This window comes from Pinus tabuliformis, chromosome 9, assembly GCF_031772625.1.
Source record: "Pinus tabuliformis cultivar Carrire ecotype Pingquan chromosome 9, CPIR1, whole genome shotgun sequence".
Lineage (NCBI taxonomy): Eukaryota > Viridiplantae > Streptophyta > Pinopsida > Pinales > Pinaceae > Pinus > Pinus tabuliformis.
Genome location: NC_142307.1, coordinates 645,975,104 through 646,119,282, shown reverse-complemented (window position 1 = coordinate 646,119,282; position 144,179 = coordinate 645,975,104). Strand labels below are relative to the sequence as shown.

The following is a 144,179-nucleotide window of genomic DNA, read 5'->3' as shown; positions in this document are numbered from 1 at the left end:
TCAAGAAGGCCCTGTATGGTTTGAAGCAAGCTCCTAGGGCATGGTATGCAAGAATGGATGCATACCTTCTAAGAATCGGGTTCGTCAAAAGTTTTGTTGATCCAAATCTCTATATCAAGGTTGTGGATAATGAGTCAATCATTATTCTACTATATGTGGATGATTTATTTATTACAGGTGTAGAGCGAAGGATACAAGAATGCAAGAAGATGTTAGCAGCCGAATTTGAGATGAAGGATCTGGGTCTAATGCATTATTACCTAGGATTGGAAGTATGGCAGAAACCTGGGGAGATTTATTTGGGGCAAGGAAAGTATATAATTAATTTGTTGCAGAAATTTGGTATGATGGATTCCAAGCCCATTACTACTCCCATGATCACCAATCTCAATAAATTGAGAAGCTCTGACTCAAGTCTCATAGATCCTACCTCCTATCGAAATTTGGTGGGTTCTTAATATGTTTTGTTGTGAACATTCTTAATCAATTTCAGTTGGAGCCTCGTCATGATCATTGGATAGATGCCATGCATATATTAAAATATCTACATTGTGTTATTCATCACTGCCTAAAGTATGATAGCAAGGAAGTCAAGTTGATAGGTTATACAGATTCTGATTGGGGTGGTAGTGAGATCGATGGAAGAAGCACTAATGGTGTATGTTTTAGTTTGGGATCTATGATGATTTCATGGATGAGTATAAAACAAGATCATGTTGCTTTAAGTAGTGTTGAAGTTGAGTATGTGGTTGCATGTGAAGTAGGAAAGGAGGCGGTATGGTTAAGGAAGCTTATGTCATATCTGTTTGAGAAACCTCTAAGTCCTATTGTGATGAATTGTGATAAAGCAACATTAAGATATCTAAAGATCTTATGTTCCATGCAAGGACGAAGCATATCAACAATAAGTACCATTATATTAGAAGTTTGGTACAATATGGGATTGTGAAGCTACAATATGTTCCGACTGACGAACAGGTAGTTGATGTGTTAACAAAGTCTCTTCCTAATAAGAAGTTTGAATATTTGAGAAGCATGCTTGGTTTGGTTGATATTACTGATTTCGTTAACAAAAGGTGTTTGGAAGATACTTAAGGAGGCATCTTGTGCGATACAAAATGTCTGTGAGGACATATGACCGGAATATGTAGGGAGAGTGGTGTTGGTCATAGAGCTCTGACCTTGCATTACGCACCTAGTTCCTCGGGTTGATGGTTAGCAAGTAAGCCTAATGGTACCTAAAATGGCTAAAATATTTAGTCCATCTTAGTCCCACCCGAATATATTTCCCTGTTCAAGAATCTAGTCTGTGGCATCGTGTGTGCCGAAGATCTTCGTAGTTCTTGTATTTTGAGATCTTCCTTGTACTTGCATATACATGTGTAAATTATGAAGGCCTCCCTAGTTAAGAGGGAGTGTTGAAGAATGTAACTAGGTTCGGACTTCATATTTATATTTGAGTCAAAGAATGAAAAAAAAAACAAATTATTATCATTATAATGACTTATTAAAGCATGGGTTTCTGTTGTAGCGGCTACAACCACCCTCCAAAATTTTGGCTCACATGCAAATTTTGGAGCCTACCTTGGATCCTGTGATCGATCGTCCTTGGTCACTTGTCAGTAAGTTGATGATCTCAAGCTTCCCATCCTTGATCTTAAGAGTTTTCTGTGTTCTCATCTTTATGCAGCATGTGTCATCTTTGAGCATAAGTGTTGTTGTTTGTCATGCAAAGGGGATGTTGTTTTGCTTCAAGGGAAGCATGTGCGCATGAGTTGTTATGATCACATAGACATATTTCATGCTCACTTCACGCACTCTTGTCACGAAGATTGTTGTGTCAAGCAGAGTATGTTTTATACATTCTGGATGGTCTATGTTGCATCACTAAGTGTTCGTGTGCGATCACAATCAAGTCTTATCGATGTTTACATATGTTTCACTAATCTCACACTTAGCCATTTTCCCAAACAACCTAGCCTCATCCAGCTTCCCGAAACTGTGCACTTTGCTTCTACAACCCTCAAGCTTCCTCCCTTGCCTACTGAAACCCCGTAGTGCGCAGAGACCCCAACATCCCTTGGCATCCAAAACTGCATAGTGGTTTCCTCCAGTGTCCTTCCCCCAGCCAGAACCCATTGTCATCAAAATTGTATAGTATTGTCCCTCAGCTGCTCAGTCTGCCTTGTAGCCTGAAACTGCGCAGATGTGTCCTCTTGGAACCCATCCCGCAACAGTGCCTTGCATCCAGAAATTGCGAAGTATTTCCTCCCAGTTTCTCGGGCTACACTGCACTCAGAATTGCACAGAGATTTCCTCCCAAGACCCCCACCCTGCAGCAGTGTTATGTGCCTCAAAAATGTGCAGTGTTGTTCAAGCTGCCCTGTCTGTCTTGCATTCAGAAACTGCGCAAATGGGCCTCTCATGGCCTCATCCTGATAGCGGTCACTTCCCGCTAAAACAACGTTGATCCATTGCTCAATGACTACAGGAAAAGATGACATACTGAGATCACTCCCAAGAAGTCAAGGAGAAGGACCAAGAGACAAAGTAATGGAAAAAGATCAGGACCATATGCAAACTCCGTCGGATGCATGATCATCTTGAGGGTAAGTATGGTAAGTAAAGAACACCTTTCGAAGTATGCCTCTTAGTTGAGTTTGCAGGATTGCTTGTCATTGTCATATCATCTTGTCCTCAGTACCATGCATGTGCGCAAACACAAATTCATTTCATGTGTTTCATCTACATGTTTTTCTTCCTTTTCTCTTGTTTGACCAACTGTCGTCTTCGGCATGTTGATTGCTATGTCATGCTTGTGACCTTGTTCTGGTGATGTTGAAGGTTTGTGTTTGAGTTGTGTTCGCTATGTAAACATATATCACACTCACACATGATGTTATAAGCATTATCACGCAAGTGTCGTCACAGTCGTCTGAAGATCTATCCAAATTATCACACTTGTCACTTTCACCATTAGACAGTCCCACAGTCAGTCACACTAAGCATATGTTGTCTTGTTGGTTCGAGATGTCTTGTCGTCAAGTCATGTTGAGTGTGTGTTCGCAAGGTCATGTATACACGAGTTCACTCACTCACACACTTAACCATTTTGTCGAAGATCTGTCAACCAAACCACCCTCCATCAGCTGGACCTCCACTGAGTTGCACTATGCAGTCTTAGCCCTCAATGACCAAGCACTGTTGCCCAGAATTGCGCAGAGCTTGAGGCTGCCCTCCAGGTAGTCTGCATTGCGCAATCCTGGAATTGACCTGGCTAACTGTCACCCAGAACAGCGCAAAAGTTTCCCAAGAAGCCATCTCAATTTACGTTGCCCGCAAGCCAATCCATCAAGCCTCTCATTGGTCAACCGGAGAGTTTGACCGAGCAGTGACCCCGGGCTTCACTCCCAAAAATTGCACAGAAGCTGTCAGCATGCCTGCCTCCACTGACTGAAGAAATTGTGCATACAAGAGGGACAAGCACCTGCTGCCTGTCACTGCATTGTCTCTTGAAATTGCGTTGTTCTGTCAGTCAGTCCCCTTGCCAGCCGGCCTGTTGTCAGTCAGTCCCCCTGCCAACTCGGAAACTACACAAACATGTTCAACATGACTGCCTCCTAGTTCTGTGCAATTTTGGCCAGCAAGCTCCCGTAGCCCGCTCCCAGCCTCCCCTGAAAATCTGTGCAGTTTTCACTGCCGGTGTCCTTTGCTGCCCATACTGCCTTCCTGGGAAAAATTGTGCAGTTCTGCCTCCCAGATGAACTAGATCCCGCAGAATTCTGTTGTTCTTCCAGACTTCTCATCCCATCCTCCCAGTGACCTCTGTGCAATTTTTCTTGACAGTGCCCCGGAGCCTCGCATCTCGGCCTGACATGTGCTATGCATTGTTTCAGAGCCTTGTCCTCTCTCCCGATCACCTGCACCAGGAAACGAAAGACAATGCATCATGGTAGACTAGGGGATTTCTAGATTGGATGTCGTCTCGTCATGTAGAGATTGCAGAAATAGCTACATGGTTGAGACATGGTGTGATGACGAACGAGATGAACAAGGAGTGCATTCTAGAAGACTTGCTTGCTCGCGGTTGGACGAACACATGAATCATACCAAGTAGCAAGCGAAGGAGACACATGTGCATGCATGTACTATCAAGCGAACACCAAGACCATTGAAGACTCTGTGCACTCTGCCTATGGTACACCATGGGCACACTCATCACTCAGCAGCTCAACACGAACAGCACAATCAGCATGTTCATACCTGCAGCGTCCTGTCGAGTTGTGTCATAAGTCGCCTCGACCACATCACTACTTTGGTTCATAACTATGTAATCAATGTAATGTAACGTGGAAGTCCAAGAGACACACAGATGAATTCAAAGAGTCATGTAAGTCGAACAGTCATGAGGGAAGTCGAACAGTCACAAGGGTCAATTTCACCCTTGGCTATATATACCCCTCATTTGTACATGCAAAGGACTTTTCACCTTGGCTCCTCCCACATAGCCTTGAGAGTTTGTAGTCTTTTCTTTGAGGAGCGAGCAGTGGCTCCAATGCCCCGCTATTGGGGTTAGTGATGTAATGGTGTATGGATGTGTCTTGGAACTTTCGCTTAATTCAGAAGCCTGTTAACAGGCCAACACGTTTTCACACATGTATTGTATTCGTTTGTAAGACTATTCTTTGGACACTTGTAATGCATGTTGTTTTAACCTGTATTAAGACAGTTGAACTATTTTGGTTTTTTTAGCACATATGTTGTTGGAAATGTGTTGTATCAGTTGTTAACATTATCTTGATCGTGTGGACTATTTCGCTAAACATTCGACAGATTCATTCTCGTAAACTTGTTATAACGACTATTGCACTCGTGTGGACAATTCTGTTGGGTGTTGTACGTGCTCTCTGTTCACTTCGTGTTTGTGATTGTCGCATCCGTGTGTCTCTAACAGAGTTGGGACTATTCCCTTTTGACTTGAGGCTCACTCTCACCCTCTCCCTCTGCAATGAAAGAACCTTGACACAAGCGACACTAAGCACTCACCAAGAACACGAACCTCGTTGTTTGAAGACAAAGTAAACCTCTCATGTGCTAACAATCAAAAGCTAATGCATATTTTTAAGATAATGTCAACCGGACCATCATACTGGATGGGACTCCTATACCAAATGGTGTGAGGTCTAGTTGGGACTTCACACAAGGGAGATCCCTTGAATGTTGGCAGGTACAGCACCGTCAACAGTGTCATGCTTGTGTCATCATTTTATCAGTCAGATTCCCCATTCTAGACTTCTAGGTTTTATATTGAGTCATTATAGCCATTGTCCATTTAATAAGACCCTTCTTGGGCTTTTGTATCATGTAAAAAGAATTATTATTGAGTAAAATATGTAATTTGTCACCTCCACACCAAGTCGTCCCTAGTCTGATGAAGTCGGCCTACAAGAGGACAATTCGACCCACAGAAGAGGATATATATACAAGAGCAATTTGATCTATTTGGATATCAACTCAATAAGTTCGATACACATCAAGAAAGTGCAGAAAAAGTGTGAAGTTAAAGGGGAAGAAGGAAGAAGTACAAGTCGAAGTTTCTGGGTTATCTCTCTCTCTCTCTTATGTGAACTTACCGGGCTATTTGTTTTATCGGAGTTATGCTGCTAGGAGGGTCGAAATTCTGAAAGTGTTGGGTCGAAGATTCTGCTACTAGAAGGTCAAAATTCTGGATTTGTTGGGTCAAAGTGTTGTTGTTGTTGCAAGGTCAAATATCTAGATCAAATTCGCTAGAAGGAAGGGTTGACTTGGTAGTTGGAGGAGGTATGTGCCTAGGTTGAAGAGTTTTGGATTATCTCGTCTTAACTACTGAAGGAAGAAGTTTGACTGGGTTTTCCCCTAGATAGGGGTTTTTCCCTGGCAAAGTGCCTACATCTTGTGTCTCTTGTTCTTGTGATCTTCATACACACATAACTTGGTAATTGTTTGATGAAAGATAATATAATAAATATATAAAAGAAGTCAATATAATTCACAAGTAATTATCAAGAAAGAGAAATATAACCCTAATTCTACTAGCATTGATTTCTCAACACATGAATCAATATCTCGACTTACATAAGTTTCCAAGTGACTTTTGTGGAGTTGTTATGTATGCCAGAACCTGATATTAAATTGGCTTGTCACGTGTTACAAAACTTTCCAGGACTTGGTAAAGGATAAATATTATTGAAGGTGCCTCAACCAACCAAGGCATCGAAAATTATAAATGTGTTTGCAGCAGTGTTGAGGTTTTTGCACACACCACTTCAAGTACACGCTGGTGTTGGATTGCAACAGTTGAAAGGGAAATGAGAATGCAGATGAAAATAAAATACTGTATTAAATGGGTATTGTTTATAAGTTCAAGGATAAATTTCTATGAAAAAAAAGAATTTTTTTGCATAACTTTAATACATTGATAGAAATGGAAAGGGTAACACCACAATTGGTAAATGAAATTGCAATTCAATATCAAATTTCATTCAATCTAAACACTTGTGTTTGAGTTCTCTTTCCGACATCATTTATAGAGACAACATTATCATCCTTTCGGATGGTGTATTAATCTTGCAAATGCCTCGATGAAGTTGAGCTAGAAAATGCAGTGTAAGTTTTAATTGTCCATTTTGTAGGTAGTGCAAGATAAGAAAGTAGTAGTTTAACTCTTTTACATTTTGGTTTTTTTCAAGTAAATATTCTGGTTCTTTTTGTTTGAAATATGACAAAGATTTATTGGGAACACAAGTTTGAGCTACGAAATGTGCATAATCCAATTGTTTTAGGAGTTTTTCAAAAACACTAAATTTACTTATGCATTCAAAAACACATTTTAAACAACGACAAAAACATACCATAATAACATTGCCTCTAAAAAAATAGGTTGATAAACCAAATTTTATTAATAGCTACCATTATTGTCTATAGGGGCATAATACAATTCAATTTCGGAACTGGTATGTGCATTGTCAAGTTCAATATGTGTGGTATTAAATTAAACCTCTGCAAGACACTTCAAAAAACTAAAATATATTTTACAGCATCAAATCAAATTGTGAGGTAAAATAACAAATATTGTTCTTTCATGACCTACAATAACACTAAAAATAGTCTAATCAACAAATATTGTCCAATAGCATTTCAAAGACAAAACTTAAATTTGTACTATCAAAAGAATTGATCTTTTAATACTTAATTGAAGATTAGAGGTTTGCATGAAAATTTTCATCAATCATTAAGTACTAGGAAGCCAACAACCTTGCTGGTTACTTTGTACAGTGGGAATCATGAAATTAAAAATGGTTATTTAATTGTAATTGTTATCATTTGTCCTTCGCAACCTGATGCTCCTTTGAATCATTTCATAATTGAAAGACATCATAATAGACACGATTTGTAACATCCATGGTAAAAATCCATGTAATATATATATATATATAAGGTCATGGATGATGGGACACGTATTTCAAGCTGAATGGTGGGCAGGACATCCTAGTAGGTGTTCATTTGGTTATTATGGCTAAGGAAATTGGCAAAGGCAATGGATAAGGCTTTGGAAAGGCACAAGGCATTAATTGGCATTTATTTATGGAAATAATGGAAATTAGGAGAAAAGTAATGTGAAATGTCACAGGTTGCATGTGAGGAGGAAATTGAAGAAAAATAATGGAAAATGAAGAAAATATAGGTCTCATTAATAAAAAGGCTTCTGAGGATCAGTGGGCAAGACTTGCTCAGTTCAGTTTTGGAGCTCTTTCATTATTCTCTCTCTCTCATACTCTTGGACACAGATTTTTCTTGGAGCACTCTTGGTGGGTGTGGCATACTTGGATTTTTGGGGCAAGAAGGAATAGGAAGAGCAGGAAAGCATAAGAGGATCAACAGTTACATTAGATTTGTTTGCAGGTACCGAGTTGCATGTATGATTTCTTCACTAGTTTTGGCATGCATAGCACATGCATGTGGTTTCATGGTTGTGATCTGTGATTAGCACAGAGGATTGCCTGGATTAACAGTGCATTACCTAGCCTTGCCATTTCCTGGATAGCCATGGTGATTGTGGGTTTATTTTCATTGCTTTGTTTTGGTTGGTTCTCATGTTTCCTTTAGCTTGGGTTGAGTTATTAGTTCCTGGAAGCCTTGGTTGGACAAACGCTCTCGAAGCCCTGTAATAGCTTGGGTTGAGTTACTAGTCTTGGAAGCCCTGGTTGGACAAACGCTCTCGAAGCCCTGTAACAACTTGGGTTGAGTTACTAGTCCTGGAAGCCTTGGTTGGACAAACGCTCTAGAAGCCCTTAGTGGGTTTAGTTACTAGTCCTGGAAGCCTTGTTTGGACAAATGCTCTGGAGCCTGGCGACAGTCGTGGGTTGAGTTACTAGTCCTAGGAGCCGGGTTGGAACAAACGATCTGGAAACCCTAGAAGGCTTTGATGGAGACCAAATCTGATGATGATTTTGTGCTGTCCGATTGTAAGGTGGAACCACTGTTTGATGGGTTGAGGTGGATGGCCTTTGGAAGCCCTGGATTGTTTTTTATTGATATGTTCTACGAGATCCCACATTTATGCTTGGAATATGGCATGGGGGTGAATGGATGAAGAGAGATTTTGCTCAGCCATTCTACGGTCGAGTGTAACATGGAAGTCCCATCCCGGGTTTGGATTTTGCATCATTAATGAAAGATTATTTCTCCTTGTATCTCTATGAGCATTATGGTGGATTATATGTGGTTTATATGGTGTTATTTCATTGGTATTTTTGTCCTTATTATGCTAATTTTTTACATGTTTTATGACAACAGCGATCTATGGCTCTTAGCATGTTTTTACTTGTATGCCAATGGATAATGTGTCTATGACCTAATAGATGAATATGCAGCAAATGACACGAGGAATCAATGGTTCTTAGAGATTCTCAGCTAAGTATGAGACCCTTATGCTCAAAACTGTGAATTACACATGTAGATTACACATTTGCAATATGTTTGATAAAATGTTTGTCATGGCTAGTAGGGGTCCAGTCAAGGTCTTTAACAAGTATTTGCTTTAGCACTGTCATTTCCATGTTATCTTACTTATTTGAAGAGATGGATCAATTCTAGGCAGTGACCTAGGCTCTGAGCCTGAAAAAGTGCCTTAAATCCTAGGGTCACTGGCACAGCGCTGGGAATTCTTGTCCACAGACGCTAGTAGGCAGGGCTATGAAAGCGACTTTGGGTCTCTGGTCACTCCTTTGCCCATAGCATGAGAACGACTATGGCTCCAGAACAGCAGTAGGACCCAGAGAAAAGTTGTCTAAGTGGCTGACTTGTCTTCTGAGGGTTTTGTTGATGATGTTGGAAGATCATATGGCGTGATGTTCTGTCGATTTCATTTCCTTAAGGTTACCTAGGAGGTCAAATCAGATCATAGTGGCCTTTCGTCACATGTTTACCCCAGCTAGTTGATTGCTTGGGTAGATGTGGGAGGAGGGTGTTACGTGATTTTTAAGACTATGCTCAAGATTGTAAACGCATATGTGAACTATAATGAAAATCTAAGATTGTCCATCAATTAACATTAGATGAGTTAATGTGCAATGGTGGTTATGCCATGTGAATAGAGAGTCTCATCGTTGACTAAGACTCCAAATTGTTGTGATCATGTGGATGTGCTCAAAAACAGAGTTATATGGTTGAAAACTAGAGAGTTACGTGATTATTATGTGTGCTAGTGTGAAATGTCAATATGAGAAATTGTGATTAAAGATCAAATATCATCTTGAAAATCTGAGCATGTAGTGTGATTGAAGACAAATTATATCTACACATGTAAGTTCATGTTCTGGTCAAAGTCGTTGTCTGTGTTGGATCAGAACACTGAAATAAAGTGTGCCAAGATACCAAAGTGCATTGAGAAGGTGTAACAGGTCACATTATTTCTCTTTAATACAGTTGTGAAATAAGTAATTATAGAGGTCAAAAGTAGCCACAAGTATCTCACAATGATGTTGTGTGTGTTATGTATACTCATGTAGCATAGTGCAATAACAACCATATTGTGTGGTTGAGCTTAGAAGATTGTTGCGTTGCCAATGAGCCTGATGCATTGTGGTTGCGTGTATGTAGTGGAAAATGGTGTATGCATGACAATGCGTTTAGAGTATTGAGCGTAGGTGATATGGCTGAGACTTTGATGGAAACCTAAATGTATGTGATTTGCATTTACTGATAGAGTCGTGTGTTGAATAGAGTAAAGAATGTGATGATGTTTTGCAGTGACAAGGGTAGCAAGTATGATAGTGCACTGACTGAGCTCGGACCTATTACACTAAAAGAGATGTTGTGTATTGGAGTATTGAATAGATCTTTAGATTAGACAAGGTTTTTATCTACATATATTGTTACAATTATATGAGTATGCTAATATCATGCATTGTAGATGTTGGAAAATCAATAGGGATGAAGTTTATTGTTGAATTTCCTTAGCTAGATAATTATTTGTGAACTTTGTTGGCTTCTTATTAAATTCTTTGTGTTCTTATTCTTCATCAAATAATTACCAATATAAACATGAAGATCACAAGAGATAATAGACACAAGATGTAGGCTCCACAACAAGGCAAAACCCCACAACTTGGGGAAAACCCAAACAATATCCTTCTTATAAAATCAGATCAAGTGAGATATCTAGACCCAAGACAAATACTCCACATGTGCTCCAAGTCAGCCCTCCCTTTGTCATGATCCTTTGTTCTTCCTTTAGCTTATAATTCAAATTTGATCACAGAGTTTTCTTCTTTGTTACAGACTTACTTCCATCAAACTACCTGGCTCAAGTATAGACTCCACTTCACAAGAAATTTGAACTAATACACAACTTTTGCTCCACATGAAATTTGACTAAATTTCAAACTTCTTTTCTTAGTAATATTGGCCCTATCCACCACAAAAATATCGGTTCTATACTAAGAGCTAAACCACAAAAACTTGCATCTTTACGCCACGGAAACTTGCACCTCCAAGCTACAAAGACTCGCATATACTAGCTACAGAAACTTGCATTTTCTAGCTATAGAAACTCGCATCTTCTACTTCTAAACTTGAACAATTTTTTTCTCTAAAGGATCCACGCCAATATATACTTGTTTGCCACTATGAAAGGTCATGTCTATTCATCAAGCCGATCTGGTCATCTGGAGGGCCAACTTGACCTTGTGGAGGACTATTTTGACTTTCTTTGACTCAAAAAGAATTTCTTTCTTTTTCTTTACAAAGAGTCCAAATGGACTTTGACTCAATTTAAAAACTTTGACTCAACAAATCCCTAAAAGCATGAAGAACATGCTTAACCTAGACTTGAGCATGAAACCCATCCTTCATAAAAATTCTTTTTCTTTTTCTTTTTTTATAAAATACAAATTGATACAAGTATAGAGACAAATATGAATATCGAACCTAGTTACTTTTCCAACACTCCCTCTTAACTTGGGAGGTATTCATAGTGACTCAACAGGTCTATATCAATTTGAAATATTCTTATAAGAAGGGATCCAAATTGACAAGCATCAAAATATCATCATAATCAGCACTGTCACATTACCAAGGCCTTGACGTGTACACTATCTCTCATAGTATCAAAGCACAATGTTGGGAGGCATTCCATAGGACACACACCGCGTCACCATGGTACATACTCCACCTAGGATGCCCGGAGTATATCTACCATTGGACCATTTCCCTCAAGGAAACGTGTGTCCATTGGAACATTCTTATCCAAGTCCATGTGACTTAGGATCTCCATCTTAATCCATCACACTAAATGACTCAAGAATGTTTGTCTAATATGCTTATCCAATCCATCATTCTCCTTATACATGTCCATGTACTTTACTTAGGATATCAGTACTAATGCATGACGATACTTGACATAAGGAAAACCAAGCTAAATCAAATCAGCATTCTCCCTATATGTGATGCATGTTGTTAAAATTGGCAATTGCAGCCAAAATTCCACTTTGGATAGCTACTTTGATGGAGGTGATGATTGCATTTAATTCCTCTTTTCGAGAGGACCAAAATCGACATAAAGATCACTAAATTTGGATAAGGAAAAATATTTATTTATTCAAAAGAAATTTTATGAAGCATGACCTTATCAATGCAGGAAAAATTGAAAATTTGATATTTGAATTTGCCTCCTCAAGTGACCAAGTCGGCCTACCTATGAAGGATATAAGTAGTCTATTCAAGATACATCATCACTCATATTTTCTCTTTGAAATAGTCGCAGAATGAAGATGACCCCAGCGAAGGAGGAAGGGCAAGGTTGATGTTATGGATGGGTTGTTTGATGGGCTGAGCTTCTTAGGCAGGAGGCCGAGTACGTTAAGCGTAAGTCTGGGCTTATTTGAGGGTTGTTTTGGGCATATATTTCTCCTATTTGTAGGTCTGAATTATCCTTGAGGCAGATCACAGAGCTTGAGTGTTTTTGGGTGTGTTTCTATGGTGCGTAAATTTCTTCTAGGTTGACTGCATCTACAAGAAGCCCCTCTCAAGCAAGTTGCAGTCCCTCCTATAGCTACAGCAAGTTTGGATTCTTGTTTGAAGGAGGCCAAGAGGCCTAGAAGACAGTTCTGCTTAGGCCGCAGTCACATGAAGGATCAGCGAAGGTGTTTGGAGCCTGTCATGAGGGTGAATGCAGAGGTTTCAGCCGTAGGTTAGGGCTGGCATGTGCCCTAACCAAGGCTATCATAATCTTAGAGATTTTCCTAACACAAGACGGATTTTGGGCCCATAATATTTAGCAAAGGGCGTTGCATTGTTTGGTCCAACTCATTTAGAAGATTATCGTGTATCTACTGTTGACCACTGATTAGGGCAGAACTTGTCTGCTACTATTCAAAGGCATAATTGCATACTTGTCTGGGCAGTTTCTTTGGCGTTTTGACATTGGCACGGGTCATCATTTTGGCAAGTCAGTTTTGACTTTGATTGTACTCTCTCTTTCTTTGTTGATCATTCGATTATAATAATAAGAGGAATTGCAATTTTTTACCTGGCTTGAGCCAAAATCTTATGTCCTCTTGTCTTGGCTAGTCTCTTACACTTGATGTTTATGTTCTTTCTTCAACTACTATCAATGAGATAACGGTTTGTGCGATTGATGAGAAATAAATGGAAATAAAAATTGGGTTCATAAGGAACATTAAAGTAATTGACCTAAGCAAAGAACATGTTAAAATTAACACGGTTCCAGAGCTCAGGTAAAGACAAGCCCAAGCAAGAGTGAAAGAGAAAGAAATCACTAAGAGAAGCTTGTTGACAAGCCTCCTTGATCTCTTCCCCCTGCAAGTCTGAAGGTAAGTCAACATGAACTAGAATCCACAAGAAAGAACTCACATACTTGAGCTTGCCGAATTGAACAAAAGGAAGGATGGATACATATATTTGTTTTTTACTCTGGTGGTTACTAAGTTTCTGTGTGATCTTCAATTGTAATGATCTTACAAGGCCGAGATCTCTATTTACTTTTTTGGGCAACCTTGTGAAAGACCTAAATTGTTTTAGGACTCCTACATTTGGAGAATATGTGAGTTAGAAGGCATGGAAGGATAAAAGGTTTGTTGGTCACAATCAGTGTTTTAAGATTCTGCCGGCTCGGAACTGATTTGGCCGAGTTGGTCCAAGTCAAGGCCTCACCGAGTCGACTCGACCAGTGAATCGGTTCAGTCAGTCGGGTTATTACCGAGTCGGCCGAGTTGTCTAACAACTCGGCCGGCTCAGTAATAACCTGGTCAACTCGACCGAGTCCGAGCCTACTCGGCCAAGTTAGATGATAGCGGCCCGTGAAGTAAAAAAACAACGATTTTTTTTTTTTTTACTTTTGGAGGACTCCAAGATTTTCACGATGATACTTTAATGGTCTTTTTGTCCCTAAATAAGTTTATCTCGCTTTATCTTGAGAGGTTTATTTAGGTGGTATCACATATGTAGTAGAGATTCCTTAAGGGATAGCTTCATTCTTCTTCAAAACCTTCCAATAGGTTTTTTGCCCCTTTCTTAAAGCAAACCTAACTTTGTGGCCCCAACCTTGGCCCTCCAAAGATGAGCATCGAGCCTTGAGTTGATTCCACGTGATGCTACACCCCTTGATGAGCCTCCAAATGCTAAAACACTAAACTTAAAAGCTTGGACGTTGGACTATTTGATGATATGCCCAAATGGACTGAAGATGCCCCCTGGCTAGCCTTGACCCTATTTTGGTGGATGGTGCCTTCTTCCAAAGCACAGATGAGGATGGTTATCATTGAGATGACTTAGGAGGGCTAGCACATCCCTCTTTGATGCCAATGCTTACCCTTAGGGGTGCCATGTCACTCACATGCTTGAAAAGGGTGACATAGGGTCTCTCCTAGATGACATCATGGTGGAGGATGCACCTTTTGAAGATGTACACATCATGGTGGAGTATGCACCTTTTGAAGATGTACACATGCACTTTGGGACTTTCTTGGAGTGAGGAACACTCTTGGACCCTTGTATTAGTTCCTTGATGACTTACAATCTATTTTGGAGGATAACGCCATTTCTAGCCTCCTTAGTTATGTGTTTTTGTTTTGATCTCTATATCATCATCATGTATGTATTGGACAGTGCACTGGATGCCATTTTGATATAATGGATATATTCATGAGCCTACTTTGATCATATGTTGTCTTCTATCTATATTCTAATGTTGTATGTTTGGAAACATGAATGAAAATCTTTAAAATTATGTTTTTTTTTTTAATAAATATTTAATGTATTTTTTACAACGACTGAGTCAATGAAATCGAGCCGACCGAGTCGATACCGAGTCGGAGTCAACCCTCGGCCGAGTCAGAGCCAGAATCGGAGTTTTAAAACATTGGTCACAATGAAGCAACCTCCATAAAGGATTCAGACTTGTGGTTCCTTTGAGTTTCAGAAGGCAGAAAATAAGGTCACTGCAGAAATTGAAAGGAGGACATTTCAGCCCTATTCAAATGAACCTCAAAGCTAATTTAACAACCCTCTCCTGATCACACTTCTTGGCAAGAAATATGATCTCTACATCAAAGGTTACAGTCTCAGTTTAACTAAGCAAGGAGGCATCTAGCACACATATGTGAATAACAACGAAAGAAAGACCATCAAATATGCACCTTGCTTCGAATATTTTGAGCTCTGGTATGTACATTAAAATCATTATTGAACAAGTGAATATATCAAAGTTTTTATGAAAGGATTGTTCTCTAGTATTGCAAGGCATTCAAGGCCTTCCTATTCGACCATCAAATCAACTCTAGAAGAAAGGAAAAATTTATGTGAATTGTCTGAATTCACATTGTTCATATGATAGCCCGTAAAGGACAGTCCTCAAAAGAATTAAAATTTTGAGTTTACTCTTGCATAAATATTTAGTCCAAAGTTGACTTTGCTGAAAGGACATTTTAAGCATGACCTTCTACACATTCCTGAGCATGAGGCCCAAGCTACTCTTCAAAATTCTAACTAGAAGCAGACTAGCTCTCCTGCTCTAAGCTCATTTCATCTCAAAAGAACTTAACCCGAGTCTCTGTTATAAAGAAAGCGGAGTCGAGACTCCTATCATATTTTCCTTGCATAAAGGAGACCTAGATCAATGTATTATTAATCTCATAAGTGTTTTTAAGAAGGCTCGTCACCTTGATCTCAGTCTTGGATCATAGCATAAAAGGGATTAAATCATGTATACATATTATCTACACTAACCTGTGGAGACAATATGAGCACCTGGGAGATAAGATCCATGATGTGTTCCTTCATCAACTTCATAATCAACACATATATAGATTCACATCTTGAATCTCTTATGTCAGTGACGCTGACCTATGAAATTTTATTTATTTACAGTGGCAATATTGTTAATCTATATTAACTCCCTTTAGTATAGTCATCAGTAATATTTGGTTACATTGAAAAGGAAGAGATCTACAGGCATCAAGCAGTATCAATCCTCGATCATTTTTTTGAGAAGAATCGGTGACTTATCTTGAAGCACTCTAGTGGCATCATTAAAAGTAGCAGCCTTGGAGGTATATAAATTTGTGGACACTTGAAGATTGTTTCATTAGAAATCACCCCGCTTGCTTTCCTCACATTATATGGTTGATAACCTCAAGAAGTTAGTTTGGATCCTCCATTGGCCTAAGAAATAAGCCAAGTTGTATTGCACTGTGTCATCGATACTAGGCTACAACAAGTGTTCACACTCTTTTATCTCCGTCGTTCAATGTCAAGCACCGGAACCTGGAGCGTAGACGTCAATTTATTTTCATCAGTTTAAAGTGCATTCTTTGCAATAACATTGAATCCTGGAAGTACTTTAGTACATCGGCAATCATACATTTTCCAAGCATATTGATAATATATTTAAATAACTTGATATAATTTGGCCCGTGTTATCTATTGCTTGGATTCTCTTTGAGTATGGCAGAAGATGTTAAGGTCAGTGTTACTAAGGGCTAGGACTCTGGATCTATGATGCAGAAGACACCTTGGCATAATCAGTATTGGAATAGAACAGTTCATTACTAGGATAAATTCAAAGCAAGTCCCTTGGTATATTCATTCAGTCAGTCGTATCTGTGATATCAGTAATAAAGTTCTATTGATATACTGTTGTTAGTATCTGTCAGTTGAACAAGCAGAGCATGTGAGAATCTTTAGCTTTGCATTGTTGAAGTTTGATAATTAGACATTTGTTGAGTAAATTCCAACATGATAATATTTCATCTTAAATATGAGGAGCAAATTAATAAAAGGGTTGGATGTCCAACTGGAGCAAGAATTCAGAGGGAGCTATATGGATGACATTGCCACATGGACCAAAGGAATAAAGACAAGAAAAGTAGCAGGTTGCAGATAGCTCGATGATTATGATGTGGGCTAAGTCACTTTCCCAATATTTAGAGGGAGCCATGATCAAAGATGCAGATGATGTCCCTCTCATTTAAAAGTTAAGATGGATAACTCAACCTTGATACACTATTTCTTGCACTTAAAAGTCTGATGTGATGGAGAAGTTGATCCTTGGTATTTATGATAAACTCCTATCATATGCCTCGCTATCAAGACTCTGAATCAGTCTATGGATGAGCCTCATAAATGGATAGCTGCTTGTTGAGATATCTCTATTATCTATGGTTGGAAATACACCACTGAAATTTAAGATTCCATGGACGCTGGCTTAGTTGACAGTATGATGAGTAAAAAAAAAGGGCACACCTAGTGCTATATTTGCTTGATTTTGTTGCTCTAGGAGCACCATTGAGGTTGAATGATAAAGCAACATGCATGATTTATTATTATTGATTGCGGAAGTTCTTCAGTGAAGTCATTTAAGCACGTGTTGGAACCTCCATTATATATTGCAATAATATGAGTGGGATTCGCATTTCAGGGAATCCATGTTCCTCGACCAATCCATCCATGATTAGCACTAGGTACCCCCTTTATTTAGAATATGGTACAGTTGGGAGCAATCAAGCTCAATCATTTCAAGATTTGTGTACAGGTTACCGACACCCTCTCAAAGCTTCTTGGTAATGTTTATCTTCCTTCAAAGAGAGGCAGGGAGTCGTGGATATACCGTACTAAGAGGGTCTCGATTGAACATTAAGCTCTGGGAGCTCCTGGGGTACTTCTCGTGCAACCATAGGGTGAGTGGTTCACATTCCCCTATAGGTACGTTGTGTACAGGGTGAGTGGTTCACCTTCCCCCGTGATACCTCGTGATGATATATGACACATAGGGTGAGTGGTTCACCTTCCCCCGTGATACCTCATGATGATATATGACACATAGGGTGAGTGGTTCACCTTCCCCTATGGTGGTTTTCATGTGTAGGGTGAGTGGTTCACCTTCCCCTAGAATTGATGAGATATGCATAAGACAAGTGGTTCACCTTCTCCTATGGCATTATGAGCAGGATGAGTGGTTCACCTTCTCCTGTGGATACCCAAGTGAGATGCAATAGGCATATGTTGGTTGTCACATGTGGACATGTTAGTGCGACGTGGTTCATCCTTTCCCCACATGTAGGATGCTCACTCCCTACGATCGATGGTTTACATGTCGGTGGGACGTGGTTCAGCGTTTTCCCACATGTAGGATCTGTCCTACGATTGTTGATTGGCATGCATGTAGGACGTGGTTCATCCTTTCCCTACCCTCGGTGGTTTGCATGCGTGTAGGATATGGTTCATCCTTTCCCTACGATGGTTGTGACATGTGACTGTAGGATATGGTTTATCCTTTCCCTACATGTGGTTGTGAGCAGGATGTGATATATGCTTCCCCTGCTATTGTATTATCCTACACATGTAGTTCAGGACACCTGAGAAGTACCTCTCATCTGGTTAGGGACCATAGCACTACTGATGGACGCATCGTATACTGTCGTACTCCCTATGTCTAGGATGCATGGTGTTCAATGACTTGATCTGATTGAGGTTCTACCCCTGGTTATGTGGATTGACTTTTGTCAATGGAGAGTGGCAAGGTCTTGTAACTCACTCTCGATCAATTCTTCTTCATTATCTATACAGTGTTCAGCAGAGTTGAGACGAGATGCAGAGGTGGCATATGATGTCAGGGTGGCATGATGATGGATGACTTGGCAGGTGGAATTCACCCTGGTTGAGAGGAAGTGTTAAAATTGGCAACTAGGGCCAAATTTCCACTTTGGACAGCTCATTTGATGAAGGTGATTTGAAATCCTCTTTTCGAGAGGACAAAAATCAACCTAAATATAACTAAATTTGGATAAGGAAAAATATTTATTTATTCAAAAGAAATTTTATGATGCATGACCTTATCAAGGCAGGAAAAAATTGAAAATTTGAAATTTGAATTTGCCTCCTCATTTGACCAAGTCAGCCTACCCATGAAGGATATAAGTAGTCTATTCAAGATACATCATCACTCATATTTTCTCTCTGAAATAGTCGCAAAAGGAAGATGACCCCAACAAAGGAGGAAGGGCATGGTTAACGTTATGGATGAGCTATTTGATGGGGTTGAGTTTGTTAGGCAGGAGGCTGAGTATGTTAACGGTAAGTATAGACTTATTTGAGGGTTGTCCTAGGCATATCTTTCTCCTATTTGCAGATCTGAATTATCCCTGAGGCAGATCACAGAGATGGAGTGTTTTTGGGTGTTTTTCTATGATGTGTAAATCTCTTCTAGGTTGACCGCATCTACAAGAAGCCCCTCTCAAGCAAGTCACAGTCCCTCCTATAGCTACAACAGGTTTGGATTTTTGCTTGAAGAAGACCAAGAGGCCTAGAAGACAGTTTTGCCTAGGCCGCAGTCACATGGAGGATCAGCAAAGGTGTTTGGAGCCTGTCATGAGGGTGGTTAGGGATGGCATGTGCCCTAACCAGGTCTATCATAATCTCAGAGATTTTCCTAGCACTAGACGGATTTTGGGCCCATGATATTTAGCAAAGGAAGCCGCATTATTTGGTCCAGCTACTTTGGTAGATTATCTTATATCTACTGCTAACTACTGATTAGGGCAGAACTTGTCTGCTATTGTTCAAAGGCAAAATTGCATACTTGTCTAGGCAGTTTCTTTGGTGTTTTGACATGGGCACGAGTCATCATTTTGACAAGTCAATTTTGACTTTGATTGTACTCTCTCTTTATCTGCGAATCATTTGATTATAATAAGAACAAGAATTGACCAAGAGTTTTCCCCATCTTTGGGTTTTTCCGTGGCTTGAGCCAAAATCTTGTGCCCTCTTGTCTTGGCTAGTCTCTTACGCTTGATGTTTATGTTCTTTCTTCAATTACTATCAATGAGATAATGGTTTATGTTATTGCTAAGAAATAAATGGAAATAAAAATTGGACTCATAAGGAACATTGAAATAATTGACCTAAGCAAATAAAATGTTATCTAAAGTTAACACATGCACTAGACTTACGGCTGTTAGTCCTGGCCTAGTACATGACACAGGAAGAACCAGTGTCCAACCTTACTCCCTCTCAACCTAAGAGGGGAAATCCATGCTCACTCCCTCTCAACTAGGGAGACTTTATCAACAAGCCTCAACTTGTGTCAGAAATACTCATACTTTTCTTACATCAGTTACTTGTAATTGTAGCTTTCCTCTATCAACCCTCTTACTACTTAAGGTTTCTCTTCATGCAACTTCAAAGGGCTAAGCCTCCTAACAGATCATTATCCTATTCTTGAGGTCTTTACCCACAACATCTTCAATAGTGTTCATCACTACTTCCTACATTGCTCTACTTTTTGCACTACTTCCTGCCTTGAAGATAATCCATCACACAGTTCCTTCAACATACAAGATTATTACAAGGTTAGCCAATCCATTGTTCAATACAACCTAGCTGACCTTTCCAATCAATCTCTATTAGTTAACACAACTCCATAGTCACAAATGATTTTTCCCTCTACTTTTTGTTCGAATCCTCCAAGATTGCCAACTCATAGGGTCTTCAACTCGCTGATGCTTCAAATCACAAAACTAGGGTTTGTCATTCTGCTCTGCAACAATACTTATGTTGCTCCAAAGAAATTGTTCACAGGGTCTTCTAGGGCTGCCCTTACACTGTGACAAGATTGCTCCTTTTGTCACACAACTTAGGGTATTTTCAATAGCCCATACTAAATAATCTCCTTATTCAACGTTCTTTAGAGCATTCACACATCAGCCCACACAACACTGATTAACCTCTAGTATTCATTATCCTTAGGGCTTCATACCAAACAACTGAAGTGGACGCTAAGGCGAAAGTTTCCTCACATCAACCTGAGATATACGCGGACTAACGCGACCCTTTCGCTTCTCCAACGCGCTTTACAATCTCACTCTTCACGATGATCTTGGAACAGAACTGTCCTCAGACAGGCGGCCCAGCAGGCTTCAATATTAATTCAAGCAATAATGTTACATACCAAATTAAGCCTCAAGATTAGAGCTTGCTAGTCTCTGGTCTTTGAGAGCTCACAATACAAACATATACTCACACTCAAACACACGATGCCTAAACTATCTTCAACACACCTATTTATAAGACTTATGAGAATAATTGAGGGTCCTTGTCTGACATTACTTAGTCATGACGGTGTCTGCTCAATATTCTCTTAGTACAATAATTCATGGCGGGTATTGTATATGATTGGCGGATGGGTGTGTGAAGAAACTTTCACCTTAGCGTCCACTTCAGTGGTTCAAGTAAGTTACTGAGTCCATCATCATCTTATTTGTGGTATCAGAGCCTTGTTCTAGTTCTGAGTTATAAACTATAGACAGAGCCTAAAGAAAGCCAGGCAGCCTTCGAAAAGCATCTTTGTTTTACATCGTGCTGAGTAGATAAAAGCTCCTTTAGTCGGCCTCTGGTTTAGTTTATAAAACATGGCAAATCTTTTACGCTCATTCTCTTCCATTGATCGCAAAGTTATCACTGAAGTCTCATCAAGGTCTAATGAGTCTGAAATCGCTGAAAATGAAAGTCATGAGATAGTTGAGAACCCTGCAAATTGGACTCCTCCTGCTTTGCATGCTACTGATATTTATAAACTGCCTATGACTTTTGTGTTGAAACGAAAGAATTTTTTGAAAGAGGTAGAAATTACAATAAAGATTTCAGGACCATCTGTTCAAATCCTTGCTTTAAATCTGTTTTCTGATGATGAAATTAAAAAGTTCCGTCAGTATGCCAAAGAGGGAAAATATTTCTATCTTCATTTTGGAGGTATAAGGATAGGTCTAGCACCATTGTTTCGTCATGGTATAAATACCCCTTGCATTGCTGAACTGTTCGACACTCGTCATCAATCCTATGATAATGCTAGGATTGGAACCATAATGGGAAATCTGTCCACAGGATGTCAATATGGGACGATATATCCTGATTATTCTATTAGTTTAAATGATGCTCATTTAAAAGATTGTTGGAAACTGTTGACTGGGGTTCAAGGTCTAACTATGGCAGAAGAAAGCGAATATCTTTCTGTAATAGGACAAGCTTCATTTCAGCTGACAAACACTGCCCATCCAAAGCTGAAACAACCTATGTTAAAAGACTGTGTCACAGTTGGTTTATCCAATGCCCAGGTTGAAGGTGTTTTATATGACCCTGCTGAATTACCCGGCAATTGGTATTTCCAATACAAATCCATCGCTGATGAAAAGAAGCCTGAGTCAAAATTAAAAAGAGTCGCTATAGATAATGGCCAAGTAAAGTTGATTCCTCCAAGACCAAAAGCGCCTCGACCAGTAACCAGGCCAAAAAGATATGTCTTTCCTATTGCTCCAAGTGAAGTTCCATCTAGTAGTAATGATTTGTCCACAATCGAAGAAGTCAGTCCTTCTGAGCCTCAGTTGTCATCTACTGAGTTGTACATACCTGAGTCAAAACCTTTTCTTCCTATTGTAAATAAAATGCATCGTATAGGCCATTTTCCTGCTGTTGAAGAATGGCAATATGCCAATCGTCGGTTTGTCAAAGGTGGCAAGTGGCCTCCTCGTACAAAGTTCTGTACAACCTCTTCATCATCTAGACAACCAGCCACTCGTGCTGACTGTGCTCCCCTGATAGAGCATAATGCACAGAATACAAATGAATTGGATCAGACTTACCAGATCAGTAATTATCTGACCACCTGGTGTGCACATGCCGAAGAAGTACTTGATGATCTAGGCTGTCAGAGTGAATTAATCCTTGCCAATCTCAAATTATTGCATGATGAACAACAAGCCGACAAACAGAAAAGAGAAGAAAAAGAAAGAAGACGGAGAGAAAAGAAGAAACGAGAATCTCAACCTCCGAGATTTTCTAAAACATTAGAAGTGCCTCAAAATTGGGATACTAGTGAATCCCAAGAAGAAAATGTAGCTGAATCCAGTGGTCAAGTTGGACACAAGATAGAAACGCAGAAACCAGTTATTGTCCATAAGAACAAAAGTGAATTGGCTACTTTAGAAAATGTTGCTACTTTGTTTCCATCCTTTATTATGCCATCACTCCAAAAAGCAAATGTATTTAAAGAATCCAAATACCCCAGAGTGGAAGAAGATTTGTTTCCCACTAATTCATCTGGTTATGTTCTAGATCTAGATAAATCCAAGAATCCAGCCGAATCCATCAGAGTCTGGATTGGCGCTCTTTACCAGATGCAAGTAGTCTCAAAGTTGGATAACTATTCAATCTTCTTGTTAGCAGAGAAACGCATGGCAGGTATTGTATATGATTGGTGGATGGGTGGAACAGATGTTTCCAATTTGGAATTCCTGTTAGATGTTACTCAAGAAATTAAAAAGTTGGTTGGCTTACGATTGAGAAGAAACCAACGGATTCAAAGATGCCAAGCTTGGCAACATAAGAATGTTGGTGTTTTTCTAAATCTTGATGAAGAATTGGTAAAGGTTTATCCTATGCCAAACTTGAAAGTGAAAGTTTATTTCAAACTGCTTGATGACACATGGAGTAGTCACTACACAGAAGAAATGATCAAAGTTTTAAAGACTTTGAATTATTATCAAATAATTGGTGGAATTGATTTCTCTGTTGTTGTTTATGTCTCTGCAAAAATGCTAGATCTTGAGGAAATCAATATGAATGAATTGGTTGAACGTTTTTTGAAATCACTCCGGATTCCTGATTTGTTTGAAGAATTAGATACCGCCTTCCTACAACAAGTGGATGAAAATTTTATAGCTACTGACTCTTTCCCACAATATGAACTGTTCCAACCGTTTGTTGATTGGGAAATCAAAAATGGCAGATGTCAGAAGAAAGTTCAAGTTCGAGCTTCTCAGTGTATTGAAAGAACACTTTAGTATCTCAGAACTTTCTCAGAACCATGGGATTATCAGAGCATGGATTTTAGAAACCCCATAGTTCCTAATCCTTTTTCCAATCCTTTTTGCAAAACCTCTTTCCAATCATGAGACTCATTCTTTGCTTTCTTTATACCTACCTTCTTTTGACTCTGCTCTCTTCTTGCTTCAGAATTTGCTAAAGTTAGCCTTGGGACTGCAACTGCTTTCTTTTTTATATTGCAAATGATTTTATCTTCACTGATTGTTACAGGCAAGACTGAATTGATAAATGGCATCCCTAAAAACAAACTTGCAGAGGCATCATAATGTTGAATTGCAGAGATTTTTACAATACTTCCCCCAACTTTTAAAGAGATATTATCAACATAGTGAGTGAGGTTTACCGAACCTCCAATGGTTTCGGACACCAAAATATGTTGTAAAGGTTTCCATAAACCTTTAAAAAGAGATGGACGAGCAAGATTATTGGAACCACCCGTGTCAATAAAAGCATCAACAGAAACCCACTCACCCTTTACTTGAACTTCGACAGGAATATAAAGAAGATTATTGGACTTGACAATCTTTTTCAGAAATGCATTTTCATCAGCAAGAGTAGAATTAAGCCTCTAATAGTTCACAAAGAACAATTTTCTTAGACTCCCAAATTCTGTGCTAAACCTCCACGTAGGTCAGTCTTCTCTTCACGAATTAATTCTAAACTCGTTCACTTCAGGAAAGTCCTCTTATCCACTCTTTTTTTCAATACCTTGAGAATTTAACCTTTATTTAATACACCACATAATAGCTCACATACCTTGAGGCACTATAGTCAACGAATCTATACTTTTAGGCCTCCCTTGGATGATTCAGTATCCTTACTCCATGTACTGAACAGAGATATATAAACAAATGAAGTTGTGTTATCTTTTACTTGGTTGTCCTGCATAAAAGAGTCCCTAACTAGGGCACATGAACTATTGTCCTAAACCTTTAAGGACAAGCCTTGCCACCATAGCACATTTAAAAACTTACACAACATAGCTCCTTAGAGACACGCCATATCCTCCAAAGCTCCATGGTTTTGGTCACACTTTTGATGTCTTCTGGCTGATTACCAGAACTCTGCAGCACCCATAACTAGAGTCACCTCAGTCATTTTTAAGTCTGCGGTCACTTCTCTTCTGGCCCTAAACTTCTGCGCAGAACCTCAATGCTTTATTCTGGCCTTGTCACAAGACTTGCAGCCACCTTTCTAGTATAAAACAGGGTCTCGGTCTTCTCTAAATCTTCAGAAAGTGTTACGACCTGTGCACAGAGATGCCACAAAAAACATGTGCCCAGAATCCTCACGAACAACCTCACATGAAATCAATCTACCAGTATTTAAGAAAAGATAAACCATCCATTTATCTTCCTTCCTCCTAGCTTGAATTCCTTGAGGTTTGTGGCTTCTTAAGAAGTTTTCTTATGATGAAGTGCTTTATTGTAGCCTTACTAGGCCTATTTGGCCTTTACAAGGACTGTAACTCTATGAGATTCTATGATCAAGATGATCCTATTCTCACATCTACTTTATTGCAAGAGCAAATCCTTCAATGAGTATGACTAGATTACAAGATCCAGCCTACTCCTTGAGAACTTGATCCTTCAAAAGTTTTATGAAACCAATTGTATTAGAATGGAGGTAATGTCACTTTAAAGAGTTAACATCACTGTAGATGAGTTGATGCTCCGTATATGCGCTCATTGTAACATGCTACTATAACGTGCCATATTAAATGTACTGTAGAAAATGAGCCATTGTATTCCACTGGCTTCCATAGAATCATAGGATGCCTAGTCACAGATTCATATATATACCACGGTTACTTGCAAGCATGAGTATCAAGTCATTATTGTCTTATTGTTTCGTTGGTCACTGTATCATGACAAAGCCATAGAGTATAATGTGGATAGATGATAACCACAGGCGTATAACTTCAAGGAATGTAGCGAACCATTGTAAACTTTCTACAAAGATAATTCAATATGTAAGCCATCTCATAGAATAAACCATACTATTGGCCTGAAATCAGGGTCTTCTTCAAAGGGAACTTGGATTGATTAATAAGCCCAGAACTTAGAAATAAAGACTTCCATAATCAGAATTGCATCAGACTTTGGATCCTTCTTGTATTTATACCTTCTTATACTGCCAACAATCTATGATCTTCGGCCTCCTTCACCAACCTTAGCTCTGATACCATGTCGGAAAAGCAAGAGGGGTGAAGTTTATCATTGATTTTCCTTAGCTTGATAATTATTTGTGAACGTTGCCAGCTTCTTATTAAATTCTGTGTTCTTGTTCTTCATCAAATAATTACCAATATAAACATGAAGATCACAAGAGACAATAGACACAAGATGTAGGCTCCATGCCTGGGCAAAACCCCACAACTTGAGGAAAACCCAAACAATCTCCTTCTTATAGAATCAGATCAAATGAGATATCTAGACCCGAGACAAATACCTCCACAGGTGCTCCAAGTTAGCCCTCCCTTTGTCATGATCCTTTGTTCTTCCTGTAGCTTGTAATTTGAATTTGATCAGAAACTTTTCTTCTCTGTTACAGACTTCTTTCCATCAAACATCCAGCTTGAGTACAAACTCCACTTCACAAGAAATTCGAACTAATACACAGGTTCTGCGCCACCACAAAAATCTTTGGTTCTATACAGAGCGCTGAACCACAGAAATCTGGCTCCTTCTCATAGGGAATTTAGCACAAAAACTTGCATCACTACGCCACAAAAACTTGCATCTTCAAGCTACAGAAACTCGCATCTACTAGCTACAGAAACTCACATCTTCTGCTTCTAAACTTGAACAAACTTATTCTGTGAAGGATCCACGCCGATATATACTTGTTTGTGACTATGAAAGGTCATGTTTGTACTTTGTTCATCAAGCCAACCTGATCATCTGGAGGGACGACTTGGCCTTGTGGAGGACTATTTTGACTTTCTTTGACTCAAAAAAAAAATCTTTCATTTTCTTTAGAAAGAGTCCAAATGGACTTTGACTCAATTTAAAAACTGACTCAAAAATCCCTAAAAGCATGAAGAACATGCTTTAACTAGACTTGAGCATGAAACCCGTGCTTGAATAAAAATTCTTTTTTTTTAAATACAAATTGATACAAGTACAAAGACAAATATGAAGACCGAACCTGGTTACTTTTCCAACAGTAGAGAGGTCAGAGTATTGGACTGCTAATTTCTAAGAGGACAAAATTTATGTTACTGATAGTGTTCTTCCATGAGCCTTGCATTGTTGTGTCGTAATGAAAGTATTGTATAGTTGAGTGAGGCTCCTCATCTGATCATGAGTGAAATTGATAAAGTCAGCAGAAAAGCTATATGTTGCAACTGCTAGGGTTTGTATATTGCAGGGAGCCTTCATTTTGATGCTAGATGTACGCTGCTACTGGTGATGACAGTGGGAGTGTTGTTGATGTGTGCATGTCGAGATATGTTTGAGTTGTGGATGGCCGATTGACAAGCATAGTTGTTTTGGTTGTTTCTAGGGTTTTGCAGTAGGTGTTATGGGAAAAGTTATATGTACTCAATTGTATTATAGAGTGTACCAACCACTTGGTACAGAGGATGCAGAGAGATGTATTGCTGAGCTAGAGTGAGTTGCTGGTCAAAGTAAAATGGTGACATGTTGATGCTAGAATTATGTCATTGATAAAAGAGACAAAGTATGGTTGATCAATGTTATGCTGCTTCACTTTCAAGTATGCAATGTTCCTGAATACATTGTTGCTTGTAGTGTTGCTGAGGTTTATGATGCTTGCCAGTGAGAATATGATGAAATTGATGAGGTAGGGTTTTCATATTGAGTAGTGATACTTTGTTGGTCTGAGATGATAGGTCAGACTGGTTTTAGTTTGATTCTTTACTGCTAGGGTTTGTCAACAGATATACATGTTAAGCAGCAGTGGATCCAATTGTTGAAGTTGGGGTTTGATCTTTTGAGCCGAGGAAGTTGTTTATGTTGACGACCTTGTGCTAGTATTGCAAATAGACAAATTCAACAGATTGTTTTGATATTAATTATTTTGATTTTGAGCATAGGTGGATTCAATTTGAAAATGAGATGAAATCGTGGTGCGCTTGTTGAGCAAGGTGGTACAAGACAAAGATTGGAGTCTCCTTCTAGTTTTAGCCTGAGAACACTTCAAGGAAGCAGGGTGGTGCTAGGGCAGGTTGGAGCCTGTGCACGGTGTTGAATCATCCTTACAATCAGAGCTGATAAAACTACGACATTGGAGCGTCCTTCCAATTGGAGCTGGTAAACCAAGGTGTTGGAGCATCCTTTCAGTTGACGTTGATAACTCAAGGGGTTGGAGCCTCCTTCCAGTTGTTGCTGGAGAATCTTGGAAGTTGGAACTTCTTGTTGAGGTAATCTTCAAAAACCTATCTTAAAAGTGTGTGGTGGTTTTTCTCCTGGAAGGGCTTCCACCTAAAAATCTCGTGTACTATCTTTGATGTTGTGCATTATTGAATGGTGTTGTTGTGATCCGATGTTTTGATCTCATGCTAATGTTAATTAATATTGGAGCCTGAGAACACTTCAGGGAAGCAGGGTGGTGCTAGGGCAGGTTGGAGCCTGTGCAGGGTGTTGAACCATCCTTTCAATCAACGCTGATAAAACTAGGGTGTTGGAGCATCCTTCCAGTTGGAGCTGGTAAACCAAGGTGTTGAAGCATCCTTTCAGTTGAAGCTGATAAATCAAGGGGTTGGAGCCTCCTTCCAGTTGTTGTTGGAGAATCTTGGAAGTTGGAGCTTCTTGTTGAGGTAATCTTCAAAAACCTATATTAAAAGTGTTCGGTGGTTTTTCTCTGGAAGGGCTTCCACCTAAAAATCTCGTGTACTATCTTTGATGTTGTGCATTATTGAATAGTGTTGTTTTGATCTGATGTTTTGATCGCATGCTAATGTTAATCAATGCTCTGAAGATTAAATTAACTAATTGAAGTGAAATATTGATTCACCCCCCTCTCAGTGTTTCCAACATTCTGCAACATTTTCAATGGAAAAACAACCTTATAAAGAGGATCATGGGATTTCAAATTCTAGAAATGGATATGGACAATTGTTTACAGAATTTATACAAGACGTGAATCCATAGCAACCAAATTCCTAATCATTTGCGTCAAGAGTTATTTTTAAGGAAAAATAGCTTTAAGAATGCATACCAAAATGACATATGTTTAATGGCTTGTCAAGGAAAGGAAAAGTTTCCAACAAAACGTAGACTTGAAAATAAAATTTAAGTATATCAAATTGGTTTTCTGTAGAGGAAAAAACATTTGACATGAACATTTATGCTCTGGCATAACAATTCGAAAAGAGTTTAGGTCTTTCATGAAAACACATTTGAAAGCTGGTTAAAGTCAGGATTTTTACTAGTATAGAAAGTCATGCAGTTTGGTCTAGTTAAATTATTAACTATAATATTTACATAATAAAAAAACAACAAAATATGGCGTACATAAAATATTGGTCTTTTAGTGAAATGCATAAGCTAGAAATAACCAAGTGTCCTTTTCATGCTTAATATGTTTTGTGCCTAGGAAGTGCTCCAACGGTGATGAACAAGTTCTACGTAAAACTATATATCTTCTCTAAAATCTATATAGCTACAGTTTGCATATGACTGGAAAGATATCAATGCATACGTATATGTTGAATTTGAATAGAGGATTTATTACAATAATTTTTTATGCTTTCAAAACATTAACCAAGTAAAATATTCAAAATTAAACTTCATAAAAGTTTATTACTTGTGCAAAGAGAAACATATAATTATCATCTTTCAATATAATCTCAAATCAGAGATTGATTCCTGTCCAAATTATTGTACATGCAAAGTGCCTGCAAGAAACATGAATCAGAGATAACTCACAAATCAATATAACATTGTAGGAATTGCCTTATTACAAGACATGCAAGTCTCTACTGAAGACAAATATTTTACAACAATGCAACTGCATGAAACATAGTAATCCCACTTACCATTCAGATCAAAGAATGACCACAACATGGCGAATCTACAAGCCAAGAACAATGAAGGCATCAAATTAGATATGCACTTGTGCATGGGGTTAAAAACTCTACGTGCGAGGGAGATAGTGTGTCACTAATGAATCTAAGTTGTCCACTGTTTGCTTCAACAATTTTCTTTTAAATTGTTAAGAAATTCAAAATATTTTGTAATGATTTCCAAACCTATGTTATAGTCTAAAATTCGTATCTCCCTCTAACTCTCCAACATCACAGTTCGCCACTGCCCTCACTTTCCTTTCCATTTATAGCTTCTAAAGAAAATCTTCCATTCAAGAGCCTCATCTCATTTTCTAGCTTTAAGTTTACCTATACCTTTTGACATTATTGCCTTTTTCTCCTTCAGCTGTTAACCATATGTTTTTATTTAGTTACAGTTGCAATAGTTAAACCATATAAGCATATATGAAAATTCAGAAAACCAAGAGAAGGATACAGTTGAGCTGCTAAACTTCCCATGCCTTTCATTTCTTCATTCAATCTGCATCAATCAAGGAAACGTGATTAAAATTCTTTTCATTTATTAATAATGCCTTTACAAGCACACTTCTGCAGAAGTTTACAAAAAACAATCTACATTGGAGCCTCAAAGGACATCAGAAAACCAAAGTTATAAACTCTATATCTGCAAACTCTACATCAGTAAAACCAAAGTTACAAACTCTACTTCTGAAAAAGCATCCAAATCTTGGATTTCACATTCTGTACATCAAGAAAGATATCGTCAATGCCAAAGTTGGCAATCTAGGGTATTAAATAGCAGGAAACTGTTCGTAGTGAACAATATGTAATTTTGCTTTTTGGTTAACAAAAAGACAGCTTTCATCAGATATAAGGTTTACAAGTTAGGATATCGAATAACAAATTTGGATCCAAACAAACACTAAGGCAAAAACACACCCGCCTTGGAAGGCATAAAAGTTATCAAACATATATGGGCAATAGGAGCAGAAACACAGGAGCACACATAAATTGGACTTATGTGACCCCTTAAAGTAGAGATATGCAACATGCCCAGTAAATGTGTAAAGTATACCTAGGACAAATCCTTCCAAAATAAGCATTAAAAAGACAAGGTGCATGCATGATATGAATTGGATCAATATATTGTTTGACATCCACCTCGATGCTTATAGAGTGGAAATTTAGAAAAATCAGCTTGCACGGTCATTTTTACTGGCAATCCTAGTTTTGAAACTTTGGGGTGAAAAAACTCCAGGAGCCATTTTGAGGCTTTAAATCAGTGTTGATAATATCGCCGAGATATCGGCGATATTCGGAAATATCGCGATATTTTCGGCGAGCCGAAATATCGCCGACCAAATATCGCGATATTTTATGGTTTTGAAAATATCGCGCGATTTCCGATATATCGCCGATATTTCGGAAAATATCGCGCGACGACGGAAAATATCGCCCGGTGACAGTGAAATCTTTCCGCGCGGCCTATAAAATTCGATTTTTGGTTTTTTTCATGTCATTTTGTTTTTCTGAGTGCTGGAGAAGGAATGTGGTTGCTGCCAAGGAGGGTTTGAACGTTCCATAGCCATTATTGCCAATTTGCCACCAACAACGAAGATTTCTCTAAGCTGCAAGTGCCAAGAACAGTGAGACATCTCATTCTTCCCTACAATCATTTTGCTTGGTTTTTGTTTTCCATTTCAAAATGCAAGGGTTTTAAATTTATCATCATAGTGTGTAGGAGAGAGATGCATTGAAACTCTTTGCAAAACATAGTGATTCTCACTGCTCAGAACAAACATATATTCCAAACATTAATTGCTACATCTGTTTCAAAAGATTGCACAAGTCATCAAGGTTTGTCACTATGTTTTCATTGCTGCCATCATAGATCACTGTTAGTGTCAAATTATTACCACTGTTAAGATTCTTCAATTGGTGATGGAAGGGAAGGCTATCCTATTCCTAGAGAAAAAGAAACAGCTTCACAGTAGATTAGAATGGAATGAAAATACTGGACAGTGGATAATTAAGTAACGAACTAGTTTACCTGTTCTAATTTTTTGATCCATATATGACCAAAATCAGTAAAATCATGACCAAAACCAGTGAATATATGACCAAAATAGGTCCAAAAAATAGAACAGTTAGACAATTCCTTCACATGACAATTTTTTTACCTTCTTGTTGAAGTGCATTTTGAATAATAATTGAAGTAAATGGCTGATCTTCATCTCACTAAAACAGATTGAAAATCCATTTCTATTTCACATCAGATTGGAACTATTAACTTAAGAAACTCTCCATGCCACTATTATGGCCATACATCATCATCGAGTTACTTAGAGGATCATTGTTGTCAGGAGAGTCAAGCTCACTGTGATGTGTCACATCTATATCAGGCCTGTATCATTGTCAAGTCATCATCAGGTTCATATCACTGTCAAGGTAATACAAATACAAAAGAGGTCACTGCTAGGAGGTTGAAACCGTTGAATACCGAGGTCTAATAATGCACCTACAGCAGTGGTATAATTATTAATTAAGTAACAGTGATATAATAAGTGATATACAGTCACCTCATTTCCTTGGCATATCATTTGCAATTTTGCATTGTTAGGCTCTTTCATTGCTTGGCATCTTTGGTTAAAGTGGCAATTATTGCATGATACAAGCTCACTGCCCTCTTAACTTTTAAGTCTGCTCTTTTTTTCATGCCCATTGCAAAATTGCAAATTTGCAAATAATGTAGCAAAAAAAGTTAAAACTGTTTTGTAAAATGATGTGGTTATTTGTAATTTTGTATTACTTATTAAGTTACTAATTCCAAATTTTTTTTGGTGCTCTAGGTTTCCTTTTGAGTTAGCCCACTACAAAATACAAATATGCCAAAAGCCTTGGACCCATTTTGGGAGTATGGGAGCCCTGATGGTGGGACAAATCGTGCATATCTTACATGCAAATTGTGTGGGACCAAGATGACAGGTGGGATTACACGACTGAAATACCATCTTGCTAGACTCAGTGGACATGATGTTGGGGTTTGTACAGTTTCTAGTCCGGAGCTTATACAAAAAGCTCTTGAGGCAATTGAAGAAAAGGACAAAAAGAAGGAAGAGGCGGAAAGAAACAAAGCTGAACGTGCAGGTAGATCTTTTGGGATATCTTCTCCTGATTTTGGTGTTGAGGGTAGTGGGCCTAGTGACCCTAGTGGGAGGGGCTCCACAACTGGCACACCATCACATGCTACTACTAGTGTGAGTGCGAGGTCATCATTTTTTGTTCCACGAATAGGAGCTGGAGCACAACCTGGCATAAAATCACTTGTTAAAAAGGAGAAGCAAGAAGCAGATAGAGTCATGGGGAGGTGTATTTTTTGGAGCGACTTACCTCTCAACATCACAAAAACCAATCCATTTTGGCAGCAAATGTGTGATGCTATTGTTGTTGTGGGCCCAGGGTACAAAAGTGCCACATATGAGGAGTTGCAGGGGCCAATTCTTCAAGCAGAAAAACAGGACATCAACTCTAGATTGGCGGAGTTGAAAAAGACATGGGAAGTCACTGGATGCACAGTGATGTCTGATGGTTGGACAAATAGGAAGTGTAGGACCCTTCTAAATTTCTTGGTACATTGTCCTAAAGGTACCATGTTTATTAAATCGTTGGATGCATCAAAACATATCAAAAATGCAGCAACAATATGTGAGTTGTTAGATGGGTTCATTCGGGAGATTGGTGTGCAGAATGTGGTGCAAGTCATAACAGACAATGCAGCTAATTATGTGTCTGCCGGCAGAATGCTTATGGAGAGGCATCCCACATTGTTCTGGACTCCATGTGCAGTGCATTGTCTCGATTTGTTGCTTGAGGATATGGGGAAACTCTCCTTCATCAAGGAGGCAGTTGATATGGCTAGGAGCATCCCCAAGTTTATTTATAACCATGCTTTTGTTCTTAGCCTTATGAGGAGGTTCACTAGAAACAAGGAGTTGAAGCGTCCTGCCATCACACGTTTTGCCACAACCTTTATCACTCTTCAGTCTTTGCTTCGATGTCAGTTCGAGTTGAAGAAAATGTTTGTGTCTGATGATTGGCGTAATTGTAGATACAACAGGAGACCTGATGGGAAAGCCATTGCAAAAATGGTGTACTCTAAGACATTTTGGCATGGAGTAGAAGAAGCATGTGCAGTTAGCGAACCTATAGTAAAGGTTCTTAGATTGGTGGATGGAGAGAAGCCTGCAATGCCTTATTTGTATGAGGGCATGGATAGGGCCAAGGAGGCCATTCGTTCCTATTATGCAGACAAGGGTTTTGCTAGCCTTGATAGGCAGATGATGTTATGGGATGTGATTGTTAGTTAGTGGACAGGGATGCTTCATCGACCCATTCATGCAACAGCACTCTTCCTCAACCCCGCATTTTCATACAAATGCAACTTTGATTTTGATGGCGAGATGATGGAAGGGCTCCATTCCTGTATTCAGAGGATGGTACCTGATCCTGAGCTTCGTAGCAAAATCAATCGTGAGATACAGTCTTATCGGGATTGTGTTGGCCTATTTGGCTTTGATGATGCTATTAGGGAAAGGACCCTCTTCATGCCACGTAAGTGACAAGTCATCACTCATTAGAAATTAGAATTTTAAATTTAATTATGTTTTAACTTTTAAGTTTTTGAATTTTTTATTTCATTATTTTGTTGTAGATATTTGGTGGCGAAGCTATGGTGCAAGGGCACCAAATTTGCAAAAATTGGCTATACGAATCTTGAGTCAAACATGTAGCTCTTCAGGGTGTGAGCGCAATTGGAGTGTATTTGAGAAAATACACGCCAAAAAGCGCAACAGGTATAACTTTGAACTCAAGCCTTCAGTTGAGCAATTACACTTATTGTAATTTTTAATTTTTAATTTATGACCTTCAAGTGTCAAGAGTCAAGAGTCAAGACTCATTACTTTTTTTGACACTCTTACAGGTTGGAGTTCGCACGCCTCAACGATTTGGTGTATGTGCATTACAACATCCGACTTCGAGTGAGGCAAATAGAATCACCAATGGATCCAGATGCCATTTCCTTAGACAATATTGATGTATTGTCTCCGTGGAGGGTGGAGTCTGAGGAGCCCATATTGGAGGAGTCACCTTCATGGTTAGAGCCAGTGGCAGATGATCCATTAGAGCAGGGGCAGCAAGAGGAGGACTCGGAGTCAGAGGAGCAGCAGCACTTAGAGGAGGAGCAGGAGGAGGAGGAGGAGGAGGAGGACACTGCGGGAGCATCAGCATCAACACCATCTGCTATAGATATAGGAGAGCATAGCTCCATACCTAGCACTCATTATTTGACATTAGGTGCAGAGGCAGGGTCAGGGCCTTCTACTACTAGGGGCAGGCCTGGCAAACAGCCCATCATGTTTTCCCGTAAAAGGGGGAGAGGGCAGTAGATAGATAGCTACTAGTTTTATTTGTTATGCTACATGTAACTCATGATGATGAGATACTTTTATATATGTGATGTTATTTTGTATTGGTTCTCCACATTTGAGTCCTTGAATGGACAATTATCAGGGATCAGCAGGATTTGGTATCGCCTTTGATATATCATTTCTATTTGACATCATATATATCAGTGTTTTCTTCATATTTATGTGCCAATGTGTTTATTTCATGTTGTTATTGCTTTATATGTTTAAAAATCTGAAGAAAAAAAATGAATATATTATGCATTTTTTATGCTTGCCGATATTTGCCGATATTTTCGCCGATAAGATATTTTCTGGACCCTCGCCGATATTTTCCCGATACCGATATTATCAACACTGCTTTAAATGACCACTTTTTGTGGTCCGGGCCTTTCTATGGACCTAAATTCCATAATCCACACATTTATACATTTCCAACGACACAAGAATCACCTCAATAGAGATCATATGAGAATGTTATGCCTCCCAATAGTTGAACTATCAAAATTAACCACCATAATTTGAGGAGGCCGCCATGTCAGCCCTCGTTACTCATGGAAAAGAGTTTAGCCACATGGGCGCTGTGAAGAAGACTCTAGAACAGTCATTATCGTAACTCTAGTTAAGGATTGAAGAAGTCAAACTTAACTACTAGTAGGCTATCACGTTGAGTTATAACCAGACCACTAAGAAGAGATGGTGTTCCATTCTATTTGAGTGCATTTTGTTCCATAGATGAGCAAAGTAGCTAAGAGTGGATTGAGAGAGAGAGAGAGAGAGCAATTAGAGAGGTTTTGTGTACTATAGCAACCCAAAGGCCACATGTCTCATTCCTTTGTACTTGTATCAATTTCCATTCAGAGAAAGAGCAGAGCAGCCTCACCTTCCAACTAAGTTTTCCCACATAAGGGTTTCCTAGATCATATCATGTGTCCATTGTGGTTAGTGAGTTATTTCGTTGTTCTCTATTTTCCATGTTTTATCTATTACATGCACAAGCTTAACAAAGTATTTAATGAATCCATAAATTTAAGGAGAAATAAACCCTCAGTGTAGATTTTGGATTTTCAAATATATTTTAGTAGATCCATTGTGACAAACAGTCCAGTGGACTATCCATGGAAATTTACAAATGATATTGATATTAGAACAGGTTTCTTAAGGTATATTGTGGGTTGCTGCAAGGGATCAATATTGGTTAAGCTGAAAGTCATAAAACCCCAACCATGGTCAATGAATCTATTAATAATCCTCAAGATCCCACAGAGGAGAGGTTTGTATGTTTGGAAGCACAAGCCGCAAATATAAACCATAATGTGAGCCTCCTCATTACGGCCTTGACCAATAAGCTCGGGTATTCCAAGAAGGTGGAGGTTCTAACATAGAGGTTGGATTGGAGAGGAAACCAGGGGATCAAGAATAAGCAGAGAGGGAATCTAAGAAAGAACCTAAAAAAGGAACAATCTAGTTCGAGTGTAGTGAACCAGTCATAGTCCCTATTCAAGATGGAAGCGAAGGTCGACATTGTTGAGAAATCCAAAGTGTGACAGTTAAACGATTTCTCTTATTATGGCATTATCTTGTGATGTTTTTCATTATTATTATTTGTTCTTTCGAATTATCTTTTCTTATCATCAAGACTAATGCCAAGCAACAAATAGAAGAGAACACAAGATGTAGGCACGCTACTAGGATAAAACCCCACTCTAGGGGAAAACCTGGTCAAAATTCTTCCTTCAGTAGATTCAAGATGAGACGACCAAGACCCTTACAACTTAGACTCGAGACTACCTCCATCCATCAAGTCAACCTTGTCATTCTTCAGTTCTATTGCTCCTGTAACAGTCATTCTCTTCACACTTTGATCCTTGCAATGGCACCGAACTTGTATCTAGAGATAGCAATGATCTTTGAACCATTCTTCTGTGATAGCACCGAATTTTACTCACTGAGATAGCACTGAAAGTTGTCCACTATGATAACATCGAAGTTTATCCATTAGCATCAAAACTTTATCACTGTGATAGCACTAGCATCGAAACTTTATTACTGTGATAGCACCGAGATACTGAAGAACCGAGACTTCATCACTGTGATAACATCGAGATATTCACAGTAGTAGCACTGAAATATATTCACTATAATATCACCGAAATGTGGTCACTGTAATAGCATCGAAACTGTGGTAGCATCATAATTGTCCACTGTGATTTCCAAACCTGTCTGGTGAGATCATCTATGTAATTAACCCGAGCTCATATAATAGCATCGAATTTCTGAAGTAGTACTGAAACATATCTCTGAAATTTTGCGAGCTACTTTCTGTGATTGTTGAGCGAAGTTCATACACCTATATATAGTTGTTTCCATATTGAAATGAACCGACATGAACATATGAAGAGATGTGTCACTGTATTAGGCCGACATGAGATTATTGACGGAAGTCAACTTGATGATGAGTCATTTGACAAGAAGGAGACTTTGATGGAGGAGGATTTCAACGTGACAAGATAGACTTTGACTCAATCCTAAAGCCTACAATGGAGGCTTGACCTATGACAATTGACCCAAGCATGAAACCCATGCTTTAACAAGTCATTAATAATAAATTCTTTTTGACAAATATATTATATTTTGACTCAAGTACAAATTATGAAGACCAAACCTAGTTACATTCTTCAACACTCTCTCTTAACTAGGGAGGTATTCATATTTACATATAAACAAAGAGGTACATGAAAGATCTCAAAACAAATCATCTACAAAGAAGTTTAGGCACCGCAATGCCATGGACTAGATTCCTGATCAGGGCAATCTATCCATTGGTCTCTCAACAATTTAGGCACCGCAATGCCACAGACTAGATACCTGACCAGGGCAATCTATCCGGATGGGACTAAGATGGACTCAAGCTTTCAGCCTCTCTAGGTACCATTAAGCTTACTTACTAACCATCAACCCAGGGATCCAGGTGTGTATCCGAGGTCATAGCTAATCAATGAATGAATTGAATTGATTTACAATGAGCAATGAAGCTCAATAAATATACAACTGTATTTACAGAAACAGCAAGTTTCTACTAAGAAATAGAAACAGCAAGTTTCTACTAAGAAACTGCTAATAAGATCACAGACGATCTTATCCGAATAAAATACATAAATGAGCATTAAACATTAAAATAGCATTATTCTAATACCCTCCCTTAATGATCAATCTATTACAACACCTATAGGCCCCCTAAATTTTACACACTTATCAGGACCAAGGGGCTTGGTGAAGATGTCTGTTGGCTGCTCCGTTGTGGGAACATACAACAACTGAATGGATTCGTCTTCAACAAGCTGTCAAATGTAGTGACAATGGGTTTCCACATGTTTTGTTCGTTCATGGAAGACTGGATTCTTAGCGAGTTTGAGCACTCCCTGATTATCACAGAACAAGGGAGTAGGACCTGCCTGGGAAACATGCATATCCGCAAGCATACGTCGAAGCCAAACTACCTCACAAGATGCCTTAACTGCTCTCCGATACTCTGCTTCTGTCGAGGAGAGAGCCACTGCCTGCTACTTCTTACTAGTCCATGTGACAGCGCCAGATCCCAGAGTAAACACATACCCAGTTGTAGATTTACGGTCATCAACCGAACCTGCCCAGTGGGAATCTGTGTAACCACTGAGTGTAGGATCTGAACTCCGAGTGTACAAAAGTCCATAATCAGGAGTGCCACTCACATAACGCAGCACACGCTTCGTTGCTATCCAATGATCAGCCTTAGGAGCTGTCATGAAGCGTGAAATGTAGCTCACTGCAAAACTGATATCAAGTCTAGTGGCAGTAAGGTAGATGAGGCTGCCCACTAATTGCCTGAATAAAGATTCATCCACAAGTGGTGAGGATGACTGAGCTAAAAGTTTGAGCCCTGGTTCCATAGGAGTCGTGGCAGGTTTGCAATCCTGCATTCTGAACCTGTCCACAAGACTTCTAGCATACTTGGACTGAGAGAGAAAGATGTTGTTCTCAGTCTGCCAGACTTCATCCCCTAAACAGTAATGAAGAAGTCCCAAATCTGTCATATCAAAAGTGTTGCACAAATCCTGTTTGATCCCATGGATCAAATGTGCTGAACTGCCAGTAATGATAAGGTCATCCACATGCACAACCACAAACAGAATATCATCACCAGTATGCTTGATATACAGGTTTGCATCAGATGGACTCCACTGAAAGCCATTATCTGTTAGCTACTTATCAATTTTCATGTACCAAGCCCGAGGGGCTTATTTCAGACCATAGAGTGCTTTGACTAATCTACAGACTTTCTGTTCTTGACTGGCAACCTTGAATCCTAGAGGCTGCGTCATGTAGACTTCTTCCTGTAAGTCACCATTCAGAAAAGCACTCTTTACATCCATTTGATGGACTTTCCCATTGAACTGAGCTGCTAAGGCAAGGACGAGCCGTATGGTACTCATCTTGGCTGTAGGAGCAAAGGTCTCCTCATAGTCTATGCCTTCCTTCTGTGAGAACCCTCGAGCAACAAGGCGAGCCTTATACTTGTCTAGGGTGTCGTTAGCTTTGTATTTCACTTTATACACCCATTTGCAGCTAATGGGCTTCTTCCTTGCACGAAGATCAGAAAGGGTCCAAGTGTGATTCTTCTAAAGACTCTGGAATTCAGCGTCCATAGCCTGTTCCCACTCGGGTATACCCTTAGCCTCTGAATAGATTTGAGGCTCAAAAACACTGTGTAGGTTAGCCATAAGAGCAAAATTTATTGTAGGTTGTTGTTTGCTCTTATTTCTGGAAGTTCTACCTTCAAGGAGCTCATTATCCCGGAGATCACTAATAGTTTTAGCCCACCATTTAGGCCGGAGAGTAGAAGAACCAATATCTGGAGCAGATGGTGGAGGCTCAAGAACAACAGGAGCAGTGAGAGGAGGATTATTTTCCGAAGGGAACTCAGGTAGTGCATCATCAAATACTGATGCTGCATCATCCCTCCCATCAGGTGGACCTAACGGAAGAAGAACACTATGAGGTTGATCCTCAGAACACTGCTCAGAAGGAGGAGACTGAAAGAACCCTCTGTCTTCATCAAATACTACGTCCCGACTGAAGATAAGACGATCAGTGTCTATATCTATCAGCCTATAGGCCTTGTGGTGATCACTATACCCTATCATCATGAGTTTCTGGCTTTTGGAATCCAACTTAGAGCACTTAACAGCTGGTATCCAAACATATGCAACCGAGCCAAACACTTTGAGGTGACTGATCTTCGGTTTACGGCCAGACCAAACCTCTTCTGGAGTCTTCCCCTTAACAGCCTGAGTAGGTGATCGGTTAAGAAGATAGACAACAGTAAACACTGCTTCAGCCCAAAATTTGTTCGGAACACTCCTGTGTTGTAACATGGAACGAGCCATTTCAACAACCGTACGGTTGCGACGTTCGACAACACTATTCTGCTGAGGAGTGTAGGGTGTAGTTAATTGGCGTTTGATGCCATGGGTATCACAGAAGTTGGAGAAAGCAAAAGAACAAAATTCCCCCCCCCCCCCCCGTTATTTGTCCTAAGAGTTATGATATTACAGCCAGACTCTTTTTCAACTAAGGACTTAAACTTCTGAAAGATACTAAATACATCAGATTTATGTTTTAGAAAGTACACCCACATCTTTCTACTGAAATCATCTACAATAAGCAAAAAATATTTGCAACCAGTAACTGAAGATGTATTCATAGGACCACAAATATCAGCATGAATTAACTGGAGTACCTTAGATGCGCGCCAAGATTCTCCATTCTTGAATGAAGACCGATGTTGCTTGCCAGCTTGACAGGCGTCGCACACTCGCAAACGCTGAGTCTGAATATCAGGTAACCCTGACACAAGTCCCTCCCGAGATAGCTGAGAGAGATATTGAATGTTTAGATGCCCATATCTCTAATGCCACAGAGTGCTAATGGGAGAAACATGAGCTGCTAGAGCCACTTCTGGAGAATCACCAGTGTCAAGAAGCCTGTATAGGCCATGATCCTCTAGGCCAACAGCAACCGTAAGACGAGTTTCCCTGTCAATAATGGAGCACTTGTGCGCATTGAACACCACATCAAGCTGAGAAGAGTTCCTCATAATCTGGCTGATAGAGAGCAGATTAATTTCCATACCAGGAACATAGTACACATTCAGGGAGATGAGTGTGCGCCCATCAGACTGGATCTGAACTGTGCCTCTGCCAACCACTGTGTACTCTTCAACTCCGTTGAATACCACGGAATCACTGAAAGATGAGAAGTCAGTAAACCAACCACTGTGTACTCTTCAACTCCGCCGAATACCACGGAATCACTGAAAGATGAGAAGTCAGTAAACCAGTCACGCCTGTGAGAGAAATGACGTGATGCACCAGAGTCAATGTACCAAGCAGAAGACGGGGCATGATCTAAGGACCTCTTAGCCATAAAGGCGTAAAAGGCAGATTCCTTCTGCTCGGAATGTTCTGCAACATTCGCTTTCTGATGAGACCCTCCCTGCTTCTTCTGTTCAGAAGCAATCCTCTGTCGGCAATCTTTCTTCATGTGGCTGAACTTGTGACAGTAATTACACTGCACATTTTTCTTCTTAGCAGGATCAAAAGGCTGAGAAGAACCTTTCTGCTGAAAGGACTGAGAGGATTGATATTTGGCAACAAAAGCATTTTCTGAGGAGGCTGATGAAGCACCATTACCAAACTGTTGTTTCCATCGATCCTGCTGTAGGAGTTTGGTGCATAACTCCGGAAACTTCAGATCAACATTAGTGGAGGTAATGTTGAGTGTTTCTATGAAGTGCTCATAAGGTTTTGGTAGACTTTTTAGAGTGATGACTACCATATCTTCTTCCTCCATGGTCCAACCAATGGCTTCGAGCTGATCTCGAATGTCTTTAATCTTGTTAAGATGTTCCTGTAAAGACATACGTTCGTCCATCATGATGGAGAACAACTGATTCTTTAGAAAGAAAGCTCTGCTCTTGTCGGATGTCTCGTGCAATTCCTTCAAATGTTGCCAAATTTCGGCAGTTGTCTTGCCGGAAGGAATCTGTGGTAACTGATCATCAGTCACAGAGAGTTTGAGAAGCATAACAGCCTCTCGATTTCGATCATCAAACTTATCTTGATCTGCACCAGGTGTACCAAGACTGAGCTCTTTGCCCAAAACGAGCTGGTCAAGACGCCTATATTCAAAAATGGTCAACATTCTCTGTTTCCAGATGTTATAATTGGTGCCATTAAAGCGTTGACTACCTTCCAACATCAGGTTGGTTAGCGAGGCCATTTGCACGTTTCCCAAGACAGAAAACAACAAAGGAGTCTGACACGGATTTCAATACAGATGCCGGCTGATCCAGACAAAATTTGACAGGTGCTCAAACAATGAAATTTAGCACAAAATCAATGAATTGATATAATATTTCAGAGGAAAAGAAATTTTGTTCAATCAAATCGAAAAATATTTCATAGGGAGAGAAATCTTTGTTGGCAAACGTTTAAGTCGAGCGTTAAACAAGGACAAAACTGGCACAAACTGTCACAATCGAACTGTGATTTCTCAGTAAATTTTGACCCCAAAAAAAACGCAGGCTCCTAGAGAGCACACCGTTGGCCTCCTGCACCGAATCAATATGGATGAGATCTATTCTCAATTCATTGGCCTCCACTAGAAAACCACATTCACAAGAGCACACGCAGTAGGTAGTAAATACTGAATCGACCGCCGGAAAAATTTTACATCATTCCTGCATACCACCGAAGAGAGAAAACTGGAACCATCTTCACCACCTTCGCATACAACTGTAAAAGCGTTTTCCGGTCGAAGAAACTCGCGTTCCTACTGCGTGATGCAATGATCAAAAAAAGCTTTGACACTTGGGTTCTTCAAGTGCGATTGAATACACGGCCTGTGGTTCTCCCGTGACTCGATCCCGCAAGAGCAGATGGGTATTCCAGAATCCGGATCTGGGAACTCTGAAGATCGAGAAGCTGATGATTACCACAAGGGCTTAATCTTTCTCTGCCATCGCCCAACGCCGCGACTATTGAACAGCTAGGGTTTTGCCAATTCATGCACGCTGAATCAATCAACGCAACCACGATCGATCGTGTCCGGGCAGGTACCTTTAACAGTGTCCCAAATGGAAGCTGAGAAAAAAAAAAATAAATAAATAAATAAAAATAAAAAATAAAATTTTAAATTTAAAAAAAAAAAATGCTCCACAGAAGTCGACACCGACAACTCCGTATATGCCAAAAAAACGATGCAAACATTATCAAATCTAGGCCAAGAAATTGGCGAAATCAGCCTTTGCCTATTACAGTGGATTCTCTGCTACTATAATAATGTATCGATCCAGTAGAGAGCAATTTCGAAATGAAGCACAAAATTTTTCAAACTATGAAAAATTATTTCGAAAAAAAATACCTGAGCTCTGATACCATAATCAATGAATGAATTGAATTGATTTACAATGAGCAATGAAGCTCAATAAATAATACAAATGTATTTACAGAAACAGCAAGTTTCTACTAGGAAATAGAAACAACAAATTTCTACTAAGAAATTGCTAATAAGATCACAGACAATCTTATCCGAATAAAATACATAAATGAGCATTAAACATTAAAATAGCATTATTCTAATAATAGCTCTATGACCAACACCACCTTCTCAACTTCGGGACCTAGACATCAACACAAAGTGTTGGCCAGATGTCCTCCCAGGCAATGCTTCACTCACAAAGCCTCAACAGTCCTTGATCCAACAAATCAAGGACAACAAATCTCTCCCAATCAAATTGATCGGTAACCAGCATGCTATCAAAACTTCGACAGATTTACCTGTACAAACCATAGTTTAAAAACCGGAACCGGTGACTGGACCGGTCCACCTAATAAATCGGGTTTCAAACCGGGACTGGTTAGGAACTAGTTTTAAAAAAACACATGAAATAATTATTTATTAATGAAAAAACTATTTTTAAGATTTAAAACCATGATTCCAAACCAATAGACACAAAATATGCAAAGTTTGCTCATATATATACCATGTAAAGGTGAATATATCAAAATGGCACCAAGTGCAATACATATCAACAACAAAATATATAATCAATGAGGCTCTAAATGGCCTATAGAGTTCAAAAAAAAAGCCTACAAACTATGGGGCCACTGGCCTACTACAAATCTACATATATGATATTAGTGATCAACATTATCACTTGAAACTTCTCATCATGATCAAACTCAGTTGAGTCTCGACTCCCAAACTTTGCAACTGCTTGAGTCACAAACTTCTCTATTGGTTCAGTGACTTGAGTCTCAAACTTCTGAAGGTATTATGCCCTAATATGCCCTATTACTTCATTTGGTGCTCCACATGGCTTTACATGGCCTCCTATCCCAGCCAAGTGTTGCTTGAACCTGTTAATACCCCCTCCTGCAATAGATTTTTGGCAATATTTGCATATCATTTTGCCATCAATCATATCACAATGAGCCCATGCAGTATCCTTAACTTTTGGAGGCATGATGACTACTACTTAGCTCAAACTCTCTATCGTTCCACTACTCCAACAAAAACTCAACACTCTCCAAGCTCCCAATCAAACTCACAAAAACTGCAAATTCGATGTGTGAGGAAAATGAGGGGGGTGAGCTCCTTTTAAAGGATTGGAGAGGGTGTTTTTGGAGGGAAACAACACTTACTTTCCCTCCAAAACACCCAGGAAGCTTCCTAAATGACGTCGTGTAGGTCCGTCGCGGCCTTGGCAATGAACCAGCTGGTTTAGGATGGAACCGACCGGTTTGACCATAAATCGGTTGGTTCCATCCTAAATTGTCCAGTTTAAGCCGATTTTTGTGGATTTTTGGTGAAATAGGCCCATGAACCGGGTTTTTTGTTCGCTTTGACTCAATCACCCAATGAACCGGCCGGTTTGACTGGTTTTCAGTTCAAACCGGCCGGTTTTAAAACTATGGTACAAAGACAACCCCAATTAGTAGTACACTTTCAAATGCACATAATCAAATACAAACCTTCAGGGTCTTCCGGACAACTAGATGTTACTTTTCAACTTATCATAGTAGGAATATTAATCGAATCTTTGATAGAAGATTCCTTAATCATACACTTTCCTTTCCTACTGCACATGTAGCAAATATCCTTCAAAATGCATTCTCCAATCAAAACTATGATATGCTCGCCCTCCCTCTCAACCAGGGAGATATCCAGGCTCCCTCTTAATCTCAGGGAGATCTCTTCTATCCAAGCTCCCTCTTAACCCAGGGAGATCTGCTTCTTCTTATTGGAGAATCTTTCATGGCTTCCATCCTTCTTTATCAGAGTCATTCATATATCATGCTTATCATATCAACTTTTCTTATTATCATCTTCACCATCTTGAAGATGATGTACATGCACAACTTAGATAGCAAGTACAACCAAAACTATAGAAGCATGAAGTTAGCCATATCAAATTCTTATAATAACAGAAGCATTAGACTTTAAAAACATAATCAGCAAGAGACTATACTTCAATACTTCAACTTCTTGCCCAGGTTTTGTTACAAACCCTAAATCACATCCACAACTCATCAAGATATCAAACTCATTATATCTAGGGTTTCAATATTCTTTCAATGACATGACAAGTTCTTTCATATAGAAAACCCTAGAAACAAATCAGATCAATGAATCTAACAACTTTCAGAATTCATATGTTAGACTCCTCACTAGGATTTCATACATATCCTAGATTTTACACATGAGCTTCGATCACAACGTAATTAACAACATAACTAGCTTCTACTAGGGTTTGATGTACACCCTATATTTCTTATTTACACAATCTCAACAATCACTATATAGATTCATAGATTCCATATCACATATAATAGAGAATTTAACTACTAGTACGGTTTCGCTGCAAAATCCTAGATTTCCCAAACAGCATCATCCTAGAATATCAAACTCAGACAAGGGCTTTGATTAAACCCCAAGACTTATTACCATCAATAATTAGGCCAACACACATATCTAGGAATTCATTATCATGTATAAGCATATTATATGTTAGACAACATTAATACATAAGGCATATACCGACCTAGACCGGGCTAGGGATTCAATCAATGGACACATACCTAGGGTTTCATTCCTAGGATCTTTAAATACATAACAAGGGTTTTGCTTATAACCTAAGGATCTAAGGTTTCAATTCATAACATAGCAAACCCTACTTTACCAAGACTTCAAAGGTTCGGGATTTCAAACATCATTTCAACCCTAACAAGTTAGGGTTTTTGTGGTCATACCAAAACCCCAAACATGACATCAACAATATATCAAACATAATTTTCTTTAGACTTCATCAATAACCCTATGTAGGTTAGGGTTTCATTCATTGTCAACATACCCTTAGGTTAGGGTTTTCCAGAGAGCCTGTCTAGGGTTCTATAAAATCAATCAAGAATATGAGGGTAGATTTATCAAAAGAAGAATCACCCTAAACAATAATCTTTATGATTCAAGACAGCTAGACATAACGATGTTAGTAATGTAATGCAAATTTCAAAATAAAATGAACGTAACTTTTATATTAAGAGAATTTTATAAGGTGTATAGTCTAAGACATACCTAGAGATATTTCTTGACAAACCTTGTAAGAATTTCTTGAAGTGTTCTCTTTAAGTCATGATCTTTTATACCTGAAATAAATACTTCCAAGCAAAACATGTGATACCGAGAACATGATTTTAATTTCTTAATCTAGATTTTCTATGTAACAATGGAGGATGGAATCAAGTTATTCTATTTTGTTTGACATCTAGATTACTTTATAAATCCTAGAAGATAAGGATTAAGGTTCTTGTATGTTCTTTTATCTAGACTAGAATTATATGGACCATCTAAGATTAGATATAATAAAAGCTTATAAATATTCGTACCTCGAGTTTACATACCTTGAACTTCTTTGATTGAGAGATCAATGTTTCATAGGACTTGATGCTCTCCTTGGAAACTATAAACACATTGTTAGATGACTAAAGCATAGAAATCACAATACTTACTTGAGTTAGAAGTTGTTCTCAAACTATTGAATGTTGTAGAGAAGGCTTGCAAGAAAATAGTTTCTACAGGACTTCATATAGACTACTTCTTATGCTGTCATAAACGACTTATTTTTGTTGATTGAATTTAGACCTCATAACACATCTTATTGTCATCTTTTTGGGATGGATTCTTGTCTTCTTCATATTGGTGTTGGTTCCTCCTTGAGTGATAGTATCTTTGGCCTGTGATTCTTTCTATGCAGACTCAAATATATCTCAAATAACTAGGACCTTATTATGCAGCAACTTAGAAAGTTCGGATCACATACTTCTCAAATTGTAACTTGCTTTAAGACTAGAAGTTTGGATCACATAGTTTTCCTTTATGACTGTGACTTCGCACTGAGATCACACAAATTCATCACTTGAAGTTGATCCGAAATTTTACTCCTTTGTAGTCTGTCACTTGATTTTACCGAAACTCCTTTCTGAATTATATCGACCTTTCTACTGAACTTGTTTTCTGAGGATGCACTAAACTTGTATAACTGATATTGCACCGAGCTTGATCACCCATTCTCTGAACTGTCTCACTATGATTTTTACACTGAACTAACACCTGTAGTGTCCTCACCACACTTTTGAGATCTTGTCACTGTATTTCCACGAATTCTTCTTTCTGAAACTGATCTGAGCTTATCTCACCAAAGTGTACTGAAATTCATCACTGTGACATCACTGAGAATACTTCAAAGATGTATAAGTGGTTTTCAAACTGCCTTTAACCATGACCATAGCTCTGATACCATGTTGAGAAATCCAAAGTGTGGCAGTTAAACGATTTCTCTTATTATGACATTATCTTGTGATGTTTTTCATTATTATTATTTGTTCTTTCGAATTATCTTTTCTTATCATCAAGACTAATGCCAAGCAACAAATAGAAGAGAACACAAGATGTAGGCACGTTGCCAGGGCAAAACCCCACTCTAGGGGAAAACCCGGTCAAAATTATTCCTTCAGTAGATTCAAGATGAGACAACCAAGACCCTTACAACTTAGACTCGAGACTACCTCCATCCATCAAGTCAACCTTGTCATTCTTCAATTCTATTGCTCCTGTAACAGTCATTCTTCTTCACACTTTGATCCTTGCAATGGCACCGAACTTGTATCTAGAGATAGCAATGATCTCTGGACCATTCTTGTGTGATAGCACTGAATTTTACTCACTAAGATAGCACTGAAATTTGTCCACTGTGATAACATTGAAGCTTATCCATTAGCATCAAAACCTTATCATTGTGATAGCACTAGCTTCGAGACTTTATTATTGTGATAGCACCGAGTTACTGAAGAACCGAGACTTCATCACTATGATAACACCGAGATATTCATTGTAGTAGCACTAAAATATATTCACTATAATATCACCGAAATGCGGTCACTATAATAGCACCGAAACTGTGGTAGCACCGAAATTGTCCACTGTGATTTCTAAACCTATCTAGCGAGATCATCTTTGTAATTAACTTGAGCTCATACAATAGCATCGAACTTCTGAAGTAGTACCAAAACATATCTTTGAAATTTCTGCGAGTTACTTTCTGTGATTGTTGAGCAAAGTTCATACATATTGAAATGAGCCGACATGAGCATATGAAGAGATGTGTCACTGTATTAGGCCAACATGAGATTATTGAGGGAATCCGACTTGATGATGAGTCCTTTGATAGCAAGGAGACTTTGATGGAGGAGGATTTCAACATGACAAGATAGACTTTGACTCAATCCTAAAGCCTACAATGGAGGCTTGACCTATGACAATTGACCCAAGCATGAAACCCATGCTTTAACAAGTAATAATAATAAATTATTTTTCACAAATATATTTTATTTTGACTCAAGTACAAATTATGAAGAACGAACCTAATTACATTCTTCAACAGATATCAAGCCATATCAAGGTGAGATTGATAGTTTGAACTTAAATAACTGGTTGCAACAGTTAGAGGTCTATTTTAGTGTTTATCCTATAGAGGAAGAACAAAAATATTCATTTCTTCGTCTGAAATTAGAGGGCCGTGCTTTAACTTGGTGGGAAAGCCACACTAAAACCCTGAGATTGATAGTTTGAACTTAAATAATTGATTGCAACAATTGGAGGTCTATTTTTTGTGTTCATCATATAGAGGAAGAACAAAAATATTCATTTGTCCGTCTAAAATTAGAGGGCCATGCCTTGACTTGGTGGGAAAGCCACACGAAAACCCTGAGGTTGGAGGGAGATCCTCTAGTGACTAGGTGGGAGGATTTCAAAACTCTCATAAAGTACTAGTTCTATCGTATTGGGTATGTAGAATACCAATGGATTTGGCGGCATAACTTCAGGCAGAGATAGAGGCAGAGTGTACAAGAGTACACCACCAAATTTACGAAGATGGCAAAAATGTTGGGTATCTCCCCAAAGAACCCAAACTTAGTCCTCAAGCATCTGGGGGGTTAACATAGTCATATGCGAAAGCAAGTGATGTTGTTCAAACCCAGAGAAATGGATTATGCTTGTGTACAAGAATGGTTCCTACTGAATATAGGCTAGAAGAGATGAAAATCAAGTGGGTCAACTAGCAAAAAGAGAATCGGTAAGCTTTCGAGGGGAAAAAGAAGTGGAAAGGGGGAAAAGACAAAAAGACAGTAGCCACAACACATCAATGCAAAGATCCCAACAACCACTGTAACATTAATGGTCATACAGAGAAGAAGTGCTAGAAGTTGCTTCCAGAGCTCAACCCAAAGAACAGAAAGAAATATGCTAAGAAAAATTACTCATGGCCACTAGTTCGAGCAATCAAGTGGAAAGCAACTTAGAAGTGGACAGGAAGATCGTTTGTGCATCTGTACAAAAGGGGGTGAATCTGAGTAGATTTTAGCAAGGAAATGACTAGACTCTTCCACATAGAGATAAAGGTCAGGAAGATGAAATTTGATGCTCTATTCGTCTCAGGATCACAGGCGAATCTCACAGTAGCAGATATAGTCAAGACACTGGCATTGAAGACTCATGACCATCCTAGCCTATATACATTGGGATGGGTCAACAAGTAGTAGAGATAAAGGGAACCAAACATTGTAGAATCAAATTTGTTATCAACGCTAATTTAATTAATGAAGTAGAGTTGGATGTAGTTCCACTTTATGTATGTGGAGTTGTATTTGGGAGTCCCTCCTATATGTATGTATATATGTGTAGCTGTATGTATATGTATGCGCACAAGGGCAAGTCAAAGATCTTGTTGGTAAGTGCCAACTAGGCGAAGAAGTTGATCAATTTTCACAAGAGATATGTTTTGTTGTTGTAAAGAGAAAACCAATCTATAGAAGAGTCCATGAGAGCTAAGTCATCCCTAAAGGGGTGTACTAAGAAACAAAATCAACAACTAGAAGAGTTGCTATAGGTGTACATGGGTGTGCTCCAAGAGCCTAAAGGGATACCACCCAAGAGAGAAGTTGAGCACAAGATCCAATTGTTGTCAGACTCAGTTGCCAAACATTAGGTTGTATAGGAAGTTTGTTATAGAGACAAATGAGGTGAAGAAGCAATTGCAATAGCTACTGGAACATGGTGTTATTCAACCAAGTACCTCACCATGTGGGTCACCCATTATAATTGTACCTAAGAAGGATGAGACTTTGGCGGATGTGCATTAATAACTACTGATTTTTTGTGTAGCATCGGTAGGAATTCTCGCATGACTAAAGGGGTCTTCAATTCGGCCCTAGATGCATTTTTATGTATTTTATTAAGACAAGTCGACCAAGGAGGAAGTCAAGTCAGCTAGCCAGTGAAGGGACATGTCCCTTGGGTTGTCGCATCCTTGGACATGTATAAATAAGAAGTTGTGACATCTCATTTGAAGACCATGATAGAGCAAGTCTAAGCAAAAGGAAAAATCTAATTTTTGGGGTCTATCTTTTCTCTCTCTTCATCATTTCATCTCTGCACTTAGAGGTCGAGTTTGACCAGCATTCACTAATCCATACCACTGCTTTGATCCTTGATTTGACCAAGTTTGACCGCAGATTTCAGGCCGCATGTGCGAGAGTTTGACTGCAAGCTAACCACAGGTTGCACCTGCAAATATGATCGCAAAGTGCAATTGGACCCACATTGATTTCACTATTTTGATTGGTTTGACCAACGTTGACTTGATGTTGTTTGACCAAGTTTGGCTAGTATTTTTTACTTTTATATTGGCAATGATTTCTAGACAAATTGTTGATTTGTAAAGCTTCTTGAAAGACAATTTCTCCTCGAGAAAAGATTGATGGGTTTTCTCCCTATGATGGGTTTACTAGAGTAAAATTATTGTGTCTATTGTGCATGGCTATCTTTCTATGATCTTTATTGTTTCCATTGCATTAACTATTGATATTTTTGAGTATAATTATCCAATGGTAGCAGTGGTATAAAAATATTGTTTGAAAATAATTAGGATGTTATTATCAGACATAAAATATTATTCTACAACACTTGCCATAGAATTTCAACATGGAATGAGAGCAACCATTGAAGTCAGCCTAAGAAACCTATATTCAACAACTTGTGTAGACTTTTGATCTCTTTTCAAGATGGTGCACAACCTAAGAGTTGAAGATAGGTTGGAAGACCGGGATACTCCTTATCTTGGAGGAAAATAATTTTCAAGATGGTGCACAACCTAAGAGTTGAAGACAAGTTGGAAGACCAGGATACTCCTTATCTTGGAGGAAAAATAATATTCAGGATTATATGAAGGAAAGTGTTCCCGAACCAGAGGCAGTTGAGGGGAAAGCAAAGCATAAGAAGAATGAAGCTAAGGCCACGAGTGTTTTGATAGATTCCATTAAGGACCATTTGATTCCACATGTTGTTGAGTTGAAGACTACTAAAGAAGTGTATGATGCTTTGGTGGGATTGTTCGAGAGTACAAACACTAGCAGAAAGTTCGCCTTAAGGCAGCGGCTCCGTAGTATCATGATGTCCAGATCAAATTCAGCTGCCACTTATCTCATGATAGTCTCACAGTAGAGATATCAACTTAAAGTCATTGGAGATACCATTGATGATGTTGAGCTTGTTACAGTGACACTTAATGGATTTCCTTCTTCATGAGATCCATTTGTACAGGGTATTTGTGCATGAGTTGAGTTGCCGAAGTTTGATTAGCATTGCACTAATTGTATCCAAGAGGAGGCCAGATTGTTGTCTAAGAATAGCTTGCAGAGACCTCAAGATGAAGAAACTCAAGCCCTTGCAGTGCATGCAAGAAAAGGAAAAGGAGGAAGAAACTTTGGTAAGTTCAATACAGGTAGAAGACCAGCTCTAGTTCTAGATCAACAGAAGAAGGATCTTTCAAAGATCAGGGGTTTCAATGTCATACAATGGGTCACTATGCCTTTTAGTGTCCTTAGAAGAAAAGGAAGGGAAAACAGTTAGCATCAACAACTGATGTTGATGATCATCATCTACAACAAAAGAAGACAAAGGAATCTAAACTTGATAAGATTGCAAATGATCTCTGGAAGGAATATTTCTTTGTCTCCGCTCTTAATGGCACTATTATAGATAATAGTGATATTTGGTTGTGTTGAGATTGTAAATAGTGTCGTTTTGATAATGTAATGAAAAATATATATCATTGTTGTACTTATTATATTATTCATTATTAGATTTTATTTTTGGTCAAAGCATGTTGTTCATGCTTATAGAGTCAAAAGAGTCAAAAGAAAATGTATTTGAGTCAAGTCCCATTTGGACTATTGTAAGAAAAGAATTTGAATTTTATTTTTGAGTCAAAAATCATCACAAAGACCAAGTCGACCCTCGGACAAGTCGGCCTATGTGGCACCATTTGACCTGTTGCACCTATTTTGTCACAGGTCCAAGGAAGCAGGTGTACAAAAATTTTCAAAATTAAGAACCATTAGCCTTCCAGTTATCATGTCATTGTAAACCCAATTTCTGCAAATTATAATGTAAATGATGCTAGTACGACCGTTTAATTCTGTAACAACCTATGTAAGCCCATGATTTTGCCAACAAATTTCATCCTACGAGGTTTTTCGTCTCACCGCATCATGTGTGTTTCTAAAGATGGATAATCAGCAGAGTTTTTCCCTCCAGCTTAACCCCAAAGCTAGGGTGGAATTTATTGACAAAGTCTTAGGTGAGTCCTAGTGTTTTTAGTCCGACCATAAGCCTACAGTGGCATAAAAGGGTTAGAAAAGCAGTATATTTCATTTAAATTGGCTTGCTTATAATCTTTTTGGCATATTTTCATCATTTTTTAGTGGTTGTGGGTTAAATTTAAAGGTCTGATACAAGCATTGTAAGGTCCAACCATAAACATAACAGTGGTACGAAAAATAGCTAGCAGACATCTTATTTTCATTAAGTATTCTCTGCTTGCATCCTTTGCATCTTGGGCAGTTGTTTTGTTGTTAATTGGGTTGCTTCTTTTTACTGTTGTGACCATTGGCTGCATCTTACATCTCATTGCTAGTTGATTACATCCATTCATTGCAATCTTGCATTCACTGTTAGCATTTTCATTAACGAACTATATATGCTCTTACTCTTGGCGAGAAGGTAATTGGTAAGCTCGGACTTAATTGGTATTTCTTACATAAGATAAGTTTACTGTTGTCCTAAAAAGTTTTCTCTTGCTTGTAAAGTGCAATAAGACTCTTGATATTGTTTAATGCTTTGTTGTGACAAGATTACTAGCATTACTACTATTGGATCCGACATTGTGTTTTTCTTGTGAATTCTTTAATCTCTAGAGATCTAAGTAGTTCCCTCTCATAAGCACTTAAATCACAAATCTAAGATCTAATACCTTGTTAACTAGTAGATGTTGTCAAATTTGATAATCCAAGGATATTGGTATTAAGGATCTAAGTGTTTAACATCTAATTGGCATTGTGATAATTTATCATTGATTAAGTACTAATTATATCTAAAGGATTAATCTCTTAAGCAATCTTCCATTTTCATTCTTGTAGTTGGCATATGAACCTTGGTTAATTGTTCTTGATAATAAGCGCTCTCGTCATTGTCATTATTGGTTAATATCTCTTATGGACGATAGCTTTATCTTAAGCATATTGGTGATTTATTTTTATGAGCATCTGTCATGTTATCATTGGGCAATTAGATATCTTTCATATCTTGTTGGCACTTGTATAGTTGGCAGATATTCATGTGGTTGAGATTGTCCCTTAAATATCATTGTTAAGCACTTGTTGTCATAACTCAAGATCCAATCTTAATTAAGTACTTAAAAGAACACTAAACAATCTCGCCTCAAGAATCACTCATTCACCTTGCATCTCATTCTAGAACTAGCTTTGAATTAATAACTTACCTCCAAGCATAAGTTTGGTTGATAGAAAATAGGACCACCTTTCTCGCTTAGCTTTAGCACCTCTTTAGTGGTTAACACAGTGACCTTGCAGTGGTCAAAGCCATAGTCTCTACAGTGCCGAAGGCACCGGGTGGTTAGTACTTAAGGGGAGGTATCGTTAATCAAGCCTATGTTTTCTTCCCCTTGGCCACTTTCTCACAAACTACTCTAGAGACTAACTTCAAAATAGTTAAGAGGAAGGATACATCTAGATTAGGCATCTAATTAAAAGCAACCAAGATTCCTGCATCACACCTAAGTCATAGGGATTGCATCTCATCTAGGATAGATAAGCATTCATGAAGCAGTGGTTGTTCATCTGGTCCCTTGGTCCTTAATTGATATAGAGGAAGGTGGGTTGACTCCATCAGGCACTGGTCTCATTAAGAATTCAATCTAATCACTAAATGCTTGCTAAATAAACCAAGTGGCTAGGTCATTCAATCATGTCTCCCGGACTCGTTGGTTGCCAACTTGTCCTTCATTTTTGTCTTCCATAGGGACTACCCCCCATAGCTTGTTGTTGGGAGACAGCTAGAAAAGAGAGGTTGGGGATCATAGTGACAGCGCCCGTGTAACACCCTCCTCCCACATCTACCCAAGTAATCGGCCAACCGGGCTAAACATGTGACGAGAGGCTACTATGATTGGATTCAACCTCCTATGTGATCTTAAGGAAGCAGAATCAACAGAAACACCATGTACAAACCTTCAACATCAGCTACAAGACTCCTAGGAACCATCCCAACCACTCAGGTAGCTAGTCCCTGGGTCCCACTGAAGTTTTGACCTCTTGACCTCTAGACACTCTCATGTTATAGGCCTGCCAGCCTCTAGGAGGATCTGGACGCTCTCACAATCAGGTATCCCAACATCCAGGACTATTTTGCTCAGTGTTGTGCCAGCATCCTCGGGATTTGAGCCACTTTTTCAGGCCCAGAGCCCAGGTCACTGCCCAAAATTGAATGACACCTTCATAACAGTAAGATAACAGGGAAACAATGATGCAAAAGTAAATACTTGAACAAGCCCTTAACTAGACCCCTACTAGCCATGACAAGCATTTCATCAAACATATCACAAATATGTAATCTACAAGTGTAAATAACATATTTAAGCATAGGGATCTCATACTTATCTGAGAATCGCTAAGAACCATTGTTCCCTCATATCATTTGTTGCATTATCATCTATTAGGTCATAGATACATTTTCCATTCATTTACAAGTAAAAACATGATGAGAGCCATACATAGCCACTGTCATAAAACACATACATAACCAACATAATAGCAACAAAAATACCAATGAAATCATAGCCATATGATCCACATATAAACCAGTATAATACTCACAGAAATACAATGAGAAATAACCTCATATTGTTGACGCAAAATCCAAACCCGAGATGGGACTACCACGTTCCACCTGACCATAGAATGGTTGAGCCAAATCCCTCTTCAGCCATTCACCCTCGTGCCATATTCCAAGCATAAATGTGGGACTCAAACCAAAAGAACCAACCAGGGCATCCTGAAGCTAAACCACCTCACCCTCATCAGTAGAAACTAGGCTTTACCGTAATCCATCCTGGATCACTAGGCCAACACAATAAACATGTAATAACAGGCTTTACCATGATCTCCACCTGATCACTAGGCCAAATAAGCATGGATGCCACCGAAATCCTCCACCTACACTGTCAGGAATTTTCCTATCTCCAAGTCTATCAGGCTTTACCACAAGCCCCACCGGATCACTAGACCCTAAACCAAGACCCACTCTCCAGGCTTTGCCGCATATCCCAATCTGGGATTACTAGGCCCAACGGAGAGCAATCCACCACTTCGCTTTACCACATATCCTGCCATTCACCGGCAAGGATTCCTAGGCCCACCGAGGCAACACTATCCTAGCTTTACCGCAACCCACAGTCTAGCTCAGGGGTAACTAGGCCAGTGGCTTTACGTGATCCACAATCTGGTTCAGGGACCACTAGGCCATATGCTCTATCATTCGGAGATCCACCTCAGTCAGTATCGAATCCATCCGGCAATCCAACTCAACCAAAACATGAGAACCCCATCACACCATGGCTATCCGGAAGTGGCAAGGCTAGGCTGAAAACACTGTCACACCTGGCAAAACCAATGCCATAACAGCAAAAGAACCACATGCAATACCATGAATGCCAAATCTAGCAAGGAAAATACACATGCAAATCGATACTTGAAAAGAATACTGTTGTAGTTGCTTGATCCCACTCTTCCTTGTTTGATCTCTGCTTCCTCTTACCTTCTTTGCCTTTCTCGATCCAATGCCAAAATGCTCTAGGAAAACTCTAAGTGTCCAAGAGTGAGAGAGAGAGAGAGAATAATGAGAAAGCTCCAAAACTGAACTGGCAAAAGGTTACAAATTGATCCTCATAAGCCTTTTTATCAATTAGGCCTCTATTTTCTTCATTTTCCATTATTTTCCTTCATTTTCCTCCTCACATGCAATATGTGACCTTTCACCTTCCTTTTCTCCTAATTTCCATTATTTTCATAAGTAAATGTGCCAAAAATGTCGTTTTGTCTTTCCAAAGACTTTGTCATTTCCTTTGCCAATTTCCTTAGCCATAATAAACCAAATGAACACTCACGAGGGACTTTTGCCCAACACTCAACTTGCAATAAGTGTCCCATCAACTGTGGTTATTATTTTTGCCTTTATTAACTTTTATTACATGAAATTTTCACCAGGGTTGTTGTCGTACTATGCCTGTACAATCTGAGCAACAACATGACCCTCCTGGACAGCTATATATAAGAGTCAACTCGACATCTTCGAGAACCATTCAATCATCATATCATCATCTATCTATTTCTCCACCTGGTCAAGAAGAAAGAAAGTTGAAGTAAAAGGAGAGAGAAAGATCAAGTTTTCTACCTTATTTCTGCTCACATGTGCGAAATTTTGTGACATTTTTGAGGTAATTATAGGGTCGAAATTCAACTTCTACTGTAGGGCCGAAATTTTTGTGTTTTGACTAGATTCAGTAAGTTTGACTTTCGTTGACTTTGACATGTTGGAGGAAACTTGGAGGGTTGACTTGGAATCTTTGTGACAGTTCAGTCTTGGTCTTGGATATATCTCATTTGATCTAATTCTATAAGAGAAGGACTGTTGGGGTTTCCCCCTTGTGGGGTTTTTCCCTGGCTTGGAGCCTAATTCTGGTGTTCTTTGTCTCTTTGTGATCTTTATGCTTTCAATATTTGTATAATTGCTTGATGAAAGAGATAATAAAAGTAATAAGAATATAGCTAATATTCACAAGTAATTATCAAGAAAGAGGAATCAAGCATTAAACTACATAGCACTTGGTTTCTCAACATGGTATCAAAGCTAAGGTGAAGGTAGGAAGCTTGAAGATCACAGTTTGTTGGCACTCTTGATTGAAGACATCTTTGCAGCAACTATCTTTTCTCCTTTCAATGGAAATGTACATGAAGGTCGGTCTCAAGGCTCTAAGTGTTAGTTTTTGGTAGCATCGGATGTGCTCTAGCCATTAAAATTGGTGGAGAGGCGAAGACACATGAGTTCTAAAGAACCCAGAAGTCGTTTGGTGAGATTCCGCCCAGATTGTATTTTATTAAAATAATTAATATTTTTAATGGGGTTCCTAAGTCTAAACTTAGGAAAATTAAAATATTAATGGGTATTAATCAAAATATGGGTGAGAATGTTCTAGAAAGTGGATCAAATCAAGTTTTAGTCTTAGTCGTTGATTAAAGACTTAATCTCGGTCGTTGAAGTCTCAACGAGAAAAGTATAAGGAGGCTTGGGGTTCATTTAGAAATACACACGGAGAGAACGAATTAATCTAGAGTTCGATTTCTGGGGCTAGGAAGCTGAGAAATTTCAACTAAGTGATCATTTTGCAGCAAAGGAGCAGGGATAGTTCGGGAATACTAGGCAAAGAGGTGGAAAGCCACTAGTGGAGGCAGCGCAGCATCTAGAGGGATTGACGTTGGGCCAGTCTAGGCCCACCCAATCTTGACGCAGAGCTAGAAGGGCCAGCGTAGAAGTGAGGTTGCCCTCACGCAAAAAGCCGGAAACTGTCGGGGAACTGCCGAAACAGCGGGGAGAGGTTGACGCAAAAGTTCCAGGAGGCAGAAGAGACAACGCAGAAGTCGACACAGAGCCTATAACATTGACGCATGGCCAGCGCAGAGATAGTCGGGGTTAGCCAGTTCTGCTGCCGGATCAGCCAAAAACTACCGGGTGAAGTGAGGTAAACTCACTTAGTTTTATGTCGTTATATTTTTCTCTGTCACTAGTTTGTCGGGAAGGCAACCAGCATTGTATTCAGAACTACTGCTTAATAATAGAAAACCTCAAAGCTGCTGCATTGGTTTTCCTGCATTGGGTTTTTTCAGGGACTATTTTGCCCAAAAATAACTGTGTCCTATGTATCTTGTTCTTTGCTCAGTGTTCTGTTTCATGTAATCAAATTTAAAGTAGTGTAGGCTGCAAAAGTAATTTACTTCAGTATTCAGAAAATAACTTGATAATGTATATTAAAATCAAGTAGGAGAAGTAAATTCAGTTTTACTGCAATAGGGGTTCCTTGAGGATAGGAAATTTCACATGGTATCAAAGCATTGATTTTGAAACAGGCAGAGTAGATCCAGCGTTGAGCAGAGAGGCCAATAGCTGCATGTGGCAGTAATTTGAATCCTCCTTGCCGGGAAAGCAGAGATTCTGAGGAAATCTCTCTGAGAAAGTCGACAGAGAGGTACGATTTCCAGTGCGTGAGCTTGCAGAGAGGCAGAGGGAGTGACGCAGAGCCTCAGTGCAGTGCTTGAAGGGTGTAGTTTCTGTCGAGGCAGAAATCCATCGAAAAAGAGCAAAGACACATAGAAGGAGAATTTTCTCCTCAGAGGACTTTTCTCGCCAAAAGTCTGAATTCTTCACTTGCCGGACAACAGATCATTGCTGAGCAGTGACTAGAGTTAATTCGACAGTTTGGGTGAGATGGCGTCACATGGGCTCAAAGATCAGGACAGGTTGGAAGAAGCTTCCAACTATTTCATATGGAAGACTAGAATCTTAGATGTTCTAGAGGAGTATGATCTCGAAGCCTACATCAAGAGTGTTGTGGTTGTTCCCACTAACAATGATCAGAAGAAGTACAAGGCCAAGCAGGGGAAGGCGAAGAGGTTCATACTCGATGGAGTTCAAGATCATGTGGTCTCACACTTGTAGGGCAAAGATATAGCCCGAGAAATGTGGGAAGCTTTATCTTCATTGTATGAAGGTTCTTCCGAACAGCGGAAAGTGTACTTAGAACAAAAGTTGCAGCGGACATTGATGCAGAAGGTAGAAGGCGTTAACTCCTATCTTCAATGTCTTCAGGACACGAGAGACCAGCTTGCTGCAGTGGGGTCTACTCCTCAGTCTACCGCGATGGTAAGGACAGCCCTGAATGGAGTCTCGAATGAATGGCAAGTCTTCGTCCAAAGTATATTGGGCAGAGAAAGACTACCTTCATTGGAGGAGATGTGGGCAGCTCTTCAACAAGAAGAATTAAAGAGGGACCTGGTTAAGGTCAACCTCAAAGGCAGCAATGGGAGTGGCACGAAGACCAAGGAGGAGGAGGAGAACACAACTCTAGCATCAAAGAGGCAGCAGAAGCAGAAGCGGAAGGACATTTTGAAGGTAAAATGTTTCAGATGTGGCGAGATGGGCCACTTTGCATCCCAGTGTCCTTTGAAGCAAAAGGATAAGGATGAGAAACATGATCCTAAGGCTACTCCAGCAAAAATTGACGAAGATGAGTTTTCCATGAGTGTCCACGCATCTCCGGGAGGAGGAAAATAGGACGATATTGAACTGTAGTTGGGAGGACTACAAGTGGACAAGATCCTTGAGGAACCCACCTCTTGGATCAATTCCTTGCTAAGGGAGCCCAAGATTCAGCAGTAGCGAGATGAACTTAGTGTCAAATGATGCAGTGGGTTGTTTGGAGAGACAGATGCAGTAGCCTGAGACCAGAGACTGATCAGTGCAGAGCAAGGTTGGCAGCAGTGTAGGTGGCACATGAAAGAAGTCAGCAACAGCACAGAAGATTCAGAGGGTTAGAGACGAGTAGCAGTCAAATTCCAACATTCACATGGTATTATGCTAAACACAGTAAGTTCAGAAATTTTGGATGCTTTTCCGTTGCTGAGTAGCAGCAATTGGAAAATGACGCAATGCAGAGCTAGCAGTGGCAGTGTTAGCAGCAAATGCAGAGGGAGTTGTAGTATAGATGTAGCAGTGGCAGTGGCAATGTCATGGGCAGTAGTATAGTAGCAGTAGCGGCACAGTGTTGGTGGCAGCAACAATGCAGAAATGAGATGCTTCAGACAGAGCAGCATGCAGTTGGACATCGTTGTTAGAGCACATTCCTCGCTAAGAGGGAGTGTTAGTTTTTGGTAGCATCAGATGTGCTGTAGCCATGAAAATCGCTGGAGAGGCTAAGGCGCATGAGTTCTAAAGAACCCAGAAATCATTTGGTGTGATTCCACCCGATCTGTATTTTATTAAAATAATTAATATTTTTAATGGGGTTCCTAAGTCTAAACTTAGGAAAATTAAATTATTAATGGGTATTAATCAAAATATGGGTGAGAATGTTCTAAAAAGCGGATCAAGTCAAGTTTTAATCTTAGTCGTTGATTAGAGACTTAATCTCGGTCATTGAAGTCTCAACAAGAAAAGTATAAGGAGGAGGCTTGGGGTTCATTTAGAAATACACACGGAGAGAACGAATTGATCTAGAGTTTGATTTTTGGGCCTAGGAAGCTGAGAAATTTGAACTAAGTGATTATTCTGCAGTAGAGGGGCAAGGATGGTTCCGTAATATTGGGCAGAGAGGCGAAGAGCCACTAGTGGCTCTAGCGCAACATCTAGAGGGATTGACGTTGGGCCAGTTTGGGCCCACACAGTCTTGACGCAGAGCCAGAAGGGCCAGCACAGAAGTGATGCTGCCCTCACGCAGAAAGCCGGAAACTGTCAGGGAACTGCTAGAACTGCTAGGAGTGGTTGACGCAGACGTTCCAGGAGGCAGAAGAGACAGTGCAGAAGTAGACGCAGAGCCTATAAGGCTGACGCAGGGCCAGCACAGAGATAGCCGAGGCTAGCCAGTTCTGATGTCGGATCAACCGAAAACTGTCGAGTGAAGTGAGGTAAACTCACTCAGTTTTCTGCCATTATATTTATCTGTCATTGGTCTGCCAAGAGGCCAACCAGCGTTGTATTCAGAACTACTGCTTAATAATAGAAAACCCTCAAAGATGTTGCACTGGTTTTCCTACATTGGGTTTTTCCGGGGACTATTTTGTCCAAAAAAAATTGTGTCCTATGTATCTTGTTCTTTGCTCATTTTTTTGTTTCATGTAATCAAATTTAAAGTACTGTAGGCTGCAGAAGTAATTTACTTCAGTATTCAGAAAGTAACCTGATAATGTATATTAAAATCAAGTACGAGAAGTAAATTCAGTTTTACTGCAGTAGGGGTTCCTTGAGGATAGGAATTTTCACACTAAGGAGTCTCTTTGAATCCATCAAAGGATACATCACCAACTTCGTCTCTAAACTATCTATAGAAATCGAGGATGGAAGTCTCTACACTGCACTTATAGGTTCATTTGACGATGATAACACGTGGGTAATCGATAGTGGAGCTTCAAGGCATATGATAGGTGAATGTGGCAATCTCAATACCCTATCTAAAGGAAGCTCTTCTCACAAAGTTGAACTCAAAGAGAAAAATAGCTATTCGGTCAAAGGCATTGGATCTACCTCCATAGAGTTGGAATTTGGTGGGAACATTCATCTCAACAACATCCTCTATGTTCCAAGTTTGAAAAAGAATTTGCTTTTTATTTCTTGTTTAGAAGATAAGGGAGACAGGGTAGCATTTATTAATGGTAAAGTAATTGTTTGGGCAAAGGGACATAGTATAGAAAATGAAAGGACTGTTGGGATCCGTGAGGGGGGGTTGTATAGACTTCTAACTCCTCCTCAAGCTGTAGTACACTTGGACATCAATCCCTATGACTTATGGCATAGAAGATACCCCCATCTCCATTACAAAATATTGCCATCCTTGAATCAAATGGTTATAGGTATACCCGAATTAAAAGAAGAACATGAATGAGTTTGTAAAGGGTGTGCTCTTGGCAAAAATGTTCAACCGAGACATCATGTTTTGTTATTGTATATTTCGCTTAGGTGTACTTGTTGATGAATGCTATAGGTACAGGAAGTAAAGAAAGAAGGATGACCAAATCCTTTATTTTGGTAAGCATGATGGAATAAGGGAACTATAAGGACCCTTGGGTCCTTGGGCACTTTGATGTATAAAGAGAGATTCATGGTATAATCGTGGGACTGTGAATGCCTGAAAAGAATTAGTGCCAGTGTATGATAGAATACATAAACCTGATATAGCAGTCAGCTAGCCGATATGAAGATTTTTGCTACAAGCAGATAATAAGGATCATTTTTGGATCCTCCTTTGTAATGTCATGGAGTGATTTCTTCAACTTGGAAGAATGACCATGATGATTGTTATCCATTCTATATGTTTTTGGAGCAGGCCTCTTAAGAGGCTTGTTGATTTAGTTGTAGCACGATGGACCTCATTATGGAAATGAGGAGCAGGGCTAGATGACTAGCTGAGATGTGTTCTACTAGAGACTCCAATGAAAATTGAAGGAAGACCATGATTCTGCACAATCCTGCTATATGAAGAAGATTTGCCTTAAGAAGGATATGACTGGGTTGCTGCATTGGCAATTGGTCTGAGGAGTTGATATACACCATGATGACAGATATGATAACAAGTTGCAGATGATTTAATAATCATGTTCAAGAGGGAGTCATGTTCAAGCTCGATGATGATTAGCTCATGAAAAAGGGCCATCATGAAGAGGTAACTTTAATTTGATGTTCATTTTGATTTTTGAACTCACTGGTTGAGTTGAATCAAGGCTACCAAAAGAGGGTTGTAGAAAGTCACCTACAACTAGTACTCATGTGATTGGATGGAAGATCCTGAAAGGAGCATGACTTGAAAGAGGTAGTTGTATGAAGGATAACCAAATGTGAACTAAAAGATCACTTTCCGAGGAAGAAAAGGGATGACATGACTATTGGCTCAACTCTATGATTTGTTGAAGGTAAGTGACGTAGAAGATGGCCTATTCCCTACACAAAGGTTATGAATAAGAATGGCTCCATTTGAAGTTTTGATGTTGGGCTCTGCAAGATTCAAAGAAAAGCTCGCATGTGTGATGATAACCATAAATCCTTGAGAGCTACTATCATAGTAGCTGATGATTGACACTTCTCCCTAGTTGAGAGGGAGCTCCTCCCTAGTTGAGAGGGAGTGACAGATATAGTTCTCTACTTCATGTGTCATGCACTAGACCAGGACTAACAGCCGTAAGTCTAAGTGAAGGCCACGAGGAGAGAATGGCATCTGGAGGATTGGGTAAGCATCTAAGACAAATACTCCTTGAGGATTTGGAATCCGAGATAGGAAGTAGTCTGGTCACCGATACTCTTTGAGGATGAGGTTGGGCATCCAATAGGTAAGAGTATTTGAAGAGGAAATTCCTTGAGGATGTGTAAATCCAAGACAGGAATAGTCCTAGAAGGACATACCTTGTGAACATCCGGATGGGGTATGTGCCTTAAGAGGTAGTGTGGTGTCCCACGTAAAACCTCCCAGCATTGTACTCTGATCTATTGAGAGATAGAGCGTGTTAGTCAAGGCCTTGCTATGTTGACAATGTTGGTTGTATATTGATCATAATGTTGATGCTTAAGATGGCTTACCAATTCGACTCTTCTTATGAGAATAATTCAATGGAAGTATTGTCCTTGTACCTATGGTCAATTATGAATACCTCCCTAGTTAAGAGGGAGTGTTGAAATGTAACTAGTGTCGGTCTTCATAATTGTTCTTGAGTCATGACTTTATGTAATTAATGATGTACTTGTCAAAAGAAAAGAAAAGAAAAATTATTTTATTGAAATGGTTTCTTGCCAATCATGTTGTGGTCCTAGGTCAAAGCACACATTTAGTGCTCTAGGGGTCTTGTTGTCAAGTCTAAGAGTCAAGGTCATGATGTATTAGCCCTTGGAGGGCTCATGAAACAAGAAAAGAGAATTAATTTTGTATTTTGTGGAGTCTAGAATCCTCTAAGTGATGAGTCGGCCAGCCCTCCTTCAAGTAGAAGGCTATAAAAGGAGACTCACTCACCTCATTTTGTACACACATCCAACAAGAAATATCTCTAAACCAAGTGAAGTTTGATCCACCTAGAAGAGGCACAAAATTTCTGTGAAAGCCAGCGAAGCTATTTGGAGGCCAGCGAAATTGATAAGGAAGTAAGTCTTTGTCTCTATCATTCACATGTGCGAGTTTTGGAGGAGAACCTAGGGTTTCCTCTGTTTGGTTTTGCAATGATCTATTTGGGTTTGGCTGACTCATCACCTGGGAGTTTGGTCTTGGGTCAAGGTCTTGGAAGACTTCATTGAAATTCTATAAGAAGATATTTTTGTGGGTTTTCCTCTCTATGAGAGGTTTTGGCCCTGGCTAGCAGCCTACATCTGGTGTTCTTGTGTTTGTATTGTGATCTTCTTATCGACATTTGTCTTGATGATAAAACAGAACTAAATGATTATAATAATATCACAACAAAATGTCATGGTTTAAAGAGAAATCAACTTTAAAATTACCCTAACTATTATGCCCTAGATTTCTCAACATGGTATCAGAGCTAGGGCTTTGAACAGCAGGCAGAAAGAAGATCAATTTGACTTCAACACTTTTCAAGGAAGACTATAATTCTAGACCGAATTTATGGAGGCAACTAGAAAAAAAACTCTGGGCACGTATACTAGCCCTAATTGCAGAGACAAGGTCACAGTATACAGTGCAGGAGCGAATTGGTTTGAAGGGTTTATAAGCCCTGTTCATAAGAACCTAAAGGCTAATCTAGTAGCCCTTCCTTATCTGCACCTTCTGCCAAGCACATCGAAGATTTATGGGCATACTTATCATCTCTTTTCTCTGTATCTAGGCTGCAAATCCATCCTTTGATATCGAGGATACAAGAAGGTTATTTCTGAAGGAGCGAAGGGCTTGTCAAGAAGCTCAAGGAAGGCTGCAATCATTGGCACAGGAGCGAAGGCCAAAGATCACATAGTTTTCCATCTGCATCAAATTCTCAGAGTTTTTGTGCAAAATTTGCATCTCTGGTATGTATACTATAGCCATTATTAAAATTATTATAAGTTCTTTTGGAAGAATTGCTCTAGTATTGCAAGGCGTTCAAGGCTTATCTATTAGCAAGAAAGGCACCAAGCCTTCTATCAAAAGTATGAAATTCTGGAGTATTGTTCTAAGCATAAAGATAGCCTTAGAAAGACAGTCAATGAAAGAATCAAAAAATTCTCACTCTACACCTTACTTAGCCTTTCATATATATCACCATGAGCCAACTGACTTATAATATTCTTTAGGTGAAGACCGGGAAGCCTACTGTGTGGTGAAATTCAACTAAAGAGAAAGAGGAGGATCATTGAGGTGACTGTGGCAATCCACCTCATTGTTGCATTAGGGTCTGGCTCTTGCCTTGTGAGGCCTCTCACAAGGCCTGCTAGATTTTGAGGCAACAGAGACCATTCTCTGTGATATGGATATTGAAGAGAAATCTCCTCTAGTTACCCCTTGAAGTGAGGAGGTAACACATACTTGAAACCAAGATGTAATATGCAATAACTACATTGGCATCTAGATTGGATAAGACTGAATTAATAGGTTCTGAAAAGATGAGTCTTTGAGGGATATTTAAATTTTATACTAATAAGACATCATACTTGCCTTTTGGTCAGCCCATATGGTATTTGTTTTTAGGTCATTTCCACACACTTTGGTCGATCCTATTTTACCCCCCTTTTAGCAAGGCTTGTACACCTTCATGTTTGCCTATATGTTGGTCAATTTCCCCTCAAAGGGAACAGCCTTCTTACCTTAATGTTTCCTCTTTCCCCTTCAGCTAAACTGTCAATGGCAATTCTAAATATCACAAATGCATTTTTTCATTAGTTATGTGCTATTTTACTAGTTTTGCCCCAAAGTTTATGCTACAACATCATGTACCCATAACTATAAAATCAAGGGTGGAGTCCCATCACATGCATGCTATCAGTCTAGGATGACTGATGACCATATGGTGCTAACCTTTGGAGGAATGTTTCCAGTGCAAGACTTTAGCTGACTATATAGCTTTCCCTAAAAGTGCAAGGGCATCATGTGCCAATAGCTATATGATGATTGCGGTGGAGTCACATCACATGCCAGCTATCTCGTTGTGTGGGATAAGACTGATGACCATGTGGTGCTAATATCCGGAGGAATATTTCCAGTGCATGGTTTGAGCCAACCATATAGCTTTCCCTACTGGTGCAATACCATTGACTCTAGTAAATGCATGGCCTGGTGATCACATTCCCATTGTTGACTGAATAGGCATGCACTTGCAGACTAACTACTGTAGTGATTATAAATAATTTATTTGTGCTTGTACTTCAGAGGTAGATAACTGAGCTATAACATTAGACCTGTGCTCAGCCATGTTTCCATGTCCAGTCTTCAATCAAGTTTGGATGTTCTACACCTATAACGCTGTACAGAAAGAAATCAACTGAGATGTCCTGGGACTGTGGAACGGGGATTCTTTGTAGATTCATCAGTTTTAAACTTCACAGAAAAATAATCAACCATTTCATAACATTGACCTGAAACATTTTCCATGTAAGTTTGTCCATGTAGGTTCTGCCACCTTAAAAGTTAAAACCGTCTAGTCTGGATCATACGTTGTCAGGCAGATTTGAACATGACAAAGGAAGAATTGACCTGCATTTCATTCTTCAGTTTTAGATGTTATGTACTTCTGAATTCTTTCCCTCTTAGTCAGGGAAATCTGCAAAAGGGACTCAATATTGTTTTGTAAGTGTACATTGGCCTCAGGTAAATAGTCTTTTAGAATAATGATTTTAATTTTTCAAAAAGAGTATTTTCCCCCCAAGGAACAGAGTGTATTTAAGTCATACTTGTTAAGCTACAAATACAGAGGACTTTTTAGAAGTAAATCATTACATCCACAAAATGCTATTGGGTAAACGTCTAACATCCATATTTTCATTAAGTTTATTTGACACTCACATTTTTAAAATAAGCATACAAAACTGACAAGATCACGAGAGTTTTTTATCACCTAAAATACTAACTTGATACTGAGCTGGAAATCAACTCCCTGTAACATCAACTTGCAATATATAGAATCATTTACATACTACACATGGCTAGAAGAACTAGAGGAAATACACGTTGTATTTCTGGACTAGAAACTCGTCTAGCTTCTCAATCCACACACACAAGCATGTTTCAATTTGGATACAACCATTCCTTCTTTTACCACATGGTGGTCTAAGCATGAACAGATAAGTCAGACCACAAGTCAACATGCATGTGCACAATTGTGTGAGCATGTGTTTCTGTGTCTGAGAGAGGGAAAGAGAGAGACACCTCATACATGCATTAATGAAGCGGTTCCCTTTCGATGCTGCATCAAGTGCTGTAAGGTAGTCACAGAGAAGATGAACATGAGTCATATGCATGTTACCACAGGAACCACATTGCTTCAAAAAGGAATTCACAACGTATATTCTAGTTAAAACATACTAAACTAATATAGAAAACATGTCATATATTTTAGTCAAAGAACACAGTTAAAGGTGTATAAAGTAAAACTAAGATATGTTCCAACCAGGAAACCATCCACATTATCTTTTGATATTTTTTAAGGTTAGATACGGAACAAATTCTTCCCTTCAGCATAATGGAAAATATCTGAACCAGTCCTTTAAATCTTTACGGTTGAACCATCGGAGGAAGATTAGTGCTTAGTTAGAGATGTTCAAGAGTAAACCTCTACTGTCAACTTTCAAGCTGTGTGATGCCATCAAGGCATGCCTACCATTGAAGTGCTCTAGGTCAAAATAAGGACTGATGAACAGCCACATCAAGTAAATTCAAATTACAAACCTCACAAACCAACAACCATAAATTGGCCAAATGGCAAGCTCAGTTGGCCTTTTGCACACTAAAGCAACTAAGATAGGGTAATAATTGATCTGATAGGTACTGAAAAAGAAAAGCTTCAAAAGATTAATTGAACAGGAAGCTCAAAAGTAGGTTTCTTCCATATCGCTGGTTAGTTTAACCCATCCTAGGCTCTAGCTGGTTTGACTTTGCTCCTCATTGGCTTAATGCTTGGTCTACACAATATTTTCCTGTGTAGGGATGCCAGTAGAAGATCAAGGATGATTTATTTCACGTTTTCAATATCTTTCCTTGATTTTCCCCTCTAATAACCACAACAAATGGTTGCTGCAAGTCCAGTCATGCAAAAACAAGGTGCTGGATAGATCTTCCCTTGACAGTTCACTGCATCCTGGATTAATATGTCTTTACACCTCTGCTTGTTTTCAGGATGGAACATTTCAGAGATTTTGTATGATGTTTCCCAAACTTCTTCTATTGCTTCTTGTCCTATATCTATATTTGATAAGGAGAAAGCTCCAAGTCAGATACCTAACTTGGCACTGCTAGAAATTGCAACCGATGTGTTACATGAAGAAAACCCTTCATGGTGGCATCAAAGACCCTTAAATTTGATCTAGAATACAGGATTGGGCATTAGGATGAGCTTACTAAGTTACTTGTTATCCTATATCTATATGTGATAAGGGGAAAAGCTCCAATTCAGATACCTAACATGGCACTGCTAAAAATTGCAATAGATGTATTACATGAAAAAAACCCTTCACGGTGGCATCAAACAGCCTTAAATTTGATCTAGAATACAGGATTGGGCGTTAGGATGGCAATCTGAATTGTACATAAATCCAGACCATCATGAAAAGATAGGCATGCCACTTAGCAAGTGATCTTGAATACATGTGAAGTGTATACATTGCAATTAATGCAATACCTTCAAGCCTCCAGGGTCAGAAGCTGCTTACCGGATTCTTGCACTTGGCCTGCAACATCATTGTAGCATCTCATGTGGTCTACAGAGCTTCCAGTAACCTGCAGAAAGCCCTCTAACCATCAATATAAACCATAGTAAGAAATAAAATATTGCTACAATCCTCTCATGCATTGCCTTCTGTCCCAACCTAAATACTTTCCTTTGCATTTCATCAAAGAACTTGACATTGTCAATAAGCAAATAGAGCTTACATAGAGCTTACATGTATCCACTACAAGAGCTTACATAGAGCTTACATGTATCCACTACAAGTTAGTCTCAGGCATTTTGAGCCAGCATAACGTGCATATAAAATTAAGTTCAAGTTAGTATTTAGTAATTATGATTATAATGCAATCAGTGGCTAGATGCAGAAAGGAAATGGGGCCACTAATGGTCACCAGGCACTATATGTCGCAGGACACAGTCAGTTTCAATGTCTATTCAGAATTATGCATTGCTGGGAACAGAACAGCAAACTGGAAGATTATGTCTACACTGGCTTGTCTGCTTAGAGTCTGGTATAATACAAATAGGGCCATGCAGGGTATCATAGATATACCTGATGAAAGACAACGATTATGATTTGACCACTATGCAACTTTGTTACAGAATGCTTCTAAAAAATGTTAGATTTCTAAAATATTCCCAAGTCGAAGCAGTACATGCACACATAAAAGGATTGTATCTCACATGCACTCAATTGTAGATAGCAAACCTACTGGCACAGACACATTTGGCTACAATGTTTAGTCCATTTATCAATTTACAGATTCTAGTGCTTACCTTTTACATCTGAATTGGATGGGGAGACATCAGGGGGTGGTGTGTGTGTGTGTATTTCAAGGGAAATCATCCTCCCTTAGCCCAAGGGCGAGAGTGAGGGTCAATACAACAATATTCATAGACGCATAGTCATTACAACAATATTTCTCATCATCATGTCATTCCCAGCAAATTGAACCCAGGTGAGGGAGATAACAACCATTCTGCCCAACATCCCAAGATAATCCCAATTGACAGACACACACATATATTATAAACATGATTCGAATTCGAATTGAATGATGAAATACATTGATTCATACATCATAAATTATTCAAAGAAATAGAAAGAGTAACATTGTATAGATTGATTTAAATTCATCATTCATCATTTTAGAATCTACATTGATTTAAATCTGTCATTCATTATTCTAGAACCTGATTAGTACTAAGCAAAATAAAAGATGCTAAAGTCTGAAGACTGGAATAGTAAATTGTAATTAGTGAAAATCCAAAAAAGTAAAAAGTGACGAGAAAAAGACTTGGTTTGAGGTCATCAATATCTAGAGTCAAAACTCAAAATTTAAAACTGAATATGAACAATGAAAAATGAACCAGCGTTGCAAACATCCCAGTTTTATAACGAAATTGTGATTTTTTGGCCTAGCCGATTTTATCGACCAAAAAAATTGACAACATTTTCAAGGGTGAAAATCACACTTTTCTCATAAAAAGTGTGAAAAAATCATCATTTAAGTGAATTTTGGACTTATTTTGACTTTTTAAATTTTAGTATTTTTTTTTAATTTTGCTATGTTTGCTGATTTTTATCAATATTTTCCTAATTTCTACAATTTTTGGTTTTCTGGACCCTTATCAATCTTATCCCAATACCGATGTTTGCAATATTGAAATGAACCAATGTTATCATAAATGGACCGGCCATCGAATCAATCAATGCCAAAGCCAAGAACCGGAAATAAGACCAAAAAGCTGATTGACCAAAAAAAACATAAATATTTATGTGCAATATGAATCAGAACCATTATACACAAATATGCAAATTTTCTCATATATATAACTAGGGTTCATACAACCAAAATAGCTGAGTGCAATCCATCTTTGAACCGAAAATATATCAATAGAGAGGCGGCTCTAGATTGCCCCTATATATAGTATAGTCCAAAAAAATCATGCTACAACAAATACCTACATATCATTAAAAGCATTGCCTATATTATAATCCTCAGCACAAGATCACCCTCTAAGCATTAAAATAAGATAGAAAAATATTAACATGTCAAATCCAGATTTTGTTTAGAGTGATGGGTACATTGTTACTAGGGTCATGACAGAGGAGTTCAACAATCAATGACACCAACATTGAGGTACATAGAGTGCTATGTGCTCTTGATTGAATGCTAGTTACATACCCTCATCTATGATAGAATCCAATGGAAACACTGCAATCCCCCCAATCCTGAAATCCTGAAAACTGTTAAGTCTGTTGGATTTTCAGTGGGACCTAAAATTCTAATTTCTCCATATGAAATCCATTGAGGTTGAAACCACTCTCAAATATCCAAAAAAAATTAATGGTAATGTAAAAAATTTAAGTAAACGAAGGATAAAGGAGAATGTCACTTTTACATAGTATTAGTAAGGCCCTAGGGTTGAATATTAGGCTTCCTCATTCATAAATTATTCTCTTTAGGCAAAATTCAGGGGGGGATGACCAAACATCCCCCTTTGGAGTGGGGGATGAACAACCCTTTTTTAGGGGGGCACCTAAACATCCCCCTTTAGGGCGAGGGATGCCTAGACCTTTTGGAGGGAGTATGCCAACAAGTACCACTTTTGAGGAAAAGTATCCCTCGCATTGGGAAAGGTTTCCCCCCGTGTTTCCCCGAGTTTCCCCAAAAGGAGGACATGGGAAACGTTTCCCCAGGTGTCCCCCTGTTTGAAGAGTGTAGGAAACATGAGGAGTTTGCCCCCACCCTTGGGAATGCGTCCCTATGGAAAACTGCATTTGACGCTCACCACTCATTCAGTTTTACTATTATTTACAACATGAACAACTTTTACAATTGAAGACTTAACCATCAATTTACATGAATGTCCATTAATTGCGCATTTCAATTCTTTAAACAACTTGTTAGGTACTTATTACTATCATTCTGGTTCACATAGCCCATTGATGTGTGCTTTCCATCTATCTACTTTGTGTGACCTTGGTTGGCACCCTAATGGTGCTTTCTACACCACAAAATATACTCCAAGTGAGATTAGTATAATTCTAAATATGGATGGTACACTCTTATCAACTTGGTTTTGATTTACAACTATCCTAGTAATACTATATTTGGGTTGGATTCATTTTGCAGACAGCTTAATACATGACCTTGTGCAATCTCCCAAGGAACACTCAATCTATATCATAAATTGTCCCTCTAGAAATGGTTTACCCCAAAAACTTTCAGTATGCCCCAAATTATTATCGAATGGTATGTTCCCTTGTCTCACTATCCTTCGTTTATTATATATTGAAGTGCTCCTTCAGAATGCTAGGATACTTCTAGTGTTGCTATTCTTCTTCATAGTGTACTAGTTGCAATGATTAAGAAATGTAGCTAACAACTTGCTCCACACAACATCTTGACTATCCTCCCTCAAGCCTAAGGTCAAAATTATAGGATATTTGGCATGTTGTTTGTCTTATCCATGCTCAAGGATGAACTAAGGAATTATAAACTATAGCAAATCCGCCCTCATTAATTATTTCCTTGATCATTGTTGACCACATTGCGTCAACAATCCAAGAAGCAGAGTACAAAGCAACAGATCAAAAATTTTCAAATCAATGTCATCATTCAGCTTCATATTATATCATTGTAAACCCAAATTTTCTGCAAAGTTTATTGTCAATGATGCTAGTATGACCATTGAGTCATGTAATTGCACCTAGGTAAGCCTATGATTTTTGTCAAAGAATTTCATCCTAGGAAGTTTTTTAACCTCTCCAAATTATGTGTTTGTAAACATGGATAATCGGCAGAGTTTTTCTTCTAGCTATAACCCCAAAGCTAAGGTGGAGTTCTTTGGCAATGTCTTAGGTGAGTCCTAGTGTTTATTGAATCTATTGTAAAAGTGCGTTTAGGAATAATTCTAGTGCATGGTCCCTCATAATTAGACACCATGGCTAAATTATTTTGTTATAGACACACTCAGTTTCGTACTAGATCATATTGTGTCGCAGGATTGGGTAATGTCTTGAGGGTCTAGTCTAAATACGCATTTCCCCTTCTAAGGGTTGATACTGTAATAATTTGAAGTAAAAAAAATTAGTGCATGGTCTCTCACAATTAGACACCATGGTTAAAATATTTGAGGATAGAAAAATAAATAAATTCCCTCTAGAGTCAATTAATTAATTTTTCTGGCAAAATTGAATAAAAATCCTAAGCCAAAAAATTAATTAATTTTGAGTAAAAAATTATAGAGAAATTAAATTCTCTCAAAGTGGAACATAATCAAAAATTCGAAGGTCAAAAAGGAATCAATTTTTGGAGGTCTTCCACCAAGGGAAAAATGGATATTTTAAGAAAATTTGACCCATTGGACCTTGGTGGTTAAGTCAAAGTCAATTTTTTAAGGAAATTAATCGAAAATATTAATTTTTGGATTAATAAAAAATGGTTTTCAAGAAAAATTCGAATTTTTCCTCAAAAATAAAAAATAAAAATCAACAGTGGAGATTAGAGGAAGATCAAATTATTATCGACGGTGGCGATTGTTTTGACGAGGATCAAGCCAACTAGTCGTTGTTTTCCACTTGGAGGGGTTTTCTCTATATAAGGAAACTATCAAGTTTCTATTGAACATCTTTGGGTTATCTGATCTGGATGAAGTAATTGTTTGTTGTACTAAGCTTCTTCTCTACTGGAATTATTTTTCGCATAATAAAAAGACTTTGGGGTTTCAATTCATGGTGTTCTTCTATTTGTAGATCTATGATATGTGCTAGTAGCTTATTTGTTTATGCTCTATATTGTGCCAAATATTCCAATTGTTATTTCATTTGTCAGTGATAAGAACATTCTATTGGTACAAGTTATCTTAGGTGATCTGATTCACTTATATGATTTAACAATTATCTTTAAGATTGAATAGAGATCTACAGGTACTATAGCCCTTGGACTCCAAGTTCAAGGACTATGGGGAAGGACTGGCCTTGTTTGATCTTTGGGATTTCATTGTGATGAATTATTTTGCAAGAGATTTTTGGCCAATGATTTTTCGAAATTATTCGTCCATATTCTTTACTCACAAAATTCTCAAAAAAATTATCTTTTAAATTTGTGTCATAACGATTAAATCTGCGAATTGTTAAAATATTAAAATTTCTATGCAAAAATTTAAAAATTCTTTGCAGAATCTTCAAAGTTCTATGCAGAAAATTGAATAATGTTGCAGAAAAATGAATGGAACTAAATGTACATTGCAGAAGTTGAATGTACTTTGTAGAAAATTGAATGTACTTTGCAAAAAATTGAATGTTCTATGCTATTACAATTACTTAGAATGCAGATTTCTTCTTCACAACTTTTCATATCAGCAATTGTAGATAGAACATAAACTTCAGCATCATATGAAAATAGCTAAGCACAAATATGACACACTAGGAGTTAGGCCTAATGACCAGGGAAAACCCACTAGGGGAAAACCCTAATGATTCTTTTTCTATTAGATTTTTTCAATTGTTCAACAGAATATAGGGAGAGGGAGAGATTGAGACTGAATAAAGTCACCAATGTCTAATCAACTTGCAGTTGAAGTGCTCTTTCTCTTTGCTTGAATATCTTCTCCTTCTCTTGATCAGATCTTGTCCTTCACCCTAGCTCCAACTCTTCCCTTGCTCTTACTCTTCACTTTCTCTCACATTTCTCTTGCACACACTCAACACTAGATCTCCTTCTTCACAATGAACATGCTACTCTCAACTTTCACTTGCTCTTGCTTAAATAGATGAGAAAAGAGAGGAGTTGCAAAATGAATTCATGTCTTGAGCCAATAATAGGAGAATTGAATTCCATGAGAGAGGAGTTACTTGAGGAGAAATGTAACTCATTCCAAGAATAGAAGGAGAGGTACACTTGTCTTGTAGAGTTACAATTCGAATTAGGGGGAGAGAGAGTTACACTTAGACATGGGAGAATATTGGTGAGAGTTACAAATCGAATTGAATGAGGGAGTTACAAGTGCATTTAATGAGGAGGAGTTACACTTTTGCCATACATTGAATTAGTGAGGGAGAGTTACATTATCTTAAGTGTGGAGTTACTATTTTATTCCAAGAGAGAGGTTTGATTTGCCAAGTAAGAGATTCTCAATTTAATTTACTTATTCCATGAGAGAATTTGTTTTTATTAATCCATTAAAGGTGAATGACTTTAGAATAATAGTATCATAAAAATAATAATAATACTAGTAAGGATACAAATATTAATTATTGATTTGTATAATCATGATTGATTTGATTTTGAAGTGGATTCCATATGTCAAGATCATCCTTGATCATTTAGACATGACTTTCTATTTTTTGAAAGTCACTTCCAAATTGAGATGTGATTCATTGTTTTTGGAAAGTCATATAAAATTGTCAGAAATGAAATCTTATTATAGGTATTTCAAGTAGAACTTAAAGATATGATTTCTTCTAGGAGAAATTCAACCCTGAGCTGCCAAACTTTAACACTCTCTCAGGTAGGGAGGAATTTATTTCTGCATAAAAGCTCTTTGCTTCCTCTTATCTCTTTCTTTCATCTCAGCTCAACTCTACTCTGTACCATTTGTAACAATGAAGTCACAATCTAAAAAAAAAATCTACTTAACATAAATTTGGAAAGGAAAGGATCATCATATGTCACATAAACAAGGATTACCCTCAGCCAATTTTCATCTCAAAAATTAGGTGATAGAACACAGGCATCACATAAACAAGACTCAAGAAAGACACACGGACAAGAATAAAACACAATCAAGTGTCAAATGGTGGAACACCTGCATCCTAGACAAGTCACACAGACAAATCTCACTACACCTATTAGCCAAATAGGTGACTCTTCCCACATCCCAGACTGTAGGTCAGTTGCATACTGAGGCCTATTGTTGCAGCACACACTACACAAGAGGTCCCTCAACCTCAAGAGCTTTCCCGCATCATTCCCTAATCCTGTGAGCTCTGACAGGTGGGAAGGCAGCTCAGTTTTCTCAATAAGTTGTGACTGCTTCCCAAAAGGGTCACGTCCATAAGTCCAAGTTGCTCTCTAAAAACCAAGAACTTTCCTTTTGGTAAAGGTTTGGTAAGAATGTCAATTATTTGATCATTAGAGGAGATGTGGAGCCTCACTGCTCCTCTCTGCACCATATCCCGAATATAGTGATACTTGATCTCAATATGCTTGGACTTGTCATGAAACACAAGATTTTCTGCAAGATGAATCCCACTCTTATTGTCACAACATATAACTATTGTGTCTGGAACTTGCTCAAATAGTTCCCCAAAAAGTTTTCTCAGCCAAATTGCCTCGCAGCTAGCCGTGGTAGTAGCAATGTACTCAGATTCAGTTGTACTCAGTGCAACAGACTTTTGCTTTCTACTCATCCAAGAGATCGTGGCAAATCCCAAGCTAAATCAGCAACCATAAGTGTTATTTCTATCAACAAAGTTACCTACCCAATCAACATCAGTATATTCATGAAGTCTTACATCTTTAGCAATATATTTCAATCCTAAATTGATAGTTCCAAGCAAGTATCTGAGTACATTTTTTGCAGCAATCCAGTGGGCATGAAAGGGATCAATCATGTTTCGACTTAAAGTGTTTACAGCAAAGCATATGCCAGGCCTAGTGTTTACCAAAAACATCAAAGCACCAATGAGTTGTCTATACTCTGTGGGATTTTCTAGACTAAGTCCTGCAGCGTTGCCACATAATTTCTTAAAGTTCATTTCCATAGGAGTATGCATGAACTTACATTCTACCATAGCAAATCTTTCAAGAAGCTTAACAACATATTTTCCTTGAGAAAAATAAATTTCACCAAGTCTTTGCCAAACCTCTAGACCCAGAAAATAATGCATCAAACCAAGGTCTTTCATTTCAAATTCAGAAGCTAACTCCCTCTTACACTGGAGGATAAGAGGTTCTCCTCCTGTCAAGAATAAATCATCAACATACAATACCAAAATCAAAGGTATACCTTGGACTGTCTTGAAGTAGAGTTTTGGGTCTACATTACTTCTTGTGAAACCAAGCTTTATCAGGTAGCTATTAATGCGAGCATACCAAGCTCTTGGCGCTTGCGTCAGCCCATATAAGCCCTTCTTCAGTTTGCATACATGAGCTTCCTTGTCATGCTCTTCAAAGCCTTGTGGTTGTTCGACAAATACCTCTTACTTGAGGAAGCCATGCAAGAAAGAAGTTTTCACATCTATTCGATGAAGAGTCCATCCCTGGCTAGTAGCTAAGGCAACAACAGATTGAATAAGAGTATATCGAGCTACAGGTGCAAATATCTCATCAGAATTTATTCCCTCTTTCTGAGAGAAACCTCTAGCTACAAATCTAGCCTTATATTTTTCAATACTATCATTTGCACCATGTTTAATCTTAAACAACCATTTGGAAGTGATAACAGATTTAACTTGAAGCCTAGGAACCACATCCCAAACATCATTTTGGATGATGGACTCGTATTCTTCAGTCATGGCATCTTTCCAGACTTGTTCATTTGCAACGTCTTCAAAGGTGCATGGTTCTGCCTGAATGATGTTGTTCATGGCAGCAACATACCCTTGAAACCGACTTGGCTTCTTACTTTCTTCGAATGTTCCTCTTGGGGCAGCATGTTGTTCAACATCTTGCAAGGTATCTCGTAACCATATTGGTCTCTTTCTAGTAGGAGGATCATGTGGTGGAAGATCTAGAGGATCCATGGAACCCATTGGATTATCAGCAAGCACATTCTCAGGTTCTGGTTCAAACTCAAATTCAGCCTCTTTTTCATTAACAACTTGTCTTTCAACAATGGTAAGAGGAAGCGAGTCTCTTACTTTTCTAAGACCTGCATCTTCATCAAATGTTACGTCACTGCTAAATTGAACAGGTACATCAATTCTATAAGCTTTTGAATTATCACAATAACCAACAAATGTACCTTTCTTATCTTAAGCTTCCAATTTGTTCATTTTCTCTTTTGGCACATGGAAGTATATAGGGCAGCCAAAGATTTTCAAATGACTCACCTCGGGCCTTTTACCTGTGAAGACTTCTTCAAGAGTCTTATTGTTTAAGGCTTGATCAGTTTTGTTTTCCACATAAACAGCGGTATTTGCAACTTCTCCCCACAGAAACTTAGTAGTTTTTTATCATGTAGCATGGCTCTAACTACTTCCATAATGGTTCTATTCTTCCTCTCAGCCACACCATTTTGTTGTGGATTGTATGGCACAGTTATTTATTTCTTTATTTCAGCGTCTTTGCAAAGACCATTAAAACCGTTGGAGGTGAACTCTCCCCCATTATCAGATATGAAAACTTTGATCAACTTTCCAGTTTGATTTCCAATAAGATCCTTGAAATCTCTGAACATGTCAAATGCTTCCCATTTCTTTTTCAAAAAGAATATCCATGTCCACATAAATCGGAATATATGAGCTGAAGTACCTGACTAGTTTTTGTTTTGCTTGAAGGAAATGGTCCCTTTATATGCTTTCCACTTGCACATCTTGGGCAAAATCCTTCATGATCCATTCTAATCTCAGGCATTCCACAAACCATCTTCCTTACATGAGGTAAAGCTTTGTAGTGTAGGTGAACAAATCTGTGTCATAGCTCACATTCAAAATTAGTATCATGGACCAGTGAATGAATGGGTTTACCATTGACTTTATAAAGCCCTTCACATCTTGATCCAAGAGTGAAGGCCTCTCTCATACTTGAGTTCAAAATCCAAGTTAGAACTTTTGCATTAATAAAAGCAACTTTCATTCTTTTATCTTCTAGAGCAGATATGGATACAACATTCTTTTTCAAACAAGGTACATACAAAACTTCTTGCAGAAAAATAAATTTGTCATTATCTAACTGAAATGCAACTAAACCATAACCTTTAACTTGATGATTAAAATAATCTCCAAGGATAACATTTAAATTAGTCTCCCTCTCAACTAGATTAGAGAGTGCTTCTTTGTAACCATTAAAGTGTTTGGAAGCACCACTATCAACTAACCAGCTATCAAATGAATTTGCAGAAAAAGAACTGGAAAGAGCAGAAATAAGAAAATATTGTGATTGAATTTTCATTGCATTATCTCTATACCTTGGCTTTCTTGTTTTCTTAGGATGGTCTTTTCTTTGATTTTCAAAAGTGTATTTTCTATAATCATATTTGTTTCTTAATCTAGGTGCTCTTCTTTCTTTACAGTTGCGAGCAAATTGACCATGCTTTTGACCACTAAAGCGTCTAACTTTTAACATGTCTAGATTCTCTTTATTTGATCTGAAAGCATATTTTTTTTACTACCTTTCTTTCCCTTGTTATAGGTTGAAAATGCAATAGGTTCTCCTTCTTCATGATGTGAAATTCTCCCCCTGGAGATCATTCTGGCCTCCTCTTGGATACACTTTCCTAAGAGCTCATCAAATGTAGGAATAATGTTGATATTACTGGTGATGGTGATAAAAGTCTCTCAAACAAGAGAAAGGCCTCCAAGCGTAATCAACACCATTTCTTTGTCAAATACAATTTCACCAATAGTTGACAGTTGATTCTTCATTTTGGTCATTCTCAGGAAGTATGCTTCAACCATCTCTCCTATGTTCATCTTGATGTCCTTCATTTGATTCTTCAAGCAAATAAGTTGCTTCAAGTTACTAATTGCAAACATGCCAATTAGTTTGCCATACATTTTTTTAACTTTTTTCAAACCAGAAACATAAGTAATGAGATCATCACTAAGAGAATCAAGGATAATTTTTCTAGCTTTGATTTCACCCTTTTTATGTTTTGATTTGACAGCAACACTTGAATTCTCTAGTGAATCAACTATTGTGTCTTCAACATACTCCAGAACGTCGTGTTTTTCAGGAGTGATATCTACTCTTGTTTTCCATGGACCAAAGATTGAAGCATCATTTTGCTTCTCCTTTATCTTGAAGTAGGACGAAATCATCTTAATCAAAAAACTTTAGCACCAAATGTGATCTCTTTAGGTGACCTCTGATCTCCTTGGACTTGTCTTCACCAAAGCTCTGATACCATGTTAAAATCTGAAAGTTCTATGCAAAAATTTAAAAATTATTAGCAAAAACTTGAAAATTCTATGCAGAAAACTGAATGTGCTAGCTGAAAACTAAATGTACTTTGCAGAAAGTTTAATGTACTTTGCGGAAAACATAATGTACTTTGCAGAAAGTTGAATGTACTTTGCAGAAAACTGAATGTATTTTGCAAAAAATTAAATGTTCTATGTTGTTACAATTACTTAGAATGCAAATTTATTCTTCACAACTTTTCTAATCAACAATTGTAGATAGAACAAAAACTTAAGGATCATATGAAGACAGAGAAGCACAAATATGAGACACTAAGAGTTAGGCCTAATGACCAAGGAAAACCCTAATGATTCTTTTTCTATTAGATTTCTTCAATTGTTCAATAGGGTACGGAGAGAGAGAGAGAGAGAATGAGAATGAATAAAGTCACCAATGTCTGATCAACTTGCAGCTGAAGTGTTCTTTCTCTTTGCTTGAAGATCTCCTCCTTCTCTAAATCAAATCTTGTCCTTCACACTTGCTCCAGCTCTTCCCTTGCTCTTACTCTTCACTTTCTTTCACACTTCACTTGCACATACTCAACACTAACTATCCTTCTTCACAATGAACATGCTACTCTCAACTCTCACTTGCTCTTGCTTAAATAGATGAAAAAGGAGAAGAGTTACAAAATGAATTCATGCCTTGAGCCAATAATAGGAGAATCGAATTCCATGACAGAGGAGTTACTTGAGAAGAAGTGTAACTCATCCCAAGAATAGAGAAAGAGGTACACTTGTCTTGAGGAGTTACAATTTGAATTAGGGAGAGAGAGAGAGAGTTACACTTAAACATGAGAAAATATTTGGTGAGAGTTACAAATCGAATTGAATGAGGGAGTTACAAGTGCATTTAATAAGGAGTTACACATTGGACATACATTGAATTAATGAGGGAGAGTTACATTCTCTTAAGTGTGGAGTTACTATTTTATTCCAACAGAGAGGTTCGATTTTCCAAGTAAGAGATTCTCAATTTAATTTACTTATTCCATGAGAGAATTTGTTTTTACTATTCCATTAAAGGTGAAAGAATTTAGATTATTTTATAAATAATAGTATCATAATAAAAATACTAGTAAGGATAAAAATATTAATTCTTGACTTGTATAATCATGATTGATTTGATTTTAAAAGGGATTCCATATGTCGAAATCATCCTTCATCATTTAGACATGAATTTCAATTTTTGGGAAGTCACTTCCAAATTGAGATGTGATTTACTATTTCTGGAAAGTCATTTTAAAATTGTCAGAAATGAAATTTTATTATAGGTGGTTCAAGTAGAACTGAAAGATATGATTTCTTCTAGGAGAAATCCATCCCTACGCTGCCAAGTTTTAACACTAATAAGAGAAAATATTTAAATTTTGTACATAATGTGAATATTTGTAGATAAATCTAATCTTTGTTTATCTTTTTTGAAGTATTGTAAATAAATTTGGGGTTTTGGGGTTTTTCTATTTTTTGTATATATTGAGGTTTTGGGAATTTTTTCTCTTCATTTGTGCAGGTGAATTTCTCAAGCCATCAAAGAGATCAAAAATTTTGTGGAGAGACTAACCTATGGCTAGGGTTTGCGGGGTTTCTCTCTCCTCCAAGTGAGACATCCAGCTTCCTTGAGCAAAATCATTGGGTTTTCAAGGTAGATCTAGGCTTAGGAAGGCAAGATCTAGTCTCTAGCCATCCTCCAAGCTCAACACACAAGCAAGAAGGAGGGTCGCTAGCCCTAAGAGATAATTTTTGGCATTTTGTGGCAATTTGTTGGTGTTTGCGCTAATTTGTGGGTGTTTGCAGGTGTCTGAATTCTTCCTAAGGCCTCTAAGGCCTAGCCACAACCCTATCCTCATCCTATACTTGAGCCGCAACCCTTAATCCCTCTCCATAGGCCCCTTTCCCCCTTGTCATGAGCCCCAGAAGAGCCTCTCCTCCTTGAGGCAACCTCTAAGAGGCTAGTTTTCGTGTCACGGGCCTCTAAGAAGCCTTTTCCTTGGTGTCACAAGCCATTAGGGCCTCTTTATCCATAACTGCATCCCTTGTTGGGCCTTTTCTTCCTCATCGGGGGTTTATAAGCCTCTTTTCAAAGGTATCGCAAGCCTTCTAGGCCTTCATTCCCTAGGCCGCTGCCATCTCTTGTTAGAAAATCAGAAAGGCAGAAAGATTTTCTTATTCTTGATAATTACTTGTGATGTTTCTTATTATTACTATTCTTTATATCTTCTTGCATTTAGTTCATCAAGCAATTACCAAAGTAGCAGCACATAAAACAATAAACACCAGATGTAGGCACTACGCCTGGGCAAAACCCCCCTGGAGGGGAAAACCCAGTCAAGAAATTCTTCCTTTCAATAGTATTCTTTGAGACTCTTCACCTTAGACCAAGAAAAGAACTTCCCTCCACACCAAGTCAGCGTCCGAGAATTTCAACCCTTTTCCGACAACTTTGACTAGGCAGTAGCTTCCAGCAACTCCAGCTTCCGACAACAGAGAAACTTGGAAGACTTCGATCTCTCAATCCAGGACACAAAACAGAGAGAGAGAAAGGCACCAAAATTTCGATTTTTCCTTTCTCTTTAGACTTCTCCAAACTCGCACTCACTTCAGCTTCCCGACAATAGAGTTCGCACCTTTCCCAATGATAAGAGATATCAAACTTCTTGTGAGAGAGTGATGCTCCAAATGACTTCGACTAGCTTGTATTTATAGGCTTCTTGTGGGTCGAATTAGGGTCCTTAGGCCGACTTGATCTCTCTTCTAGGCCAACTTGGTGTGGAGGATACTTAAATCATATTTGACTCAATACTTAACCTTTTTACATGATTCAAAAGCCCAAGAAGGGTCTCTTTAAAAGTACAATGACTCTATTGACTCAGAATAAATCCTAGAAGTCCTCAATGGGGATTTTGACCTAAAACAAGGTGACCCAAGCATGAAACCCATGCTTTAATAAGTCACAATAATAATAATAAAAATAATTTTCTTTCTTCTTTTGACAACTACATTACATGATGACTCAAATACATTAAATGAAGACAAAAACTAGTTACATTTTCCAACATCTCCTAGCTGCTTAGCCTTAACTTCGCCCTCTTCTAGCCCTAGTCCATCCTTCCTTGCCTCCTCTCTGTCATTGATTGGGTAAGCATTGGATTTTTGCCACTAACACTTTGTTTTGCATGCATCCCAAGTGGTTTTGGAGTTAATATTCGTGGTTGTGGGTAGGCAAGCTCATTGGAAGAGTCTCACTAGCCTAACTAATCATCAACAAGGCCACAAGACCTAGTGGTTTAAGCCTCTATCACTCCTCTCTCATCATTGTTCCATCTATAGTTCTGAAGTATATTGCTGAGACAAGGCCACAAGGCCTAGTGGTTTAACCCTCTATCACTCCTTTCTCATCATTGTTCCATCTATAGTTCTGAAGTATATTGCTGACAGTGGTATGTTCATGACATAAATACACCTAAAACAACCATAAATTCATTAATTATTCTCTTAAAGCAATAAGTATTGATCTTGTGGTTATATTGGTGCATTACAAGTGAAAATTGGAGTACTGTGGTTGAATTTCAAGGTCTCATAAGTCACCTATAGCAGTGATATAAATACATAACAATGGCATGAAACTAATTAACAAATCATCTCATATCATTGGGAAAGCATTTGCATTTGTTGGGCTTGCTAATTGCTTGGTGTCTCTTGTGTTTTGGGTGGACTGTTGTGATCATTCCTTGGCTGCCTCATCTTGCATTTCATTGCCATCTCTTGCATCTCATTGCACCTTTGCATGCATAAGTATTCACTGTTAGGAATCTCATCTAAGTGATAAGATACATGTGCTCTCATTAAGTCAATATTCTCAATAAGAAGATAAAGGCTATAAAATTGGTTTACTTGGATTGAATTAGCATTTATTGCATAAGATTAACTTGCTGCTCTAAATAAGTCTGCGCTTTCTCCATTTTTCATTAGCATAAACTAAAGAGTAATATTTTGGGTTGCAAGCATTCCTACATTGTCATTTTTGGATGTTTAGCCCTCTTCCTCTCATTGATATTGAAAAGCATTAGTGCATTGTCTAAAGGATAGCTAGCATTTGTGACGTTGGTTTCAAAAGAATACTTTCACTTGTCATTGCTATCATCGAAATTGGCTATTGGATAAGTATTTATATTGCTTTTCATTATGATAGTGGAATTATCATTTCTTGTAAATTTACTTGTTATAGTAAGAGCACTAACTTATTGTGTTGCAAGTGAGCATCATATCTAAAATCATAATCTTGCAATATTTTTACTCACTTTTAAAGCACCTAATTGATCTCAATATTGTGATAAGAGTAGTCTTAAAGTCAATCTAAGTGATCTTAAGAATTGCTAATTGTGTTGACATCTTGTTGAAGGATTGATATTATTTAAATTCACACATTAACATTGTTAAGAGGAGCAATTGTTTATTGTGAGACTGTTAATCTTGAATTGCTTCACACTCTACTTCGCATTGGATATTCTAATTATGTTCATTAAGCATTGTTTTTGGCAAAGATTGTCCCTGTAATTGTTAAGTACTTTCTTTACATTGCTCTAAATCTGATACTATTTGGATAATTTGTCTCAAAAGTACTTAAAACATTTAACAAACTCACCTAAGGCTAATCACTCATCTTACACTTGCATTCTAGAGTAGTGGTGCATTAATTAATTTACCTGCAAGCATAAGCTTGGTTGAAAGATGATAGGACCGTCTTTCTCGTCCAACTTGCGAAGTTTAGACCCTCATTTGTGGTTAACACAGTGACCTTGCAGTTGTCAAAGCCACAGTCTCTGCAGCGCCGAAGACATCGGGTAGTTAGAACCCTCGGGGAGGTATCATTAATATAGCCTTAGCTATCTTCCCCTGGGGTTCTCTCTACAACCTACAATTGGGACTAATTTCAAAACAGTTGAGAGAAAGGATTCATTTAGATAGGCATCTAATTTAAAATTTACCAAGAATTTGCATTTCATTTAGTTTCTAGGTGTCGCATCTCATATAGGATAGTGTGCATCCTAAGCAACCACTGTTCATTTAGTGACTTGGTAACTAATTTATATTTTGCAAGTGATTTGATTCCATAAGGCACTAGTCTCTCAAATAATCTAATCTAATTGTGATAATAATTAAAATTGCAAAATCATAGTTAACCAAGTTGCTAGGCCATTCATTTGTATCTCCCGAGCTTTTCAGTTCCCGATAAGCCTTTCATCTTCACGTTTCATAGGGACTATCCCCAATAACCTGTTGTAGGGAGACAGCGAGAACGGAGAGGACAGGAATCAAAGTGACAGACCCTGCCCTGAGTCGTTGTCGCATTCACCTATACTGTTGAAGTTTCTAAGTCTACCAGTTAGAAACCCTCCATGCACTTTATCTTATTTATTCCTACCTACTTGTTCCGTTACTTAACAAGTAATTTACAATGTAAATACTGAAAATAAACACTAGTGCATGCTCAACATATTACAGATCAACAACTGAAAGAAACAAAAACAATCACACCAAATGACACCGTTATTTTTGGACCAATGTCCCCAAAAAAACACAATGTAGGAAAATTGGTGCAGCGATCTGAGGGTTTTCTTATTAAGCAATATCAAAGTACAATCTGGGTGTCAAATCCAGCCTACCCAACAGAGAATTTCCTTGGCAGTAATACCTCTCAGTTTGAGACAAATGTCCCAATTGAAACCCCGGATAAACCTTCCGACAACGCCTCAGCTCCAATCTGCCCCAGAAACCCCAGCGTCTGTCCTTTTTGGACTGCATCAGCCCCTCTTTGCAGCGTTGGCCCTGCATCACCCTAAATGGATCTGCATCAGCCTTCTGGCCCTCTGCGTCAGCAACACTGGCCTCTCTGAGGCTCTGCACAGCTTTCGACTGCCTCTGCGTGGCCCTGCGTGAGCCCTGGCTTCTACTTCATCACTCTCTCTGGCTCCTTGTTGCTCTTCCGGCACTATCTCTGCCTCTCTGTCTCTCTATACTCAATGCCCCTCAGCTGCAACTTCGATCACTAATTCTATCTCTCTTAGCAAACCCCGCTCTAGAGAATAGAATGACTGATCACTCCGTTGTGTTCTCCAAATGACCCTCAAGCCTCCTCTTATACTTTTCTCTTTTACATATAACCGTTCGAGATTAGGTCCCTAATCAACTGCTAAGATTAGATCTGGCTTGATCCATGTCTTTTGGACCATTCTGACACGATTTCATATTAATTCACATTAATATTTTAATTTCCCTAAGTTTAGACTTAGGGACTCCATTAAAAATATTAATTATTTTAATATCTCCTGAACTGTTTAGAATCTGCCCAAACCCTTTCTGGGTATTGGAGATCTCATGTGCCCTAACCTCTCCACCAAATTTTGTGGCTAGAACACATCCGATGCTACCCCAAATCAACATATACAATTTGGGCGACAACAATCACCAACCTCCCCTTTGTCTTGAGTTTTAAACGAAGCCCAATTGATCTTGCCTCCACTGCTTATGCATGAACCAAGGATCTATCACCTTCAACCTTCCCTTCATTTCCTAAAAGCTTGAACTTGGTATTATTATTGCAAAATCTAGCACCATAGTGCAAGGCCTCACTAACTAGCATAGATTGAGAGCAAAATGGTTGAGTTGCCAATGTCGCCTCAAGAACTAATACCCTTGTTTCTATGGTTGAATACAATCCCCACAAGGGGAGCTTCCCCAATAGATCTTGGGGATCAAGTAACTCAAATAGACTTAGGCTAAATGCCCCCTAGCGGTTCTACAACAAGATTCATCCAAAGACAAATATGCAATACTCAAGGCTTTTAGGTGATTTAAGGTATAATTTCATGTTAATTTTAGATAACAATGTTATGTTCTATGCTTAAGACAATTTACTTTAATGTTCCTTTAGCAGCCAAATGACAAATTCCAATTATATTCAGTAGCAATCACATTAACTTATAAACATTGATAGTAAATGCAGATAGAACATAAAATGATATGCATAAGACAAGCCAAGACAAGAGGGCACAAGATGTGGCGCATGCCAGGGACAAACCCCAATGTGGGGAAACCCTTTGATAAAATCTTCTTATTATTCTTCAATATTTCAGCAGGGAGAGAGAGTACAAATATAAGCCCAAAACAGATCTACTAAATCAGCGATCAAATCAGCCCTAACCAAAAAGTCAATGGTGGTCAAAGCAGCCCCAAAACATCCTCCAAACAGCAATCCAATTCAGCCTTCCAAGAGAGTCAAAGTCAGCTCAAAATCTTCGATCAAACTCAGTCAAAGGAGAGAGAGAAAGTCTGTTGTAATTTTCTGCAGTCAAACCTAAAGTCAATGTTCGTCAAACACCTCCAAATGCCTCGATTTTTGTGCCAATAAATGCGGCCTAAGAAAAGCGAAACTTTGGCCCAAAAACCAAGGTCAACACTGGTCAAACACCCCTTGGTCAACGCTAATCAACGCTCTGCAATTTCAACCTGTTCTACACAGAAGAAACTTGGCCTCCTACCACATGTGCAAAGAAAAGAAGGAATTGCCCAGCCACACGTGCGAAGTAGAAGAGAGAAGCCTCCAATGTTGTTTGACCCAATCAAGAGAGAGAAGAAGATGTGATGAGATGATGATGTCCAAATGAGGAAAAGGTCTCTCTTATTTATACACAACATTGAGGGTGAAAAGACACATTTGTTGGGCTTCATGAGCCTACATTTGACTGGAGCCGACCTTGACAATTTGTCCATAGGAGAAATAAATTCATAATTCCATTTTTGCTTGTCGGAATGAGATGATCTTTATAGTAAAATTGTACCTCTCCAAAAGAGGAATCCAATGCAATAATCATCTCCATCATATGAGTTGTCCTAAGGTGGAATTTGGCCCTAGTTGCCAATTTTAACACTCCCTCTCAACTAGAGAGAATGCCACCTACCAATCCATCATCATGCTAACATGTCATCACTGCTCTACTTGGTTGAACCATGAAGTAATAATGAAGAAGAAGTGATCGAGAGTGTATCATACCACTCTCCACTGACTAAAGTCAGTCCTTGATCCTAGATCAAGTTTTTGAACACCATGCATCCTAGTCATAGGGAGTAAAGCAGTACACGATGCATCCATCAGTAGTGCTATGGTCCCTAACCAGCTTTTCCCATCTCATTGGCCAGATGAGAGTTACTTTCCATGAGTCTCGGACTCTATGGGTAGGATGTGTGTCGGGGCATCAGCGGGAGAAGGTGAACCACTCATCCTGCTCATACGCCATAGGAGAAGGTGAACCACTCATCCTATCCATATGTCAACTGTAGGGGAAGGACTCACCCTACATGCATGTGTCCGGTTAGGGGAAGGTGAACCACTCACCCTATGGTCGCTCATAGCTAGCTCCAAGAAGTACCCCACGCCCCCAGGAGCTCCCAGAGCTCTGTGTTCAACTCATATGGGACCCTCATAAGAGGGTCGTTCCACGACTCCAAGTCTCTCTCGAAAGAATAAGAATTTGACCTTCTCGAGAGGCTTCGTGAGAATGTCAGCAACTTGCTCATTTGTCCTAATGTGTTGGAGCCTAACTGCTCCCCGTTGTACCATATCCCGGATAAAGTGGTACCTGATATCAATGTGCTTGGAGTGGTCATGGAACACGGGATTCTCTAATAAACGAATCCCACTTTGGTTGTCGCAAAAAATCACGATTGTATCTAGCACATGCTCAAATAGCTCACTGAAGAGCTTCCTCAACCAAACTGCTTCACAACAGGCCATACTCGCAGCAATGTATTCAGCCTCGGCGGTGCTTAGTGCAACCGATTTCTGCTTCCTGCTCATCCAAGATATAGAAGTAGACCCCAAAGAGAAGCAGCACCCAGACGTGCTCTTATGATCCACCACACTGCCAGCCCAGTCAGCATCTGAATATCCATGTAGCCTCAAATTCCCGGCAATGTATCTCAGACCATAGTGGATAGTGCCCCGGAGATATCTCAAGAGATTCTTGGCAGCAATCCAATGAATGTGATGAGGCTCGACCATATATTAACTCAATGTGTTCACAGTGAAGCATATGTCAGGACAGGAGTTGACCAAGAACATCAGTGCTCCCACAAGTTGACGATACTCAATAGGGTTCGCCAATTCGGGCCCAATAACACTTCCACATAGCTTCTTAAAGTTGAGTTCCATCGAAGTAGTCACAGACTTGCAGTCCACCATCCCACATCTCTCAAGTAGCTTCACAATATATTTTCCTTGAGAAAGGAAAATCTCACCTGGCTTTTGCCAGACCTCCAACCCTAGGAAATAATGCATCATTCCTAGGTTCTTCATCTCAAACTCAAAAGCCAACTCCCTCTTGCATTGATGAATGAGAGGGTCATCACCTGTCAAAAAGAGATCATCCACATAAAGGACCAAAATAAGAGGTCTGTCCTTTTCAACCTTGAAGTATAGGTTTGGGTCCGCATCGCTTCTCGTAAATCCCAGCTTCATAAGATAATTGTCGATCCTCTCATACCAAGCCGCCCTAGGGGCTTGCTTCAATCCATAGAGAGCTTTCTTCAACCTACATACATATGTCTCACGATCTTGAACCTCGAACCCCTCAGGTTGTTCCACATATACTTCCTCGTTATGCGAACCATGCAAGAAGGCAATTTTGGCATCCTTTTGATGAAGGTTCCATCCTTGCGAGATAGCAAGGGCTATGATCGAACGGATGGTGGTATATCAGGCAACTGGTACAAATATATCATCATAGTCTACTCCTCTTTTTTGAGAGAAAGCCTCGAGCTACAAATCTGGCCTTGAATTTCTCAGCACTCCCATCAACGCCATGTTTGATCTTGTAGAGCCATTTCAAGTGACTACAGACTTATCCTTGGGTCTAGGAACCACATCTCAGACATCATTCTTCATGATCGATTCATACTCTTCGTTCATCACATCCTTCCAAACCTGTTGCTTCACAACTTCTTCGAATGTACAAAGCTCAGATTGTACAATAGTACTCATGGTAGCTAAGTACCCTTGGTACCTATTCGGCTTCTTACTTTCACGAAATGTCCCTCTCAGTGCAACGTGTTTCTCAGCATCTTCAAGAGTATCTTTGAGCCATAAAGGCCTCTTTATTGTAGTAGAGGGCTCACAAGGAGGTGGATCAATGGGATCCATCGGTCCTTAAACATCGGGCATCAGTACATCGGACGGAGAATCCTCCTGGTTTTTTGCATCTGCATCATCATTAGCCTTCCTAGGAATAGAAAGATCTTGAATCTTTCTAAGTGAGGAATCTTCATCGAAAGAGACATTATGACTTAATTCCACTTCCTTTTGACCAGGCACATAGATTTTATATACCTTCAAAGTTTCATTGTAGCCCACAAATGTTCCTTTCTTCCCAGATGCATCTAGTTTGTTTCTTTTCTCTTTCGGCACATGAAAGTATACAGGCATCCAAAAATTCTAAAATGAGAAACATCAGGTTTCTTACAGGTGAATACTTCTTCGGGTATCTTGAAGTCCAAAACTTGATGTGGCATCGGTTTTGGACATACACAGCGGTGTTGGCAGCTTCTCCCCATAAGAACTTCAGAGGGCCTTGATCATGAAGCATAGCCCGAGTAGCTCCGATGAACATACGATTCTTCCTTTCGGCAACACCATTTTGTTCAGGAGTATAAGCAGTTGTAGTCTCCCTCTTAATGCCAGCTTCTCTACAATAGTCTTTGAATTCATTAGACTCATATTTGGTCCCATTCTCAGAACTTTGATTTGCTTCCCTGTTTGATTCTCGACCAAGGCTTTGAAGGAGAGGAACCATTTGAATGCTTCGTTCTTCTTCATTCTTCTTCTGCGAGAGAATTCATCCACAAAAATAGCATAATACAAATATCCACCCAAAGATGTAATCAGCATCATACATGATAGATCAGAATGGACCAATTGAAGAATATCAATGGTTTGAGTCTCACTTGAGGGGAATGGTGCCCTTGTATGTTTTCCAGCTTCATATCCCTGACAAACACCTTCATGATTCAAGTCAAATTTGGACATCCCTGTGACCATCTTCCTTACATCGGGTAAGACTTTAAAATGAAGGTGAGAAAATCTTTGGTGCCATAATTCGGATTGAAGAGAGGTGTCACAAATCATAGCTCCCAACGGACTTCCTCCAACTTGATAGAGACCTTCAACCCTGAATCCCAGAGTGAATGCATCTCTTGGATTCCTTTGCCAAAGACAAACCTTCCCATCAACAAATGACACCTTAAAACCTTTATCTTCCATCGCATAAATAGAAACCAAGTTCTTTTTCAAGTCAAGTACATATAACACTTCTTGTAGGTAAAGGGTTTGAGCTTGATTTAAGTGAAGAGTAACGGTCCCAATTCCTTTCACGGGATAAGTGGCATTATCCCCAAGTATGATCTCCATATTTGTCTCCTTCTCAACCAAGTTTGAGAGAGCTTCTTCATACCCAGTGAAATGCCTTGAGGCACCACTATCAATCAACCAATGGTCCAATGTATCTGAAGTAGAGGTGGTGGAGAGGGAAGAAATAAGATAAAATTCATTTTGCTTTGCAACACAAACTTCATCATACCTGGAGTTCCTTGACTTTTTGGGAGGATGACCACCTCCATTTCGAGCAGCAGGAGCATTCTTGTTTCCTTTGTTATTGAATCTATTGTTCCTTTGATTGCCATTGCCATTGTCATTGCCCTTGAAGTTGTTATTGTTATTGTTGTCATCATCTCGTGGAGTATCCTTCTTGTGAGGACACTCTCTAGCAAAGTGGCCAAACCTATTACAATTGAAGCACCTTCATTTTCTTCCTTCTTTAAATCCCTTCTTGAACCCTTGTCCTTGATTCCTTGGACCAGCATTGTTCCTTCTTCTAGAATGAGCGGAGAAGGCAGTAGGATTGTTTCCATTCGAGGGCATGTCTTGTTCCATCATCCTTATTCCTTCTTGAGTGCATCTGGTCAATAGTTCCTCATATCCCGGAATCATATCATTGTTATGAATGGTAGTGTTGAACACATCCCAATCTCTTACAAGGCCCCCAAGTGCAATAAGAGAGAGTTCCCTGTCACCAATGACTTCTCCAATAGATAAGAGATCATTCTTGATCTCAGTGATCCTCATGAAGTAGGATTGGATGGTTTCTCCTCTATCCATCTTAATGTTTTTCTACTTGTTCTTGAGAAAAAGAATTTGATTGCATTGTTCACTTTGAACATCCCAACCAGCGTTTCATAAATCTCCTTAGATGTTTCCAAATCAGAAATATATGCAACCAACGGCTTATGAATAGAATCAATAATAATCTTTTTAGCTTTTGTCTCACCTTTCTTGTACTTTGTTTGAATAGCAGCGGATGCACTTGAGGGAGGCTCGGTTATTCTTCCCTTGACATAGTCCATGGCATCATTCTCTTCCAAAGTCAAATCCAAAATCATCTTCCATGCATGATAGTCGGATTTATCCTTGAGCTTGTCCTCGAATTTGAAGAAAGATGTACTCGTCATTAGGACTAGTTCCAAGTCCTTATCCAACAGTTTCCTTTAGTGATTGTTTTGCTTCACTCTTGCTTGGGCTTTGTTATCACCTTAGCTCTGATACCATGTTAATTTTAGATAACAGTGGTATGTTCTATGCTTAAGACAATTTACTTCAATGTTCCTTTAGCAGCCCAATGACAAATTCCAATTATATCTAGTACCAATCACATTAACTTATAAACATTGACGAAATGCAGATAGAACATAAAATCATATGCATAAGACAAGCCAAGACAAGAGGACACAAGATGTGGCACATGCCAGGGACAAACCCCAATGTGGGGAAACCATTTGATCAAATCTTCTTATTATTCTTCAATAGTTCAGCAGGGAGAGAGAGTACAAATATAAGCCCAAAACAGATCTGCTAAATCAGCGGTCAAATCAGCCCTAACCAGAAAGTCAACGGTGGTCAAATTAGCCCCAAAACATCCTCCAAACAGCAGTCTAATTTGGCCTTCCAAGGGAGTCAAAGTCAGCTCAAAATCTTCGGTCAAACCCAATCAAAGGAGAGAGAGAAAGCCTATTGTAATTTTCTGCAGTCAAACCTGAAGTCAACGCTGGTCAAACACCTCCAAATGCCTCGATTTCTGTGCCAATAAATGCAGCCTAAGAAAAGCGAAATTCTGGCCCAAAAATCAAGGTCAACACTGGTCAAATGCCCCTTGGTCAATGCTGGTCAACGCTCTACAATTTTGACTTGTTCTGCCCAGAAGAAACTTGGCCTCCTGCCACACGTGCGAAGAAAAGAAAGAGCTGCCCAGCCACACATGCGAAGTAGAAGAGAGGAGCCTCCAATGTTGTTTGACCCAATCAAGAGAGAGAAGAAGATGTGATTCGATGATCATGTCCAAATGAGGAAAAGGTCTCTCTTATTTATACACAACGTTGAGGGTGAAAAGACACATTTGTTGGGCTTCATGAGCCTACATTTGACTAGAGCCGACCTTGACAATTTGACCATAGGAGAAATAAATTCATAATTCCATTTTTTCTTGTCGGAATGAGATGATCTTTATATTAAAATTGTACAACTCCGAAAGAGGAATCCAATGCAATAATCATCTCCATCATATGAGCTGTCCTAAAGTGGAATTTGACCCTAGTTGCCAATTTTAACATTTCAAGACAGCGAGTTCAAAGGTCCCCATGGCTAAATTTAGAGGGCTTAGTTTGACCAATAGAATAGCAAATAGGTTCCCAAACATACGCAATCAAGAAATTACACTTTGTTTTTATAACTAGGTTTCAATCAACAATTTACAACATGCAAATATTTTATAACAACAATAAGAAAATAGCCCCAAAATCTATGATAAACAAGTCAAAAATTACAGCTCATATATGAGTAAACAAGAGAATAAATTATGGCACGTCTCCTTGGTGGAAAACATTTCTAATAACAAGAAACTGAAAAACACTAGACATCAACTCTAATTTATGGCTGAAAATTGCATAAAAAATGATATTTTTACTTTTCCCAATGAATGCATACAAGTTCTAACGCTAGGACAATAATAGTTTAGGCAAATGACACTGAAAATAAATGATTTTGCTGTAACTGACACTAATTTACCCTCGAAAACATAAAATTAAAAATATACAAGGTTTAATTTATTTCAAGGGATTGGCACAAGAGATAAGACTAGTGCATTTTTTAATTAAGGACTAATGGAGTCTAGGAGTAAAAATCTATGGAAGAATAAAGATGGAAGCGGATTCAAAGAGAATGATGAAGACAAGCTTGCGTTCCCCAGGCCTTTAACACCAGCATCCTTCTATCTTCTTTGGAAATTCAAAAGAAGGAAGCTACACCTAGGCTCCTTAAGAGAAACTTGATGATAATATTGTGCAAGGACATTTTAGTTCCATAAAACATCAATAAGAATTTGGTGAAAATTTATTAAACCCTAATTTATCAACAAGTAGAAGATGGAAGAAGATAACTTATAATAAATTAGCACATCTCGTCAAAGGATCACCAATAATCATCCAAGAGAGAGAGAGCCATCCAACAAACATCCTCCACAAGAAGTTCGCTCAACTAGTACTCCATAGTGCGCAAGGGAGAAAGGACAAGTAGCTAGTGTGTGTAGATCTCCCAGTGTGGCAATGAGATAAGATAATTCAACTTCCCTATATTTATATGAGTGCAACCAAGTCGAGTTTCCCTAATTTAGCCTAAGAAGCCCTTAAATAATATTAAATCTTGATTACAAGGTGGATAGGTCACAAGCAGAACCCCAAAGATAGCTAACTCAATGAAAACATAAAATATGCCCAATTAACCCACACGTGTGAGTTAAATTCCCTCCAAGGGTGACATCATCCTCCAAAAGTTATATCTCTCCATCAAAAGTGCAATATATAGCTCAAAGGGATGCATCTCATCCCAAAGGCCGTATCTCCTCATTAAATGGATGTCCAATCAACAAAAAAGCTCCATCACCCAAACGTCATCCTCAAATGTGCCCATGTCATTAACCCAAGCATCATGAAGGGGACGTCATACAGTGCAAGGGCATAACATCACTATGAAGAATAATGTATTGTCCCCTCCAAAGAAATCTAATGTCATCATCATCATCATCAATTATCCTCAAAAAATAGGGCAACATCCATCAAATAGGTGTAATTCTAGCTTTGTGGCATCCCATCATCTTTGGGGTACATGTGCTCTAAAGGCAACATCCTAGCTCTGGCGAGCAGCATCCAAGGTCTTAGATGAAGGGAAGGGGGTCATAAATAGTGCACAAGCATCCCAAGGTCAACGATCCTCAATAAATGTTCACCATTGTAACACGACCCGACCCCCTCAAGGCCTTTTAAGGGAACGAAATGTCCAAACCTAACCTCCAAGATTACTTTAGGGAGATGGGGTTATCAAAATTCCTCTTACTTCAACCACCCTAAGACTCTTTTCCAATGTTCCACAGGAACGCATCCCCCAGGGTAGGGTGCATGCTACTCACACTTCCCACATACCTAGTACAAGGGGATGCCTGGGAAACATTTTCCCACATCCCCCTTTTAGGGAGACACGGGGATATGCAGGGGAACACGTTTCCCGAGCGTGAGGGACATGTTTCCCCAAAAAAGTTGCTTCTAAGGGTCCCCCCCTCAAAAGGGGGATGCCTAGACATACCCTTTTTGAGGGGGGGACGCCTGGAAGCACCCCTTTTGAGGGGGCATGCATCCCCCTAAATTTTGTCTAATAAACCTTTAAAAAAAATTATAAAAAAAACACATAACAAATATGAAAACCTAAACTAATCTACAATCCCTAACTCATTCATTCAACTTATAAAGTTCACCTCTACTTGGCTTACTCATGGCACTATCTGACTTACCAATTAATTGTTGCCTCTCCTCTCCTATCATGCTCCTTCAATGCTCATCCATTTTTAATTTTCAGTTTTAACTTTTGAGTCTTGACACTAGATATTGATGACCTTAGATTGATTCTTTGACTCGTCACCCTTTACTATTTTTGAGTTTGAGTTATATCAATTTTACTATTCCAGAGTTCATACTTAAGTATCTACTATAGTCTATTTTGCTTAGTACTCGTTAGATTCTAGAATGATGAATGATGAATTTAAATTTTAAATCAATTTAGAGTCATGAATGATGAATGATGAATGATGAATTTAATTTTTTAAATCAATGTAGATTCTAGAATGATGAATGATGAATATGAATCAATGTATTTGACTATTTAATTCAATTATGTATGGATCAATGTATTTATGCTTTCATTTCCCTGACATCCCTCCATGCCCCCTAAATTTCCCTAAAATTTGAGGGTACTCCCACAGGCCCCCCCTGAGCATCTCCCAGCACCCACGTCCCCCTGTCTCAAAGCCTTGGTGGAACATAGCTCTTTTCTGAAATCATCACCATTTTCAGTTCGTCAAGAACTTTCCAATGATCTAAATTTCATCAAAATACAAGTTGTGGACACAAAGTTATACCCATTTAAAGATTTACCCTTCCAACTACCACATCAACATCTACATCATTGCCATCTGGCAGTGTTTTGCCCCCATGTCACCATTGTACAATGTCATATCAACAACACATGGCTAACACATGGCAATCTATGCCCACACATCACCACCTCATAGGGCCACGTGTTCACCGAACACATCAGTCGACAACCCACATCCAGATCTGGGATTTCCAATATTCCCAGTTATAACGATTTTTCGAGTCTCTGCTAATTTGAATTTCCAATCTTTCAGATCCATCCAAGAATTCAAAACTTTTGGATACGAGAAAATGCTTAGCCAACCAAGTGAACATATGGATACAAGAAACTTGAAAGTCCCAATCAACTGAAAAGCCTAGCATCTAGATCTTCACTGACAAGGACATTTATCATCCACATCACCTCCATGGGGTTGTGTAACATGCCCAACCTCCTATGTCATCCTAAGAAGGCAAGGTTATAAATTTTCACTTTCTTTTACTCATAACAAATCCCACTTCTTAGGTTTCCATCATCTTCTGCTCGTTGATAACTTTCCAATAATCTAAACATCATCAAAATCCGAGCTTTAGACGCAAATTTATGCCCATTTAAAGATTCTCCCTTTCCAAGTGCCACATCAACATCCGTACACTGCCCATGTCAAACACATGGCAATTATTTTCTCCACTTACAAAGCCACATGAGCTACACATGAAGTCCCTGCCCACGTGTTAAAACTGCATAGGACCACATCCTCAAAGGACACACTGACCTAAGACTCACATCCACATCCAAGATTTCCATTAATCCTTGTTATAATAATTTACCAAACCTCGAATTAAAGACTTCAAGATCCATCCAAATTTGTGGTTTTCCATTTCACCCACTACAGTCAACGAGCAGTCTGTTGAAAATAGCAACAAGAAATGTTAAAAATAACATCACGAAAGAAAATCCTAATTTAATTTGTCATTGAATTAAATTGGGAATTAAATTGTAATTCCACATCTCATGCCAACTTGTAATAGTTAACTAAGTTAATTTGACTTGGTTAACTCAGTTAATTCGAGTTGAGGGTCTAACTAGAGTCATGTAGAGTGTCTCCTACAATTAGGAGCACTAGTTGAGTTAATTTTGAGTTGTAATTATTTAATTCAGTGCAACTGAGTTAAAGTCAGTTAAACTAGTTCCAACTGATAGAGGAATTAGTGGGAGGTCCAGTAGTGGGGTGTAACGTGTAGTAGTGGGCTGTAACTTACTGTATTGGGGTGTAACTTACTATAGTGGGGTGTAACCTGCAATAGTGGGGTGTAACCTGCAGTGATCAACCAATAAACTGAAGATTCACTCATAATTAACTCATGGTTGTCAGATCAGAGAAAGACCCAGTTGAGATTGGAGTTCCGGGACAGTGTACTATCAATTGTAAAATCATCTAAACTAAACCGATGGTGCATGTAGTCAAAGAAAGCCCTATGATGATTGCACAATTCATAATTGAGGAATTTCCCCATTAAATAGGGGCTAATTTCTTGAGGAACAGCGCAAGGAATTAGGAGCTTGGAGGCTTGGAAATTTGGATAAGTATTGGCCAAAGGCAATCAGTTAGGTAGAGGATAGAAAATACTTGTGCAAGTTGAGCTCAAGGTTGAGCAGAGCACGTTGTATTCATCTAGATTCTTTGACTAATGCAATATATAAATAGCAGGGATTTTTAGTTCTGGCTTTCCCCAAAAAATTACTGTGTTATGTGTAATTGAATTTTTTCTCTCATATGCTTCGTGATTTCATCAATCGTTTATTGTTTTCACTGATGAGTAGAGTAGATTCAAGTCTATTGTTTTAGCATATTATAATTAGCAGTTTGAATCTACAAGGAATTTCTACATGGTATAGGCACTGAAATCACTATATAAAAGGAGAATACGAGTTTGTCTTTTGCAGGAGAAATTGAATTTGCAGTATCATACTTTAGAACCAGCAAGATGTCGTTCTACGGATTGAGACTCGAATATGCCCTTAAGGGTAGTTCAACCTATATTGCTTGGAAGGGTAGGATGGAGGCAGTGTTGGAAGACAACGGGCTTAAGGAATTCATAGACAAAGATATTCCTAAGCTAGTTGATGCTCAGGATCTGGCAAAGTGGAGAAAGTGTGTGGCAAAAGCGAGAAGGATTATCCTAGGAGTTTGAGATCATATTGTCTCGAACCTCCACAGTAAGGAGACTCCATTTGCAATGTGGAAGGCCTTGACAGACCTGTTTCAAAACAGCAGTGACCACAGGAAGCTGGCACTGAAGGACAAGCTTAGAAAGATCAAGATGGAGAAGGGCGACACAATACCGAAGTACTTGACCAAGTTCACCCAATGTTGGGATGAGCTTGGAAGTGTCAGTGTTACAATTGTTGAAGATGATATGGTGAGCCTAGCACTTCTAGGCCTTCCCAAGAGCTAGCACAGCTACCAGGACTCAATTAATGGGAGGGAGAAGCTACTAGAGTGGGAGCGGTTGTGGTCCGACTTGGTACAAGAAAAGATTCGGCGAAACACCAGAGATGGGACCCCATCCAAAGAAGTGGAAGAAGACTTTGCATTAGTCAGCAAAGAAAAGAAAGCTAAGGGAAAGAAGTCCCAAGGTGAGGAGGGCGGTAAGAAGAAAGACTTGTTGAACATCAAGTGTTTTCACTATCACAAGTTCAAGCATTATGCCATGAAATGCCCACAAAAGAAAGCAAGCAAGAAGGAGCTTGCAGTAGCAGCAGCAGGTGAAGCTCTAGCTTCACAATTCGAACTTGATTTCACCATCATTGCATGCATGACTAACACTATAATGAGAAGCATGTGGTATCTTGACAGCGGTGCCTCGTTCCATATGACAGGGAATAAAGATCTCTTCAATGACTTGGAGGAGAAAGACCTCAAGCAGAACATAGAGTTTGGAGATGATGGGAGGTATAGCGCGATCGACATCGATACTGTTACTTTTCAAAGGGAGTTTGGCTCCCCTCTCAGACTCATAGATGTGATGTATGTTCCAGGACTAAAGAAGAATCTTATTTTCGTCGCAGTATTGGAAGACCGTGGCTACGATGTGATTTTTAGCAAAGGTTAGGTTTTCCTCTATGAAACCGGATTCATCCAAAACAGGCCACATGTCCGAATCCCACGAATCCGACACGATTCGATGGGAATTTGAATCCTAAAATGGGACACCACGTGTCCTAACAGGACACCATTGAATCCCAGTCGTGTCCCGTTAGGACACTTTGTGTCCCGATTTTGGGATTTGAATCCCAAAAAAGTGAGGGTTTATGAGGTTTATGAGGGAGGGTTTATGAGGTTTGAGGTTTGTGAGGGTTTATGAGGTTTGGGAGGGTTTATGCAAATATTTGAATTTTGTATGTACTATGCATGCTATAATGTTACTAACTTAGTTTGTAAATAGTAAAACTAACATCTAGATGAAGATCTATGTTTGAAATCAATGAATTTGTATCATTAATGAGAATTTGTGTAAGAAATATCTAATTTTTAATATATATATATATATATATATATATATATATATAAATAAAATAATATATAACGAATCCTACGTGTCCTGTTACGAGGGGTCAACGTGTCCAAATCCAACACTCGAATCCTCGTATCCTACGAATCCCAAATCCCCGTGTCGGGTGACTTAGGTTTTCCTTAGACACATCACCACGGGACAAGTGAAACAGATCGATGTGCGAGTCAAGAACCTGTATGCACTTGAGGTACAAGATGCATGCAAAGCCTTGAGGAGCATGGCAAAGGTTAAAGACTTGGTGGTTGAGAGGGAGCGTGAATTACCTCTCAACATGCTGTGAAAATTCCTGAATTTAACACATCAGAAACCCCTACTGCAATTACTGGTTTAACATCTCCTACTTGTTCTTTGCATTAACAAGTTATTTAATTACATAAACATCGATGTAAACACTATTGCAGCCTACACATACATACAGATCACGAACTGAAATAAACTAAGACAATAACACAAGGGACACCGTTATTTTTGGACAACCGTCCCCAGAAAACCCAATGCAGGAAAATTGGTGCAGCATAATATCAAGGGTTTGTATTATTAAGCAGATTCTTGAATACAACTAGGGTGCCAAATATGGCTCACCCTATAGAGAAAATTCCTGGCAGAAGTACCTCTATCCGAAGACAAATATTCCGGCAAATTCAGCAACTAGATGATCAAACCCCACAAATGACCCAGTTGTTCTCAGTGTTGGGCAACGATGCCTGCTCCAAGCTCTGAGTTGGAATTGCGTCACCTCCTCTAGGAGCTGCGTCACCCCCACAGTGAGCCTCCCTTGCTCAGAAAGTTGATTTGTTAAACTTCTTTGTCTCTGCCCCACAGAATCTCCCCAGCGCTGCCTCTAAGGGCCTGCGTCAGCCCCTACGGCTTCTGTGTCACCTGCGTCAGCCCCTACGGCCTCTACAGCACCCTCTCTGGGACTGCATTGTCTCTCCCGACGCTTCTCTACCTCTCTGCTATGTATTCTTTGGCCTCGGACTGAAGTTCCCTTGCCGAACTACCCCTCACTACAACTGAGATCACTAGCTCGATTTTCTCAGCACACCTCGCCACAGAAAAATCGAACTCTTTGATCTCTTGGTGTGTCTCCAACTAACCCTCAAGCGTCCTCTTATACTTTTCATGTTGATGAATCAACGGCCGAGATTAAGTCCTTAATCAACGGCTAAGATTAGAACTGGCTTGATCCTCGTCACTTAGAACCTTCTCACTCATATTTTTATTAATACACAATAATATTTTTATTTTCCTAAGTTTAGACTTAGGAACCCATTAAAAATATTAATTATTTTAATAACTCCTTATCCAAGGGGAATTTCTCCAAACGATTTCTGGGTTCTGGAGATATCATGTGTTCTAGCCCCTCCACCAAATTTTGGAGCTAGAGCACAGCCGATGCTACCCAAAATCAACGCTCCCTCTTAGAGAGGAATTTGCTCTAGCAACTCTTCTCAACAGAAGTATTACACTAATCCACTGCATCGGTTCTCTGTGTTTTTGATGCTTGGCTTGCTACCCTTCATCCACTGCACCGCTGCTTCCTGTACTGTTGCCCATGACTCTGCCACTACCACTGCTGCATCTATACTACAACTCCCTCTCAAAATGTTGCATCATGCTGCCCATAGCACTGCGACTGCTAATTGTTGCACTGCAACTCAGTTGCTTACTTCCCAAAAACTAACATCCTGGTCAATATGGATGCTTCGTGATCCTGAAGCTACCCCCGCTGCTAATCTGTGCTGACCCTCTGTTGCTACTACATTGCTGCAAACTACTATGTGCCTCTCGCACTGCTACAACATCCACTGTGTTGCCTCAGGCTTTGGCACTCTAGCTCTGCCATTGTCGCTCCATCACACCTCGCACCAACCGACACCCGTCATTTTTCTACTGTCGTTAAGGGCTCCTATAGCCGTATGTGATCCAAGAGTTTGGGCACCTCAAGGACCCTGCCCCTATGTAGCCCTCTTGACTACAACTCGATGTCGCCCCACCTCTTCTCCAAAGGTGCATGAGCACTCATGGCACAATCGTCATCCTCGCCTTCCTTGTCCACTTTCGCTGGAATAGTCTTTGATTCAAAAGCTTCCCCCTTGCCCTTCTTCCTAGGGCACTAAGTGGAATAATGTCCCATCTTCCCACAATTGAAGCATCTGACCTTGGTGATGTCCTTCTTCATCTTTTGTTGCCCCTATTGTCCCGCTGATGCAAGAGCTGCATCCTCCTCCTCCTCCTCCTTGACCCGGGTTCCCTTGCCACTACTTCCTGCCTTAGTCAATCTCATGAGCTCTTCTCTTCGAAGAGCTACCCACATCTCCTCTCAACTAGGGAGAGTCGCTCTGCCCAAAATACTTTGGACAAATGTCTCCTAGTCCTCGGTAACTGCATTCAGGGCAGTCCTGACCATGAACTCAGGATCTGGTGTAGACCCCACGGAAGTCAATTGGTCATGAATTCCTTGCAACTTAAGAAGGAAGGGATCTATCTCCTCTCCTTTCTGCATCTGATACTGTCTCAGTTGATTTTCTAATAGCATCTTCCATTGCACAGAAGAGCCCTGATACAAGGTGGTCAGGGTCTCCCACATCTCCCTTGTTGTGTTCTTCTCAGCAATGTGTGGTACTACATGATCTTTGACCCCGTCTAGGATCATGCACTTGGCCTTAGCCTAGGCCTCCTTGTATTTCTTCAATGGATCAGCGTCGACCGGTTCTGCAACAACCTTCAAGGAATAGTCCTTGATGCAAAGTTTGTCTAAGATTGCTAGGATCCTAGCCTTCCAGATGACAAAATTGGATGCTCCATCCAATCTGTTCTGATCCCTCAACCCATTCATTGCCATCTCTACTCAAGAATAGAACTGGTTTTCTCCCTCTCCTGTTGTCAATCTAGCAAGACTTGGATCTAGATTCCTTGGGCGCAAGAAACCCTCTAAGGAACAGCTCCTCTCTAGACTCCCTCTGAGTCTTGATCTCCCTCTCGGAAATCTTCCATCCAACTGTCGAATCGCTCCTCTCCAATCCTCCTTTGTTGTTGCAACCAGGATTTTAGATTTCTTGGCTAGAAATCTATCAAGGCAGTGATTCCCTCTACCTTGGTTCAGTCTCCTTAGACACTATTCTGCACCAACAGAAACAACGTCCCACCGGCTCCTCAAATCAAAATCTGCTCAGCTCCCTTAGCCCCAGCAACTGAAGAATCTAAGCCCTTCAGGCTCTCCGCAATCATTGTGTGGGCTGGATCAGCTCCTCCTGGCTAACTGCGTCAATCCTTCCTAGCTCAGAAAGATGACGTGGCTTTGCGTGAGCCTGATCTGCCTCCCTCTGCCTCTGCGCTGGCCCTAACGGCTGACGCAACTACTGCGTGGACTCCTCCTAGCTACTGCGTCTCCCTCACCTGGCTCAGAGTGCTAACGCAAGCACTGCGTCACCTTCCCTGCACTGCGTTACTCTTCCTTCTGCCTCTTTGACTCTAGAACAGTGATGTCACTTGGGACAACTGCCTCTCTACTACAAATTCTCCAATTTCTCGATTGGTGTCTTCAGTAACTATGATCTGCAATCCCTCTGATACCATGTGAAAATTTCTGAATCTAACACATCAAAAACCCCTACTACAATTACTGGGTTTAACATCTCCTACTTGTTCTTTGCATTAACAAGTTACTTCATTACATAAACATCGATGTAAACACTATTGCAGCCTACACATACATATAGATCACGAACTGAAATAAATTGAGACAATAACACAAGGGACACCGTTATTTTTGGACAATCGTCCCTGGAAAAACCCAATGCGGGAAAACAAATGCAGCATATAGAGGGTTTGTATTATTAAGCAGATTCTTGAATACAACTAGGGTGCCAAATATGGCTCACCCAACAAAGAAAAATCCTGGCAGAAGTACCTCTATCCGAAGACAGATATTCCGGCAAATTCAGCAACTAGATGATCAAACCCCACAGATGACCCTGTTGTTCCTAGTGCTGGGCAGCGATGGCTGCTCCAAGCTCTGCGCTGGAATTGCGTCACCTCCTCTAGGAGCTGCGTCACCCCCACAGTGAGCCTCCCTTGCTCAGAAAGTTGATTTGCTAAACTGCTCCCTCTCTGCCCCACAAAATCTCCCCAGCACTGCCTCTAAGGGCCTGCATCAACCCCTATGGCCTCCACGTCACCCTCTCTAGAACTGCGTTGTCTCTCCCGGCGTTGCTCTGCCTCTCTGCGATGTATTCTTCGGCTTCGGATTAAAGTTTTCTTGCCGAACTGCCCCTCACTACAACTCTGATCACTAGCTCGATTTTCTCAGTACACCTCACCCCAGAAAAATCGAACTCTTTGATCTCTTAGGGTGTCTCCAACTGACCCTCAAGCCTCCTCTTATACTTTTCCTGTTGATGAATCAATGACCGAGATTAAGTCCTTAATCAATGGCTAAGATTAGAACTGGCTTGATCCTCGTCACTTAGAACCTTCTCACCCATATTTTATTAATACACATTAATATTTTTATTTTCCTAAGTTTAGACTCAGGAACCCATTAAAAATATTAATTATTTTAATAACTCCTTATCCAGGTGGAATTTCTCCAAATGATTTGTGGGTTTTGGAGATCTCATGTGTTCTAGCCCTGCCACCAAATTTTGGAGCTAGAGCACATCTGATGCTACCCAAAATCAACACATACAACCTCAACAAGTTGTGGAGAAGCAGAGAAGAGACCGAGTGGAGACATCCGCTCAAGCAGAGACCTCTAGTAGGGGGGAATTTCAATCCAAGTGGATAGAGGGAGCACATGCAGCCATACCTCCTAGTGTGAGGCGGGGCGATGTGAAGCAATAGTCCCAAGAGCAGCAGAAATTTTGGCAGGGTCCATTGAGGTGTGTTTGTCGCATAGATCATTACCTTGCTACGGGGACCCACAATATTCAATGGCAGGAGGATCAGTGTCAATCAGATAGTAAGAAGTGCAAAGCAGTGTTGACAGCAGAGCAGGAGGCTCAGTAGCAGAGTCAGTAGTCGCACAATTTTTTATCAAATTATCTTTTGCCATTGACATCATTGAGCAATTATTCACAAAAAAATTCAATAGAAATATAATGAAAAACAATAGGAATATAAAGAGAGCGATGCATAATAGGGCAATAACTTTTCCTTGGGAAACCCAAGCTTGGGAGAAAACACAGCGACTTTTCTTCCAAGAGAAATTGTTTCTCAACAAGGTTCACGATTACACAAATTTTCTAAAATTTTGTGCCAAAAACCAAACCCAAAGTACCAGTCAAACCTGGTCAAATACCATACAGTCAAACCACCCTATAACAAAAAAGTCAACATTGGTCAACTATCAAAATTCGGCCTGTGATCAATCTATAGTGAACTCAGCCTGTGGTAAAAGTCTGCAGTCAGAAATCTGTGTGGTCAGCCTCTGTCAGCAATCAGATTTCGGTCAAACTTTGAAGTTTAGATTCTTCGTTTCCTTTCAATTCCCACATGCAGATATCTCTTGTGTACAAGATGTTGTGTTGTTTGGATGGTCGAAATGATGTTGATAGTCTTCCAAGGGGACACCCCCAAGGTCGGGTGCGTGCACTCGGGATGGGGGGACGTCTGGGGAAACGTTTCCCCACGTCCCCCTTTTGGGGAGACGCGGGGAGACACAGGGGGGGACGTTTCCCCAGTGTGGGGGATGCGACTCCCCAAAAGGGGGACGTTTGGGCATCCCCCCTCAAAATGGGCTATGTGTCCCCCCTTAAATTTGCTTGTAAACAATGATTTATGACAGGGAAAACGTAGTATTTGACCATATTTCCCTACTAATGCTATGCTATTCATGGTAATATTAAATTCTTAAAGTAAAAGTGACATTCTCCTTTATCTTTCATTTTCATCCTTATACTTAAATTTTTAACATTACCATGAAATGACTCAGGATGTTTGAGAGTGGTTCTAATGTCATTGGATTTCATATGGAGAAAGTAGAATTTTAGATCTCACTCAAAATCTAGCAGACTTAACAGTTTTTCAGGAATTCAGGATTCGATGGAGTGCAATGTTTCCATTGCATTTTGTCATGTACAAGGGTATGGAATTAGTATTTAATCAAGAGCACCAAGCCCTCTGTGTACTTTAGAGTGACTTTTAGACTAATCACTCCATTGTTTTTGAGTTTTAGTTATATCAATTTACTATTCCAATGTTTATATTTCAGTATCTATTATAGTCTATTTTGCTCAGTGCTAATTAGATTCTAGAATGATAAATGATGAATTTTAATTTTAAATCAATTTAGAATCTAGAATGATGAATGATGAATTTAATTTTTAAATCACTGTAGATTCGAGAATGGTGAATAATGAATACTAAATATGGATCAGATTATTTCATTATTGAATCTCGTGGTTTATGGATGAATCACGTATGTATTAGTAAGGATGATGAGTATGGATCAATGTATTTCATTATTTAATTCAATTATGTATGTATCATTCTATTTATGCTTTCATTATTGAATATGAATTTGCAATATATATATATATATATATATATTAGAAAGGAAAAAAAATTATATATCCCGACGTCCCCCCGTCCCCCTAAATTTCCCTAAAATTTGAGGGTACTCCCACACATCACCCTTGTGCGTCTCCCTTGCCCGTGTGAGGGTAAGCTAATTCCCAACACAGTAGTAGACCTCCGAACAAAGATAAACATAATTTCATCCATAATATGGGAAGAGATATTAAGCAAACCTCCCTTAAGGCATAGCATTGTTATAATAAGAGTATCTACCCACACCACTTGCAAACCTATCGGCATATGCAGTAAAAATAGATTGTTATGGGATCAAAACCCATGCTACATTTGAAGCTTTAAAGCTACCTATTGCCGCCAAATCCAACAAGCCTAGTGCAAAGCCCCACTAGGCACAACCAGACCTTAGGGCAACAAGAGATCAGTTGCCATTGTCACCTCAACAACCTTTCTCCCACTATTTAGTGGTATTCAATCACAAGGGAGGCTTCCCTAAATGATCACCTAAGGAATATTCAATGAGAATGGCTCAAGGTGATTGACTAAGGTCTAAAAATGAGATATAGCACAAGTGAAACCTACAAGACCTAAATAATCATCGCCCAAGTTCAAGTACCATCTTGCTAAACCAATTATATCGTTGTTATAAGTTAGGGTTTTGCAGATTTTCAATGATAAGGCAAGTAATGTCATATAACAATCCAAAGAAAAGGTCTCTCAATGATTAATCGACAAAGGGGCAAGCCGCAAGACTTTCAAATAGATATGTAGGATGTAGGGTTTATAATGTCGTTTTATGGCTGAAACTATGCATAAACAACAAAAACAATAATGACATCAGCCTTAAAAGAGGGATTTAACATTTATATAATGCTAGATTTTGCTTTTATATAATTATTAAATGCATTCCCTACTTTAAGGACAATAATACATCAAACATAAATTACTTGCTAGCAATATTTCACATAAAACCCTAGCCCTTACCCTAAATGTCTAGGAATTAGAAAGACAATGGATGAATTTATTAAAAAAAGGATTGATCAACACTACTATGACTAGTGCCTTGTTCTAAATGGTCTTAATGGAGTCTTCTAGGGAAAAAATCAGTGAGAATAGCCTTGTTAAAGGGGGTATGACTAGAGCATCCAGTTTTAAAACCCTACCGATTTCATTGTTAGGGGAGATTTTAAATTTAAGACATGCACACTCAAAGTTCTCTTGAAGGCTTTCACGAAAACAATTTTACATATCATAGAGGAGCGAGATTTCAAAACAGATTTAGCAATTTATATTATGGCACAATTAGAAACCCTACTACACAAGTACAACGTGCAAAAGTTTAAAAATTATGTGGTAAACTTACAAAATTTTCCAAGAGAAACACTTCAATCAATCCCAGGAAATCATCTCCAAGAGAAACTCACACCATAAAAAGATCACATTTTGGCCCAATAGACAAAAGAAGACAAATTCACACTCTTTAAAAAGAGGAGTGATGATGAAAAAGTGAAATAGCACCTCCTCTATTTGTATGACGTCTAACTTGCCTTATTTTCACAATTTTTACAAGCAAAGCCCTAAAACAAGTTTGCTTAAGTGTTCAACAACTGTGAGGCCACAAGACAAACTCAATATAGCTCAAAAATATAATACAAATGCCAAAAACAACACACACGTGTGGGAAATAAAATCATCCATTATGACATCATCCTCCATAAATGCTCAATATCTCACAAGCAAGTAACAAAATGGATTGTGAGTGATCCTCACTCTAATAAAGGCTCAAAGTACATGGGTGTGCCTCCATAAAGTGCCTCTAAAACCATGAGGTCATCATAATTATGCCCTATGTCACCCTTCTAAGGGCAAAAGGAGTGACGTGGCACCATCATGCTCAAGTGTTGGGGTCTCCAAGTCATGTGTAAGCACTCCAATGTCATCTCAAGAATAATCAACCATCACCTGAGCTCCAGAACAAGCAACGTCCACCAAACAGTGTCAAGGCTAGCCTAGGGGCTTCTTGGGTCCATCTAGGCACATCATCCAATAGTCTAATGCCTAACCTCAATGGCTTAGTGTTTCAATGTCCAACAGTACATATGAGGGTCAAGTACCATTGGAATCATCTCATAGCCCAACATTCATCTATGAAGGAGCACAATTGCATCATCAAGGTCAGAATTGCTCTCTGGATGGGGCACATTGACCTCTTGAGTGCTGCAAAAAGGGAGCAAGCTCATCTATCAAGGGGTCTTTACTGTTGGGCTAATAGCATCTGACAAAAACCTCACAAGATCAAGTGAAATCAATAATCAATAAGGATAATAACCATATAGCATCATAGTGGAGTCTGGACCATATAATATGTTAGGGGCACAAAAATACTTCACACAAAACTCACCTTCAAATGTCTAAATAGATCAAGACATGTAAACAAGTTACCTCACTTATCCTGGGGATAATTAGGTCAACAACCCTATTAGGTGTTTTCATCCCCCAAGGGCAGTGAAATGCCCCAGGTTAGACCATCAATCCATAGTTGTATGTGATAATGATGGTTACCTGTTAAAATTGGCAACTAGGGCCAAACTCCATATGGGTCTTCTTATTTATGGCAGCTGATATTTTTCTTAGATTTGTCTCATCGAGAGGTGTAGGATTGATCTAAAGATCATCCGATTCCGACATGTATCCATGGAGATATGAATTTATTTGTGTGATGGGACAATTCGTCAAGGTCGGCCAACGACCAAATTGCCCCCACTTATCCTCAACGTTTTACTATAAATAGAAGAGGTTTGCAAACCATTTAACACACACACTCACACCTCTTGTGATCTCTTCCTCTCCACTTGTTTGGGCTTTAGTGGAATGAAGAGTCCCTAAGAGTATACGCTGCCCTATAAGGTTTGACCTAGCCCTAGACATTGTCTAAAGAGATCTATACGCTGCCCTCATCTACATTCATGGAGGATGATTAGAGGAATCTTCGCTGCCCAAAAGGAGGCTCTTATAACGCAGCAAGGAAAGGCTTCAACGCTAGTATGGAGGAGCCCTAAACGCTGCCCTAATAAAGAACCTAACGCTGTCATGGAAGTGAACCTAACACAGTCATGGAAGAAGGTTTAACGCAGGCCATATCTATTGGCCTTATTCCACTCTAATTCGCTGGAAAGAAGAGGTCTCTTCCGCAAGTCAAATTAGGGTTCTATACAGCTAGAGGAGGATCCATTCACGATGTCCTAAAGGAGACCTTATACGCAACAAGATATACGTTGCCAATGGATGCTCCAAAAGGAGCCCTAGCTGTAGTCTCTCACACAATTGGACGCAGTCCCAACGAAAGGATCTACCCTAGCCGCAGATACTAATGAGAGCTCTTCACTGTCAATGAAGGAGCTCTACGAACTCTATCCTACTGGAGGATGATCATCACATTGACCATGAGGCTCTTACGTAGTCATAAGAGAGGCCCATTAATAGTCTTGTGAAGACTCGTATTGTTGTTCAAAGAGATCCTTGCATGCTATAGCAACTCAAAGAGACCTTGTTGCAGTACCCTTAATTACTGTCATGATGCCATATTCCTGTAGATGACAACGTGGCCTAATTAAGGACTATTTGGGCATATTAGTGATGATCTGTGAGCTTGATTTGAAGGGTTGCTTAATCTACAGTTACAGCTAGCTGCTTTGCTAGGTTGTAAGCCACAGCAAGCAGCTAAGGTTGTCCCATGATAGTATTGCAGTATGCAGCGTATAGGTGATAGTGATGATGAGTGCAGCATGGTGCAGCACAGTGATGATGGGTGCAGCATGGCACAGCACAGTGGATTAGTGCAGCATGATGAGATGGAGCATAGTGGGTTGATGCAGCATGATGATGACGTGCAGCTCAGTGATGGGAGCAGCACAGTGATGAGAACAGCACAGTGATGGGTGCAGCACAGTGATGGGTGCAGCACAGTGATGGGTGCAGCATGATGATGAGGTGCAGCTCAGTGATGGAAGCAACACAATGATGAGAACAACTCAGTGATGGGTGCAGCACAGTCATGGGTGCAGCACAGTCATGGGTGCAGCACAGTCATGGGTGCAGCACTGTGATGGGTACAGCACTGTGATGGGTGCAGCACAGTGATGGGTGCAGCACTGTGATGGGTGCAGCACTGTGATGGGTGCAGAACTGTGATGGAATCACCTTGGAGAATCAGTTGAAGCAGTATGCCCTCACCGGAGTTCAGATCAACTACCTCATGTGTTATCTTCTTAGTGAAGATCTCTGCTCTTATTTTGACAAGTCAAAATGTTGACTTCTGATGTATATGTACTATCTCTCTCTCTCTACTAAACTATTGAAGAATATAAGAAGAATTGAACAAGGGTTTCCCCACATTGGGGTTTGTCCCTGGCTGGCGCCACATCTTGTGTCCTCTTGTCTTGGCTTGTTTTCTGCGATTTATGATTTTGTTCTATCTGCACTTTACTATCATGTTGATGTGATTGCTATTCTGAATATTGTCATTGGGCTAATATGGAAAAATTGAAGTAAATTGCGCTAAGCATAGAACATACCTAAAATTAAGATGGTATTGGAGCTGAGGCGAAGACAGAGCCCAAGAAAGAGTGAAAAAGAAATCACCGAAGACAGTTGGAAAGGACGAAAAGGCTCAATGGGTTCCTCAATGAGGGATAAAATCCCTGAGCCTCCATAAAATGCACCAGCTACAAAGAACAAGTACACCAAGGGTGGAAGGAAAGGCAGATGTCTTGCATACAATAAATTTGGCCATTATGCAAGGAGTGTCTGAGTAGAAGGGACACATCACTTGATGATGATAACAATCATTTCAGGGGCATCTTCAATGATCAAAGGAATGACAGGTACAATGGCAAAGGAAAAAGGAATGACAGGTCATCACGAAAATGGTCGACACTTCAAGAAAGCAAGGATCTCCAGGTATGAAGAATCAAATGTTTTTTCGGATATACCACCTTATATCAGCCCTCTTCACTACCTCTCCCCCGGACACTTTGGAAAAAGTGGTATATTGATAGTGATGCCTCAAGGCACTTCACCAGACATAGGGAAGCTCTCTCTAATCTAAGAGAGAAGGAAACAAACTGGGAGATTATTCTTGGAGACAATGCCACCTATCTCGGAAAGGGTGTAGGGAATGTTACCCCTCAATTGAATGAAGGTAACACGATTCATTTACAAGAAGTTCTTTATGTACCTGATCTCAAGAAGAACCAGGTGTCCATTTCGGCAATGGAAGACAAAGGTTTCAAGGTGACATTCATCAATGGAAAGGTACGTATTTGAAAAAGGTGTTTTTAAAGATGCTTTTACTCTTGAAGTTCAGGGTTGGCAAGTTGTATCAAGTTGCAGGAAGTCCAATGGGGACCATGTCAGTTGACACATCTCTTCTATAGCACCGAAGGTCTGCTCACGATGGGGCCCTACCCGATGTGAGTCAAATGGTGATAGGGATGCCTGAATTCAAAGAAGCATGGAGGTACATGTCCGAGATGTACCGAAGGAAAACTTACAAGGGGACCATTCCCCTCATGTTGCAAGTCCACAAACTTGGAACAACCCGAGGGGTTTGAGATTCATGATTGGGAATCTCATGTATGGAGGTGAAGAAAAGCTCTCTATGATTTAAAGCAAGCACCCCGAGTTTGGTATGAGAGGATTGAAAGTTATCTGATGAAGTTGAGATTCACTAGGAGTGAAGCTGATCTAAACCATTGCTTTGAGGTTATGGATGTTAGACCTCTCATACTGGTACCTTATGTGGACGATCTCTTTCTGGGAAGTTCAGACCCTCTCATTTACAAAAAAGTAAGAGGGAGTTGGATTCCGGATTTGGAATGGTGAACTACAAGCCCGTGACTAACTCGATGAAGCCTAACTTTAAGAAGTTATGCGGTAGTGATGTCGGACTGATTTGGGAAATGCCTGTGAGTTTCATAAACTCATACTAGCATTGATGTTCTTGGTGAACCCCCGCCCGGATATATGTTTTGCAGTTAGCATGTTGAGCTCATATATGGTTGAGCCTCACGGGATTGGTGCCAAGAATCATTTGAGATATCTTCAAGGCACAATCTCTCATGGATTGAGATACAATGAAGGAAATGTGAAGTTGCATGATTATTCTGATGTTGATTGGGTAGACAATGTGGAGGATTGCAAGAGCACTTATGGGTGTTGGTTCTCTTTGGATTCTGCTTCGATATCCTGGATGAGCAGGAAGCAGAAGTCGGTTGCTTTGAGCACCACTGAGGCCGAATACATAGCTGTGAGTATGGCCTCGTGTGAAGTTGTCTGGTTGTGGAAGCTCTTAGATGCGCTGTTTGGGCACGTGCTAGATACCATCATGATCTTCTGTAACAAGTAACAACCAAAAGGGGATTCGATTGTTGAGGAATCCGATGTTTTATGATCGCTCCAAGCATATAGACATCAGGTACCACATTATCTGGGATATGGTACAGCAAGGAGCAATAAGGCTCCATCACATTGGGACTGATGTGCAGGTCGTCGATATTCAGATGAAGCCCTTGGGAAAGGTCAAATTCTTGACTTTCCGAGAACGACTAGGAGTCGTGGAGAGTCTCTTTCCTGAAGGTCCTGTACAACATGGACATTGAGCTCTGGGAGCTTTGGGGGGCTTGGGGGTACTTCTTGGAGCAACCATAGGGTGAGTGGTTCAGCCTTCCCCTAGTGGTATGCTATGTAGGCAGGATGAGTGGTTCATCCTTCTCCTTACTGAAACACAATCATAGGGTGAGTGGTTCAGCCTTCCCCTAATGATTTGTTGTGTACAGGGTGAGTGGTTCAACCTTCCCCTGGGATACCCCATGGCAGCATGTAGGCAGGATGAGTGGTTCATCCTTCTCCTGCTGAGATATCCTACCCATGCAGTCTGGGACTCATGGGAACTACCTCTCATCTGGCCAATGAGTAGGGAAATGAGGATAGGGAGTCGGGACCATAGTAGTACTGATGGACGCATCGTGTAACTACCGTACTCCCTATGCTAGGATGATATTGATCTGGGATAAATCAGAACTGACTTCGGGTCAGTAAGAGTAATATAACTCACTCTCTTTTGGAATTGATTTCAGATCAGTAAGAGTGGTATGATACACTCTTTATTTGGAACTGATTTCGGATCAGTAAGAGTGGTATGATACACTATTTAGAACTGATTTCGAATCAGTAAGAGTGGTATGACACACTCTCTTTATTGGAACTGACTTCAGATCAATAAGAGTGGTATGAGACACTCTCTTCTATATGGGACTGACTTTGGGTTAGTAGAGGATGGTATGATACATTCTCGATCACTTCTTCTTCTTCATAGTTCAGTAGAGCGGAGCAAAGCAGAACGATGCAGGGCACTAATTGCTGCAGATGGATTAGCAGATGGAGTTCTCCCTAGTTGAGAGGGAGTGTTAAAATTGGCAACTAGGGCCAAACTCCATATGGGTCTTCTTATTTATGGCAGCTGATATTTTTCTTGGATTCTCTCGTCAAGAGGTGTAGGATTGATCTAAAGATCATCTGATTCCGACATGTATTCGTCAAGGTCGACCAACAACCAAATTGCCCCCACTTATCCTCAACGTTTTACTATAAATAGAAGAGGTTTGCAAGTCATTTGACACACACACTCACACCTCTTGTGATCTCTTCCTCTCCACTTGTTTGGGCTTTAGTGGAAGGAAGAGTCCCTAAGAGTATACGCTGCCCTAGAAGGTTTGCCCTAGCCCTAGGCGATGTCTAAAGAGATCTATACGTTGCCCTCATCTACATTCATAGAGGATGATTAGAGGAATCTTCACTGCCCAAAAGGAAGCTCTTATAACGGAGCAAGGAAACGCTTCAATGTTGGCATGGAGTAGCCCTAAACGCTGCCCTAATAAAGAACCTAACTCTGTCATGGAAGTGAACCTAACACAGTCATGGAAGAAGGTTTAACGCAAGCCCTATCTGCTGGCCTTATTACACTCCAATTAACTGGAAAGAAGAGGTCTCTTCCGCAAGTCAAATTAGGGTTCTATACAGCTATAGGAGGATCCATTCATGATGTCCTAAAGGAGACCTTTATACGCAGCAAGATCTACGTTGCCAATGGATGCTCCAAAAGAAGCCCTAACTGTAGTCTCTCACACAGTTGGACGCAGTCCTAATGAGAGGATATACCCTAGCCGCAAATATTAATGAGAGCTCTTCGCTGTCAATGAAGGAGCTCTATGAACGCTGTCCTAATGGAGGATGATCATCACATTGACCAGGAGGCTCCTACGCAGTCATAAGAGAGGCCCATTAATAGTCTTGTGAAGACTCGTATTGCAGTTCAAAGAGATCCTTAAATGCTATAGCAGCTCAAAGATACCTTGTTGCAGTACCCTTAATTGTTGTCATGATGCCACATTGTTGTAGATTACAGCGTGACCTAATTAAGGATTGTCTGGGCATATTGGGATCTGTGAGCTTGATTTGAAGGGTCGCTTAATCTACAGCTACAACTAGCTACTTTGCTTGGCTGTAAGCCATAGCAAACAGCTAAGGCTGTCCCATGACAGTGTTGCAGTATGCAGCATATAGGTGACAGTGATGATGGGTGCAGCATTGTTCAGCACAATGATGATGGGTGCAGCATGGTGCAACACAGTGATGATGGGTGCAGCATGGTGCATCATAGTGGATTAGTGCAGCATGATGAGATGCAGGTAGTGGGTTGGTGCAGCATGATGATGAGGTGCAGCTCAGTGACGGAAGCAACACAATGATGAGAACAGCTCAGTGATGGTTGCAGCACAGTGATGGGTGCAGCACAGTGATGGGTGCAACATGATGATGAGGTGCAGCTCAGTGATGGGAGCAGCACAGTGATGAGAACATATCAGTGATGGGTGCAGCACAGTGATGGGTGCAGCATGGTGATGGAATTACCTTGGAGAATCAGTTGAAGCAGCATGCCGTCACCTGAGTTCAGATCAGCTACCTCATGTGTTATCTTCTTAGTGAAGATCTTTGCTCTTATTTTGACAAGTCAAAATGTTGACTTCTGATGTATATGTACTATCTCTCTCTGTTGAACTATTGAAGAATATAAGAAGAATTGATCAAGGGTTTCCCCACATTGGGGTTTGTCCCTGGCTGGCGCCACATCTTGTGTCCTCTTGTCTTGGCTTGTTTTCTGCGATTTATGTTTATGTTCTATCTGCACTTTACTATCATGTTGATGTGATTGCTAATATGAATGTTGTCATTGGGCTAATATGGAAAAATTGAAGTTAATTGCGCTAAGCATGGAAAAGACTTCAGGATAGGTGCCATAGCCATATGACCAACTAATGGGGGTCCAACATCTGGAGAGTATAAATGTCGGAGGGAGCAATCAAGGTGGCATGAGTTACCCCTTTCCTCAACTTTCTTTTTCCACCCCTCTTGTGCACCTTTTACTTTTTATGATTATCTTTATTTGGATACATAGCTTAGGAGCCCAAGCTTGCTTTTGTGTTCTCCAATACCCCTTTAAGATGAGGCAATTTATCACTCATCAAGGTTGGGAGTTTCAACAGTTCCTTTATTTGGATGCAGCATTAGATGCTTGAGGAACTGGTGATGGATAATTAGTGGGGTAGAGTTCATGCTAGGCTTTTGTCCACCCGTTAAATAATGTCTCAACCATATTTTGCATTTTACATTTTATTTCTTTGTGGACTTATATGCTTTTAGATTTTTTTTAGCTGCATCAACCTCTAGAGCCAAGTTTTTGGACCCTGACTCAAGGATGTGGATGAAGGGTGCCAAACCCTTGACCAATGACTACTAGCCCAAAGAATGGAGATGGATAACAAGGAGAGATGCAGAGTGGTAAGTATGAATCATCTTGGACATGCTACTTGAATTAGTGCTTCCCCGGTAGTGTCCTTCCTAAACCCTAAGGCCTCAAAGGAGGCCCCAGTGGACTAGAGTCAAAGACTAACCTCCCAAGTGAAGTGAGGGAATAGGAATACAAATGAGATTTGTCAATCATCTCGTTTGCCCCTTGATCCATAATAGTATTCCCATAATATCAAATGAAAGCACATGATTGCAAAAAGGTTAAAGTACTTGTCAATAGATGACCCACCTTCCTTTTAGAATAAATGTCAAATGGGAGTGAGATTTGACCAGAGCAATATCTCGGCATCATTTTATGTGGTGATCATATAGGGTTGCATGGTTGGCTGGTTATCTAAGGATGAGAAAAAAATCCTCCTAGGGGTTACCCACTTTTTGGTGGGTAACACTACCAAGGAAGTTTATCAAGCATTATTCAAGAGGCCCCGAAAATATGTGATGATAGGTGGTGCCTACTTTAACAAAGGTAGCATTTATGTTTCGGATATGCAAAAGAAAGGGAATCATCCCAAAAGACAGGAATAAAAGAACTGTGGAAAATGAGATTAAAGCTATAGGCAGGAATAAGCCATTGGGACCTAATCTCAATATTAAGAATTTATACAAGGTGACAAGCAACGAATAGAAGATCGAAAACCCAGTGACCAAGGTGTTCTACACATGGATGTTCCATCAAGAGAAGATTTTCATAAGGTACTACAAAAATGGGCACACAACAATAATGAAGTTCACCTAGCCCTAGGGTGTGCTAAGAATCCATTAATAATTGAAGCATGGATCATGGACCCAATAACACAATATGATGATCATCAAGACCCCATAAAGCATATACAACAATTTGAAAAGTGAATGAAATTCTTCTTAGACGAGAAGAAGGCCAATGAATTTTCTTCTTAGACGAGAAGAAAGAGAATAAATTTACGGTCACACTTTATATAACTGCTTTCAAATGTTGGACAGCACAATCTATTCCAAAACCTGAGGTCACATTCAAAAAGGCACTCCTTATATGCAAGTTCCAAAGAATAAAGAAGAAAATTATTGTCACTATTATGGTGTAGTAATTTTAAACCATTTTAAGAGATTAATACACACCAATAAGAAGCACATGGAAAAGTTTGGGACAACAAAAGAAACAACAGTACATATTCTCACTAGATTTGTTTATTGCCTATAAATGGTATTGCCATCAAGAAAGGAAAGCAGAAATCTAAGATTCAAACAACTTATGGAAAATAGTATATAAAAAAGAAAGATAAAGAACCTCCATATCATTATATAACCCTAGAACAAGAATGAAAGAAGATGCACAAGTTTTCTCAAGAGCACATACTAGAAGGAAATGATAGAAAGGTCTTCAAAATATCCACGCAAGAGAAAAAGGTGCCCATCCCTGTGAACCATACAAAGGAGGAATTCACTTGCAGAGAAATAAATGAGGAGCCAACATATCAATCGCAGAAATAGGAAGAAAGGAGTAAGAAGATTAATATTGCCAACGATGGAGAAGAAGTGAGGCACCTAGAAATATGTGACAGTTGCAATGATAGAACAGTAGAAGAGGCTATTGTACTATTAAAGTAAATTATTGATGTTTGTGCTTTTAACTACCATATTTGAAGGGAATACACAATATATTTGGGGAACTCAAGATCGATCTACAACCTAATGCAAAATTGGGTAAGGTATATTAAATATTGAATACCACGACAATTTATTTATTTACTCAAATAAACATTGAATCACCAAAAAATAAAATCATTATTATTTTTAACTTCTAGAAATAAATATATGCAGCGGACTCGAGGAGATCAATCACACATTGCAAAAATTATTCACCCACAACAATTCTCCGTCATCTATTAATCTGGAAAACACGGGTTTTCGACCCACATAGATACAAGGAAAAATACAATATCCGAAACTTTTAACTTGGCTCCTACAAAATGAATTCAGCCCAAGGAATTTGACCTCAAGGAAATTAGCCTCCAAAAGAAATCTGCCTACAGAAATCAACTCGAATAATCAGCAAGCAAAATCAACATGTGCCCTCCTTGTGTGCCACTACTGTGCACTAGGGAAAACTCAACCCTACAACAACTCGGCCCCATAATCTCCTCCACTCACCTTCCTGGATTCGCCCTCAATCCACTTGCACTTCTCCTTCTCTACGCTCTCAGTCCACTAAGCTACTCGCACTTAAAGAAAATCGCTCTCTCTTCGTGATGACTCGCTCACTTTTCACCCCTTCGTTGGGCTTCATTTATGATCTTCATTAAGCCCAAATCCCTAACCCTAATCTCCCTTCTAGAACCATCTTGGAGATCAATGGTTGAGATTATTTCTAAGTCACTTAAATAATTAAATTATTTATCTGTATCAAATGACTTAATAGTCCACAATAATTAATTGAATTTAATTATTGTACTTTTCCTAAGTTAGACTTAGGAAGGAATACATAAATCACTTACTCCACCAAGAAAGTACCTAGAAGAAGCAAATAATGACTTCCAAGTCTATGTAGAAGACCTTCCAAAGCTATCACTAGCTTCAACACTCCCTCCTAGCAAGGAAGGGATTCTTCACAAACCCCAGCTTATCTCGATACTTCACAAATTTCCCTTTCACTAGAGGCCTAGTGAGAACATATATCACTTGCTCCTCAGTAGAAATGTACTGCAATCTCACAACACCTCTCTGGACCCTGTCTCTGATGAAGTGATATTTAATCTCGATGTGCTTGGACCGATCATGAAACATGGGATTCTCAGAGAGCTTAATGCAACTCTGATTATCATAGTGAATCACCATTGGCCCCATCTGCAGATCAAATAAACCTGCAAGCATCTTGTGAAGCCACACTGCCTCACAACTTGCCATACTCGCTACCATGTACTTTGCCTCTACTGAACTAAGTGCCACTAGTTGCTGCTTCCTGCTATACCATGAGATCATGGTTGATCCAAAGATGGAACAATGTTAAAATTGGCAACTAGGGCCAAACTCCATGTGGGTCATCTTATTTATGGCAGCTGATAATTTTCTTGGATCCCTCTCATCGAGAGGTGTAGGATTGATCTAAATATCATCTAATTCCGATAAGTATTCATGGAGTTATGAATTTATTTCTGTTATGGGACAATTCGTCAAGGTTGGCCAGCAACCAAATAAACCCCGCATGTGCTCAACGTTTTAGTATAAAAGGAGATGACTTGAGAGTCATTTCACACACACTTCTATCTTGATCTCTCTCCACTTGTCTTGGGTTTTAGTGGAAGAGAAATCTAGGAGTGGAAACCCTAAACACTGTTCTAAGGCAGCCCTAAACGTTGTCCTAAAGGCAGCCCTAAACGTTGTTCTAAGGCAGCCCTAACGTTGTCCTAAAGGCAGCCCTAACCCTCTCCTAAAGGCAGCCCTAAACATTGTCCTAAAGGCATCCCTAACGCAGTCCAAGAAGGCAGCCCTAACGCTATCCTAAGTCAACCCCAACCTACGCTATCTCAAGGGTATCCTAGCCGCTATTAAGATGAAGATAGACATTGTCCTAAACATACCAATGGTGCCCTAGCTGCAGGCATATGGTGCCTAGATGCAGGGCTAATGCAGTTGAAAGGGAGGATCGTTTGAAGGCCTAAAACAAGGCACCGAGCAGCTGAAAGGAGGCTGAGGGAAGGCCGAGTTGAAGAAGGGTTGTTTGGGGTAGCGAAAAGGTGGGTTGTAGGTGACAGCGTGGGACTGTGGTAGGCTGTAGTCCTAACCACCTCAAAACAGGGGCAGCATGGAGAGTTTGAGGGCTCAAACATGCCCAGGGCAGCGGTGCTAGTAAATGGGACAGCTAGGCTACATGGTGTTGCTAAGACACATGGGACAACAACAAGGTATAGCATCACTATTAGGGACAACAACTACAGCAATATATCTAGGGAGCAGTGGCAAGGGACAACTGCATAGTAAATGGGACAACAAAGGAATGCTAAGGCAATGTTCAATGGGACAGCAACATGATGAGACAAAACAATGATGGGACAGCAAGCATGGATAGCAGCAAGCATGGACAGCATGGTGAAACGTGGCAAGGATGGACAGCATGGTGCAGCATGGATAGCAGTGGCAAGCATGGTGCTACAAGCACATGAGACATGCTATATGACAACATGGTTCAACAATGACACATAAGACAGTTGTGCAGAATAAGGTGCAGCAATATGATGTGTACAGCATGGTCATGAGGTCCAGCATTATGACGATGGGTGCAGCATGGTGAGGTGCAGCATGATGACGAGAGGCAGCACAATGATAGATGGAGTCACCTCGGAGAATCAGTTGAAGCAGCATGTCTTCAACTGATCTCGTGTATCATCTTCTTAGAGATGATCTATGCTCTTATCAGATAAGTCAAAGTGTTGACTTATGTTGTAAATGTACTATCTCTCTCTCTGCTGAAATATTGAAGAACATATAAGAAGAATTGATCAAGGGTTTCCCCACATTGGGGTTTGTCCATGGCTAGCGCCACATCTTGTGCCCTCATGTCTTGGCTTGTCTTCAGCGATTTATGTTTATGTTCTATCTGCAATTTACTTTAATGCTGATGTGATTGCTAATCTGGAAAAGATATTGAGCTAACTGTGAAAATTGAAATAAACTGCTCTAAGCATAGAACATAACTAAAATTAACATGGAATCAGACTTGAGGTGAAGACAAAGCCCAAGAATGAGTGAAAGAGCAATCACCAAAAACAGTTGGGTAAGGACAAAAGGATCAATGGATTCCTCATCCCTCTTCAAATTCACCAAGGGTGAAGTCTAAGCAGTAAATATTATTCGAGTGGCGCAGGGGAAGCATCTGATGGCCCACCTAAAGATCACTTCAATGGGAAGTTCAGATCTAAAGGTGGAAGGAAAGACAAATGCCTTGTTTGTAATAAGTTCAGGCTATTATGCGAAGGAGTGTCCGAGGAAGGGACACATCACTTAATGATGATAACAATCATTCCAGGGACATCTTCAATGATCGAAGGAATGATAGGTAATGCAGGTCATCAAAAAAATAGCCAACTCTTCAAAGAAAGCAAGGAACCCCAAGTATGAAGAATCAAATGTTGTTTCTAATAAGATAAAGAAGCGTTATCTTATATTGGCCCTCTCCTTCAGACTCTTTGGGAATCTGGCTTATTGATTGTAGTGCTTCAAGACGCTTCATCGGATAGAAGGGTGCTCTCTCTGATTTGGTAGAGATGGAAACAATCGTGGGATTATACTTGGAGTCGATGCCACCTATCCCAAAAAGGGTGTAGGTAATGTTACCCCTCAATTGAATGAGGGTAACTCGATTCATTTACAGAATCTCTTTTATGTACCTGATCACAAGAAGAACCTGGTGTCCATTTCGGCAATGGAAGTCAAAGATTTCAGGGTAGCATTCATCGATGGAAAGGTACGTGTTTGAAAATAGAATTTTCAAAGATGCTTTTGATTTCAAGGTTGTATCAAGTTGCAGGATGGTCCATTACGGACCATGTCAGTTGACACATCTCATCTATAGCACCGGAGGTCTACTTATAGGGCCCTAGCCTATGTGAGTCAGATGGTGACTCGGATGCCTGAATTCAAGAAGAGCATGAAGGTACATGTCTGAGATGTACCGAAAGAAAATCTTAAAAGGGGACCATTCCCCTCATGTAGCAGGTCCACAGGTTTGGAACAACCCGAGGGGCTTGAGATTCATGATCGGGAATCTCATGTATGCAGGTGGAAGAAAGCCCTCTATGGCTTGAAGGAAAACACCTCAAGTGTAGTATGAGAGGATTGATAGTTGTCTGATGAAGTTGAGATTCACTAGGAGTGAAGCCGATCCAAACCATTGCTTGAAAGTTGTGGATGATAGACCTCTCATACCGGCACCTTCTGAGGACGACCTCTTTCTGACAGGTGCAGACCCTCTCATTTGCAGAAGTAACAGGGAGTTGGATTCCAAATGTGGAATGGCAAACTGCAAGCCCGTGACTACCTCGAGGATCTTAACTTTCAAAAGTTATATGGTAGTGATCCCGGATCAGATTTGGGAAATGCCTCTGAGTTTCATAAACTCATTCGCATTGATGTTCTTGGTGAACTTCCGTCTGGATATATGTTTTGCAGTTAGCATGTTGGGCTCATATTTTGGTTGAGCCTCACTAGATTGGTGACAAGAATCTTCTCAGATATCTTCGGGGCACAATCTCTCATGGATTGAGATACACTACCAGAAATATGAAGCTGCTTGATTATTCGAATGCTGATTGGGCAGGCAGTGTGGAGGATCTCAAGAGCACTTTTGAGTGTTGATTCTCTTTGGGTTATGTCGATATCCTGGATGAGCAGGAAGCAGAAGACGGTTGCTTTGAGCACCGCCGAGATCAAATACATAGCTCGAGTATGATCTCGTGTGAAGCTGGCTAGTTGTGGAAGCTCCTCAGTGAGTTGTTTGTACACATGATGGATACCACTGTGATCTTCTGTGTCAACCAGGGAGGGATTCAATTGTTGAGGAATCTGGTATTCTATGATTGCTCCAATATATAGACATCAGATACTACCTTATATGGGATATGGTACGTCGATGAGCGAGGAGGCTCTATCGCATTGAGACTGATGTGCAGGTCGCAAAGATTCTGTCAAAGCCCCGAGGAAAGGTCAAATTTGTGACTTTCCCGAACAACTTGGAGTCGTTGAAAGACCTTCCTATGAGGGTCCTGCATGTTGCATGCATTGAGCTTTGGGAACTCCGGGGGGCTTGGGGTACTTATTGGAACAACAAGCGACCATAGGGCAACTCACCCTCCCCTTATGGTGCACCATGTACAAGGTGAATGGCTCAGCCTTCCCCTATGATACCCTGTGGCGACTTAGGGACAGGATGAGTGGTTCTCCTGTCGAGGCATCCTACCCATGCAGTCTGGGACTCATGGGAAGTAACTCTCATCTAGCCAATGAGCAGGGAAATGGGGTTAGGGACCATAGTAGTACTATTCATGGACGCATCATTGTATCTACCGTACTCCCTATGCTAGGATGACCTCCATTGATCTGGGATCAGTATGAGTGGTTTGAGACACTCTCTTGTGATATTGATCTGGGATCAATGAAACTGACTTCGGGTCAGTAAGAGTGGTATGACACACTCTCTTCATATGGAACTGACTTCGGGTCAGTAGAGAATGGTATGAGACATTCTCGATCAATTCTTCTTCTTCATGGTTCAGCAGAGCAGAGCAGTGCAGGGCACTGATGGCAGAGATAGTACAGTCGGACAGATGGATCAGCGGATGGAGTTCTCCCTAGTTGAGAGGGAGTGTTAAAATTGGCAACTAGGGCCAAACTCCATGTGGGTCATCTTATTTATGGTAGCTGATATTTTTCATGCATCCCTCTCATCGAGAGGTGTAGGATTGATCAAAAGATCATCCGATTTCGATAAGTATTTATGGAGTTATGAATTTATTTCTGTTATGGGACAATTTGTCAAGGCCGGCCAGCAACCAAATAAACCCCACATGTGCTCAATGTTTTCGTATAAAAGGAGATGACTTGAGAGTCATTTCACACACACTTCTATCTTGATTTCTCTCCACTTGTCTTGGGTTTTAGTGGAAGAGAAATCTAGGAGTGGAGTCCCTAAACGTTATTCTAAGGCAGCCCTAAACATTGTCCTAAAACCAGCGCTAAACGTTGTTCTAAGGCAGCCCTAACGTTGTCCTAAAGGCAGCCCTAACATTGTCCTAAAGGCAACCCTAAACGTTGTTCTAAGGCAGCCCTAACGCTGTCCTAAAGGCAGCCCTAACGCAGTCCAAGAAGGCAGCCCTAACACTATCATAAAGCATCCCCAAACCTACGCTATCTCAAGGGTATCCTAGCCGTTGTTAAGATGAAGATAGACGTTGTCCTAAACATACCAATGGTGCCCTAGACGCAGGCATATGGTGCCCTAGACGCAGGCCTAATGCGGCTAAAAGAGAGCACTGTTTTAAGGCCTAAAACAATGCACTAAGCAGCTGAAAGGAGGCCAAGGGAAGGCCGAGTTGAAGAAGGGTTGTTTGGGGCAGCGAAAAGGTGGGTTGTAGGTGACAGCGTGGGACTATGGTAGGTCGCAGTCCTAACCACCTCAAAATAGGGACAGCATGGAGAGTTTGAGGGCTCAAACATGCCCGAGACAGCAGTGCTAGGATAGCGGGGCTACATGGTGTTGCTAAGACACACGGGACAACAGCAAGGTATGGCAAGGCTAAGGGGACAGCAGCAAGGTATAGCATGATTGTTAGGGACAGCAGCTACAGCAATATATCTAGGCAGCAGTGGCAAGGGACACCTGCATAGTAAATGGGACAGCAAAGGAATGCTAAGGCAATGTTCAATGGGACAGCAGCATGATGAGACAGAACAATGATGGGACAGCAATGACATTGTGCAGCAGTGGCACAATGGGACAGCAAGCATGGACAGCATGGCAAGCATGGACAGCAACAGGCATGGACAGCATGGCAAGCATGGACAGCTTGGTGCAACATGGCAAGCATGGACAGCATGGATAGCAGTGGTAAGCATGGTGCTGCAAGCACATGAGACATGTTGTATGACAACATGGTTCAACAATGACACATGGGACAGCAGTGCAGCATAAGGTGCAGCATGGTGCAGCACGGTGAGGTGCAGCATGATGATGAGACGCAGCACAATGATAGGTGAAGGAGTCACCTTGGGGAATTAGTTGAAGCAGCATGTCTTCAACCGATCTCATGTATCATCTTCTTAGAGATGATCTATGCTCTTATCTAGATAAGTCAAAGTGTTGACTTCTGTTGTAAATGTACTCTCTCTCTCTCTCTCTCTCTCTGTTGAAATATTGAAGAACATATAAGAAGAATTGATCAAGGGTTTCCCCACATTGGGGTTTGTCCCTAGCTAGCGCCACATCTTGTGTCCTCTTGTCTTGGCTTGTCTTCTGCGATTTATGCTTATGTTCTATCTGCAGTTTACTTTGATGTTGATGTGATTGCTAATCTGGAAAAGATATCAAGCTAGCTAGAAAATTGAAATAAATCGCTCTAAGCATATAACATACCTAAAATTAACAAACAACATCCAAATGTTAACTTTCTATCCACTACACTTCTTGCCCAATTAGAATTTGTGTACCCCTGCAACTCCACTCCTCTAGCTTTGACATATCTCAGTCCAAAGTCTATCGTACCTCGCAGGTACCTCTGTGCATGCTTCGTTGCCACCCAATGAACCTGTCTCAACTCCACCATGAACTGGCTAAGTGTGTTCACAGCAAAACATATATTTGGCCTAGTGTTGACCAGATACATCAAGGAACCTATCAACTGCCTATACAGTGTGGGATCCACTAATTCACCTTCAAAAGCACTTAGCTTCTTCAGGTTAGTGATCATCGGTGTAGACATGGGCCTGCAATCCTCCATCCTGAACCTCTTCAAGATCTCAACTGCATACTTGCCCTGTCCAAGGAAAATCTCTCCTTGCTGCTGCCACACCTCCAATCCCAAAAAGTAGTGCATCAAGTCGATGTCCTTCATGTCGAACTCCAAAGCAAGATCCTCCTTGCACATCCTTATGAGCTTCTCCGATCTTGTCAATAAGAGATCGTCCACATAAAGTATCAAGATGAGTTGCTCACCCTCAACAAGTACATAGTACACGTTGGGATCTGCCTCACCCTTGGTGAAGCCCAAACCAAGAAGATATCCACCAATTGTGGCATACCATGTGTGCGGAGCCTGCTTTATGTTAGATTTTGGAGGTGGATTTTGGAGTAGCATCAAACAGGTGTTCTAGTCTCTAAAGTGCCTAAGAGGCTAAGGAACACGAGATCTCCATTACCCAAAAATGGCTTCGCGAGATATGACTCTGAAACACCTTAATTAAATTAATTTGCCATAATTAAATTGTTTCCTAAGTCTAGCTTAGGGAAAGTTGTAAATTAAAGTGCATTAATTAAGGAAATCAACTTTTGCTCTAAAGACTTCCAGAAAATAATTTGACGGAGTCTAAGATGATCTGAGCCATCGATCATGATTAAATCTTGGTCATTGGTGCTCCAGCGAGAGAATTATAAGAGCAAGTCGATGGGGCTTGGAGAAGACACATCGAATGAGTAAGAGAGCAGGGCAGTGCAAATTTCCCAGTGCATAGTATTCAACGAGGGAAGAGTTCAAGCCAACAGAGCATCAGTGAGAGGGTTTCAGCAGAAATTGGAGAGAGATTTCCAAGGGAGATTTCCATAGATTTCAGAGTCAGAGGGAAGGTCGATTTCTTCTCAGGAAAGTCGTACTAGTGGGTGCGAGTATCCAGTGCGCAGATCTAGGCAACATATCGTGTTTTCTAGTTATCGGGATCAAATCCGAATGTTGGAGCGAGTCACCTAGTGCGAGTGCAGGATCAGCAATTCTCAGTTTCTAACTAGTGTGTATTTCCCGCAGCAACGTTTTTTATAGGCATTTATTGGAGGAGGTCGAGTTTGATTTTGCAAGGGAAACAAAGGTTTTCCAGGTCGATCTGCCAGTTAGAGTAGTGGAGAAAAATTTCAGGAGCTTTGTCAGGTTTTGGCAAGCAAATCTATGTACTCCCTAATTTACTGAAGATAATAAAATATAAACCCTCATCTACTGCATTGGTTTTCCCTTCGGGGTTTTTCCAGGGACGTTACTCCAAAATAACTATGCTAATATTTATGTGTGCATCTATTTCTCAGTTCCAGTTTATTTCCGCAGTATTTTATTTGTGAAGATTGCATTAGTGAGCTATTCGTTATTTGTCATTAAATCAATTAACTGAAGACAAATAAACTGCATCAATTAGAAGAACAATTTCTAGTTATTGCAATCATGGATTTTTCACACTTTAGCCCATAAAGAGCCTTCTTCAACCTGCATACATGGGAATCTCTCCCATCCACCTCAAAGCCTTGAGGCTGCTCAATATACACCTCCTTAATCACCCTGTTGAGGAAAGCAGTCTTCGCATCCATCTAATGTATCCTCCGCCACATCTCTGAAGCAATGGACATAACAGCTCTAATGGATGCATATATGGCGACAGGTGTGAATGTCTCCTTGTAATCCACTCCCTCCTTATGGGAGAACCCTCTCACCACAAACCTCGCTTTATACATCTCAACACTGCCATCAGCTTCATATTTGATCTTATAGATCCATCGAGAAGTGACCAGAGACTTTCCCTCTAGTCTTGGCACTATGTCCCATACATCATTACTCATCATGGAGTTATACTCCTCCACTTGCTCATCTATAGTCTCCTCAAAAGTGGAAGGCTCAGACTCACTAACGCTACTTCACAGTGCTAAATAACTAGAAAATCTTATAGGTAGTCTACTATGTCTGAAAGCGTTGCTAAGAGCCTCTACATGCTCCTCAGCATCACTCAAGATCAATTCGCCCCATCTCGGTCTCCTCCTAGTAGAGCTCAAAGGAATTTCCAGCTCATCCTCCAGATCCATTGACTGTGTGCTTGTTGTTGGTGTTGTTGGTCCCTGTTCAGCCTTAGGAGCCTCTCGCTTGCGCTCCTCTACCACTACTAGCTCCTCATGAGATATCCTAAGGGTCCTGCCCTCATCAAATCTGACTCACTCACAAGGTTCCCTCTCTACTTTCTTTTGATACCAAGACCAAAGATTCTTAGCCCACTTCACCAAGGAGATCTCCAGCCACATATCTCAGCTCATGCACGTCATGCCACCCCCTAGAATGACCGCATTAATCACCTTACACTTCCCTATTGATCCATCAAATTAAAGCAATAAGTGCCAAGCAGAATTCCATAGTGTACTAAACAGTAGAATGGTGAGACCCTAGGGTTCTCCTTAAACTCCCCCTCTGGGAGACCCACCACTATTATCGAGACTAGCTTAGAAGTGCCAAACAATACATCAACCCACACATTCTTAGAGTGTTGATGAGATCACCTCTAGAGAAATCCAGTGTAGAGCACCTTCCGCCTTCAGACTACCCCCCAATTCGAAAGGAGCAGCCACAGATCCATTCAAAGTTTCCTTCTTTCAACCTCAAATGCTAGGAATCTCCATTACCCGTATATCACCCCAAGATCATACACTCAGACCCCGATGGTTCCAAAGGACTCCAACAACAAGCTAATGCCCTGTCCGCTCCTTGCCCTTGGCCATCAAACTTAGGAGACCTTGACATCATCAGCCTCATCATTCGGTCTCCCTCACTCTTCCTCTCTCTCTTGACAGGTTCTTGAGTTATCCACCTTTCTAATCTTGGACAAACTCATTTACTATTTTAAATCATCATACCATTTTTATAGTTTTCTACATATGCTCTAATGTTATATTTATGTATGTTTCTTTCTTTATATTATACCAGTGTTATACTTATTCCATATATCAATGTTGAGTGGATAAGATAAGCTAATATAAATGTATTAATGTCCAATGGATGACCACAAAAATAGGTGAATGGGATTGTGTTAGGTACATTGATATTGATACAAAGCGGAGGCACTAAAGTGGCTCCTATAATAGAAAAAAATGAGGAAGTAAAAGAGCATTCTAATCCAAAAACCTAGAAGGCCAATTCCAAAGAATGAAGAGGTGGTCCAGGAGAAAGATGTAGAAGATGAGTGGCTCATTAACCTATGTCTAGAAGGCCAACTCCAGAGAATGAAGACGCGGTCCAAGAGAAAGATGTACAAGATGAGTGGCTCATTAGCCTATGGTACCAGTAGTAGGAGGTAATCCTAGACCAATAGATCTCTCTCTCCTAACATTTGTGGCTAAATGGAGAAAACTCAACATAGATGTTTAGTTAAAAGAATAGTGGGGTGAGGAGCTCGAATAAATATTATGCAGTTGTTTGGAAGGAAGCACCTATCACTGAGGTCTGGAAATCTCAACTAGCGATTATACTATCTGTTAGAATGAGGTGTGCTCTAGTGGTGCCATTGGGGTCTCACAAAGACGCGAATAGAGCCCCATGTCCTCACTAATATGGAATCATCTATCTCCATCTATCGCTTGGTGCCCTGATTCAAGAGCACTATAAAAAAGGAAGTAATATGTTGAGTAGAAGTTGATCTCTTGAGTGGATATGGCTGAAGGATTGAAGCGCAAATATGAAAAGCATCCTACATGTATAAGGCCAAGCATCTCTGGTCAAGGTACCTAAAGAATCGGCTGAGTGTCTATATCTCACTAAAAAGACAATGAAACCATCCTCGGATCTCATACTAAATTGAGCAATGAAAGATGAATTGCTCCTCGGTCTTACCTCATCGAGATGACACAACAAGAAAATCCTATCTAAGCAGCTAATCTAGTGCTCAATCTCCATCAATAATCTATGAAACCCAACCCTAAACTAGCCCAAGGGGTATTCAATGAGTGCGCATCCAGAGGGCGAAATGTATAATGGAGTCGAATAATAAGTCCATCTCTCATAACCATGAAGTGCTCAACATAAAAGGCTATCGTTGGACATAACCCACCCCGAGTGTTGATCAAAGAGACATGCACAAATTGCCTATAGATAATGTAGAAATAACAAGGACAAGATATGCATAATTTTGGGTCAGTGCCTTTACAAATCCTTTCTAGCTATTAAAAATCAAAGCATATGCACTCAAAAGACAACAACATGATAACAATGAACCAAGGGAATAACTTCCTTGAAGGTGTACTATACAGTTGAAGATACAAATATGTGCAAAGATTTCTGAAAAGTTAAACAAATAACTACAGTATTGATGAGAAAACAACCATGTGATACTTGAATGATTTCTAGCAATTGCCATCTGTAAAGTGAAAGGAAACAGAGAGTGAACGTTATTTCTTTTGATTAAATCTTGCATCATAATTGTCTCATTGATATGGAGTTAATGAAAGGAATGTCTCGACTCCCTGCTAATTCCAATGTATTGATGGTGTGATTACATGGTCTAAACATGTTTGTGTATGCTAGTGAAGAAACAAATAAATGGTTGTTATAGCTAAAAATGTCACCCCCTTGGGTTCATTAGGAAGAACATCATATTTAAGACAGGAATGCAGAAATTGGTCAATGGAAACTTCATAAAAACTAATGCTTTGCTCCTTCAACGCTCCCCAGACACAAGCAAATAGTCTTGTTAGGAACTTGGGCCTAACAATGCTCCTGATGACTTCACAGGGAAAGTTGAAGGGCTCAACAACTCTCCAAATACTCAGCAAAAGAGAGTTGAAGCAGCAATGCGACTGGATAAGAGCAAACAAGGTCAATCACTTTTCGAGGATAAGGATGATGTTATGAACAAGGTTCATAAACGCAACAGAATACTCAAAAGATTTGAAATATGTAAATATCCATTATAAGAGAAAGTTGTATATTTATAAAGAAAATGTAAAGAAGGTATGAGATGATGAAATTGTTACAAAGGAGGGCCTGCTTATATACCTAGGTAGGTGCCCCTTCATGAACGGTCAAGTCCTTAGAGACATGCCTCTTCTATACTAACCATTATTATAATTATCATTATTATTTACATTTATATTATTTTGATATATATTTTATTCATAACATCGCCTTCCTCTTCAGAAAGCTTTGTCCTCAAAGATTATTGTTGACAAGGCGTGTCATATGTTTCTTGTCTTGTAATTTGTTCGCATCTTTAAGAATTCTTGGAATTGTCATCTTCGTTGATACAAGATGATAGAATCCTTTGAGTGATAAACAAAAGTGTCGAACTGAGAAGGGATATGACCATCCTAAATTAATCTTTTGTGGAATCTTACGATTACAGGATACTTCGTATGAATTTTTATCACAAGACTTAATTGCACTAACATTAGTAGTCTTCGAAACATAAGTTCGTTGTTTCTATTCTGAGCAATATTGATATACAGGCTGATTGAGTTGTCTGCTCTTGTGATTTGGATGTCGATAAGGAGTTCTTGTGATTTGATTTTCCCTGTTGAAATTTGGTACCGGAGGACAGGTGGTTCCCTTAGGCTTTGATCTTTGGCCTAGGGAAAAGTGTCCAAAAGAATTTAATTTTTCTCCTAAAGTGACTTTATAATTTTATAAAGTTAAATCTAATTTAAAAGTGACTTTAAGTGATAAAGTTACTAAGTCTAATTTTAAAGTAAATGAAAAATTAGAAAGGAAAAGTGACTTTGGAAATAAATGACTAAGTGGGTCTTTATTAAAGTGGGGTGAATTAAAAAATAGAAAGTGAGATTTAAATGAGCATTTAATCTCAACCATTGATCTAAATCTATTTCAGCCATTGGATTTAGAGATCACCCAAAAGTCACTTGGAGTTATATTAAAGGAGGAAAAGGTCATTCATTCTTTCATGAGCAGATTGGGAGAAGGAGAGCAAGAGAGATTTCTGAGCAGGGAGGAGAAGGAGACAGCAGCTTGGCACACATTCGAAGGCAACAGTTGAGCAAATTTGTACAGCTGATTCAGCACATAATGAAAGGCAGATTTTTGCACAAAAATCGAGGAGCAGTTTGCTGATTTTTCTGCACACAAAACGGAGGCCGTACAGCGTTTATTGCTGTCATGTTTGCTGTAATTTCCAGATTGCTGTGAGGCACGGGAAAGGAGATAAGTTGTAAATTTGCTTGCTGATTTTTTGCTGAATAATTCTCACTGTAAAAAGGCAATTTTCAGAAATAAAGAAGAGCTCTCAAACTGGTTTTCCCCAAGAGTTGTAGGGGGTTTTTCCAGGGTCAAGTTGACCAAAATTATCAGTGTTTTAATGTGTTTTAATGGCTGTTTTTGATTGCTGATTTTTAATTCTGCAATTTCCAGCATTCTGAAAAATTTCCAGAATTTGTGTTTTCAGCAATATTTATTTTTTTCAGTCTGTTAAATGTATGGTTATGGGAATTGGCATTTAACTACATGGGAGAAATAAGGAGAAACTGAAAACCGGGGTGGGAAAACAGAGATTTCTACATGGTATCAGAGCTTGAGTGCTGAAGGGCAGTTTGGAACAGCAAAAGGAAAAATTACAGTGGCTGATTTTTCACTCAGAAAATTCCAGCAAGCTAATTTTTTCATAAACAGCAGTGTTATCTTTACTACAGCAGTGCTATTTTTCAGTTTTAGGACAGCAGGATGTCATTGGGAGTGAGGGTGGAGGATAGGCCGGATGGGCATATAAATTACAGCGTTTGGAAGGAGAGAATGCAGAGTATCTTTGAGGAGGCAGAAGTCTAGGATATCATGGTGCATACCGCACAGAACCCTCTTGTTGTGCCCACTGATGTTACTCAGTTGGCTGAGTATAAAAAGAAGAACAATAAGGGTAAGAGGCTGATTCTAGACAGAATCAAAGACCATTGCATTCCTCATGTGAGAGGAAAGAGCAATGCCCATGAGATGTGGACAGCATTGTCCAATCTCTACCAGAGTACCAGTGAGAACCGGAAGATGGTCCTGAAGGAGAAGCTGAAGAACATTAAGATGGGGAATGATAGTGCAGCTGGATATCTCACAAAGATTACCCATGTGAGAGATGAGTTGGCAGCGACTGGAGAGGCCATTCCATCCACTGAGTTGGTGCGTATTGCAGTGAATGGCCTCCCCCGTTCATGGTTGAACTTTGCTGATGGGGTTTGTGCACGTGAGACCCTTCCCACATGGGAGAGGTTTTGGGATGATTGCATTCAGACAGAGATCAGGAAAGGACAGCTTGGGGCAGCCAAGCCAGTTGAGCAGGATGAGGACGTAGCACTGGTGGCAGGAGGCAAGAAAGGCAAAGGGAAGAAGCAGGCTTCCATAAGCGGTGGTGGGGGCAAAGGCAAAGGTAAAGGTAAACAGGGGAACACACAGAAGGACTATTCCAAGGTGAAGTGTTGGAATTGTCAAAAGATGGGACACTATGCAGTTGTGTGTCCGGAGAAGAAGAAGAAGAAGGGGAAGAACCAGGACGTGGCAGCTTCAGCAGAGATTGAGGAATTTGCTGGTCGTTTTGACCGAGAGTTTGCGTTCACTACGTGTGAGTCCTCTAGTGCAGGATCACCTGCCACACAGGTTCAGAGGGAGCATGCTTTTCCCTCGATTAGCGGAGCATCTACAGGTATCTGGTATGTGGACAGTGGGGCTTCACGTCACATGACAGGAGTCCGTGAGTACTTCTCAGAGCTTTCAGAGAGTGGCACTGATATTGAAGTAGTACTCGGTGATGACAGAGTTGTTAGAGCAGTCGGGGTGGGGACAGTGACATTTCAGAGGGAGTCCAAACCTCCCTTGAAGGTGTCAGAGGTTCTTTATGTGCCAGGGATGAGGAAGAACCTCATATCCGTCTCAACTTTGGAGGACAGAGGATATGAGGTACTGTTCAGGGGAGGACAGGTGTTGATGTATCCCAGGAGCACTCCAGCTGATTCAGCTAGAGTGATAGGTGTACGCCATGCAAAGGTGTACAAGTTTGCATTTCAGCCCCTTTTGGCATTGAGCAGTAGTACCGACAGCAGAGCTAGCAGTTCTGAGCTGTGTGAGATTTGGCACCGCAGGATGGGACATATGTATCATGGAGCCTTGAGGACATTGCAGGAGATCACTACAGGTGTGCCAGATTTCAGTACTGATCACTTTGATACTTGCAGAGGTTGTGCGATGGGCAAGTTTGTCAAATCCCCTTTTCCCAGCAGTGACAGCAGAGCGACGGGGATACTTGATTTGATTCATTCCGATTTGAGCGGTCGGATGTCTCATGTTTCCTTGAGTGGATATGAGTACTATGTTTTATTCATTGATGATCACTCCAGGAGGACCTGGATTTATTTTTTGAAGACCAAGAGTGAGGTCTTCAAGCGGTTTCAGGAGTTCAGAGCTCTTGTGGAGACTCAGACAGGTCGAAAGATCAAGTCCTTGAGGTCAGACAATGGAGGAGAGTACACCCTTGGAGAGTTTGTTGACTATTGTGCGGAGGCAGGCATTAGGAGGGAGTTCACTGTTCCTTACAACCCCCAGCAGAACGGAGTTGCAGAGAGGAAGAACAGATCCATCATAGGGGCTGCCAAAGCCATGTTACATGATCAGGGGTTGCCAGTGTTCTTGTGGGCAGAAGCCTGCAACACAGTTGTTTACTTGCAGAACAGGAGTCCGCATCGTGCCTTGGGGCACATGACTCCGGAGGAGGCTTTCTCTAGGAAGAAGCCTGATATTGGTCATCTTCATATCTTTGGATGCATAACATACTCCTATATACCCAAGGAGAAGAGGACCAAACTAGAGCACACCGCAGAGAAGGGTATCTTTATGGGATACAGTGAGACCTCAAAGGCCTTTCGGATTTACATTCCTGCACAGAGGAGAGTTGTTGTCAGACGGGATGTGAAGTTCGAGGAGGACAGGGCCTTTAGGAGGTCACGGGAGTTAGAGTATCTGGATCAGCCAGACCCTCAGCAGCAGTTGAGTCAGTCGCAGGGATCCAATGGGCAAGGATCAGGAGGATCCGGAGGTACATCTATGAGGAAGTCAGGTCCATCAGTGAGCAGTGGCTCGCCGAGCCAGAGGGGTGGTGCTCCGTGCAGCATGCAGAGCAGTTCACTAGGGAGTCCACTGATGGACAGTTCACACGGTACCTCAGCTTCTACAGGTTCAGGTGCAGGCAGGAGGACAGCAGACAGACAGTCAGGAGTTCAAGCTACTGATGATGATGAGGAGGAGGAGTTTCATTCTCCAGTGGGAGAAGTGCGCTCAGGGAAGAGGAAGCCCAAGTGGCTTCAGGACACCTTGAGAGATGCCACATCTGTTGCTGAGCCGAAGAGGCCGGTCAAAGAGAGTAGACCACCTAAGAGGTTTTGTAGCTATATGGCGATGGTTACCAACATCCTTGACTCTGAGCCTTCTAGCTATGAGGAGGCAGCTAACCAACAAGTTTGGAGAGAGGCCATGCAGGAGGAGTATTCTTCTATCATGAAGAATGATGTTTGGGAGGTGGTGCCGAGGCCTGAGGGCAAATCCGTGGTTACTTCCAGATGGCTTTACAAGGTAAAGCATGCTGTAGATGGCAGCATTGAGAAATTCAAAGCGAGGTTTGTGGCTAGAGGGTTCTCCCAGGTAGAGGGAGTTGATTATGAGGAGACCTTCGCTCCCGTGGCTCGATATACTTCGATCCTCTCCATTATATCGATAGCAGCAGAGATGGGTTGGAAGATCCACCAGATGGATGTGAAGACCGCATTTCTCAATGGCTTCATACATGAGGAGGTGTACATTGAGCAGCCACAGGGCTTTGAGGTGCATGGGAAGGAGTCCCATGTGTGCAGATTGAAGAAGGCCCTTTATGGCCTGAAGCAAGCTCCCAGAGTTTGGTACTCCAGGATAGATACATATTTGCAGGGGATGGGTTTCACAAAGAGTGAGGCAGATCCGAACCTTTACTTTATTGTGATTGGTGAGGAGCCTCTCATTCTGGTGCTGTATGTGGATGACTTGATCATTACAGGTGCAGAGAGACTCATAGAGCACTGCAAGAGAGATCTTGCGGCGGAGTTTGAGATGAAGGACATCGGCCTGATGCATTACTTTTTGGGTTTGGAGGTGTGGCAGGAGGAGGGGCATTTCTTCCTGGGGCAGGGGAAGTATATTGTGGACATCCTTAGAAGATTCCACATGGAGGATTGTAGACCCATGTCGACACCGATGATCACCAACTGGAAGAAGCTTCATGCTTCGGGTTCCAAGTTGGTGGATCCCAATTGTACAGGCAGCTGATTGGTTCCTTGATGTATTTGGTCAACACTAGACCAGATATCTGTTTTGCAGTCAACACGATGAGTCAGTTTATGTGTGAGCCTAGGAAGGTTCACTGGGTGGCTGCAAAACACATTTTGCGGTACTTGCAGGGGACAGTGGATTATGGTCTGGACTACAGGCAGGGAGATGGAGTGAGATTGGCAAGGTACACTGATTCTGATTGGGCAGGTTGTGCTTCTGATAGGAAGAGCACTTCAGGGTATTGTTTTGGGTTGGGTTCAGCAGTAGTGTCATGGTTCAGCCGGAAGCAGCAGTCAGTAGCACTGAGTTCAGCGGAAGCAGAGTATATGGCAGCCAGTCTAGCTAGTTGTGAGGCTATCTGGCTTCGCAAGATGTTGTTTGGCTTATTTGGTCAGCCGTTGAGACCTTCAGTGATTTACTGTGATAATCAGAGTTGCATTAAACTCACGGAGAATCCAGTATTTCATGACAAGTCAAAGCATATCGAGATCAGATATCATTTCATCAGAGACTATGTTCAGAAGGGAGCTGTGAAGCTTGAGTATATTTCCACTGATGAGCAGGTTGCAGATATCCTTACCAAAGCCTTACCACGGGGCAAGCATGTCTACTTCAGAGACAAGATGGGTGTGGTGAGGAACACCTTCCTCGGTAAGAGGGAGTGTTGAAATTTGGTACCGGAGGACAGGTGGTTCCCTTAGGCTTTGATCTTTGGCCTAGGGAAAAGTGTCCAAAAGAATTTAATTTTTCTCCTAAAGTGACTTTATAATTTATAAAGTTAAATCTAATTTAAAAGTGACTTTAAGTGATAAAGTTACTAAGTCTAATTTTAAAGTAAATGAAAAATTAGAAAGGAAAAGTGACTTTGGAAATAAATGACTAAGTGGGTCTTTATTAAAGTGGGGTGAATTAAAAAATAGAAAGTGAGATTTAAATGAGCATTTAATCTCAACCATTGATCTAAATCTATTTCAGCCATTGGATTTAGAGATCACCCAAAAGTCACTTGGAATTATATTAAAGGAGGAAAAGGTCATTCATTCTTTCATGAGCAGATTGGGAGAAGGAGAGCAAGAGAGATTTCTGAGCAGGGAGGAGAAGGAGACAGCAGCTTGGCACACATTCCAAGGCAGCAGTTGAGCAGATTTGTACAGCTGATTCAACACATAGTGAAAGGCAGATTTTTGCACAAAAATCGAGGAGCAGTTTGCTGATTTTTCTGCACACAAAACGGAGGCCGTACAGCATTTATTGCTGTCATGTTTGCTGTAATTTCCAGATTGCTGTGAGGCACGGGAAAGGAGATAAGTTGTAAATTTGCTTGCTGATTTTTTGCTGAATAATTCTCACTGTAAAAAGGCAATTTTCATAAATAAAGAAGAGCTCTCAAACTGGTTTTCCCCAAGAGTTGTAGAGGGTTTTTCCAGGGTCAAGTTGACCAAAAATATCAGTGTTTTAATGTGTTTTAATGGCTGTTTTTGATTGCTGATTTTTAATTCTGCAATTTCCAGCATTCTGAAAAATTTCCAGAATTTGTGTTTTCAGCAATATTTATTTTTTTCAGTCTGTTAAATGTATGGTTATGGGAATGGGCATTTAACTACATGGGAGAAATAAGGAGAAACTGAAAACCGGGGCGGGAAAACAGAGATTTCTACATTCCCTTATCATGCGTGTGGCAATTTCCTGCTTTACTTCAAATACTAATGTTGTTGAGTTGGTTACAGAATCTTCATTTGGATTTTTCATCGTCAAAACTACAACATCGAAATATGTTTTTACTTCAACTTATTGGGGGTTGTTCTGAATTGTGATATTACCCAGATCAGTGTTTGTTCCCTTTTCTTCAAATTGGTTTGTTTTGTCTAAAGACTTCGATTTTGTCATAAGTTCTTCTAATTTGTTCTCCAATGATTTCTTATCATTTTTATGTTTCTTCATTTGTGTGAGTAGCTTTTGTTTGTGATTCTTGATACAAGAAAGTTCATCGTTTTCTAGATTGTTGACTTCATTCTTAGTGTCTTTCTCCTCATCCTTTAGACTTTTTATTTGTTCTAATAACCTTTGATTAAGGTTCTTTAAGCGAAAATTTTCCTCTTCTTGTTTTGATAAGTGGGTCTTGAATTCTTTTTTTATTTTAAAAGATAACATTAAAACTACTTTTAATAAAATTATAAAAAGGAGAGAGCTTATAAATTTAAAGTGCCTAGTGAAAGTATTTTTATTAAAAAGAATAAAAATTTAGAAGACAAAAAAAATGTTTATGAACTTTATATCAAATGTTTATGAACTTTGTTCATAACAGATGAAAGGACCATATCAAACATGGTAAACAAAGTGTCTAGATGCAATGTGATCACTCCTCCAAGCTATTGATAAAAGCAATGCCATCCATGGAACAAAGGGAGGAAAGTCTATTGTATGCTGCTAGATTACAGACTTGTGGGCTTCCTTGCGGTAAGCTGCAGACATTGTGTGCCTTGACAGTCAGCTGTGGCACTATTGTATGCTGCTAGATTACAGGCTTGTGAGCTTCCTTGCGGTAAGCTGCAGACAATGTGTGCCTTGACAGTGAGCTGTGGCAAGAGGGAGAACACAGACCAAGTACTGTGGAGGAGCGACTTTTGTAATGCTATGTATAATACAAGCAATCAATTTCCCCCCCAACAAATTGTTTTTCTTCATTGATTAATGTATTTGAATTTCGCTTATTATGCTAATGCTAATGGGTGTTGCAGGAAAATAGGTTTTGTGAGTTGTTGTCTACGTGCAGGAAACTGATGTAGGGAGCTCAGGGGCAAGGATCTCCACAACATCTCTAGCTGGCTGCACCGAACATCCACCTCTTGATAAAAGCTGCACTATATAATCCTCCTTGTTCATTCCTTTCTCTGCATGTGTGTGATAATGGAATAAATAGAGGCTTTGGTGCTGAAAGGACATGCAGGAGATGCACACCTTCGAACATATAAAACTTCAACGAAATGCCAACATACAACTCTATGTCTCCTTCCACTGTATAGAAAATCCTTTTAAGGACTTACATTTACCTAAAACTTTCCATTCAATAGTTTTTGTTTATATTTAACTGATATTGACTGAAATTAGTGTCCTTGAAATGAACTCAAGCCTAAATTTAAGTCAAAGACATCCAGAGAAACCATGGCTTTTCTTTTATAGACAAACAGCTTGAGCGCGTGGGAAGCAAATCACCTTGACAAGGTACAATGCAAACCAAGATGGCATCATATTCATTGTTTACCTTTGAGATGAACATACTATTTATGTTGAAAAATTACAATTCATGGTAGAAAAGGATGTGTCTTTTTTATTTTGTGACTAGAGGAATCGGCAACCAGGCCGGTCTCATACTTGGATGAAACAGGGTCGATTCTGAACTGGAGACCACTATGCAAGGAGTGCCTTAACAGTGAACCCATTCACCAATTGTTCTATGCCCTGCAGGCAGAAAAGAATGTGTCTTATTTCTTGAAATTAGACGAATATAATCGATTTATACCCATGTGTGGTCATCCTTAGCCATGTGGTTAACTGTATCAGGTTAAATGAATACCTATTTTTAATTTTAGGGTTCTTCACTGGAGAGAATGGGCGGAAAATAAACACTGATGCTCTAAAAAGTTAAAACCCGTTTTCCTTGTGATCTCATCTCCTGTTATCTTTTCCCTTTGGACCTTTTCTGTAGCAATCACACTTCCGAATCCAGATATTCTCATTCTGCTCTGTGCGAAATACCCTATGCTATATCCAAAGTATACTTTTCCTGTTGGAGAGAATTTCTCCATTTTTTGGCATCTAATTAATTTTTTTATTGTATGGCATCTAACTGAATCATTTATTTCCATTTGATACTTTGCCTGCAGCAATTTTTTTAAATGACCCTTTGTTAGGGAAGAAGCACCTGCACCCAACTTTGTCCTTGTCCATTGAGATCCGACTAGTCATGGTATAGTGGTTGAGATGGAACACAACAATGAAAACAACCCAGGTCCAAATCTTAGTGGGTTTAGAACCTTAGTGTGTGTGAGGGAAGGTGTTGGACCTCCCAGAGTTGGTTTTCATTCATCACCAAAGAAGCTTAACATGTGCCGTATCCAACAAGCCAGATTGGTTTAAGTAAACTTGCATAAAATACTTTATTCTATGCTTTTACCATATTTTGTGAGCTGTCAATGGCGTTGGAAATTCCACCCAATCTCGGATATTCATCAAATGAACATGACAATTGGAGGGTTTGTAAACCCGACGATAAGCACTTGACATTGCCTGCAACGTTTTGTTATTCCATGTATTGAAGGGTATACATGCTCTCTCGTTTTGATGTAATTTGTTTTGATTTAATGACCTCGCTAGTATTTTTGCATTTTACCGCCTTGATTCCATCTATTATTTGATTACCCGGCATTTGGGTTTCAAAAATATGCCCTAAATCGACTGCAACTAATGAGAATTAGCCTACCTATCCAATACCGGGTACCGTTGCACTGCCTTAATTACATTATACCGACAATTACAGATTTATCTTGGTGTATAGCTGTTTGTTTAACGTCATGAATAACATATTGTCTTATTGCATATGAATTCGGCGAAAAGTACCTGAGATAGAGCGAGGCGAAGGGAGGATAGAAGGGAGGTTAAGCTCCCAGCAACACCATAGGCATCCTTCTTGAAAATCTGTAATGCCATTACTAGATCAGGAGAAGCTTTGGAAGACAGCAAGACTTCATTCCCCACTTGTTGTTCGACGACTGAATTCTTGATATTTTCTTCTGGAATAGCGATGGCTTCTGCTCCTGCATTTCTGACAGTATGCTCCGCCTTCCCTGTCCATTTTTCTGTTTGAGGGCACGACACTATTATGTTTTCTACATACCCAAATCGGTATACGTCTGCTTCAAGTTCGTAACGACTTTTTAAATATTAAAATTTATTGACTCTTCGAGAAAGGGATTTTCATTGGTGAAAGTTAATTGAATATTTCGTGGTAAGTTGAGGTTGTAATTGAATATTTCGTGGTAAAATGTGGGTGAGGTTTCACTTCTCAAGTTGAAGTAGCCACGGGATATGTAGAAATGGGGTTTGAAATTCTTACAGCAAGGTTGTGGGAGAGTAATAATAAGTGAATATTTTTTAATTTAATTTTATAATCGGTTTAGATTTATCTTAATTTTGGATCAAATTTTTTGCATTTTAAGATATAAATGAATGAATGATATTTAAAAGTTTACAAGATTAAAAATAATCTATGAGACTACCAAATTTTTGCTTTTGTGTTTTGCGATCAATTTTTTTTTCCTTATTGAAATTGATGACGAGGTGGCCCAACCTTGTAACATTCCCCTTGTTGAAAAATTAATGCCAAGGGACAGATGCTAACATATTGTCATAATTGTCCCTGATGTCTCTGAAAGCATCACATTCCAAAATGAAATATTTTTCCTATTCCACTTCCCCATAAGTGCAAAAAGTACACACTTGTTTTTCCCAAGCTTCTTTAGGTCTTTACCACTGTCTACTGCCTCATAAGTGCAAAAAGAACACACATGTTTTTCCCGAGCTTCTTTAGGTCTTTACCACCATCCCTTTTCATATTAAAGTTGATGCGAGTTAGTTCTTAATTGAGCAATAAGAATCTTTGCTCTCCATGGAATGCTAGCTCCAATGTACTTTTTTTGTTGGAGATCACAAGTGGGGTTGAATTCCTCAACATAGTACTTGTTTTTTCTACCTAACTCTTTTCCCCATATACACTTACTAAACTTCTCCATAATAAAAGTCTTTAACTTTTTGCTATTTGTTCAACAAGCATTGAGGTAGATATTCCATTTTTCATCCATTTGTTGTTTTATCTCATCCATGTTTTCTTTCTTTCAGTCATGCCTTCATTGAAGATAACTTTACCCCATCTACCTACTACCATTTGCTCAATTATTTTTAGATATCTTATGAGGCACACCATAGCAATTGCTTGGATGGGAGTTGTTCCTCTTTCACTCAACATCATCTCATAAGGAACTAAATTGTTTATTTTGAACTTGCTCATGATCAAGGGTTTTGGGTTTTTTTCAATTTGTTTCCATTTTTCATCTCAAGAGATTTTATCGCTCTTGGAACTTGGTAGATCTGGAGTTGAGATGGATCAATGCTAGTTTAATATTCCACATGAATATCATGGGAAATACCATGGGTTCTCATAAACCTAGAGTCAAAAACCACCAGTAACTCGACCAAGTCAAGTTTACCTTAACTAACTAACAAAAAATAATTTAAAATAATAATAACGTAGAATTTTTATTTTAGCATAGAGTTATTTTTATTTTTATTTCAAGTCTACCTTAACTACCCGACAAAAATTGATTAAAAAAAATAATAACTTAAAATTTTTATTTCAAGATAGGATTATTTTTATTTTTATTTTTATTTTTATTTTTATTTTTATTTTGACCAAGTCAAAATGTTTACAAGAAAGGACATTAAGAAGAGTCTTTTCGTAGAAATCACATAGGAGAAACGTTTCGAACCAGCTAATGTAATGTTTACAAGACAAGACATTAAAACATCTCTTGCATA

At 39.7% G+C, this 144,179-nt stretch overlaps 2 protein-coding genes across 2 annotated transcripts; one reads left to right on the top strand and one right to left on the bottom strand.

Annotated features, from left to right (window-relative positions):
• Window positions 1-29,586: 29,586 nt before the first annotated feature.
• On the bottom strand, window positions 29,587-142,444 carry LOC149150296 (uncharacterized). The gene is made up of 6 exons (XM_089440785.1): window positions 142,206-142,444; window positions 70,081-70,147; window positions 68,582-68,630; window positions 30,423-30,467; window positions 29,939-29,973; window positions 29,587-29,797 (listed from the first exon to the last, which is right to left on the bottom strand). Exons 1-6 carry the CDS (start codon window positions 142,293-142,295, stop codon window positions 29,778-29,780), a joined length of 306 nt encoding a protein of 101 aa, XP_089296911.1. The 5' UTR covers window positions 142,296-142,444; the 3' UTR covers window positions 29,587-29,777.
• Window positions 34,653-35,537, top strand: LOC149150297 (uncharacterized). Its single transcript, XM_089445465.1, has 2 exons — window positions 34,653-34,800; window positions 34,929-35,537. The coding sequence occupies exon 2, from the start codon at window positions 35,008-35,010 to the stop codon at window positions 35,392-35,394; it is 387 nt and encodes a 128-aa protein (XP_089301591.1). The 5' UTR covers window positions 34,653-34,800; window positions 34,929-35,007; the 3' UTR covers window positions 35,395-35,537.
• Window positions 142,445-144,179: the final 1,735 nt, after the last annotated feature.

Excerpts from the sequence above, each read along its gene's own strand:
- LOC149150296 (XM_089440785.1), bottom strand. The coding sequence starts at position 142,295 with ATGGCATTACAGATTTTCAAGAAGGATGCCTATGGTGTTGCTGGGAGC. Across the intron at positions 68,631-70,080 it reads AGGCCAAGTGCAAGAATCCG|CACTTGATGCAGCATCGAAA; the intron begins GTAAGCAGCTTC and ends ACTACCTTACAG. Across the intron at positions 29,798-29,938 it reads GTCATTCTTTGATCTGAATG|GCACTTTGCATGTACAATAA; the intron begins GTAAGTGGGATT and ends TGTTTCTTGCAG.
- LOC149150297 (XM_089445465.1), top strand. The coding sequence starts at position 35,008 with ATGGATCCAGATGCCATTTCCTTAGACAATATTGATGTATTGTCTCCG.